This window comes from Myxocyprinus asiaticus, chromosome 43 (assembly GCF_019703515.2).
Source record: "Myxocyprinus asiaticus isolate MX2 ecotype Aquarium Trade chromosome 43, UBuf_Myxa_2, whole genome shotgun sequence".
In the NCBI taxonomy this organism is placed as follows: domain Eukaryota; kingdom Metazoa; phylum Chordata; class Actinopteri; order Cypriniformes; family Catostomidae; genus Myxocyprinus; species Myxocyprinus asiaticus.
The window spans coordinates 37065192-37202691 of record NC_059386.1 but is presented as its reverse complement, the minus strand read 5'-3'; the positions used below and the strand labels follow the sequence as shown (position 1 = coordinate 37202691).

The 137500-nt window shown below is 37.5% G+C and overlaps 4 protein-coding genes across 8 annotated transcripts; 2 read left to right on the top strand and 2 right to left on the bottom strand.

The window, feature by feature from the left end:
• Window positions 1-7959: 7959 nt before the first annotated feature.
• On the top strand, window positions 7960-16346 carry LOC127433825 (bone morphogenetic protein 10-like). The gene is made up of 2 exons (XM_051686076.1): window positions 7960-8458; window positions 9636-16346. The coding sequence occupies exons 1-2, from the start codon at window positions 8116-8118 to the stop codon at window positions 10634-10636; spliced, it is 1344 nt and encodes a 447-aa protein (XP_051542036.1). The 5' UTR covers window positions 7960-8115; the 3' UTR covers window positions 10637-16346.
• A 751-nt stretch (window positions 16347-17097) lies between these two features.
• Window positions 17098-36210, top strand: smad4a (SMAD family member 4a). Of its 2 annotated transcripts, XM_051686067.1 has the most exons (12): window positions 17098-17370; window positions 18698-19049; window positions 20948-21122; window positions 21215-21244; window positions 25680-25889; window positions 27930-28055; window positions 28234-28341; window positions 28529-28579; window positions 28672-28855; window positions 28937-29105; window positions 31255-31393; window positions 35605-36210. In XM_051686067.1, the coding sequence occupies exons 2-12, from the start codon at window positions 18810-18812 to the stop codon at window positions 35814-35816; spliced, it is 1644 nt and encodes a 547-aa protein (XP_051542027.1). In that variant the 5' UTR covers window positions 17098-17370; window positions 18698-18809; the 3' UTR covers window positions 35817-36210. The 2 variants fall into 2 exon arrangements, with proteins under 2 accessions (XP_051542027.1, XP_051542028.1); XM_051686068.1 differs by lacking the exon at window positions 27930-28055.
• A 5871-nt stretch (window positions 36211-42081) lies between these two features.
• Window positions 42082-87512, bottom strand: rfx3 (regulatory factor X, 3 (influences HLA class II expression)). Of its 3 annotated transcripts, none has more exons than XM_051686051.1 (17): window positions 87350-87512; window positions 69142-69266; window positions 68871-68962; window positions 62207-62462; window positions 59354-59428; window positions 55804-55985; window positions 55569-55688; window positions 51575-51699; window positions 51383-51495; window positions 51169-51284; window positions 50931-51085; window positions 50595-50692; window positions 50276-50425; window positions 49963-50171; window positions 48659-48812; window positions 48498-48540; window positions 42082-48079 (listed from the first exon to the last, which is right to left on the bottom strand). In XM_051686051.1, exons 2-17 carry the CDS (start codon window positions 69259-69261, stop codon window positions 47802-47804), a joined length of 2286 nt encoding a protein of 761 aa, XP_051542011.1. In that variant the 5' UTR covers window positions 69262-69266; window positions 87350-87512; the 3' UTR covers window positions 42082-47801. The 3 variants fall into 3 exon arrangements, with proteins under 3 accessions (XP_051542011.1, XP_051542012.1, XP_051542013.1); XM_051686052.1 differs by lacking the exon at window positions 87350-87512 and adding an exon at window positions 73479-73603; XM_051686053.1 differs by lacking the exon at window positions 59354-59428.
• A 1324-nt stretch (window positions 87513-88836) lies between these two features.
• glis3 (GLIS family zinc finger 3) lies at window positions 88837-133049 on the bottom strand. Of its 2 annotated transcripts, none has more exons than XM_051686041.1 (11): window positions 132950-133049; window positions 131792-132159; window positions 126205-126382; window positions 122376-123504; window positions 105357-105518; window positions 105137-105247; window positions 101903-102035; window positions 98012-98156; window positions 93661-93818; window positions 90585-90758; window positions 88837-90492 (listed from the first exon to the last, which is right to left on the bottom strand). In XM_051686041.1, exons 2-11 carry the CDS (start codon window positions 132111-132113, stop codon window positions 90356-90358), a joined length of 2649 nt encoding a protein of 882 aa, XP_051542001.1. In that variant the 5' UTR covers window positions 132114-132159; window positions 132950-133049; the 3' UTR covers window positions 88837-90355. The 2 variants fall into 2 exon arrangements, with proteins under 2 accessions (XP_051542001.1, XP_051542002.1); XM_051686042.1 differs by having other exon boundaries at window positions 88837-90489.
• Window positions 133050-137500: the final 4451 nt, after the last annotated feature.

Genomic DNA, 137500 nt, shown 5'->3' with positions numbered 1-137500 from the left:
ATGTGTAAGCCCGTGATAAACTATGCTAGCTAGATAACATCATATACAAAAAGAGTGTAAATGGTTGGTTTGAACATTCGGTATAAAAAAGAATAGATAATAATAACCTTCATAAACACTATTTACCAACTTAATACTTCTACATAAACACATATATAACATAAAATAATGTATTGTAATTATTAAAATTATTACTATTATTAGGCCTAATACACAAGCTGATGATACACTTAGATCCCAACATTTATGTGATTAAACATGTTAAAAAGTGATAATTTTGTATATTTAAAGATTTATATATTTATATTAAGTTTATATAGGTATATCACAGCCCCTAACCACATCCTCCACAGTTTTAGCAATACATGCGTTAATATGTGTTATTAATAAAAATTGTATATCCTTTCTTAAATGCTAAAATGAGAACTTTCCTGACCCCTGACTTATATATATAATACATCATTTATATGTAAAAATATATATATATTTATTTTAATTTTTTTCGATTATTTGTCTTCTTTATTTTATTTATGTATACATTTTGGATGGTTTATATATATATATATTATAATTTTTATTTTATTTGTTTATTTTTTCCCTTCACCTGTACTTGTCTTTATGATTGTATTCATACATTGTTTGATCTTATTGAACATTTACATAGAAAAAACTCCACAGTTTTACCACCATTTGTGGACTTTTCAGACAGTCCCTTATCACACCCTCCACAATACTATCACGTTTTAGCACAATGTGTGGACTTTTTAGACGGTCCCTTTCCCACTGTAGGCAAATTTCCCAATTTATATCATTGTTAAATTGGCGATCTGGAACGATTTCACCCTGCCAACATCTGACCAGCTTAAATATGGGACAAATTGTATCCCATATGGATTCAATACGGGACGCATCATTTTATCTTTAAATACGGGACGATTTGTTATTATAGGAGTGCACATTTTATATCCCTTATTTGTTTGAATGAGCAGCAGGAAGTAGTGAAGCGCAAACATTTCAAAATAAGAGTCACGGTGTATTTCAGAGTTAAAGTGCCTTTAAGTTACAAGTTCCACGCTACGAATCAAATCTGTTAATAATATGCATTTATTTACATTAAAATAGTATTTAATTACATTAAAATAGCTATTTAGGTAATATTTTTAAGGTCTGGCCTTAAATTCCTTCAGAAGACTCTTGTTCTTGCTGAAGAACAAACATTACCTCACACCCTTAACTAACAAACAGGTTTTGATTAACTTTACATCGAAAATAAAAACATAGCCTACAATTTAGGGTTATTGTTTATGAAAACTGAGGAAGAGCATTTAGCTAAAGTCTGTATCTTTGATAATAACAACCCACATAAGACAACAATGGCAATCGAATGTAGAACTGACTTTTTACACAAAATAAATGTCAAATTGAAAAAAGAGCATTATGTCTGTTCTTCTTGTTACATTTGAATCTTCTCCTACAATGAGGGGGAAATTAGCCTTTTCTTGTCCTGCACATAGGCCTACTGTGGCATTGCACACAAGAGCCAGAAACGTTTGCAGATAATCATTAGAAACGGTGAACAAACTGATATGATGATGTTCAGGATTGTGAACACTGACACACATCTGTATGTCCGAAATCTGTTCATACTACTTGCCTGTGTAACGCTCCTGTTCTACCCGCTCTGTACAGGACTCTAACCAGCGTCTCCGGCATGGGAGGTGGGTGCGCTAACTAGGAGGCTAAAGGCTACAACCTCTAGCATCAGTCACTAGTGCACCTCTTGAGGTCAGGAGAGTGAGGTTTACACACATTGCACCCCCCTAAACCTCACTCCCATCCGGGTCACGGCACCATTGTGACACTCCTGTTCTACCTGCTCTGTACAGGACTTGAACCAGCATCTCCGGCATGGGAGGTGGGTGCGCTAACTAGGAGGCTAAAGGCTACAACCTCTAGTATCAGTCACTAGTGCACCTCTTGAGGTCAGGAGAGTGAGGTTTACACACATTGCACCCCCCTAAATCTCACTCCCATCCGGGTCATGGCACCATTGTGATGCTCCTGTTCTACCTGCTCTGTACAGGACTTGAACTAGCGTCTCCGGCATGGGAGGTGGGTGCGCTAACTAGGAGGCTAAAGGCTACAACCTCTAGCATCAGTCGTTAGTGCACCTCTTGAGGTTAGGAGAGTGAGATTTATACACATTGCACACCTGTCTATCAGCTGGCCACCGTTACACTCACCCCCCTAAACCTCACTCCCATCCAGGTCATGGCACCATTGTGACACTCCTGTTCTACAGCTCCGAAACGGGACTCGAACCGGTGTCTCCGGCATGGGAGGCGGGTGCATTAACACGGAGGCTAAAGGCTACAGCGTCTAACATCACTCACAGCTATCTATCAGCTGGCCACCATTACACTCACCCCCCTAAACCTCACTCCCATCTGGGTCACGGCACCATTGTGACGCTCTTGTTCTACTTGCTCCGTACGGGACTCGAACTGGCATCTCCGGCATTGGAGGCGGGCGCACTAACAAGGAGTCTAAATGCTACAGCCCCTAGCATCAGTCGCTAGTGCACCTCTTGAGGTCAGGAGAGTGAGGTTTATACACATTGCACAGCTATCTATCAGCTGGCCACCATTACACTCACCCCCCTAAAACTCACTCCCATCCGGGTCACGGCACCATTGTGACACTCCTGTTCTACAGCTCCGAAACGGGACTCGAACCGGTGTCTCCGGCATGGGAGGCGGGTGCATTAACACGGAGGCTAAAGGCTACAGCGTCTAACATCACTCACAGCTATCTATCAGCTGGCCACCATTACACTCACCCCCCTAAAACTCACTCCCATCCGGGTCACGGCACCATTGTGACACTCCTGTTCTACCTGCTCCGTACGGGATTCGAACCGGCGTCTCTGGCATGGGAGGTGGGTGCACTAACAAGGAGGCTAAAGGCTACAGCCTCTAACATCAGTCACAGCTATCTATCAGCTGGCCACCGTTACACTCACCCCCCTAAACCTCACTCCCATCCGGGTCATGGCACCATTGTGATGCTCCTGTTCTACTCGCTCCATATGGGACTCGAACTGGCATCTCTGGCATTGGAGGTGGGCATGCTAACAAGGAGGCTAAAGCCCCTAGCATCAGTCGCTAGTGCACCTCTTTAGGTTGGGAGAGTGAGGTTTATACACATTGCACAGCTATCTACCAGCTGGCTCCCGTTACACTAGGAATATTAAAGGGATAGTATCTTAAAAAAAATATATAAAATAAAAATCATTATTTTCTCAGCATCAGGTTGTTCCAAACCTGTATGACTTTCATCTGTGGAACACAAATGTGGATGTGACTGAGGGAGATTGACAGCCCCAGTCACCATTCACTCACTTTGAAAAAAAATAAAATGACTGAGAGTAACATACTGCGTAACATCTCCTTTTTTGTTTGACTTTTTAAGTAAATAAATAATGAACTATCCCTTGTTAACATGCTGATATTGCACAATAATGCAGGATTTATTCTGCATCATCTGTTATATAATACATTTGATTTACATTGATGCAAGAAAATGTCAGGGCAAGATCAAGTGGATCCTTCATTAAAATCCAGTAATGTTGAGGTTGTAATAGATCTTCATGCGGTGTTTATTGGATTTGTCCATGTAGTAAATGTCATGTCATATTGAGTGACATGGATAAGCAATCGCTCATCGTCCCTCATGTACCTGAGTCACGACTGTGTAGATAAGATGAATAAGATTGCACTGCCATTTACTTGAAACCTTCTCACGCTGCGATGCTGCAGTTCTGCGGCCCACGACTCAGCGTAGCAGACATGAAAACACGGAAAACAACTGCAGTTTAAAACACTTGTCAAACTAGGACTTTTGTTTTCGTGTAGATTGATTTTTGTATTCCTTTCTCTTATTTAGTTCACCTTAACGATGCAGATTGCTTTTATTATCACTCCATGGTTATTATGGATATTTAACAGCTTCACATCTGCAATATGTGTCATTACTGATGCGTATATATAACAAAAAAGACTGAAAAAACACATTAAATGAAGCTATCAGCCACCAGCAGCGCAGCTTAATCAAGGATTCAAATCAAGCATCAGGACAGATCGACACGTGATCTAACTGCTTATGATTTCACAATCATTGTAATCCAGCCCCTAATTAGTCCTTATTGTGCTCTTAGAGAAACTCTTGAATAAATATCCTCTCATGTAATGAATATTTATATAAATGATCATACAGTTGAACTGCATGATTTTATTCGGACACCTTGTGGCTGCTTTGTAATATTGCAGTTAATGAATTAAAATACTCAGAGAAGTGCCTGTGTCACTGGAACACAGATTTGTGCTTTTATAAAGAAAAGGAGGGACGAGACAGTATTATTTTTGTGGTAATCAACATTATGCTACAAATGCTGTCGATTGACCTTAACTTGTATTGAACTCGGAATATTCCTTTAAGCATCAACTCTGTCTCAGGTGTTTCTCCTAAACTTTCTTAAAAGAAATAAAGATTGTTTACTGCATAACTCAGATCATTTCCTCTTCTCTGAGAAATATTGGAGTTCATACTGAGATCTCAGACTTTGCAATTAAAATTAAATTGCAATTGAATAATAAGCACTTTATTCATTTTATGTTTTTCATTTTACTCAATAATAATACGTCATTTTTTAAATTGTATTCTCTAAATAATTGAAATACGTTTGTTCAAAAGTTGTTTCAGCTGGGCTGTGTTTGGGGGATTGGCCACTGGCTCTTTGACCCATATTTTTAATTATGTCGGCCCAGGCTTATGTGGAGCATAAATAGTTGTTTTGTGTTTAAATAATAAGGGTTGTAGTTGTGTGTAAAGTTCTGTTTATACCTATGCTTTTTATGTTCAATCATTGTGTTTTGGAGATAAGTGTTCCTTCTCACTAAGGTAAACCTTGTTTTCAATAATATATATATATATATATATATATATATATATATATATATATATATATATATATATATATATATACACACACACACACACACAGTATATATAAGGCAGTAGAATGGGCATATACATGTGCTATTGGCCTTTTTTGCACACTGCCTCTACTTTGTCAATCTATCAATCTATCAGTCTATCTATCTATCTATCTATCTATCTATCTATATTAAGCTGGACATGTGGTCAGTATATATGAGCAGATAATATAGTTCTTATAGTATCTGAGAGAAGGGCCTTAAAGTAGTCAAATTTCCCTTAATGTTCAGCTATTAATGGAAAACACACTGAATAACACACTCAAAAAAATATTTAGCCTATTTTTAGCAAAATTCATATACTTTTGAATAATTTTTTTTCATTAACACTTTAAGCTCGGATTGACCCACGAAAAAAAATTTGTCAAAATATTAATAACTACAGTCTTGACCAACACAAAATAGGTATCGTTTGAAAGCTTAGAAGCTCTGCTTTACAATGCATGTAGACATTATGACCAAAACTGGAACAAGTGATTTGAAATTTGCAGATAAATCAGAAGTGTTCCGTTTTGATAATTTATATATAAAAAATAACTCTGTACATATTATTGCAATCAGGGAAAACATCAAACTGATCAAATAGTCATGTGTCATATAATAAGTAAGTATACTTCGTATAGTCGAGTAATATCTAAGTTTATGTCTTTGACAATTATGTTGGTGTTGCTTATATGCCACATTTTCACTTTTAACTTCACAGAAAAAAAAAAAAACAGAACATAAAATATCACATACCATTACTTAGAGGAGGTGATTATCTTTCAAACGAGTCCACACACAAGATAATCAGATGTATAGATCATTAGATAATCCACATGAAGCACAATGTTACATATGACCACCAGGAGATGGCGCCAAATACATGACACAGACTCAATGATGACTCAAATGACACAGAATGAAACTCATTCTGTGAAATCTCATTACTAAAATCATGTCTGTATGCTATGCAAACCTTTAGTCATTGTTGTGTTTGCATGTGTAATTAGTTCTTATGTACAATTATTATGTTTTATTTGTTTGGAGACATTTTTGGACACTATGATAAATTATTTTGTAATGCTATAACTTTTGATTTCTTTGTTATATCAACAAAAAATTTTGGGAACAATACAAAAGCAGTTTTTCGGAGCCACCTTATTTACACCCAGAGATATATAATGTCAAATAAGAAAAAAAAAAAGTACATTTTTGACTCAATTGTTTTTGTAATTTTTCAGCAGTTTCTCAGACTGAGAGTCTCAGAATGTATCATAATCTATATCATTAAAAAATTTGAAACGTTTTCTTTACAATGATGCCAAACACTTGACCCTCCTTTCTCTCTCTCTCTCTCTCTCTCTCTCTCTCTCTCTCTCTCTCTCTCTCGTTATAAGCCTTTAAAGGTGTTATATGTAAGTTTGACAAGCGTTTGAAATGGGTACTGCAGTCCAAATTCAAAATACTGGAGAGTTGTCTGCCCCGCCCCAGACTCTAAGCTCATGCGGGCTGCCAGAATGTTGACGCCAATTTGCCAACTCAGCATCCATTTTAAAGGATTTCTGGGCTTTAAGCTGTCTCCATCTTCCAAAGGCATCTCCAATATTTATCTTTGTTTTACTACGCCTCTGGTCATGGTGGTTTTTAGACGGATGGCGAGGCTTTTTAGTTCGGGTGGAATCTGTTATCTCTGATCCAGTTCGTTTGCTGGCTTCCATGGCTGCAGCACGCAGTGTTGTTTGCCTGCAAACTCGTTCAAATCTGGCAACCCGGTGGTGTCTAAATACTATTGGTGAGTGGGCAGTGGGCGGGATCACACAGGCCAAAACATAAACAGAAATTCCGGCCCGGAATGGAAACTTCAAAGTAAAATATACTGGCTGTAGCATTGTTATTGGAGAAGCCAGTATTTCAACTTATCATGATTCCTAATTCTCTAATGACATATTATGGTCATTTTATGATTTAGTACAGTAAAAATATTACATATAGCACCTTTAATTTTTGGTGTGCCACTGAAACACCTTCAGAGCTTAAAGGGTTAAGAATACTCAATTCAATTTGATAGAATTATGTTATGAAATAGAAATACGTAAATGTTACAGTATTTTTTTGAGTGTACTGAGTTAACATATAAAGATGATGTGAACCCTTATGTATGTATTTTAATTAGGTAGAATGAACATGATTAGATGTTGTTGGAGTTACTCAATATAATTAAGCTGTTTGAACTAAAAACGAATTTTTGAGCTAAACATTTTGTTTTGAATTCAAAATATTTATCTTAAATGTAGATCAATCAATTTCATGCAACCACTTACCTTAAAAAAAAAAAAGTACATTCAAAATTCAGTGTGGGATCATGGCAATTCTGTGCACAGTTTGAGACTTTGTTGAGATCTCTTCTGAAACTAGAGTAGACACATGTGAGACTACTGGAGTCTTTTTCTCTAGAGAAACATTGTGCTGTGAGATCTCAATGCTGTCTTGGAGAAACAATTGAGATAAAAGGGTTAAAGGGATCTTAATTTCCTAGCAGATAACTTTTTCAAGAACTTTTTGATTGCATACTTGCCATCTGATCAAGTACAATGGTCACATATGTGAAGCTAAAGCACTTCTTGTAAGTCACTCTGGAGTGTCTGCTAAATACCTTATATGTAAATGTGAATGTAAATGTGAAAGCGATGTGAAACCCTATATGGGTTTACTAAGTGGTCAGCCTGTACGTTTGAGCTGAAAGTCTGAGAAAGGCATGCATGGAAAGAAGATACAGGAAGTGTGAGGAACCCGGTGGCCCTCAGCAGCCACACTATGAAAGGCCCAGAGACCAAGTGGCAACATCTCCAAACTTGTCAGCACAACTAGGTTGACAACGCAGTCCTGCCCTCTGTGCTCTATCACAAGATCAACAAGGACGAGGCTGTTTTTCTTCTCGTCCCACATCAACCTGTCAGGCCAAAGGGAGAAAAACCGAGCGCAAACACACAAGACCTGCGCATGTGTCAGAAACTGAGGATCTTATGTCATATCTCCACATCCTAACATTTCAGATCAGCACACATCTGTGAATTCAGCCATGAGTCTTTCTGGAAACATTTGCACCTTGAGCTTCTGTGTCCTGCTGTTGTGTTGCTCTGGTTTGTTCAGTCCAGTTCCATCTGAAGATCAACACTCAATTCCAGGAGCGTTCAAAGCTGCTGTGGAGTCTTCTCTTCTCAAGCAGGATGATAATGTGGATATGGAGGACATTCTGGGGCAGTTCCTCCACTTGTTAAACTTCTCAGATCAGGGGCCCCTGCAGAGGCCCCGAAACAGCCGCATTGAGCCACCGGAGTACATGCTGGAACTTTACAACCTCTTTGCCAATGACCGAACCGTCATGCCCTCAGCAAATATTGTGCGCAGTTTCAAGAATGAAGGTACCAAAAGAAAAAAAATCTAAAATAGATAGGAATATGTTTTCTAACTATTTACTATTTATCAATATTTTTGTAGCTTCTGTGATTTATCGATAATTATTGTCCTAATTATTAGTATCTATTAAATCGTTACTGATATTGACACTTGTGGCTTGAAAATAATAATAATTATTATTTATAATAATTACCATTATTATTAAAAACATATGAATGTATTAATAAATATGAATGTGATCAATATTATTTTACTATTTTATTGTATTATTATTAATAATGGTAATGTTTATTACTGTTATAATTATTTATCATAATATTGATGATTATTATATAAGATATTATTTTACTAATAAATATGAATGTTATCAATATTATTTTACTAATTAATTTTATTATTTTTGCAATTATAATAATGATGATTATTAAATATATATTAAAGTTAACAATATTTTTTACTATTTTATTAAGTTATTATTATTAATATTCATAGTAATATTATTAAATATTATTTTGCTAATAAAAATGTTATAAATATTATTTTACTATTTTTTGTATTAATATTATTATTAATAATTGTTATTATAATTTATATTATTACTAATAATAATTAACAATATTATTTTACTAATAATATTAATATCAACAATATTATTTTACTATTTTATTGAATAATTATGATTAATATTCTTAGTAGTATTATTTTACTAATAAAAAGTATTATTTAAATATTATTTTAAAATTAATAATATAACAATTAATAATAGTTTCAGTACTAATGATTATTAAATAAATATTATTTCTCTGATAAATATTAAATGTTATTAATATTATTTAAGTATTTAATTTTATTATTATTATTATTAATATTCATAATAATATTATTAAATAAATATAATTGTAATAATAAATATTAATGTCATTGATTGTTTTACTATTTTATTATTATTATTATATATTAATTATTAATATAATAATTTTACGATTTCAAGAATTAAAAAGTTTATTATTTATTTATTTATTTATTTGACTTTTTTTCTCCAACATGCGTGGTCTGTTTCTCCTTCAGTACTGATATCATTTAAAAAGTCAGCTGTGGTCTATGGTCTTGCAACATTTTTTAAAATTTCTTTCATAGTTAATTCTCTGTGAAATCAAAGTTTCTTTGCTTTTTGATTTTCAGATCACTCTGCACACAGTGTGATGAGCAAGAGCTTGCGAACGCACCCTCTTCTATTCAACATCTCTGTTCCGCAACATGAGCGTGTCATTAAAGCTGAACTGCGCCTGTACACACTTCTCAAGAGAGACGCACGGCACCATATCAGAGCGGAATGGAAGGTCACCATTTTTGAAATGCAGAGGGGTGGGCACTGCGGGAATGCTGCAGATGCCAATGACAGCGCAGGTGAGAAAGATCAGCGTGGAATGCTGGAGTTGGCATCAAATCGCATTCGTCGTAAGGACAGTGGCTGGGAGGTATTCGATCTGACAAAAGCTGTCCAGCACTGGAAAAGGTCAAGCAGTTTGACCCCAAGGCTGGTGGTTCATATTGAAAATCTGAATTGTGACAATGCTGCAATAACATGTAGGAATACGAATGAGTGGAATGGTCGGCAGTTTGTAGATCTGGACATTGACAGGAATCCGAATGGAAAACATGAGCCAGCGCTCATCGTCTTCTCAGATGATCATCAGGAAGGCCAGAGAAAACTCAAGCAGATGGTCAAAGAGGAGAATGAACTGCCCGGCATCGATGGACACTGGACGGATGAGGATGAAGAGCAGGACGAAGCGCTGTTAATGCAGATGCGCTCAAACATCATCTACGACAATGCTCCAAGAGTCCGTCGCAGTGCTAAAGTGGAGGACTGCAAGAGGGCCGAGCTGTATGTAGATTTCAAAGATATAGGCTGGGACTCGTGGGTTGTCGCCCCGGCCAGTTATCAAGCGTACACCTGCCGCGGTTCGTGTAACTATCCACTGGCTCCAGAAGTAACGCCAACCAAGCACGCCATCATCCAAACGCTTCTCAATCTGAAGAGTCCCCAGAAAGCCTCACAAGCATGCTGTGTGCCCACCAAGTTACAGCCCATCTCTCTCCTCTATGAGAATAAAAACGGCGTTGTGGTTTTAAAACATAAGTATGAGGGAATGGTGGTTGCGGAATGTGGATGCAGATAAAACCAGCCAGGACTCAACAAAAGACTCTTTCCTGAATAAAACAAGATGAAGTACGGATGTGACCTTAGGATAAGCAAAAATCATCTTGCATCTTCGTGAACTGAACATCTAGACATGGCATGACATCACAGAGCAAGAACAAGGGCATGCAACAGCATTTTATTTAGGCCTGTATACTGTATATTTAGCCTTTGTAAATTAGTACATTTTCAAATGTATCCTCTACTGTAATATACAGTGTTTTGGGGTGTTTAATCATTTGTCACATATAATTGAGAATTACAAGCTAAAACTGCTCACATAACTTGCTGAAATAATGCTTGATTTGAGTGTGGCATGAGTCTTGTTTCACACTGTTCACACTTTACCCTGGGTTAGGAATTAATTCTGGGTATATAGGTTTCAAGCTTTCACACTGTACATTTGTAAACCATGGGTTAACTTTTTTATTTGCATATTTATAAGGTCGATAACAATGATTGGATGTAGGACTGATAATTACAATAACGGCTGCTGCAATTAACTGAACGTGAAAAGTGTCAATTACAGAATTCCTTTTAGGTATACTCCAATCATGTCAAAACTTTCTATTTACAATGTGTTCTTCTGCAACACTGTAACAAATCAGAGACGTTCGTTGTGCGCAATGATGACTTTGATGGCCCAGACACAGTCTGGCTTTTAGACATTTTCTGTGCTGGTTTTGCATAACCTAACCGCTCTTGAATGGATTTAAAAATGTAAAAATGTGTTAAACTGATTTGAGAGTACATTCTGAAGCTCCGTTCACACCAACAGCGACATTATCGATTGAATTCGCCAAAGTCGCTTGTGGCCATTCCTACTGCTGTCGCTCTAACGTTATTAGTGGACGTAACGTTATTCTAATTTGACATGGAATTCGTTTTATTGTCACTGGACACGCCCTCATGTAGTCGCTAACGGTCGCTGTCACTTATGCCACCGGAAGTCGCCAACTCTCATTCAAATTGAATACAATTATGGGCCCTATTTTAAGAGCGCTAAGTGCAGCGCTATGCCGTAAGTCATAAGTGCAAAGTCAATTGGCATGGCCATGAAGTTAAGTCTAGGTGCAAATGGGTTTGGCGAAATTTTACGTGCACAGTGCACTAATGGGTTGGGTCAAGTGTAATTTAATTCGGAGGTTCTTCTCCGGCACCGTCACTGTGTCTTATTATACAGTCCATTTCCTGTCAAGCACCAGCGATATAAACAAAGACAGCACATTAATAAGAAGTTGGTCGTGTAAATGGACTGTATGCAGTGAACTTGAAGAATAGAAAAATTGACTTTTTGTGCATTAACTGCATCCTTGTTGAACGTCAGGCATATTCTATGACAGTGACGCTCCTTTTCAATGCATGAAAAATGTGGTTCGTGTCAGGATATGGATTTACGCTCCATTAAATCATAGAGAATGTAAGTATTATTAATTATTTACATCTGCGGACACACAAATCATGGCTAGCATTAACAGTGATTGTATCAGACACACTTCATCTCTACCGGTTAATTATGAAAAATGAATTCATTTATTAAAACAAAACAAAATTTAACCAAAAATATTTCTAAATACAAATGACACTTTAAACGAAACGAAAATATAATCAAAATAATGAAGTGGTCAAAAAAATCAAAACAAATCCAAACATTTTACCCTCTCCAACTTTCATCAGCCTCTTTTGCACTGACTTAAAAATCACTCTATGACAACAGGTGGAAAAATACCAATACAAATACATTTGTAAATATAAACATAACTGAAAAATAAACCATGACCTAAAGATAGTTTAACACTCTCACCAATGCCCACTTGCGCTGGCATGAGAATTGCGTGTAGCCCTTTGTCGCTACAAGTCGTTGCATGTGTGAACGGAGCTTTAATGGCTTATGAAGGTATTATCAGATTAGCTTAAATATGAAATAAACAGTTTTAGTGCATATGTTTCACACGAACACAGTTCTCAGCTTGTTTTGGATGTTTAGCCAACATAAAGAATATGACAAGCAGTTGCCCTAAACAAAACACATTTTTTTAATGTAAATTATATTAATCAAATTTAATCGTGATAACAATATCAAGGAAAATAATCGGCAACAGTGATTTATTTTATAATCTTGCAGCTTAAGGCCAAAACATACTCTACACAAGTACATGAAAACGGTTGTGAGCGTTTGGCCACCGCATTACCAACTCGCGATCCGGTTAACGTGATTAACGTGTGTTTTTGCGTTACCATGGTGGGAACAAACATCAGTACTCTAGGAGGCGATAGAGGTTAAACTAAATGTGTTATTATTCTGGTAAATTGTTATAAATATATTATAACTTACTACAGCAAAATAATCTCACATACTGCCCCTTGTGGCAATGTTGAGAATGCAACGCGTACTTGTGTTGTGTTATGAATTGCGGTCTGACACATTTAGGAATACAACTATGCATGAAATCGAGTTTGTGTAGCTAGAAGCGTCTGCGTTACGTACTTGCGTACGCCATGCAGCCTGTGTTACTGCTAATCAATGGAACTCTTTGGGTGAGTTCAGAATGGCATACTACAATTACTACTCTTAATACTTCTGCCATATACGTATGTCTATGGTAGAGTAGTATGGTAGTATGCCATTCTGAACCCGTCCTTTATCTGTGGTAATGTCTTAGAGCAAATCTGCTCTGCATGTCTTTCGTCTTCTGAAATATACAACAAAAACACATCGCATCATGTTTGCCATCACTGTTCGACTTTTTACCAGTTTCGCTCAGACGGAGAATGTAAACCGTGCGTGAACTTTTCTGTGACTGTACAGAATGTATGAATATGGGGTTTAATCCGCAAAAGTTTTATAACCCAGGGTTAAAAGCGGTGCTAACCCTCTTTCAAAATTACAAGTGAGAAACGTTGCTTTACCTGGGGTAAAATCGGGTTAGGTTGAGATTAGGTTGAGGGTTAAGTGCCGTATGAAAGGCCCTTTAGCTGGTGAAGCTGGTGGTCAAGCAACATCTTTTTTTGGTGATGTTGGCCTGGGTGACCAAGAAAGTTTAGCTGGTTAAACTATTCAAGAAATCTCATTGGAACTCCAGCACAGCAGGCGCATTCAAAACACAACATATGCTGTTTTTTTGTAGACTTTTATTCATTTAACAGACACTTTTATTCATAGTGACTTACAAATGAGGAATACAGCAAAAGTGATTCATCCTAAGGAGGCAATAAAATGAGAAGAAGAACAAGAGGAAGGCGAGAGATTGGGGAAAGAATTGGGTTTTTAAGAAGAAGAAGAAGAAGAAAGAAAACTGTGCAATAGTAGGATGTAGGGAAGTTTCAGTAGGGAAACTATTCAGTCAACAGCATACTGTGAAATAACGCTGAATTGACCCAAAATGTTCGTCCGTCCCGAAGGTTCCTCTGGCCGGTAATTATCGACCCGCACTCTGTTGCCCCTGATGTTGCTCACATGCCTTGCGAGCCACTGCCACGCTCTCTACCACACAGCTATGATAACGAGGTGTCAAAAACGGAGAAGTGTATGACCCCTCACTCCGGATGAGACCTCATTCCAAGTGGTGTGTAGTTGGAATGGAGAGCCGTCAAATTCCTGAGCACCCACAGCAACAGTCTCCAACGATGCTCACACTTCCTTTTTCCCCACAAAAGTCTCTGCCAGATTGCCCCTCGCTCTCTACAATGGGACCCCTACACCTTAAAACATGTCTACTGCTAAGATGACTAGAGGCGAGTTCACAATGACCCAACAAATGACAACAGAGTTAACACACTGATCCAACAGTGTTGGGGAAGCTATGTTGAAATGGCATATTCCCAAGCTACAGTTCATTTATATGAACCATCCGAAAGAACCGACTCACTAAAATGAATCAGAGTTCCCTACGTTAAATAAAGGGAATTTACATGAACTGTGCAGAAGAACGGATTTCACTTACATGGTTTGGTTTTTCCATGGTTTTTGGTTCTCCCTCAGCTCTATTGCTGTGTTTGCAATATTACGTGAAAATAGTGTTTTGTGACACCTCAGTGCTACTCGTTGAGAAATGTAGCTCGTTACTAGAAAAGCGACACTATTGTTAAAATAGCAGAGCTACTGTCACGCTGCCGAAACACTACTCGCCAACACTGAATCCGAGACACCCCTAGTGTTGGAATTTGGTGTTTGTTGGCATTTGTTGGGGCAGTGTGAACGAACCTTAGAATAATCTGCCATGAAACTTTTATTTTTATTTATAAAAGACTCATTATGAGTTTGTGTGTGTTTGATTTGAATTAAGTTGTATATACTCAAGCAAACTTTCATGCATCTCAAGTAAAATCAAGGTCTCTATGAAAGTATCTGTTTAGAGTAATCGTCTTATCTGAAGCACCAAGTGTTTAAATGTGTAAAGACCTTTAGGAGTGGAGATAAGGAGTCAAATTGGGAGACAGAACTGATACACATGCAACAACTGAAAATAATTCCACACTACAAATTGGAAAAACAGTTTATACAATTAAAGGAATATTCCCAGGGTTCAGTGCAAGTTAAGTGCCATCAACAGCATTTGTGGCATAATGTTGATTACCATGAAACATTATTTCAACTTGTCCTCAAGATGTTAATAGTATGCATGGTAACCTGATTTTAGTGCAATAGAATAGTTTAATAAGCTTTTCTGTGTAAAGTTATTTCCAATTTTACTACTTAATTGCCATGTTAACATTTTGTCATAAAAACCCTAAAACTTAACTTGAGCTTAAAACTCTACAGCTCAAATGATACACAAGTTTTAATAGAAGAATTTATGTACGTGCTTTTATAAAATTATATAGAACTAACAATTTAGTTTAAGTTAACTAGATGCAAGTAGACTTAACTCAGATGTGCTATTTAAATATCGTTGTTTCTACTGTTGTTAATCATTTTAATTGATTCAATTTAAGATCAAACAATGGCACTGCTCAAATAAAGATCATAACTGATTCTAGGTCAGTCATTAAATAAACTTAATTCTCCAAATAAATGCATATAAACCTGCACTTTAACTGCACGTAAAGAGAATTAGTCAACAGGGTCCAACTTGACCAAATGGGACACTGATCACCCTAATGGCGGCATCACACGAAACAACCATTTGCAACAAAACAACATAAATAATACTAAAAAAGAGCTAAAACCTCTATAAAGTTTTCATAACATCTAAATGCCCCAATGAATTCCCTTTGACCAAGGAAGCATAATTAAATTATTCAAGTGCAAAGCATTATGGGCTTGTATTTAAGCATTTATTAACACTTAAAATCTTAAGTCTATGGATTTTTAAGATAAATAAGATCAATGACATTTTAAGTAATAATTAAAGGATTAGTTCACCCAAAAATGTAAATTCAGTCATTGTTTACTCACCCCTGTGTTGTTATAACACTATATGACTTTCTATCTTTTTCTGAACACAAAGGGAGAAATTGTGAATAAATGTTGTGCTCAGTGATGTCATACAATGGCAGTTTATGGTGACCACCTCTTCAAGCTTCAAAAGAACACAAAAGTATAATTCAGAAGTCTAATAAATTATTCCATGAGACTCATGATTGTTATGAAAGTATACGATAAGATTTGGTGAGAAACAAACTGAAATCTAATGTGTTATTTAGTGAAAATGTTCACTGACCGTTGATCTCCTGAATGAATATTTGGTAGTTTGATCAGGACTGATGCTGGTTAAAAAATATAAATCAGTAAAAATATAATATTAATATATAATATTTTTATGGCAGTTTTTTGACACAGACCTTTTTGTCCTCTAAGGTCCTGTGTGTGAGTTTTTTTTTGTTTTTTTTTGTTTTTTGTTTTTTGCTTGTTTTAAAAAATCTGACACTGCACAAAAAAGAATAATGCATCAAAATCAATGTTGTTGTTAATCATTGACATATCCCAGACTGTGATAATCCAAAAAAAAAAAAAAAAAAAAGAATTCCCCTCAGCATGTAGTATATGAGAAAAAAAAAAAAAAAAAAAAAAAATATATATATATATATATATATATATATATATATATATATATATATATATATATATATATTATTTTTATTTTTTTATTTTATAAAAACAACAGTGGCATTATGTAAACAAACTGGCATTTAAAGGGTTAAAATCCTGAAAATGAATGAATATTTGGTAGTTATGATCAGGACTGATGTTGGTTAAAAAAATAACTCATTGAAAGTGGAAAATAATATGAATATGTAATATTATTATATTAATATGTAATATTATTATGGCAGTGTTTTGACGCGGACCCTCTGAGTAACTTTTTTTAAATTGACTCACAAGGGTTAAAGCTTAATCTTAAATGCCGCTGATTCGGAAAGCGCCACTGATGCTCCACAATAGTGTAGGAATGTATGAGTGCGCGTGCGCGGGTCAGAGGAGTGCGCATGCGCAGGGCTCCATATTGCGCAGCTGAGCGTGAGAATTATCGTTTGTTTATTACTGTCTCTCACCGTGACTTTATTCGCATTTTTGTTAATAACATCTTTTACTCTTCTCACTGTTTGTCATTGTTATTGCTCAAATGCTCAACTCTTCGCGTCTTCTGTCTTTTTAAATTGTTTCAAATATCCGTTAGTCTGTGTCCAACGCGTTAGCCGCTAAAAAGTGTCACGCCAGAAAACTAGAATTTGGACAAATACAGAGAAATTGATCAACAGGAGACAAACCAGGTATTGCATTGTATACTTACTTAAACGCTTAAAATGTTTCTATCTGTTTTTATTGATAGTTAAAGTCTGACCGGAGCGCTCATGATCCGCTAATATGTAGCAGATTGTGCTAACACACACATCATGTTGTTTACATTCACTCAAACTAAAATTATTAAAAGTCTGTTAGATTTATTTGCTTGGTTTTGACATTTTCATTAAAATCATCATTCATGTCCTAGGTGAACATAAGCAGCCCGATTTCACGTATTTTATCCTATTTATAACTATATATAAAATTTTATCCAAAATATAAGAGAAATTCCCTGCCCTGGTATATGAAATCAATACCCTTATAAATAATATATATATATATATATATATATATATATATATATATATATATATATATAAATTAATGAGGGTACTAATTTATATATATATATATATATATATATATATATATATATAAATTAATGAGGGTACAAATTTATATATATATATATATATATATATTAGTTAATCAGGGTACTAATTTAAATATATATATATATATATATAATTAATCAGGGCACTAATTTAAATATATATATATAATTTATCAGGTTACTAATTTATATATATAATTAGGATACTAATTTATATATAATTAATCAGGCTAATAATTTATTTATATTAATCAGAGTACAAATTTACTTATAATTTAATATATATATATATATATATATATATATATATATATATATATATATATATATATATAATTAATCAGGTTATTAATTTATATATATAATTAGGATACTAATTTATATATAATTAATCAGGCTAATAATTTATTTATTTATATTAATCAGAGTACAAATTTACTTATAATTTAATATATATATATATATATATATATATATATATATATATATATTATAGTTAGTACACTGCTTAATGAAAAGATCCTCTTATACATGCAATCAACACCCAAACATGTTATACAAAGTCCCTTATGCATGTGAAATAAACTCCCTTTATCTATATAAATCTAAATTGATACCGTGTTATAAGAAACAATTACTTTATGTATAAAATCAGTACGCTGATATATGAACAGATGCTCTTATTTATGCAATCAATACACAAATATATAACAAAAGTCCCTTTTAATGTCCTATATGTTAAATAAGCTCCATTATCAATAGAAATCAATACCCTGGTATATGAAAAATCGCTTATATATGTAATCAACACCCTGCTATGTGACATAAACATTTGAAAACAATACCCTGATAACAGTTTGGCTTTGTATGGCAGTTAGCATTCAGGCTGTTTTAACAGGTCATGTCAATTCTTTCCACAGGGGACAGTGTGAATGGACCCTGTACAGACAACAGTGTGTTAATGCTGAACTCTTGCTGATAGGTTGCTTAAACACGTTTGAAAAGACACACGGTTGCCTCTCAGAGCGCACGATGTCCATTACAAACACACCGACCAGTAACGATGCCTGTTTGAGCATCGTCCACAGTCTGATGTGTCACAGACAGGGCGGCGAGAGCGAGACGTTCGCTAAACGGGCCATCGAGAGTCTGGTTAAGAAACTGAAGGAGAAGAAAGACGAGTTGGATTCTCTCATCACGGCCATCACCACTAACGGCGCTCATCCCAGCAAATGTGTCACCATACAGCGCACACTAGACGGACGACTGCAGGTATATGGCTAGATCGTGTATACTACCATTTAAAAGTTTGGACACACTTGAGTGAATTTGTTTTTAATTATCTTTAACCCTCCTATGGTCCTTCTGGTCATTTTTGACCGGAAAGAGCAAATGTGTAACTTTTGTTTTTGATGATGGTAATGATACCATTTCTTCTTCCCTGAAGTAATAACATTACATAAAATTGTGCACATCTTTAGGGATTTTATGCTATTTTGATTTTATTTACATGTCAGTTTCTCAATTTTACCATTAGTTTGCAAATTTTTGAAACTTTTGTACAGTAAAAAGCTGTACTTCTATAAGTTGAAGCGTACAGTCGGCAAGGAAGCCCCACCCACTCATGGGGGAAAGCAAAGACCCGTTACCATTGTTACTCATTAATTCCTATGAGAAAAACGGGGAGAAATATCCTATCGATTTGACTGTTTTAACAATGAAAAACATGACATGCACCAGTCCCTCCTGCAGCAAAGCACCCCCACAACATGATGCTGCCACCCCCATGCTTCACAGTTGGGATGGTGTTCTTTGGCTTGCAAGCCTCACCCTTTTTCCTCCAAACATAACGATGGTCATTATGGCCAAACAGTTACATTACTGTTTCATCAGACAAGAGGGCATTTTTCCAAAAAGTAAGATCTTTGTCCCCATGTGCACTTGCAAACTGTAGTCTGGCTTTTTTATGGCGGTTTTGGAGCAGTGGCTTCTTCCTTGCTGAGCAGTGTTTCAGGTTATGTCGATATAGGACTCGTTTTACTGTGGATATAGATACTTGTCTACCTGTTTCCTCCAGCATCTTCACAAGGTCCTTTGCTGTTGTTCTGGGATTGATTTGCACTTTTCACACCAAACTACGTTCATCTCTAGGAGACAGAATGTGTCTCCTTCCTGCGCGGTATGATGGCTGCGTGGTCCCATGGTGTTTATACTTGCGTACTATTGAACGAGATGAACGTGGTACCTTCAGGTGTTTGGAAATTGCTCCCAAGGATGAACCAGATCCTGCCATCATTTTCTGGAATTTTCCAAGCTGCTTAAAGGCACAGTTAACTTAGTGTATGTAAACTTCTGACCCACTGGAATTGTGATATAGTCAATTAAAAGTGAAACAGTCTGTCTTTAAACAATAGTTGGAAACATTACTCGCATCATGCACAAAGTAGATATCCTAAACGACTTGCCAAAACTATAGTTTGCTAATATTAAACCCGTGGAGTGGTTAAAAAGTAACTGTACACACATATACATGTGAAACAGTATGTTTTATTTTATATTACGTTTACAACTATTTTAATCACATTTAAGCCTCTAAAAAATATAGGATGGCAAATTAATTATAAAAAGTTCAGTTGTAATGTTATGAACTTGCATGTGTAATAATACGAGCTGTCACTGATGGAAATTCAACATTTCAACACAAATTAACAAGTTGAAACCTAAAAAAAATAAGCAGAATTATACATATACCAATTAAACATTTGTATCATGGAAAAGTGCAGTGTGTCCGCTGTCTGAATGTAGCTGGCATAGCTGTCTTGAAAAAAAGGTTTCAAATGTTTACACCAAATGACCTGAACCAAATGTGCCTTTTCATAAAAATATCAAAATATTACAATTTCATGATGACAAAATAATGATTTGTTTTTAAAACTTTACACAAAGTTACATTATTGACCCAAAAGTGATTCTGGTCAAAAATGACCGAAGACCCTAGGAGGGTTAAAACATTAGATCCAAAGGCTTATGCTTCAGTGCTTGAAGTAATTTTAGGGGACTTATAGAGCTATGACCACAACCCCAACCCACAATATCTTGATTTGTGCTATGCTCTTGTGAATATATGCCTCTTGTTTTGTTTTTTTGACACTTGTCCTCTCTGTGTTTAGGTGGCTGGGCGTAAAGGGTTTCCTCATGTCATTTACGCACGGTTATGGCGATGGCCAGACCTTCATAAGAACGAGTTGAAGCATGTCAAGTACTGCCAGTTTGCCTTTGACCTGAAATGTGACAGCGTGTGCGTGAACCCCTACCATTACGAGCGGGTGGTGTCTCCAGGAATAGGTCAGTTTCAGATTCATCTATTGCTTTTGTTGTGTGAGCACCATTCATCATCACCTTTATTTGTAATTCACCTTGTCTGTGTTTTCTCCTAGACTTATCTGGACTTACACTATCATGCTCAGGTGAGTAACACTCTCTCTTGAAAAAGACTTTCTTTATTGTTTTATTAATAGTTTTTCTCTTATGTTGAAGAGAAGATGTCTTGTTCCAAAGTCTGAAACGTCTTCCCTATTCACCTGATGTTACATAGGCAGTGCAAGCCATTGGATAATTTCAACCTATAGCCCAATACGGGTGAATCTAATAAAGCCTGTCAAGAAAATGTCCTGCTCGTAATTAACCCCAGATAAAATAAATATATTTATAGGCTTTCAAATAGCATGTAAATAGACAAGTCATATATCAAATGAAAGCTCTCATTCTTTATTATTTTGTTGCCCTTATACCACAGTTCGAAGGAAGTTTTCAAAAGAATCACAAAGTGAAATATGATTTCTGTAAGACATTAAATACAAACGTCTCTTTTATGCTCTGATAACTGCTGCTGTAAGCCACAAATTTTTTTTTTTACTGTGAGTATGCTTGTGTGAATAATCCAATGTTATATGTTAGATGTCCAGAACAAAATATGCAGTCCAGCAGGAAAAGCATGCTAAACAAATCATCAGAAATATGTTATTGACTATTGATAAAATGTTATACATCATCGGCTTCTGAATGACACCTGGATTGAGCTTCTAGTCCACTCAGAGGCCGAGATATTCAATGAAATAATGAGGGTGGTGCTTGAACTGAAAATTAGACTGAATGTCTATGGACGAGCACATCTGTGAGGACTAAAATGCGTTAGAGCGCCACCTACATTTCAGATCTGTATATTGTGATGGAATGTGATAGAGAAAAAAATAGATGTTTTGTAGGGAGATCAGGTGGTTACAGAACCAGAATTGCATACAAAGTTAGGACAACAGCAAAAAACATTCATCATAAGATTGTAAACATATACAATATTATTTATGAATAATTTGAGTTTTATTTTTAATTGGGGGAGAAGGATAATTTTGTGCAGTTAGTCCACATTGTGTAAATGTGAGCTTTTAAATTTGAGTGTGAATAATTGCAGGCAGCAGCCCAAAAATGCCCCAGAGTTGAAGACGTCAAACACTCCTAAATTCTTTATTTTACCTTTACTATTCCCATTGTTTTTCTTCATTTTCTATATGCAATATATAATTTCTTTCTCTTGGTTTTGGGGTAAAATACCTCTTGATGGAAATGCAGCCTTTCTAAAATCTTGCCAGTTAGTGTTGTCAGAAGCACCGGTACTTCGGTACCAAGTCAGTACTAAAATAAAAAAGATTTAACAATACCAGTGATTCTACAGGACCGGTAGTACCGAGCGCCGACTTAATTCGGTAACCGCACACTGTCTTACTGACACACGACTGCTTTCAAATACTCACACATGCTTATATGAGCATGTGCTCTGTTACTCCTTTTACCCTGAAATGCACAACTAATCAAATTAAAATCGTGATATGTTCTAGTGTGATTATTAAACCGTGAAATGCTGCAATCTTAGTCTGTATGAGCTGCATGAGCTTTAAATGAACGTGTGAAGCAGACCGCTCATACACTGGAGACTATGAGAATCATTCACGTTGTGTGAGAGATGACAGAGCAGAGCACTAATCCACTCTGAAGTGTTATTTTTATATCATATGTATAATTAAATCACAGCATGTGCGCTTTAACGATCACACTGGGCCATGTAGTGAACTATTTATCCAGATCAGTTAAACTTCTGTCAAAAATACACGTCAAAATAAAAGCACGATTGATTCATAATAAAAGCTAAATGCCTGAAAGTGAAGAAATTGCAACAGAAATATATTATAACTGTATAGTAAAATGTAATCCTCAATGTAGAAATAATAATAATAAATAATAATAATTATTATTATAATAATTAATGAATAATGATTGTAATAATGATGAAAAATTAAGCAGTATATCACAAGCAAAAGTGCTTTTGTACTGAATAAAAGTTTGTTAAAAAATGCAATGGTATGTTGGTGAGTAATTGTTCTATTTTTTACTTTTTAAAAGTGTTTAAAAGTTTTAAGTAAAACTTTTTGATTAGACACCATTTTGATAATGAAATTAAACTTTTAAAACATGGAATTCTGGAAAAATTATTAAAGAAAAAGGGTTTGGGGAAAAAATAAAACTGTGTTAAAAACGCTTGAAGGAATTATGCATCTTTTTCTTTTTTTTTTTTTTTTGGATTTTCTCTCCTTTTCTCCCAAATTTGGAATGCCCAATTCCCAATGTGCTCTAAGTCCTCGTGGTGGCGTAGTGACTCGTCTCAGTCCGGGTGGTGGAGGACGAATCTCAGTTGCTTCCGCGTCTGAGACCGTCAATCCACGCATCTTATCATGTGTCTTGTTGAGCACGTTACCGCGGAGACATAGTGCACGTGGAGGCTTCAAGCTATTCTCCGCGGCATCCACACACAACTCCCCACACACCCCACGGAGAGCGAGAACCACATTATAGCGACCACGAGGAGGTTACCCCATGTGACTCTACCCTCCCTAGCAACCGGGCCAATTTGGTTGCTTAGGAGACCTGACTGGAGTAACTCAGCACACCCTGGATTCGAACTCGCGACTCCAGGGGTGGTAGTCAGCGTCAATACTCGTTGAGCTACCCAGGCCCCCGAAACATGCATCTTTTAATTTATTATTTACATTGAAATTTAACTATAGCACATTATCATATTAGCAAATTTTTTCTGTGGTATCGAAACTGGTATAGAGAACCGTGAAATTTCACTGGTATCAGTACCGACTACTGAAATTTTGGTACTGTGACAACTAGTGATGTGCCCAAAGCTGAGTACCTTATTCGGAAAGGCACGAATAATGACTTCAAAACGAATAACGGATTCATCCGAATAATATCAAAAATATTTGTATGACTGATTATCCAAGAGGCACAAGGATAAAGCGACATTTGAAATAAACATACAAAATTACAACGAATTTATGAATCTGTTTAGCCAACATTTCTAAAGTGTAAACCTTATGAATGAAAATGTGCACGTTGTGATTTCAGATCGGATGTGCACGATCTCGACTCCGTTTGCGGTCTCTGTTAATCGTGCACGTCTTGAGCTTATCAAGTGTAACATTAAGGTACGATATCATATACACTTTCCACTTATTGAAATGTTTTTGTTAATGTATCACACGATTCACACGTGATTCTCATGTATTTATTTATAGTCTAAACCTGAGCGCGATGTTAAATCCTGACCTGAAGTGATTTCACATCGGAGCTCGTCTATCCATCTATTAAAGTTGACCACATTTATATTCGCATCAGCGATTAAGGAGATTATCTGGTTAAGACTTTATTCCGAAAATAAAGATAAAATGCTCCATAGAGTATTCATCTATTAGGAATATTCCTCCTTATGTAAAACGAAGAAACTGAAACATGCTCTGTCTTTTTTTCTTCTTCTTCTTTAAACTGTGCTACCTCTGTAAAGGTGCTATATAAATTTAACTTTATTATTATTATTTAACTAAATAATGGTCTTATCGTAAAAATGCCTGACAGATTTAGGGACTTTTACCAGTTTGTAGGCTGTATTGATTTTATTTTCATTTCTTTTAATGTTTGAATTTGTATTTATTATTCACTGCAAAATGTGTGCTTCACATTCCACATTTTGCTCGTCACCTCCTGCCTTCAGAATAATGTTGTTATACATGCACAGACAAACGAAAATTATGTTGCATGCAGATATTAATATCTGAAATACCTGGAGAAACCACAACATATTCCACAGTTAATGTAGCCTACAAATTCAGCTTCATCTGGTAAGAAAAAAAAGAATAAAATATATTTTTAAATAAAAGTTATATAATAATTATTATTATTAGGCTATTATTATGAAAAGACATACAAGACATATTTTATTAATAGAAACTATAAACAACATAAAAAATGGGCGTTTCCTTTAGTTTTGATGCACTTCTGGTTTAAGCCCCGCCCACAACCGGTTCTATCCGAAGACAGAGACAGATAATTTTGTCATATGAACAGATACAGAAAAACAAATACAGATAATAGCTTCACTGCACACCCCTAGTGACATCACTGTTGCCAGTAGTTAATGCAGTATTGTACTGTTGCTCAATGTTTGTGGCATTACTAGCAAAAAACTATAGATTTGAAAAAAGTTAGCATTGAGATGTTGATGCTCTGGAGGGTAAACTTGACCTTCTCAAAAGTGTGTGCAGGCAGTGTTTCAGCCCTCCACAATACTCTGCAAACTCACATTCACCTCTCACTCCATTCTGGTATGACACGTCCACTTTTCACCATCCAGTCAATTCTGGTTAGATAATATCAAGTCCCGTCCTACATTTTTATCCTGTTTCACTCAGAGTTGTGATATCAAGTTATGGAAGTAAAATGGGTTGGAAATGCTGCTTCATGCTGACTTTAAATGTTTATATGATGTGTTCCTGTGGCTGTTTTTAGGTCCGCCATCCCTGATGGTAAAGGACGAGTATGATTATGATGGTCAGCAGTCTCTGCCGAGCACTGAGGGTCACATTCAGACGATTCAACACCCTCCGTCCAGACCGGTGACCCAAGAGCCCTTCAACACACCAGCGATGCTGCCACCAGCAGAGGGCAACACATCAGCCTCCACGTCTGCCTTCTCCAGTATCGCTGTGGGATCCACAAGTATGACACACTGTCTCTCCTTTATATCCTTTAACATCATAGGCCATGCTGAAAAGCTTTCCCATTTGTGCAGGTGTCATGTTCTCCATTGGTGTTTTAAAGGGCTGAGCGATATGACTATATTTACAGTGTGACGGTAGAAATTGTGCTATACTGTTTAGACTGCAGGACATATATTTGTTCATTATTTACATGTGAGAATGATAGATAAACTTGGAGTAATATGAAAATACAGAGTTACTAATATTAAAATACATACAATACAATGTACTTATTGTGTAACTACATGTTTTTTTTTTTTTAAATTCTCACAAGATTAATTTACCGCTACTGAGGCTGAGGTACAAAGTATAGATTTAGAAGTAGGGGTAGGGTTAAAATTAGGGTAAGGGCTCTGGATTAGGGTTAGGTTTTGGATTAGAGGTAAGGTTACTACAGATGTAATTAAATGCAGCTACTTTAAATAAGTACAATGCAACAACACGTATGTACATAATAAGTACATTGTATCAAATGCTTAAGTACATAGTAGTTAAAGGCAACTAATATAAAGTGGGTCCTATTTTCTTTGTAATAAACTAGCTTTACTGAAAAACGATGACATACTACATTTAGCAACAACTCGAAAATGGCCCAACTGGCCAAGTGACAGTCCTTGGGCCATCACTATTGAGCCCCGTATTGGTTTGCACCAATCACGTTCCAAATAAATAGAGAAAATAATCAATTGAGACCAAGTACAATTCATATGTCAAGTATTTAATTTATTAGATTATCCAAAAAATATATATATTACCACCAGTTATTTCATATATAAATTATTTTTGTTGAATTTCCAGCAAAAGTACAACAGTGGCAAGAAAAAGTATGTGAACCCTTTGGAATTAGCTGGTTTTTATTAAATGGTGATAAAATGTGATCTCATCTTCATCAAAGTCACAATTATAGACAAACACAATGTGATTAATCTAACAACACAAACAATTATAATCTTTCATGTCTTTATTATACACATCCCAGTGCTGTGGAAAAAGTAAGTGAACCCTTGGATTTAATAACTGGTCGATCCTCCTTTGGCAGCAATAACCTCAACCAAGGGTTTCCGGTAGCTGCGGATTAGACCTGCACAACGTTCAGAAGGAATTTTGGACCATTCTTCCTTACAGAACTGCTTCAGATCAGTCATATTCTGAGGATGTCTGGTGTGAACGGCTCTCTTGAGGTCATTCCACATCATCTCTATTGGGTTAAGGTCTGGGCTCTGACTGGGACACTCCAAGTACTTCTGTAGTGGATTTACTTCAATGTTTAGGGTCATTGTCATGCTGCATCACCCAACTTCTACTGTGCATTCTGTGGTGTGCTCTTTGAGTCATCTTGGCTGGACGGCCACTTCTAGAGAGAGTACCTATAGTACTAAATCATCTCCATTTATAGACAGTTTGTCTAACTGTGGACAGATGAATATCTAAGTTCTTCCAGATAACTTTGTAACCCTTTCCAGCTGTACGCAAAGCAACAATTCTTGATCGTAGGTCTTACGAGATCTTTTTTGCAAGGCATGGTCCACATCAGCGGATGCTTCTTGTGAATAGCTCTAAATGTTTGAGTTCTTTTTATAAGTCAAAGTAGCTCTAACACACACCTACAATCTCGTTTCATTAACTGGATGCCAGGTTTGCCAACTCTTGACTCTAATTAGCTTTTGTTGGCGTCATTAGCCTAGGGGTTCACTTTTCCACTGAACTGTGAATGTTTAATGGGATGTGTTTCATAAAGACATGAAAGATTATAATTGTTTGTGTTGTTAGCTTAAGCACTTTGTGTTTGTCTGATGAGATCACATTTTATGACCAATTAATGCATAAAGCCAGTTAATTCCAAAGGGTTCACATACTTTTTCTTGGCACTGTATACCGTCATGCACGCTGTTACCATGATAAGATTTGGTTATACCGGCCAGCCTTAGTATTGAAAGGTTTGTGTGTGTGTGTTCATGTGTGCATGCTCGTTTCCACCCCGTCCTCCCTCTCTCCTCAGCTCAGTCCAGTAGTGTTCTCTCAGGAACTCATAGCACTGAGGGCCTTCTTCAGATATCTTCAGGCACAGCTCAGGGCTCACAGCAGAATGGTTTCCCCCCAGGCCAGACCTCCACATACCATCACAGTAAGCCTCCATCAGCAGCTCCTGTAGAGTCTGAAGGCTTTTCAGCATCTCCTACATCATCACTCCACACCATCTCCTCATTCACTATTGCCTTTCAGATCACAAACAACAAGCCAGCAAGGAAATAACCTTATATGTGCAATGTAAGATGAGTTTTCTCTCTTCTTCTGTCTGTCAGATGCCACCTCCACCTGGACGAGGAACAGTAACTTCACCCCTAGTGTGCCTTATCATCAGAACGGGCATCTTCAGCATCATCCACCCATGGCCCATCCAGCACACTACTGTAAGTGGGAAACAGATAACTGAGGATGTGCTGATTTAGTAATTTTGGCCGATTTCAGTGTTGTCATGTTACTTCCAGTATTTTGACAGATACCCGATATCATTGATATTTCATGCATCCCTGCAGAAAATTATTTGCAGAGCATTTGTGTGGACATTCTCATAATCTTCATGAATATCCTCCTCAGGGCCTGTTCACAATGAAATAGCATTTCAGCCACCGATATCCAACCACCCTGGTAAGACTTTCATCCTGTTGCAGAACATCACCTCATGTGACACGTTTGAACTCTTTCTGTTTTTACTCTCATGATCTTCTCTTCTTTGGTAGTTCCTGAGTACTGGTGCTCCATCGCTTATTTTGAGATGGACGTTCAGGTGGGCGAGACCTTTAAGGTTCCCTCCTCCTGTCCAATCGTCACTGTGGACGGGTATGTGGACCCCTCTGGAGGAGATCGGTTCTGCCTCGGTCAGCTGAGTAATGTCCACAGAACGGAGGCCATTGAGAGGGCACGGTGAGCTGTCACAGTCTATAATGATTATTGAAGCTAATTAATTGTTTGAGTTAATTTGATTTGATGCATGTCTGTTTTCAGGCTCCACATCGGGAAAGGCGTCCAGCTGGAGTGTAAGGGTGAGGGAGACGTGTGGGTTCGTTGTCTTAGCGATCATGCTGTCTTTGTCCAGAGCTACTATTTGGACCGGGAGGCCGGTCGTGCTCCTGGCGATGCTGTACACAAGATTTACCCCAGTGCATACATCAAGGTAAGAACAAGATTGATAAGGTGTTTTCAATTATCAGTGTAGATCTCTATAGGGCAGGTTCAAAAGTGTGAGACTACACTGAAAATCTGGAATTTAAAATCTAATTTAACCACTTAAACTCTAGTGGACACGCCGGCGGGTCCAAAGGGTGTGCTATATCGGGAAAAAAGTTTACGCTTCGAACGTTAAAGTCTTTGTATCATTTGAAAGCTTAGAATCTGAACTTTTCAGAGTTCTTTTCTCTTCTGCATTTATGTTACTTAAAATAACAAAATAAGGCCTCAAAACATTCGCGTTGAACATAAGCGCCCCCTAGAGGTAAGGGGGGGGTAGAAATAATTATATGAAAATAAAAGGCACATAGCACATAAATGGACAAATCATATATCAAATGAAAGCTCTCATTCTCAGGATTGTGACTGTACAGTTTATTTTGTTGCACTAATATCACAGTTTAAAAGATCTTCAAAAGAATCACAAAGTGAAATATGATTTCTGTAAGTCATCAAATATAAACGTCTCTTTTATGCTCTGATAACTGCTGCTGTTAGCCCCAAATAGCTAAATAGCTTTATATCTGCTTTTACCTTAGGAAGTTCTCTAAAAAATGAGCCATTGTTTACTTGACTGTGAGCTTGATTGTGTGAATAATCTTATGTTATATCTTAGATGTCCAGAATAAAATATGCCATCCAGAAGGAAAAGCATGCTAAACAAACCATCAGAAAAATATGTTTCCGACTATTGATGATGAAATGTTTTAAATCATCGGCTTCTGAATGACACCTAGATTGATCTTCTAGTCCACTCAGAGGCCGAGATATTCAATGAAATAATGAGGGTGGTGCTTGAACTGAAAAATAGACTGAATGTCTATGGACGAGCACATCAGTGAGGGCTAAGATGCGTTAGAGCGCCACCTACATTTCAGATCTGTATATTGTGATGGAATGTGATAGAGAATTGTTTTTTCCTAGTGCTTTCTACCATCTAGTGGAATAAAATGAGACTTTTCAAAGTGAGGTTGAGTGAACAGAATTAGAATTACATGCTTACAAATTTAGGACAAACATTTATTTTTATTTATTTATTTTAAAAACTTTGCTTTTCATAACATTATAAACACATACAATATTATTTATGAATAATTTGAGTCTTTATTTTATTTGGGGGAGTTTTATGAATAATTAGAGCAATTTTTTGCAATTAGTGCACAGTATGTGTGAATGGGGAGCTTTTAAATTTGAGTGTGAAAACTTGCTGGTTGCAGCCCAAAAATGCTCCAGAGTTTAAGGGGATAAACCTAGAAGTTGTTAAAACATTTTTTAAGAGAAGATATGATGTAAAATTAAGAAATTAGAGTCTGCATTTTTCAGTTCAACTTTTCAGTCAAGTTATGCTGATAATCATTATGAAAGAAATGTATGAAGAAAAATGCAAAATAAAATAATTTTCACACATGGACTTTCATATTCGTATATTTTTTAGGGCTGCACAATTAATCAAAATAAACAAGATTTCAATCACAGTTTCTGCAATTAATTGTGAAAAGTGTCAATTACAGAATTTCCTTTTAGGTATACTCCATTTGTGTATACATTTTCTATTTACAATATGTGTTGTTTTTTTTTTGCAATATTGAGCATTGTAACTAATTAGAAAAATGTCTGTTGTGTGCATGAATGCAACGATAATTCAGAGTGTTTCGTTTAGTCTAGGCCCAGACAGAATGGGCAGATTTTGGCATTTTCTGTGCTTATTTTGTTGGAAAATCTACAAAATGTTATATTGTTTTTAATGTGTAGACTAAATAAAGAATATGGCATGCAGTTGCACTAAAGAATAGGTTTTTGAATGCAGATTGTATTTAACAGAATTAATAATCTCGATTACAATATCAAGGGAAATAATTGACAGTTATTATCTTTGTCATAATTGTGCAGCCCTGATATTTACTTCAAAAGATAATTTAAAACAGAAATGTGCATTGACTTATTGACGAGGCTGTCTGTAAATGTTTGGCCTGAAATAGACTTTTGTTAATCGGCAAAACAATTACGGTAACATAGTTATTCGCTAACCTCGTACAGTATTCATCTAATCAGTCTGTATGATTCTGAGTGTCACCTGATTTGCTCGTCTTCTGCAGGTGTTTGATTTGCGTCAGTGTCACAGACAGATGCAACAGCAGGCGGCTACAGCACAGGCAGCGGCTGCAGCGCAGGCAGCAGCAGTCGCAGGAAACATCCCCGGCCCGGGATCTGTGGGAGGAATCGCACCTGCAATCAGTGAGTATTCCTCCAGTCTCAACTCTCACTCAGAACTGCAGTAAAGATGACATATGAGACTCCGCCTTCATGCAGTTTACTTAGGTTATAAAATAGTTCCGGTCCTGGATGCTGATTGGGCATCGTTCCAGTTTTGCTAGTAACAGCGATGATATGAAACATCTGTTCACCAGCTACTGTGTATTTCACTGCACAGCACACATACATAACTATTCTGCCCTGCAGTTCTGAGATTAACAGTAGTGATTGAAGCTGTGTCTCTTAGACCAGGGGTATTCAAACTGGGGTCTGCTAGGGGGTGACATTCTCCTTGCCACGGTTGCTTTTATCTTTCAATGCAGTTTTCCAGTCATTTACACGAGTTTTTAAGTGAAGAGTTCTGTTGTGCAGGTGATGGGTTTTCGGTAACACGTTTAGTCATGCTGTCATGCAACTTTTGCCCATGTGAAGTAGACTGTTTTGAATATTCATCTTCACCCTGCAGCTGAACAGCTCTGATAATAATAGCTTAATAGTCATAGTGATCTTGCTTCTTTTCATATCAAACGCTATTATCATGTCAAATTAATGATTACGTTTTGAAACAAACCTAATTAAATCTATACTTACATTTTGGATATTGAGCAGCTCGTGATTTCCAGATACGTGTATAACTGGGGTTTAACAAAGTGTATTACGTTTCATTCGACGCTTCATCTCTAAAGGAGAATTAATGAGAGATAATGTGTTTGTTTTTTAACAGTAGGATTAAAACTAGCGCTCTGTCCCTTTACGAGAGCACATGCACGATAAACAGTCTAAACTGCTCGTAGAGAGATGATGATGAGACATATGCACAGAGAGACATGGATTTTCAGTCCTATAGAAAGAAACTGTTGATTTCTTGTGTTGCAATGTGTGGATTACTGCTTTTCACCAACATATAAAAACGAAAAATGTGGGGATTTCACACACTGTGAACACGGAATGTGCGGGATACTTACAATGTTGCACAAGACGTGCAATCCCGCTACGAAATTCATTAAGTGGGTTTTTCCCTTTTATTTTCTTCACATTGGTAATAGCTGCTGCTAAGACACTTGGAAAAGAGCGAGGTCAGTGCTAGGAGGGTGCACTCGGTGTCTGCATGTGACTGTGCCTTGGCGCGTCCAGTATATTATGTGCTTGCTCATCTTTGCGAGCTAAATAGAATTGCGCTCATTCGTCGGTTAGTTCGCTCAGTGTAATTTTTGTGCTCTCTCACTTGTTGTTTTCTTGCACTAATGTTATAAATGCAGCACTGGCCTGATCGGGCAAGTGACAGTTCTAGCAACTGGCCCGAATCTCTCTCTCACACTGGCCCCGGGCCATCGGGCAGTCCTTACTGTTGAGCCCTGGTGATTATTAAATGGCAAAAGCTGCGATTAAATAAAATAAATAAATAATCTGCAGGTGCTGCATGCTTCAAAATGAATGTGTGAATCCTTCAGCTCATACACTGAAATCACCGCATCATGATCATCACACGCTCTGTGTTTTGTAGAGAACAGAGCGCTGTAAAGTGTACAGACTATATATGTATTTCATTAAATCAGTCATGTAGTGAACTGCTTATCTGGAGGTTAGAAACTACCGTCAAAAAGTAAACGCACAGAAACGCCAAAATAAAATGGGACAAAAATATATATATAATACTATTGTTTATATGTACTACTATAAAAAAAGAATCCAATGTAATGTAAAAAAATTTAATTAATTCTATTTTCATTTGATATGAATTAATTTGAATAGACACCATTTTGATAATAAAATGTAATTAAACTGTTGAATACGGAATATTACACCGGTTGGGCTCATAAAATGTCCTGGAAAATAGTTTCTTAAAAAGCGTGGGAACCCTGATTGGGCAAAAATACTGAAATAGTGGGAATAATAAAGATAAACTGTCAACACAATGTATTTCCCACATAATATTTGAATTATTTCTTTTGACTTTAGTACAACAATAAGATAAAAGCCAATTATTTAATTTTGCAGACATGTTTTCTTTACAATATTGCACTTATTATTTTTCTCACACTGTATAAAAGGGTGTTTATATATAAATAGATATAGCTGCATTCATATTTCTGGAATGGGATCATCATATTTGGGGGTTCTTGGCATCAAAAAGTTTTGAAACTCTTGTCCTAGACTATAATCTGTCCCGTGACAGACGGGTTTGACTCAGATATACTCAGATAAAATGAAGACTATTTTATAGTCCACTTTTGTGGTTTCTGTGATGTAGTTACTGCATTTAGACTTTGAAGGACAGTATTTGCGTTTCTTCGTCTCGGGCACTTTTATCACTAACTACGTTTCCATCCAAGGATTTCTTTGCGAAAAAGTTTTAGCGCATCAAAATACAGCTGATGGAAACACAAATTATCGCTAAAATTTCACAAGTGTCGACATAGTATTATTCCGTTTAACTCTAGCGCATAAACTCTATGTCGATACTTCAAATGTCACGAAAAACTGGTTTGGAAACATTGGCATTAACGCAAAAATGTGGTGTCACATGACAGAGTTTACCTCAATCGTTAGCCTGTGTTAATCATGACGACAAGGTATACAGCCTTCAAAGCCAATTTATTGTACGTGATTGATTGATCTTAACGGCATATAGATCTGATCTGCAAACATGACACTTCCAGGAGTGCCAACACAAATATCTCGTATCATGCACCGGTCATCGACAAGTGCAAGGAGAACAAAAGAATGGCCACTGTTTGCGATTAATTTAATTGCGGTAGACATCCGTTTATTTATTAAAGTTGCTTTTCCACACCATTCAAAATAATAGACGGCAGTCACGAAATTAGCCCACAATACAAAAAACATATCATTTCTGTGCATAAAGATGTTTTAAATTAAAAATAAATACACAATACTAGGAGAAAAGCTTCGGTGTGCTTTTTTGGAACAGTAAGATTCTATTAAATTATTGTTTATACTTTTGAAAAAATGCCAGCAAAATTCCCTGTATTAAATTAAATAAATTACCAAACGAAAAAAGCATTAAATTAAATTAGGGACATCTAGGAGGTGAATTAGCGATAAACACACATTTCTGTATGGAAATGGCTTAAAGGCAGATTTCTTTTGCGATAAACCAAAACTTATGCAACAAAGTGTTTTTTTTAGGCATGACATCATCACGCACACCATTTTTGTCGATAAAAGGCCATTTGAATGGAAACGGGCAGAAGACGGAAAATGTCGCACATTTTTTTTTTTACGTATTTTCACTTTGTCGATAACAAAATAGCATGAAAGGTGGATGGAAACTAGGCCACTGTGGACTTCTAGAAAGTAAAGTCTTTATTAAAACATATTTTTCACACTTACTAGTTGATTTAATTTGTCTAGTAACAATGTCAACAGTGTGTGTTCATGCATCACAGGAGATTTATGTCATTTCAGCACATCTCAAATTCTGTGTTGAGTTTAATAGAATTTGTGCTGGAAATGACGCTCATGGAAATGACATTTCTAACCTTTTTCAAATAAAATGAGACTCTTTTGTCTTGCTGAGACCAATTTCATGGCAAACATTTTATATGTCCTAAATACACACAATTAAATAATATTTTCACACTTTTTGCATCATTTGGCAATCACAGCTTGAATGACGGTCAATAAAAAGTGATATTTCCCTTGATATTTCTTTGTTTTGTCTCATGTTTCATCTTAAGCATGCTCTTCACTAACACTTTTGTCCACTTGGTTAACAAGCACACTAACTTTTGAACAAAACTTTTATTAGGGGTAAAACATTTTGGCGTGGTGGGAAATGACGCCACAACCGTGGAACAGTCGTAATTTTTGAAAACAATTAGAGAAATAATTTTCACACATAAATAAGTCTGTTTTAATGTGACCTTTTGTACAACAAAAAGGGAAAAAAAAACATTTAAGACATGAAATTACCCGAAATTGAAGAAACACCCATTAACATTGGTTTACATATGAAGAAATAGACCTTCTAGTGGAAGGATGACACTTCAGGAACTTAAAGTTTGATTTAATGTGGGTATTTGTAATATTGTTATGTAGTAACTGTTTATTAAAGCAATAAGGCACTTGAGGTTTTACTATATTGTAGTTACGGACACTCCGTTGCGTATTACACCTTACAAGTTTACTCACAATGTAGGACAACCACTCAATTTTACACTGTCATTTAGGTTTGTCTGCGGCCGCTGGTATCGGCGTGGACGACCTCCGCCGCCTCTGCATCTTGCGTATGAGTTTCGTCAAGGGCTGGGGTCCAGATTACCCACGGCAGAGCATTAAAGAGACGCCCTGCTGGATTGAGATTCACCTGCACCGTGCACTGCAGCTACTGGACGAGGTTCTGCACACCATGCCCATTGCCGACCCGACACCATTAGACTGAGACTGATATTTTAAACCCCCTGACACAGACACTGGACCGAGTGACCATTCCAACGGCATCCAGACAACCCAATACCACTGAACTGTGTGAATAAATGCAGAGACGAGCACAAGCTGACCTTTTACTGTGTGAAAGGTGTCTGTGTAACCCAAGATATATTCAGCATATGGAGATGGATGGACAGTTCCTGCATTATTGCTGGTTCTCATTGAAAAAATATTTTGTATTTGTTCTTATAACATTTAACATCTTTTAAACCCCCAGTAAAACTGAGTGATGTGTTGCATTGGCTACTGCAAGCATAAAATCATTTTCTTAATATTTTGTCTTGTATTTCAGTAAAAATATCAAAATCCTTTATAAAAAAATAAAAATAAAAAGAAAACTTTTTTTTACTTAAAAACAAGACAAAAATACTGATTGAGTTTTTGCAGTGTATGGTATGCAAATTCAGACGTCTAAAGCATAAAAAGTGTTTTGCATGAAGAAGTTTGAGAAATTTGTTCAGTGCATGCTGCCATTCACTTCAGTCTACAAGAGATGGCTATCTGAAATTGTTTCCTTGCGTGCACTATTTTTTAATTTTTAACCAGAAAGATCGTGAAATGTCTAAAGGGTGTCGTCATCAATCTAATGCAGCGATGGATGAAATAGAATTACTGGTCAGACTTCATGTCCTGGACTAGTGTTTTTACTTCTAAAACTGTTTGTTTTTGGCCATCATCTTAATGCAATGCTAACCTGGTCTTTTTAACTAGAGTGTCACGGCTCTTCGGTTCATACAGTGCATTTGAAGCATTTAAAAGAAGGCGTTGTGCGCCGTAGTTTGAAAGTATGATGGCCTTGACTAATCTATACCTAACAAATCATGTAGCATTTCCTTGATTTTCTTTTTGTTGCAGTGTTTGGGCTGTGGGTTCAAAGGGTTTCAAGACAATTGTTTTAGCGTTGAATTGCATGTACATAATGAAACATTTGTTTTCTTTAGTCGGATGTAATGGGTTTTCACTAGCAGTAAATTGGCTAGTTAAACTAATCATTTGTAAGCTTCCCACATACTGGTAACCATCATAGCAAGACGTGTAACAGTTAGTCTAAATTCATACATGCATAAGCAAATGCTTTTTCTTTTAGCCAAGTACTATAATAACAAATGTGGGGAAAAAAAATTTATTTTCTTTGCAGCCTGTTAATAAAAATGTTCTGCACCTCTCAAAACTTGTTTAACCCTTTAAGCTCTGAAGGTGTTTTTAAATATTTCCTGTTTCAGTGACACCCAAAATTAAAGGCTGAAAACTCAACAAAAATAATGATATAGATTGATACATTCTGAGACTCTCAGCGTAAGAAAATGCTGAAAATGTACATTAAAAATGTACTTGTTTCTTTTTTTCTGATTTGACATTGTCTCTGGGTGTAAATAAGATGGCTCCAAAAAACTGCTTTTGTTTTGTTCCCAATCATGTCAACTGTATCTATTGATACAACAAAGCAATCAAAAGTTATAACATTACAAAAATAATTGATCATAGTGTCCAAAAACATCTCCAAACAAATAAAACATAATAATTGTACATAAGAACTAATTACACATGCAAACACAACAATGACTAAAGGTTTGTATAGCATGCAGACATGATTTTAGTAATGAGATTTCACAGAATGAGTTTCATTCTGTGTCATTTGAGTCATCATTGAGTCTGTGTCATGTATTTGGCGCCATCTCCTGGTGGCCATATGTAACATTGTGCTTCATGTGGATTATCTAATGATCTATACATCTGATTATCTTGTGTGTGGACTCATTTGAAAGATAATCACCTCCTCTAAGTAATGATATGTGAGATTTTATTTTGTTGATTTTTCGTGAAGTTAAAATGGAAAACGCGGCATATAAGCAACACCAACATAATTGTCAAAGACATATAATTATCTATTACTCACTATATTTTTGTCTATGAGTAAAACAAATAGGCTGGTTGTATTCTACTCTTTAAGAGCTTTCCAACAACATATGACACATGGATATTTGATGAGTTTGATGTTTTTACTGATTTCAGTAATACGTATAGTGCAATTTATTTTTTATAAATTATCAAAACATAACACTTCTGATTTGTCTGCAAATTTCAAAGCACTTGTTCAGTTTTGGTCATAATGTCTACATGCATTGGAAAGTAGAGCTTCTAAATTTTCAAACGACACCTATTTTGTGGTGGTCAAGATTGTAGTTATTCATATTTTGACAATATATTTTTTTCTCGCGGGCCCATCTGAGCTTGAAGGGTTAAGACATGAACGCACGTTTATGAATTGGACACAGTGCAAAGATGTTTATTGCACTTGTGCACATTACAAGGGCTTCATCTGAGCTGTGTCTCCTAAAGATACTTTACTGAAATATTTTTATACCATTAATTGCTCATTCTCTTTGAACTTTTTGAGTGCTCATATCCCCTTCTTTATAAAGTGACCTGAGAATATCAGTTATTCCTTTAGTAAATTACATTTATGCATTGTTATTAACCAGAACGGTGTGTTTTGATGTGAGCACTGAAAGCCTTATGAAATGAAAACTATGGACAAAAGATGTCAGTGTTATTCAGAGTTTGTTTTTCTTTTTAAAATGACAAACTCTTTAGATGATACCCGTTGACAATTTAGACAATCATGTCAGCCTTGCATGTCTTAAAGTAAGCATACATAAAGAGACTTTTTTTGTGTGACTTTTATAAAGAGTACTGTTTGAAAAGAAATATGAAAGGTAAGTTATGAACAGTGAGAGCATTTCTTTGAGTAGCTCTTTTAGCAATTAATCAAATACAGTAAGATGTTTGAAGGATTTTGAAGTCTTGTGTTTTTTATTTTAAATATGAATTGTGTTGCACTTTTAGTTTGCATATTGTAGTACTGCCACTGATACAAACACAGGATTTTAATTGCCAATTTTTCAGAATCTAATTTAAGACATTAAATTAGTATTTACCCATATTATTCATGAGGTGGGTGTGGCTCAGTCATTAGACAGGTGCTAGTTATTAATGACAATCAGAAGCATGGATCACAAATGAAGATTCAGAGATCTAAATGTGGCTGGACAACAAACAGTATCAGAGACTCCTACATTGAGGTACAACACTGAGAGTGAATAAGAACCTCACACATCATGACAATTAATAACTTTTTATCAACAGCTTCACACATCATGACACAATGATCTATTCAGATTTATACAGCTCGGCCGTGAAACAGTACTAGACCAGTCATAATTAATTTGACTCTTACTGAATGGTGTCGTTCTTGCCATCACCTGGTCATCTTACTCCAGACGTACTGCTGACCCATGGGTGTAAAACTCATTTTCAGTGTCATACGTCTATAAAACCTTCTTCCAGGACTCCACAGGTCTTTCCTAATTACTTCTTGAATATTCAAGTCAACATTTCCCTTGAAGTTTTGCTTTCTTCCACACCCCAAGAAAGTTGCTGTTGTACCATATTTAAAAAATGTATGAATGGTGCTGCCAACTTTGTCTAATAGAAATTGAAGTGCCTTGGAAATGTACTTTTAGTCATTGTCTTTTCTTGTGTAATGAAATAATCTCCTCGGTTGAATAATTTTGATGGCAACTGTATATATATATATATATATATATATATATATATTTATTAGTCGTGACTGTAAAGTGGCATTCCTGACAGTTGCCAATCAAAAATGAATTCTGACAGACTTTTTGACTATTTGACGTTTGGATTGAATTTCCTGAATTATATAATTAAGTGAACTAAAACTCTTCAGAGACCTTTTAACCTTATTGTTAATTTGGATTTTAGACAGACTTCTTTAATCAAGTTTTTGGTATCAAAACGTTGAATTTCGTTGAAGTATTCTGTGTCACTGTAATGACATTGAAACTAACAAATGAACAGTTTCACATACTTGTGTTTACTGTGTTCTTTAATCATGTATTAAAAATGGCAATCACAGGATATATAATAAAGTTTCGTTGACTGCATTTTTAAGTGTAACCATTTTTAAAGGTCCAATCATTACGTCTTTCTTAAAACAGTTTTACACATGAAGAAATAAATAGTACTTTATTTAACATTACGTACACTAACATGTGACACCAGTCGTATTAGTGGCTCAGAAAAAGCAAGTTAGGTATAGAGCTCAAAAGTCTGGTTCCGGAAGTACAAATCGTGTTCACTTTTCCCATAGACGAATTGATTTTCAAAGATAACATATAGTTAACTTTAAAGACCGACCTACCGTGAGCTGAGTTTGTTCATCGATGGAATATGCCTTAGTTGAAGCCATCAGTCCATGTTATTTCAATTTCATTGTTTTGAACAAAGTATTCAGACACTTGAAATTTAGCTCAGGTGCATCCCATTTCTCTGGATCATCTTTGAGATGTTTTCTACACTTTGATTAGAGTCCACCTGTGGCAAATTCAATTGATTGGACATGATTTAGAAAGACACACACCTGTCTATATAAGGTCTTACAGCTGAAAATGCATATCAGAGCAAAAACCAAGCCATGAGGTCAAAGGAACTGCAGAGCTCAGAGACAGGATTGTGTCATGGCACAGATCTGGGGAAGGGTACAAAAACATTTCGGCTGCATTGAAGGTTCCCAAGAGCACAGTGGCCTCCATAATTCTTAAATGGAAGAAGTTTGGAACAATCAGGACTCTTACTAGAGCTGGCCGCCCGGCCAAACTGAGCAATCGGGGGATGAGTGCCTTGGTAAGAGAGGTGACCAATAACCCGATGGTCACTCTGGTTGAGCTCCAGAGATCATGTGTGGAGATGGGAGAAACTTGCAGAAGGACAACCATCACTGCAACACTCCACCAATCTGGGCTTTATGGCAGAGTGGCCAGACGGAAGCCTCTCCTCAGTGCAAGACACATAAAAAAGCACCTAAAGGACTCTCAGACTGTGAGAAACAAGATTCTCTGGTCTGATGAAATGAAGATTGAACTGTTTGGCCTCAATTCCAAGCGTCATGTCTGGAGGAAACCAGGCACCACTCATCACCTGTGCAATACCATCCCAACGGTGAAGCATGGTGGTGGTAGCATCATGCTGAGGGGGTGTATTTCAGCAGCAGGGACTGGGGGACTGGTCAGGGTTGAAGGAAAGCTGAACGCAATAAAATACAGAGATATCCTTAATGAAAACCTGGTCCAGAGCGCTCAGGAACTCAGACTGGGCCAAAGGTTCACCTTCCGACGGGACAATGACCTTAAGCACACAGCCAAGACAATGCAAAAGTTGCTTCGGGACAATTCTGTTTTTTAGTTTGGTAATCTCATTTAACAAGGAGAGAGACGCTGGATGAATTAAAAGTAAGTTACTAATGACATTACAATGACATCAGGACATAATTCAAACTTGTAATAATTGTAAAGTTTTTAAGTTGCGAAATTATTTTTTCATGTTGTACAATTTTTGTTAATATATATAGATTTTTTTTCTTTGAATTGTTCTTTGAGCAGTTTCAATTGTTTTTTATAACTTTAAGTGTGCTTATCGTTGAAAATGACAGTATTCTGATTGAATATTAGCTTGCTATCTTGAATGCTGTAAACACAGTTAAAAAATAAAGTTTTAGTTTTTTGTCTATCCAGCAGAGTGTAATACATAAATGTGCACATCTTATGGTCCCATTGGGGGCTGAGCCCCCTTATGATTGAAATCCTAGAATCGCCCCTGGCCTATGGAAAAAAATGAATGGTAAAAAAATACTTCATGAAACCCAGATGGCTGAAAAAGTGGGTGGGCACTGTTGTGCTCTATTGCTGCAGCCTGGAGATCTCCAAACGAGGGCGGGAAAACTCCAGAAGGGGGCAGGGTTGCGCCCAATCTAAAAGGGGGTGGCACTTCCATCCACAGTTAGGGTAAAGGTTGGGTTAAGGGCTCTGTATATCTTTGCTGGCGGTTTTGACCTGCCACCCCTCGGCCTGCAGCTAAATTCTTATCAGAAAGGCAATTTTATTCTATGTTGAGATCATATGACCAGCTGAATACTACTCACTGTTTTTCTGTAACTCTCCTATTATTGGAAATTGTTAGAATAAATTAACCAAAACTTTTTATCGATGCTGCATTCACAACAACGTGTTGGTATAAAGTTCGAGAACACTCGTATCCGAACAGCGCCACATAAAAAATGACTGAGTGCACCTTTGATCATGTTCAGTCGTGTGACAGTGAACACACTCGGGTCTTCTTTCAACAAGAAAATGTTTATTAATTGAAAGACAAGCCACAAATTTAAGAAAACAACACTAATAAGCTAGCCTGAGCTCAAGTCTGAAATATTCAGAAAAAACAAACTACATGTGTCCTGGATAATTTCTATATTTTCCTCATGTTGACACACTAAATGTTAATATATAATCTTATAAATATAAAAGTTCCCCGGTTTTGTTATCCTTCATGTAAAATACACAATACAAATCACTCTACACTTATTAGTTAGCTTTTACCAATTTTCAGAGGATATAATTTACTAAGAGGTAAATTGGAACAACACACAAAAAGAGGGAAAAAAAATACATATGTACTGTATATGTAAAGGTACATCATCCAAAACGATAAAGAGATATGGGGGAAAAAAGAAAGAAATCATCACAATTTACACTTTCAAACATATCTCATTAAACTGCTTAAAGTAAGGGACTTTAAATAAATATCCTTCCATTTTATCTCAATATTTACATCTAGGACTTCAGTTCTGAGAGTTTTTCTCAAGAGTACCACGATGCTTGTGCTTGCATTTGAACGCGCTACAGCAGGCCACGACTCACTACGTAAACCGTCAAATGGCACTTAAAATATTCCAAAAGCAACCCCAAAAAATGAAAGACAACATAAAAACCAAGCATGTCACTCTACGTACAATAGAACGGAAATAAATCATGATGACAATGATAGTGCAGTGCTTTTATTGGCGAAATCCCAATACAGTTCTGTTCATGTCATCACTTCATCAGCAGTTTGAAGTTTGGGTGCCTTTAAACGGGTCTGTGCATATGTGTCATAGGTGAGTGTGGCGGCTTTAGGAGACTCTGAAGCTCCGTCTGTCCGTTGGCTTGTTCTGGTTCTGGAGGTCGTAGTGAAATCAAAGGCACTGAAGTCTTTTGTCAGTGAAGCTGCCTTCACGCTCCTCTGCAGTCTTAGGGGTTGATATGTTGATATCAGTAGAAGGGCAAGTTTCTTTTCCTAAAAAAGCTTGCATTGATATCCAGAGTAAGGTTGCGATGGTTCAATTTAAAAATAGCCGAGCCAAATTTAGTGTCAACAAAAAAACTACAGGTGTCCTCACATGATTGAGCAAGGCTTGTCAAATGAAAAGATGCATTTTTAACAGTATTTTGGCAAAGTTTGAGTAGAAACAGGCATATGGTTGGAAATTAGCGCACTGAACTTTTCTATACTTCTTGGCACGTTGTCCAAAAGAAAAATGAAATTCTAGCAGCACAAGAAAAGGCATGCAAGACCAAAAGCACTTTGAGTAGTGACATCACACGTGATCAAGACATCTATCAAACTGTCCAATAGAGAAGAGCTGTCTGTAGTCCAGGCACGAAAAGACAAAGAAAGAGAAGAAAAAATAAACAAGTTCTTCTGTAGCAAAACCACCTGAACTAAAACAGTCAACTCTTTTTTTCTTTTTTTTTCTTTCTTTTCTTTCTTTTTTTTTTCTTTAGGTGGAAGTAACAAAACGATTACAGGTCAATCACATAATCTTGCAATTCTTCAGCAGTAGGACATCTTTAGTAACTGGTCATTACTGTTAAAAACATGTTCCAGTACATCCCACAGATTCCATACTTAAATATAATCAGCGCCATCATGATTATCAGTACAGTAACTTGGAAATCTCCGGACAATCTCTTCAACAGAACAGCAATGATCACGATGTATTTTCCTTATAAAATTATATATCCCTATTATTATTTCAAAATCATCAACAGAGATTACAATGGACAGGTTCATCTCTCAATTTCCCTCACATTAAAATGATGATTAATTATACATTTTCAATAAAAAAGATGAATAAAACACATCAAACAGCCCCTGTGCACGTAGTCATTGGAAAACAAACAAAAAATGTTAGTAGTAATAATGTAATCCAGTTTCCAACTACAATTTTCCAGTGTTTTCCATAATAAGAGAGCAGTCAATAATGGGTCAAGTACCACAAAAAAGGTCCATAAGGTGGTCAGCACCTCCTACCAGAGTGAAAACAAATAACCAACTTTCTCCATATAATAATGGATGCTATTGAACATCCTCATCTCCGTTTCACAGTAATTAAAGCAAAACAAACAACCTATCTATTACCAAATGAATCTCCACCCCTGACTGTATATAGTTATTTAAAGGAATATTCCGAGTTCAATACTAGTGAAGCTCAATCGACAGCATTTGTGGCATAATACTGATTACCTCAAAAGTTCATTTCGACTCGACCCTCCTTTTCTTTTAAAAAAGCAAAATGCAGGCCAATTTTTGGAGGGTTTACTGTAACCTCATGAGACTGCTGTGTGACTGCTGTGTGCATTTTCTATTTCCCTTTTTGAATTGTAACTAGTAGCACCAAATAAACAAGCAAAAACAAAACAAAAAAAAAAAACAAAAAAAACTTTCTAGACTGAATAGTTTTCCTAATAATTGATGTCCTCATATGTGGACAGCGGGACTAAGTTGTGAAATGTTAAATAATACCAAGCTATAGAAAGTCAAATAGTTTATGATGTTTCCAGGAGTGTTGATTATTCATGTTTTTAGACGTTACAGACATTACATCAGAAATGATCATAATTAATTCAGATTCAAAGTAATGTCCAGCATCATCCAATCACTGTCAATCATGTTAAAATAAAATGATACATTATAAATTCTGAATCTATGTACTGATTATCATTGTCACATGTCTGTCAAACATGTTGAGTGATCCAAACATCATCTGCAGCCTGAAACTGAACTTTTGATCAGATTTTAGGAGTGAATGCACTTAACTGCATAGAGAGATATAGGATGCTCCCTTGCTCCCTATTTAGTGAATGACTTAACCTCCAGTGTGCTGTCTGTCTGCACTGGTCTCAGAACAGTTTGAAATGCACCTTATTTTCATCCTAACTCCATATAAAGTCTCTGAAAGCAACATTTTCCAGCTTTTGGATGAATCCATTTATTCTCAATGTGATAATGTACAGTAAATATAGGAATGCATTTACTAATGTTAATGAATAGAACCGTATTGTACAGTGATAACAACATAAAACAAAATGTATATTAAAATGAAGCGAAATGACCCACAGATGTGTTAGAGTTGAAAGTTATTAAAAATAAAGTTTTTTCTACTTTTGAGGAAATGCGGTGCCAGTGTCCACATATGTGTACACATGTTTATCAGCGCGCTGACGCACGAAAAATGAACAGATTTTTTAAAGCGGCATATCAAATGAAACTAGAGACTCTCCTCTTTATACCCAAACAGGTTTCAATAAAGAAAACGTACAGATATTTTTTACCAGAGGCACTTTTGTTGGCGCTGCATCCGTAGGAGTGCTTCAAGTTAATCAGTGTCATGTTGTTGTGTCACGTGACTCAGAGCGGCAGAAGTTTAACTCTTAAATGACAGTCTAGAGTCTTGTGAACAGTATGCAGTCGGTTTTTACTCATTTAAATTATGCGTTGCGTATAGCAAAGCCAAAATAAAATGTCCACACATGTGGACGCGGGGTTGCACAAGGTTAAAGGCAGAAATGTGAAGCTTATAATTTGTAAAAGCACTTTGTGGCAGATCTCTGCCTTCCCTACGAATGAGGAAGCGGGAGCCGGGTGAACAGTTCATGAAATATTTTAATAAGACACAGTTTCACTTGGACACAAGATGAAACTGCTTTTCAGCACATACTCGCCGGCACACACACACAGCTCCATGTGTCGCTCACACTGTTGTCCTTCCCAGCCCAACGCAGAATGCACACGTTCGTCGGCTGCATGCATCTCTCTCTCTCTCTCTCTCTCTCTTTAACTGGCATCTCTGGCTCCTCTTTATCCCTCTCCCAGCTAATTGGTGTAATTCAGCGGCAGGCGTCCATCCTTATGGCCAGGCCACGCCCTCCTCATCGCCCACTTACATTAATTCTTCTGTTAAAACTCAAGTATTATTTGAGCTGTAAAGCTGTTTAGATTGTCGCTTTTACCGTCATTTTAGGGTTTACAGCTTTATCACGGCAATGAAATTGTATAACTGTCTATATCTTTCCACAGATGCAGTTATTAAGTGATTTTATCACACTAAAATCATGTTAACACACATATTGTTTATGTCTTGTGTCTATACTTTTGAAACAGTGAGTATTTTAATGTTTACAGATTGACCCCATTGACCTTCCACTGTAAGTGTGTCACTGTAACAGATTTTAGTTTAATTTTGTTTTTAAAGAAAATGAATTTTTTTAGTAATCAACATTATGCCAAGACTGCTGTCGATTGAACTTGTATTGAACCCAGAATATTCCTTTTAATCCGTAAATATACAAATACCCACTTTTGTGGTTGCAGCCATTGTACATTTAAATGAAAACTAAAGTCATATGACAAGATGAGAACGTGATCAGGGCCAGCAAAAAACAAAACACAATTCCAGACATCGGGAATTTTTGTGTCAAAGACCGGCAGTGCCGGTGTGAGGTAGGGTGACAAGGTACACACGTAACAATCAAACGACAAACACCTCGGCCAATTTCAAGCTCTCGCGTACTCACAAACATACATATACACACGGCCTTCGCCTAACCGAAGAGGCGAAGGACAGAACAGGCCTTGATGGTGGATAGGGAGCAGTAATCGAGCAACAGACGCGAAACCACGATCCTGAATTTTAATGCGAGTGCTCAGGCATTAACAAACGCTAAAGTCAGACCACAAATCCAGCCACATGTCCACTGCGATAAATCCGGAGCTAGATGTCTATGCGGGACTATGAATATTCTCTGGCGGTGTGGTTTTCAGTACAAGCAGAACGACCTCCTTACATCACCAGTCCAGACGAAATGAAAAGCTGTTGTTTGGCTTAAGGCACTAAGATGAACCCGAGGTACAAAAAATCCCTGAAATTCGCTCTGTTCTGCAATATCGTACAGGTGTGAGAGGCAACGAAGCTTCGAAATGGCCCAGGACAACCAGTTGTCTCTCACTCCTGTGTTTTTGGTCTAATTCTAAAAAATAAAAAGTCCCACAACGCAGTTTGTACATGCACAAACACAGTTTGCATATGTACAATGACAAAAAAAAAATCCTCTTCAAACTGCCAAACAACTTAATCTACCAACAGAAGGCAATTTGAGATACTCAGACCGCAGAAGTACAGAAGGTGAAAAGGCAAGCTCATTATGTTCAGTACGGTTGTCTAGCTTGCTTCGATTATAGCAGCACAGTTATTCAGCGAGACTTTCCACTCCCTAACCAAACAGCAAATAGTTCAACAGCAAGCAACATTTGGCCTATTACATATTCTAAACATAAATGTAAATAATGACCAGTACAATTGTACAATAAAACAGAGACGTGATATACAGTATATTGACTAGGCAAATGGTATTTTCCAGAATCAATGTGTAAGTTTTCCTTGTGGAACTAGTGGCTTGGATTTGAGTTCTGGGTCATCCAAAAAAAGTTTCCTATAAACATCAGGGCGTTCAACTTTACAATCAACATCTCATCACATCCTAAATTTGATTTACTTGGATCAGTTCATCAGAACTTTGCCCGCAGCCCCACCGAAGGGCTGGAACAGAAAGCAGCTATGCATTAACATCCTGTTTCTGTGACGTAAACCACGGTGCTATCGTCATGGAAGATAAGAAGGGATGTCTTGCAGACAAACAGTGAGATAGTAGTGAGAGACAAAGCGTAAAGAGAGGAAAAGAGAGAAGCTGACGGCCTCAGATGTTCACACCGAGGCGTACGTGTTTCCCACGCTGCCACAGTGGCGGATGGTGCTGGTTCCGGTCGAGCTGAGGATGAGCTCGGTGTGATTGCCAGTAGTTTGGGGCAAAGAGCCGAGCATACTGGGCTGAACCACTCCCACCACCGCACTGCTGCCGTCCTCCATCGCTCCAACCTGCAGCACCTGGATCACCTCCATCTCTGCCTTCTCCCGCTTGGCAAGGGGCTCATCTGACTCTTCCATTTCCTCATCCAGATCACTGTCCATCTCGCTCACCTCATCTAACATACAAAGGAACAAATTTCGTTAGACTGAAAATGGCATTTGCAACCCATTTTATGTCTGTAATGTGACGTGCTTCCAAGTGAAATGATATTCAACTAGGGGAAAACAGGGGAATTGAGTAAACCAGTGGATCTAAGTAAATCTTGACTTCACGTTGAATTTAAAATCTGAGTACATGCTTAAAATCAAGTGAACAAGCTAACTGGATGCAGTACGACATATAGCAGAAATTGTGTTTTTGCCTTATGAACAGTGTTTGTACAGTAATGGATTTTCCAGAAACATCTCTCAAAAGAAAGCAACAAAATCACAGAGTCCCTGCTTGTCTGGCTAAACTTGTTAGTGTGGACTATAATTATGTAACACAGGGTGCAATAAGGTCTCAGCTTGCAGTCTAAGCTTTGGCCGCCTTACCTTTGTCAATGTTGGCAGGTGACATGGTATTCAGGTCCTGAAACTGCAGTAGATGGAACAGCATAAAGAAACACCAATTAGAGAGAAAGACTTGACTTCACAACGTATTACGGCTCATGCTGAGCTTCACAAACACCACCGCTGAGAGACGTAGTCCTTACCTCTCCCATAACTCCAATGGCCGTCTCTCCCGTTGCCTGGGCAACACGATGTTCCACCAGGTAGAACATATACTCATCATACAGCAGCCGGATCAAGTGGAAAGAGCCAAAACTTGCAGCGCTCCGAAGGGTCAAATCTCTGATGACCATAGAGCTGCAAAACACGCAAGTAAAAAGTACTTAAACATTTTGCACTCTGCACTTTTTGATTTATGATATTGGTGAGGACTGTCTGCTTGATGTCAGAGTTTCTTTGGAAGCAGCTCTAAACTCACAGCTAGGAACCGCACCAGAGTCCGCTTGCCCTGAGGTTTGGTCATGTTGGACTCCAGTACGGTTTGCCTAATTTTCACAAGTGAACCACATTGATGATGGATAATTTTGCCTATTAATGCATTCCTCATTAGCTGCTTTTCCACTATCAGGCCAGTGCGAGCCAGGGCTATCAACTGGGCAGCCGGGGCCAATAGCCGCGGACCTCAAGACCAAAATCGATCTGCATTCCCACCATCGGGCCAATAGCCCCGCAGTGTTTGGTTCCTTGACTTCACAACGGAGAATAGACATACATTTTGAAGTCTTCACTAGTTATCTAGAATATCGAATTTATATCGTTTGTAAACATTAGCTAGCTAACAAGATAAGTTAGCGTTGACAACTCACCGACTGTAACTGCCACGGTGTCCCGAGTAGTCTCTCCACTAACAGTGGGACGAAATCCCAGCACACCGTCCATGATCTCGAACCATGGAAAGTTCTTTCTTTGGGCACTGCTTTGTCCAGTGTGCGTATTAACGGATTTGTACTGTTTCCGCAATTTGTTACTTTTTCCCGAAAACCTGTAACCTCAATCCCCAGTTAGCCTTGTTTGGCCCAAGGGTAATCGCCGGGCCAAAGGCCATTGGCCCTGAGAAAGACCAGAGGAGGCACGATGACGCTCCGGAAGTGACAGTGGGAATGCAACTAGCCCTGGCACGCACTAGCACGCCCTCATTTGGCCCGACAGTGGAAATGGCTATTGTTGCTCCTCTCGGTAGAAACTGCCTTCGGCACGAATGCTTCGCACATCTTGCAATGTATTCTTCAACAGAGACGCAAGTGCTGTTCTGTGCATGTTGAGTTTTGATGGTTAAACCAAAGAAACAAAGCTGAGTTCGAAAAGAGGAAAAGGCACCAAAAATGGAGTCATTACCCTAACTATTGTGGTAAAAGGCCACCACTAGTGCTCACAATGGAACCCGAATTGATGACAGTGCAGTGCCAAATAATACAATGTGAGAAGTGAACCAGGTGCAAAAACTTGCCTGTAGAAAGACCACTTGAGAAGGAACTGGCGTGCAGCTTTGGGGAGGCTGGGTTTATCCTCATATGGTTTGAGAACTTGAGAGACCACGTTGTCCAGCCAAGCTGCCCACTGTTCCAACGAGCTCTGCTGCTGGAGGGTGGCCTTGAAATCTTGCTCGAGACGTTGGACTACCCCCTCCTCACACTGACACACCCACGAGGCCTGCTCCTGTATGTCATTACCAAAGTGAGTGCATGGTTCTTCTCAATAAACATGAAAGTGTACATATTCAAAACTCTGAAAACTATTGAACCAAGGAGCCTGTGACCTACCTGCACATTGGCGAAGTCAACGCGGTTGAGATCGCTGAGCATCTGGTTGATCTGGGAGGTGTTCTGCAGGACTGCACGAGCTGCTTGCGCCAGATGATTCAGAGACGTGTATCTGCGGAGGGTCTGAGCAAAGGCACTAACAGCGGAAACCTGCACAAGTAAACTCGGAATATTAGGATTTCCGCTGTGACTAACAGATATCATGACTACAGGACAACTGGTGGTAGTAAATTCCACCGCATGCATTCAGTTTAACTTCAAAATGTTCACTGAATCATCTAGATTGTAATGCAAATAAACCGGCATTCTACATACTAACCTTGGTCTGGATCATCCTCTGGGGAATGCTGCTCATGGCGTTGGTGAGCCAGCCCTCAAGGCTTTTGGCAAAATTTCGAATGGCTTGAGTCAAGGCACCTGGTGAACGCAGATGGTGATTTAGATTCATACAGAATATAGGACAAGCAATATCTGGAGAATTCCACAAGAGGTACCATGAGAGAGATGGTTTTTCGACTATTGGGATGAAGTCTAGTGACTAGTTCTTCATCTGAAGCACTAACAATAGCAGGAATTGGACTGTGGTGATTTTGAGAAAGCTCTTGTCATATGCATCAGTCGTCTTGAGGCTGAGACAACAGAGAAAAAAACTCACTAGGAATTGGTCTCAGAACGTCAGGGATGAGGATCTCCACGAGGGCCTGATACATCAGATGATCACAGGTGTTCATCCACTTCAGCACCACCTCATTTCGGCAGAGCAGAACCAGTCTGGCCCGCGGTAGACGGCCCTCGATCTCACTTATTCCGCTGCACACAAATAATTGCAATGTAGTCATCAGTTTATTCAAGTTGCTGATTTGCTGAAGCACTAAAGGGGCCGGGTAACATACCTGTTTTCTGTGATGGTGACGCCCTCTACAGAGTTGGAGGGAGAATAGCGCCAGAAAGTCTGCCACAAGTTCTCAATTAGATTGAACTGAAGGTTTACCACCACGTCTAAAATGGCCTGCAGGTGACAACAGTGATACAACACCTTTAAACTTTAATTCAATAAGCACCAATGCGTAGTGAATTGCACCATAACCGTCGTACTGAGCAACTGACCTCGCAGTGTTCTCTGTACAGCGTCTGAAGGGCTTTAACGTCCTCTGGGCCGACACCTTCCACAGACTCTCCGAGGTCAAGTTCAACAAACTCTGGCAGAGCTCTAGAGGCATCTGATGGGGCATTTAGGACAGTTCAGAAAGGCACAGCTACAACATGAACGAGTTTTCAGCGAATATGCTTCATGTTTACCCAGGAACTGCTGATGGTGCTGGCTTTGAGCGATGAACGTCTGCTCTGCAGCGTTGGGCGTGTGCTGACCACCACTGGAGAAGTTCTCCCCTGAAACACCGTCCACCTTGTGCACCGGCTTGAATCTAGAAAAGGTACAGTGAGAGATAAGCTTTGTTTCAAGACTTAGTGAGCTTGCTGTCTACATAGGCAGCATCCAAACAGAAAATAAACCTTATAAGTGACTTGATTTGGAACTCTATACATAAGCAGGCTGGGTTTTTATACAGATTTCCTAATTGAATTTGATTCACAAACTCCCGATTCAATCCTGATTTCAATTGGAATTCTGATTCTTTTGGGTATATTTCAGTTATAATGTCCATGTAACACTTTAAAATAAGGTTCGATTCATTAACATTAGTTAATGCATTCGGAATCATGAACAATCCATTAACAATATCTTTTTTTACATTATTGTGACAAGGAGGAGGGCGTGGCCGGGCCGTGATGGTGCACAGCCGGCGCTTAATCAGCTGATCAGTGGGGGAGCGAGATAAAGGGGAGCCGGAGGCGCCGGTTTGCTTGCCGGCTCTCAGACACACTGTTGCCCAGTCCTCAACTGCTCCTCCGCTTTCTGGCGGATGACAGCTCGCTCCTCCCCTGGCGGATGGCAGCGAGCCCTCTGACCCCTGGCGGATGGAACCGCTCCTCCCCTTCTTGGCGGATGGCAGCGGTTCCTCCGGCTCTCGGCGGCCAGCAGCGACCCCTCCGACCCCAGACAGATGGCCGTGGCTGCTCCCCTGGCGGATGGCAGCGGCAAGGTCTCCACAACAGCGCATCCCTCCTCCCTCCCAGGTTTCGGCACCACTGTAACAGGTAAAGGATGGGCAAGGAGCAGGCGGGAACCGGCTGAACAGTCAACATATACTTTAATTATATAAACGAACTAAAAACAACATAAAACATAAGGACACAGACACACATGCAGCACGGCCACGTGCGTCTCACTCTCTCTTGAACTGGCGCCTCCGGCTCCCCTTTATCTCGCTCTCCCGCTGATCAGCTGATTCAGCGCCGGCCGCACCCTCCTCCTCATCACAATTATGCATTAATCTTTGTTAATGTTGGTTAATAAAAATACAGTTGTTCATTGTTAGTTCATGTTAGTTCATGGTGCATTAACTGATGTTAACAAATCGAACCTTCTTGTAAAGTGTTACCAATGTCCATTTTTGCTTGAATATGAAAGACATTCTCTTTCAGATAGTGCTGTTAATTATACAGGGGACCTTCTAACTTGGTACATTACGAAATATATATACATTTTACAATTTTTATTTTATCATTAATTTTCATCATTTTGGTCACATTTTTTATTTTTTATTTTTTTTTAAATGCACAAATTCCATGTATACCATCAATACTGTAAATATGATGTATTGGAATTGCATATATTGTACATATAATTCAGCGAGCGTTTCGCAGAATTGTTTTGGTTGAGCGCATTTTTTTTATTTGTATTTATTTTTTTCCTTTTTCTATTTGGAATGCCCAATTCCCAATGCGCTCCAAGTCCTCATGGTGGAGTAGTATCTCGCCTCAATCCGGGTGGCAGAGGACGAATCTCAGTTGCCTCCACGTCTGAGACCGTCAATCTGTGCATCTTATCACGTGGCTTGTTGAGCGTGTTACCGCGGAGATATAGCGCGTGTGGAGGCTTCACGCCATCCACCGCGGCATCCACACACAACTCACCACGCGCCCCACTGAGAGCGAGAACCATATTATAGCGACCACGAGGAGGTTACCCCATGTGACTCTACCCTCCCTAGCAACCGGGCCAATTTGGTTGCTTAGGAGACCTGGCTGGAGTCACTCAGCACTGGTTGAGCGCATATTAATGAGAGTAACAGCTACTTTACCGGTGTTGTTTTTGATCAACAACTGATTATAAAGAACAGAAATTATATTAAAAGACACATTATCCAAAGACAAATGGATTGTGTGGATCTCGTCTTTGGAAACAAACTTTTACTCTCAGCACGTAGTGAAAGGATCTCTGTGCTAATAACTTCTTCGTCACTATACTACTCCATCACTGCTGAGTGAAATGTCAACATTTATCAGCCAGTGGCGAATCACAGACATTTTTAGTTGTAGCATAGTGCGAAATTTGGTGCAAAATTTACTCTCTTTGTAGAGCATTGCCACACAGACTAAAATAAACAAATTGGGTCTTATTTATGAAACTTTTGTAAATATATGAGTAAATTCGGAGTAATTTGCTCGTAAAATGGACCTTCCCGAAAACTTTCCACCAGATTCACAAACACTTCAAACTCCCCAGATTTGTTAGTAAAACATGTGTATGTTAGTGCATTCCAAACATTCGTAAATTGTGCACGTTCATTCACAATTATCATACTCTACATCCATGAAAATGGCATATAAGCCACCAGACTCGCTAGTAAATGGCGTTAACATCTATGTGGAACAGTAATGAAATAGTTTTTTATGAATGAAGTGCATTCACATCATAAAATTCATTTAGCAAACACAACAGCATCTCAAAGAAAGTGAGGACTTACAGTCATCGCATATTTTTGCTTTCATCGGAGGCTCTTTTGTGAATGAAAAGTTCAAGAAGTCAATAAAAATGGTTTGACATGAGTGTAAAAAATGGAAGGAGGATATCCACCACCATTAACCTTCTCTGGTTCAGTTCACAGCGCATCACCAGCATCATTTGTGAAACTCCTCGGGTAAATCATGATAACAGTAACAGTGATATACTTACAATTGGAAGAATCTTCAGAGAAATTAACAGAATGCTTGAAGATCGTTGACCGAAACTGTAAGATATTACAGATTTGTAAGCTATATGACAATGTGTGGGCTTTTTAAATGTTTTCCCCATTGTATTATGTACGAACCTGCCTGCAATGTGTTTATTTATGGGTTTAACAGCATTAGCATTGACAGTACATTAATCAACTGAACGCGATTTAATGATACCTATTAAATTATGAAACCTAAATTATAGAGCTCATTTAAAAAAAACAACTGCCCAACCATGCAGTCACGTTAGAGGGCATTCATTTTTTTCATAAAAAATAAAAAAGAGAAAGAAAATCAAATGCAAACTGCATCTTTCCATGAACTTTTCACCCCATGTCAAGCAATTCTGCTGGAAAAACAATAAGCAGAGTTGGGAAAAAATCAAAAGGTTTTTTTCTGCCATTTTTTTCTTTTTACTAATTTATGTGTTTTTTTTTTTTTTTAGCTTAATTTCACTCATTTAATTATGAATACATTTTTTCATTACTTATTTAATTTCACTTTTATCAAAATACAGTCATGGCAGTTCGCCTGAAAGAACACAAAATGTTCGGATGTCTTACGCACGATTTACACGTGGTCGGGAGCAAAACTTCCGAGCATTTACATCAGAACGGCTTTACGAATGATTTACACACAAATTAGTTCTGCTTGTGTTTCATGAACGAGGCCCAACATTTTTAGCCAGCCCTGAACTTGATGTTAGCATGTTGCTAAACATGTGATGCAACACTAATAAAAGCACAAATAAATTGCACACACAAATATTTGGTAAAATAGTTAATATCATCTAGACTGAATTATTTTAAATGATACTTTTTAGGTATTGACTGAAATACAATAATATTTCGAAACCAGCATTTATCTTGACTCATCCGCTATTTTGTATTTATTAATTTTTTTACCAAACTTGCTGCAATGCATTCTGAAATTGTCTTATCCATGAACGACACATGCAATTCTGTCTTTATAACTGGCACAAGATATCATAAAAACCAGCATAAAGTTCTTGCCTTTCTTTTGGAAAGGCCTTAATATGCTGTCTATATTTCGACAGCTCACTACATTTTGTAACAGAGCTATAGATCACTGATCAAACACTGCTCTGGGTTTTTTATATTATTTTATTGGCTATAGTTATGGTTGTCGTGGTCAAGGATAGAGATGAGATTACCTCTGCTTCTGTTGGATGGGCTGCTGTCTCAGTGCCATGTACTGCATGTCCTCCTGTAACCGGTTCAGAGGAGAGTCCGGCTTCACACGGATCCCGTAATAGTGGTACTTGGAGTTCCCTCTGAAATTCAAGGAGGAGAATGATATTACTGTGAATTAATGCAGTACAGCTGCTTTGGAGAGGAGAGAAAAGAAGTGGGCATGTGTCAATGATAGGCTTTTGGAGGTGATTTTACCGGGTGCCCAAGCGGCGGGTGCGCAGCCCCATGAAGATGGAGCGGATGAGTTTCCCGAAAGACGCAGCATTGACAGGGTCCAGTTTCTGCTCCTGACAGTGGCGCAGGTAGTGACTGTAGAGTGTGGAGCGGGGCAGACTCACGCCCTCTGCTGTCTCGTAATTATCCAGCAGCCACTGAAGCTGTGGAGAGCACAGAGATATCTGTATCAGTCACTCCAGATGCTGATGTTGAACGTACTGGACCTTTAAAACCCAGATTAATCTGCAAGCACCTGTTTTTTCTAGTGCCAAGCAGTCAGAGACCCAAATGATTTCCATAATTCTCATTTAAAAGATGATTCTCGTCCATTAAATAGTTTTCTACCTCCAGCAAATGAGTACATCTAGTAAAAGCTATTGCACATAGTGCTGGGCTTTAAAAGAAATCTTAAAAAATCGTAATATTTGATCCATTTGAAAATATTCAATAAATATCTCATTTAGGGATGCACCGATATTTATCAGCCAATTTTTGGGCCTGTGAGAAAAAATCAATCGTCAAAATATGAATAACTACAGTCTTGATCAACACAAAATAGGTGTCGTTTGAAAGATTAGAAGCTCTGCTTTCCAATGCATGTAGACATTATGACCAAAACTGAACAAGTGCTTTGAAATTCGCAGATAAATCAGAAGTGTATCATTTTGATCATTTATAAAAAAAAAATTGCACTGTACAAATTATTGCAATCAATAAAAACATCAAACTGATCAAATAGTCATGTGTCATATGTCGTTGGAAAGCTCTCAAAGAGTAGAATACAACCAGCCTATTTGTTTTACTCACAGACAAAAATATAGTAAGTAATAGCTAATTATATGTCTTTGACAATTATATTGGTATTGCTTATATGTTGTGCATCCGCTTATAACTTCACGAAAAATAAACAAAACATCAAATATTTTATTAGCCGATTATCTTTCAAATGAGTCCACACGCAAGATAATCAGATGTATAGATCATTAGATAATCCACATGAAGCACAATGTTACATATGGCCACCAGGAGATGGCGCCAAATACATGACACAGACTCAATGATGACTCAAATGACACAGAATGAAACTCATTCTGTGAAATCTCATTACTAAAATCATGTCTGCATGCTATGCAAACCTTTAGTTATTGTTGTGTTTGCATGTGTAATTAGTTCTTATGTACAATTATTATGTTTTATTTGTTTGGAGATGTTTTTGGACACTATGATAAATTATTTTTGTAATGTTGTAACCTTTGATTGCTTTGTCGTATCAATACAGCATTTTTGTCTGATACAGTTGACATGATTGGGAACAAAATAAATGCAGGTTTTTGGAGCCAACTTATTTACACCCAGAGATATATAATAACATTTTGGCTCAGTTTTTTGTGATTTTTCAGCAGTTTCTAAGGCTGAGAGTCTCAGAATGTATCAATCTATATTATTAACATTTTTTAAACATTTTCTTTACAATGATACCAAACACTTGACCCTCGTTTTCTTATTTATTTACTTTGAGTAATAGGCCTTTAATTTTGGGTATGCCACTGAAACAGGAAATCTTTAAAAACACCTTCAGCGCTTAAAGGGTTCAAAAAAACTTTTGATTTGAAATGTGTATTTTTTTATTTATTTTTTATAATTACATAAATGTATTGCTTTGTATTAAATTTATAAATGTTTTTTTTTTGCTGTGTGTAATATAAAGAAATGCCAACATAAAAAACAAAATTAAATCCGAAAAAGCATGTGGAATATGCATAATATGAATTTGTAATGTTCTATTATTATTTTAACTGTGAGTTTTACTGTTTAGAACTGCAAAAAAATGTTGAAGTGCAAAATAGCCTTTTTTCACCACAATCGTAATTTTTTAATTTTTTTATCTTGTACTTACCTTTCATTGTGACTTTTAAAATTGTGTTCAACAGAGCATATTTCCTAAGCAAAACAGTGAACCGATGACAAAATAAGGTAAGTGGCAAAATATCGTTATTGGCCTCTAGTTTGTTCAAATCAGTGTCGGTACTGGCCAGAAATGTTCATATCGGTGCATCCCTAATATAGTTTTTTATGTATTTACTCGGAAATGGCTTAAAATGTAGACTTGAAATGTTTAATGCAAGAATTCAAATGCAGTAAATAGCTAGTTAAACACAATCAAGTTGGGATGGGACAATATATAGAATTTCGATATAACACGAACACAAAAATGATGAACCATACCGTGGCATATCTCAATATTTGCAACATTGTTTTCAGTCCATGTGATCATAAATGAAATGACCCGTCAAACATCATAATCTCTCTATCACTTGATTTGACCCCTACTGCGCTTTTATCTACACAGTTTACAGGGTTCACAAGGTCCTTGAAGTGCTTGAATTTAGCTTATAGAAATGTAAGATCAGGAATACCTGGAAAATCACCTTGTTTTGATGAAAAGTGCTCGAGACAGTGCTTTAAAACAGATCATTTCCTCCGTGTAATGTGTGTCCATCAAACATGAGGCGACTCCACATTCATTGAATAATGTGTCATAATATCTGTTCTGTTCTTTACAGTCAGGTAATTAAGTAAAAATAAATATTCATTTTAATCTCACACAGTATGGATGTGCTAAAGAAACGAGAGATTCTCGTTGATGTTCGCTTAACCGGAACACTGTGAGCCGCTCGTTGAACTCTTAAAGTGACAGTAACCCTTTTAAGTGTTTCTTATACAAATGAATGTAAACTCAATGTTATTACTTGTAAACTATACACATTATTTCAAACAATTTCATGTTATAATGTTAATTAATATAATTTTTACAAAGTTAAAATGTGATGATAATAATGATGACAAACAAATTATTAAAATATAAATATTCACTTTCACATACTTCTTTCAGGACAGGTTTTGTTCAGTTCTGTTGCTTGTTCTGCACCTGATCAGACTGAATGTAGCTCACTATTTTTAAAAGCTTATTTGTTTATGATCTTTTCTTACAGAGAAACTCTTATTATTTCAACTTTGAGCGTTTATATTGTGTATTAAAGAAATGTATTTTAATGAGAAATTATTATTACTTTTTTATTTCAAAAAATAAAAAAGTTTCAGTAATATTTTGTAATTTAAGTGTTATTATATTGAATCAAGATTATATCTAATCGTGAACCTCATGTCCCATATTGAACCAAATTGTGAGATAACCATATTGTCCCATCCTATATTAGAGCCATGTTTTTCACTAAATGAGCACAAGGAATAATATTTACTCAGTTTTTTTTTTTTTATGTGTAATGCACCAGTTAGTTAACACACTGAAAGCTTTACTCAGTACACAGAAGAATCGATAAACGGCATGTAAAACCATAAGAGGAGAATCATGCATAGCTCCATTTATCTAGAAAGAAACACAGAGCAAGGAGGAGAGATAGAGAAAGAGACTGATACCTGTAGAGACAAAAAAACGCAAAGTACCAAAGTAGATAGCTAGGAGACGAGCAAAGCAAAGCTGTGCGTGGTTGTCATGGTTACAACTTACATGGCTGTTGAGCAGCGAACTTCTCTGACTGGATAAACCTTCAGACTTTTGGAGCGTCTCAATCGCCATTTCAATCTGATAGACCAAAGAGCAAAAGAATAAAGGACAACAAAACAAAAAGGGAGGGAAAACAAATCAAATGAAGACTGTAGCGACAGAGCCGTACTGAAGATAAGCAGCAGAGAATCACCCCACAAAAGCATCCCAGCCACCCAAAATCACATACTACGACACAGCACAGCACAGCACACACTCATCCACAATTACTGTTCTCTGGATTTCTGTTTTTAACTTTCAAACAGAACAGAGGAATATGGTGTTGGGCATTACCAAACCCCACCACCAGAGGTCTGAAGTCATCAAGGAAATTTTCCTCCAGCAACATTACATTCATAATAAGAGTGAATCCAAATGTCTGAGACCACTAGTGAATTTAGTTTTCTTCAGTTTTCTAATTTAATACAAATTACTTTAGCAGCATAAGAATTTGAGTGAAAAGTTTATTTGAAAAATATAGTATTTGTATTTGTTTTGTCTCTTTTGCTTTAATGACAAAGCTGGTAAAAAAGAAAAACGATACACAACAGAGTCTCACAGTGGCATTTTGTGTTTCATTTTGAAGTAAAATTGCTGTTTATCACTATTTTTTCACTATTTGGATATAGATTGCATCAGTGTTATTTTTCCAAGAAGATTATTAAGAACATCAACTGTGTTCCCAATATTAAGAAGAATTAGCTGTGGATTTAAACATTGATTTTCCGATGCATCACAAATAATCTTAAATCCCAAGATTGAGCTTTTACTCTATGCACAACCCTCGACTACAATGAGAGGAAATCACTTGCATTTGCAGCCAAATTTCACGCTATGCAACTAAAAATGTATATATTTGACAACTGGCTAGTGAATGTTTAGATTTCACTAGGCAGTAATTGTGTAGTTTAGTCGTGAAGTGTACAGCAGCGAGATCCTTTTACTGTGTGTTGAGAGGAAAAGTTGTTCCGTATAATGTGTGTCCAAAAATGAGATCCACACAAACGATTTCATTAAATAATGTCTCTCTGAGGCCACATACACACTAATACGTTTTCGTTTGAAAAAGCATCTTTTTCTCTACATTTTGGCCTTTCGTCCACACTGAGACGTTGTTTTTGACAGCAAAAATGGAGCTTTTTGGAAAACGCTCTCCCAAGTGGATACATTTGAAAACGATGTCGCCGTAGTGTGGACGGGGGAAGACGGAGATATCTGAAAAACAATGACGTGTGACGCAGTCATGTGATCCATTCAACCCAAAACAATCAAGATGGCGGCACACAGTGAGCGGCATTATTGTGCCTGTTATTCACTTTGAGAGTGTTGTTAAAGATAAATGTCACTTTGTACAATCTTCACAATGTATTCCTTCATAGGCGATGCATAGTTTACTTGGAATTGCGACGAAACACAAGGACAATTGCGTTTCAGCCCGTACATGGAATGGCAATTTTTTTCGCATGCACAGTAAGGGAATTAAAGAGTTTTTATCCGTTTTAGTGTGGATGAGCAACTTTTGGAAAATGCTTGAAAACGGCTGTGTGGATGGAGAGCGTTTCAAAAACGCCATTTTCAAATGAATCCGGATTAAAGTGGATGTAGCCTTAATATCCTTTCTGTTCTTTACAGTCAGTTGTTGATCAAAAACAACAAAAAAGAAACATTTAATTCTAATCATGCATGGCACAGATGAGATAAAGCTGTTCGAGTCTCGTTAACATGCACTAATTTACAGACACTGTTTACAGAAATGCCGGTTTTCTTAAAGAGACAGTACCGGTTTTTAACATGCGTTCAACAAATCAATGTAAATACTTGAAAATAGTACGAATTATGTGATTAAACAATAAACATGTAACAAAAAATAATATATCATATTTATTGATTAAATACATTGATTTGTTCATTTAAATAAGCCAAAATATGACAAATGATGAAAAACTAATAAAATATAATTAGTAAAATTAATATTTTTGTGTGGTACCTAGTTAGAAGGTCCCTTGTATAATTAACAGCATTAGCCGAGAGAGAATTTCTTTCATATGTTAGCAAAATAGACATTATAACTGAAATACCCATATGAATCGAAATCAGAATCAAATCGAGAGCTTGTAAATCAGAATCGAATCGGGAAATCTGTATCAACTGACCCTTCGCTAAGCCTTGCCTTAAAAGTGTTTCTAACCAATCCTGTCTTAGCAACTGTTGCCGGGCTGCCATTACTCGTTTGCTATTATCCAATGAGAGCCTGTGGGATTAGTGTGTGTTTAAGTAGTTTTGAGTGGGATTTTATCAGAATGTAAAAATGTAAAACACGTTTCATTCCTATGGGGAGTTCTGCAGAGCTTGTCAGAGCGAGCGATCCTTACGCGAGGGGGCGGAGCTTAGCAAAGGGTCAATACCCAGCCCTAATATGAATGCTAATTATTAATAAAATTAAATTATTTCCAATATTGTAAACAATATCCCATTTAACAGTTTTACTAAAAAATTATATTTTACCGTCGAGTGATACAGTTAGAGAATCGTTTGTATCGAGTCATTAAAATGAATCTATTCAAAAGAATAATTCACAAATCGGACATCACTAGACAGCATGCACTGGAGCTGACATGAAGAAAACCACTGATTATTAATATTTATATATGAAGTTATAAATTAGATTATGAATTCCAGATTTTCAATGTGGTCTCAGACTGTTTGACCATAAGATTAAGCACAGTATGTTTGTGTATCTTGATGTTTAACATTCATGTGTGACCCGTGAGATCTGATGCATCGGGAGTGATGTGGGTATCTGTTATTGGAGCTCACCGTGGCGGGGGAGGCTCTAGTGGTCTGAGTGTGAGATACGGAGCCATCCATTGAGTTTCCTCCAATCAGATAAGCTCCTGAGCTGCTGATGATTTGGCCTCCAGACAGTCCCATGGCCAGACCACCATTGCCGTTGTTCGCCATACTGTGAGTCGTCACCACAGTGCTCACTTGAGCCGAACTGCCTTGTGTATCGAAGTAGTTCCCACCGCTGTTCTGGTTGTACAGCTGCGGTTCTGTGTACGAATATGCCCTTCTGCCAATAAAACAAAAGCACATGAGATTCGGCTGCTAAATGTGTTTTTTTTTTTTTGTTTGTTTTTCTAAAATTATTTCTGGCATTTTTTAAATTATATCAGCACACGCACTTTTCTTTAATTGACTTAACATAAGTCATGTCTTGATGGGTTTGCATCCTTTCAACTTCAGGTGAGAGTGCTGTTTCCATGGATACAGAAATCACCAAAGCATAACTATTTCATAGAGAACATTGCTTTTGATTGCCATTCTGATATATGCTTTCTCCTTTCAGCTTGATGACATTTTATTTATAATAGCCAATTTATAAGATCTTGACTTCTAGCTGAGTGAATTTCTAAATATGAATGAGCCAAATGTTGTTAAACAGGCAGAAGCACTTAGGAGAGTTTCAGCTGACCCATGTGGGGGGACAGCTGAATTTCTGAAAGTGCTTTTCTGTTGTACGTCACCGTTTCTTGGGCTTCTTCGGTAAAAAGCACATGATCACGGACCACACTCGGCCCTCTTACTGCGGATGCTCATCAATACTTGTGGTCATTTTCAGGTGACTGAACACAATTCCCTCTTTTACTGATGCTTGAGGCCGTCAGGGGCCACATGTTTAGAGTCCACACGTTTCAGTGACATGACAGAGAGACTGTAGAGGGCTGGACGAGTCCTGTACCAAAGGCAGGCTTGACACTAGACAAATACACCTGTTTTAGAGTTCTTAACCCTTTAAGCTCGGATGGGCCAAATAATCATCAAAATATGAATAACTACAGTCTTGACTAACACAAAACAGGTGTCGTTTGAAAGCTTAAAAGCTCTACTTTCCAATGCATGTAGACATTATGACCAAAACTGAACAAGTGCTTTGAAATTTGCAGACAAATCAGAAGTGTTCCGTCTTGATCATTTATAAAAATAAAATAAAAATTGCACTGTACATATTATTACAATCAGTAAAAGCATCAAACTCATATAATATCCATGTATCATATGTTGTTGGAAAGCTCTCAAAGAGTAGAATACAACCAGCCTATTTGTTTTACTCACAGACAAAAATATAGTGAGTAATAGATAATTATATGTCTTTGACAATTATGTTGGTGTTGCTTGTATGCCGCATTTTCACGTATAACTTCACGATATATAAACAGAACATAACGTATCACATACCACTATTTAGAGGAGGTAATTATCTTTCAAACGAGTCCACACACAAGATAATCAGATGCATAGATCATTAGATAATCCACATGAAGCGCAATGTTACATATGGCCACCAGGAGATGGCGCCAAATACATGACACAGACTCAATGATGACTCAAATGACACAGATTGAAAGTCATTCTGTGAAATCTCATTACTAAAATCATGTCTGCATGCTATGCAAACCTTTAGTCATTGTTGTGTTTGCATGTGTAATTAGTTCTTATGTACCATTATTATGTTTTATTTGTTTGGAGACGTTTTTGGACACTATGTTAAATATTTTTGTTAGGCAAGGCAAGTTTATTTATATAGCACATTTCATACACAATGGCAATTCAAAGTGTTTTACATATACATCTGAAAGAAAATACTAGATACATAAAAAAATAAAAACCAATTAAGAACATTAAATAATAATAAAAAAGTAATAAAATAAATGTGAAAAAATGTCAAATGATTAAAATGAATAAGAAGAAAAAGAATGTTAAATTGTTAACACCATCCATAACTGTTGTTAACCTTCCCTGATTAAACAGAGGATAACCAAAAATTGTTTACACACACACTGAGAAAAAATTATATAAAAATAATAAAATAGAATCATTAAAATTAAAGAAAGACAAAAGCAAAATGATTCAGTGAAATCAATAAGTGCAGCATTTTCTAACTCAGTCAGAAAATGTACAGCTAAACAGATGTGTTTTCAGTCTGGATTTATATGTGGCTACTGTTGGGGCACATCTAATCTCTTCTGGAAGCTGGTTCCAGCTGTGGGTGGCATAATAGCTAAATGCTGTCTCACTTTGTTTTGAGTGAACCCTCTGTATGTCTAACTGACTTGATCCTAATTATCTGAGAGGTCTGTTAGGTTTATATTCAACAAGCATATCTGAAAGGTATTTAGGTCCTAGGCTGTTGAGTGATTTATAAATGAGTAATTTTACTTTAAAATCAATTCTAAATGTAACTGGAAGCCAGGGTAAAGACCTGAGGACTGGAGTAATATGATAAGATCTTTTGGTTTGGATGAAAATCCTGGAAGTGGCATCTGAATGAGCTGCAGGTGTCTAATGGTCTTTTTGGGAAGGCCAGTTAGAAGTCCATTGCAGTAGTCCACCCTACTGGTGATGAATGCATGAACAAGTTTCTCTAAGTCTTGACTGGATACAAAACATCTAAATTCTGGCTATATGTTTTAGATGATAGTAGGCTGATTTAGTTATTGCTTTGATGTGACAACTGAAAGTAAGGTCTGATTCCAAAATTAAACCAAGATTTCTTGATTTTTTTGTCTTTAGGCCCATGGAGTCAAGGTATGTATTCACCTTTGGAATTTTGCCTTGGTTGCCAAATACAATGACCTCTGTCTTGTCATTATTTAACTGAAGGAAGTTTTGGCACATCCAACTGTTAATTTCATCAATGCACTGGCACAGAGAGTCTGTGGGGCTGTAGTCATTTGGCGATAGGGCTTGATAGATTTGGGTATCGTCTGCATAGCTATGGTATGAAATGTGGTTCTTTTTCATAATTTGGCCTAGTGGGAGCATATACAGTTGAACAGGAGCAGTGCAAGAATTGAGTCTTGTGGGACTCCGCACGTCATGGATGTCCACTCAGATTCATAGTTGCCTATGTTCACATAGTAACCCCTCCCTTCTAGATATGACCTGAACCAGCTGAGGACCGTCCCAGAGAGCCCTACCCAGTTTTCCAATCAGTCTAGGAGAATGTTGTGGTCAACATTGTCAAAAGCAGCACTGAGATCTAATAATACCAGCACTGATTTTTTACCTGAATCAGTATTTAGCCGAATATCATTTAGGATCTTTATGAGCACCGTCTCTGTGCTATGATGTGGTCGGAAACCAGACTGTAATTGTCCAAGTAGCCATTCGAGATTAAGTATTTGTTCAGCTGATTGAAAACAAACTTTTCAATGATTTTGCCTATGAAAGGAAGATCTGAAATTGGTCTGTAGTTGTTCAATATTGAGTTATCTAGATTGGTCTTTTTAAGAAGGGGCTTGACAACGGTAGTTTTCAGGGACTTCAGAAATGTGCCTGAAAGAAGTGATGCATTTACTATTTCTAACAGATCTTTTTCCAGATATTTAAACACAATTTTGAAAAATGTTGTGGAGTGTGTCAAGACAGCAGGTTGAAGTTTTAAGATGCTGTACTGTTTCTTCCAGGGTTTTCCAATCAATTTCCTCAAAAACAGACATAGTGACTAATTTCTAAGGTTTTTGTAGCGGGTGCTGTCTAACCTCAGTGCAACATGAGGACGAGCTGATCGCCATTCTAATATCATTGATCTTCTTCATGAAAAAAGATGCAAACTCCTTGCATTTTCTGTCAGAGAGCATTTCACAGGCGTGTTGAGGGGTTTGCTAGTCTCTCTACAGTAGCAAAAAGAGTGCGGGTGTTTCTTATATTGCTGTTAATAATGTTTGAGAAGAAGGTCTGCCTAGCTGTGCCTAATTCCACATAGAAAGCATGAAGGCTGTCATTATAGATATTATAATGGACTTCAAGTTGTGTTTTGTCCCACATTCATTCTGCTTTCCTGCATTTTCTTTTCATGTTTTGTACAGCTGTTGTGTTTCTCTGTTGTGTTTCTCCTGTTGTGCTGTGTCCCCGGACCTTTACAGGAACAATGACATCTATAGCATTTTTAACTTTTGAGTTTAAGTTATCGAGTAGAACATCAACACAATCTGCAGATATACTCGGTTTCAAAGATACAACCTTGATAAATTGCACACTAGTGTTCTCATTTATGTACCTCTTTTTGACCGAGGCATACAGTATCTAACTTCAGTGGCAGGAGAAATCGATATTTCAAAGAAAATACAGAAATGGTCAGATAGCGTGATGTCCTTAATAATAGTGGATGAAATGTTCAGACCCTTACTAATGAGCAGATCAAGAGTGTGTCCACGATTGTGTGTGGGTCCATCTACACGTTGAATCAGATTAAAAGTGTTTAAAACTGTGTTTTAAACACTGTGTGGCAGTGTTGTGTTCAGGATTATCTATATGAATGTTGAAATCCCCAGCAATAACAAAACATGAAAAAATTCAGCTGTTGATAACAGTTCTGTAAAATCATCAACAAAGCCAGGAGAGTATTTTGGAGGCCTATAAATAATTATAAATAGAATGCATGGAGCACCTTTTAGTACAATACTTAGATATTCAAAGGTCAAGTAATCACCAAGTGACACTTGCTTGCATTGAAAGACATCTTTAAATATTGCAGCTAATCCTCCACCTCTCCTAACATCTCTGCAGACACTCATGAAAGTAAAGTTTGGAGGGGCTGATTCATTGAGGACGGTTGCACTGCAGCTGTTATCTAACCAAGTCTCATTTAGAAACAAAGTCCAGGTTGTTTTTGGTGATGAGGTCATTGACTAGAAACAACTTGTTCTTTAGTGAGCAGATGTTTAAAAGTGCTAACTTGACAGTATCTGTTTTTGGCCCCACAGTAATGTTGGATTTACATCTAATATGCAACAGATTAGATTGGTTTGCCATACGTATTGAGAAAGCCTTAGTCTTCCTATCACTTAACATAACAGATATTGAAAAAGCTACTGGCACAGTGGGTTCCCGTTTGTTCTGTAAACATTTGTGAGTGTTGCTGCTACCGTAGCGGGGACCTGATACATATCACTGAGAGCTGTTATCAGTTGTTTGTTGTTCATCGAGAGCAGAAGAAGGACGAGATGTACCGTTGCGTTGTGGCAGTGGTCGGAGAGCTCTCTCAGAGGGAGGGTGAGCTGGGCCTGCAGGCTTTGGTGGTAGAGGGGCCCGCTGTTTTTTGGTTGGTATCTGGGGGCTCGCAGCAATGGAGTGAGTTAGGGCTTTCTACCAGCATACACTAGTTCCTCCATTTTCTAAGAGAAGCTCAGAAGTGGAGATGTTGATGAGAAGGAGAAGGTGTGTGGTGACAGGTATCTTGGCTCACTTGGCTTTTCCCCCGGAAATCGTCCTTGGGTTGTAATGCTATAAATTTTGATTGCTTTGTTGTATCAACACAATTTTTCTCAGATACAGTTAACATGACTGGGAACAAAACAAAAGCAGTTTTTTGCCACCTTATTACACCCAGAGATATATAATTTGAAATAAGAAAAATAAGAAAACAATTTAAATTTTTTCAACAGTTTCTTAGGCAGATAGTCTCAGAATATATCATAATCTATATCATTAAAAAATGTGGAAAGTTTTCTTTAGAATGACACCAAACACTTTTTTTTTTTTTTGTCAAGTTTATAAGCCTTTAATTTTGGGTATGCCACTGAAACAGGAAATCTTTAAAAACACATTACAACAGTCGGGTTCCCATACCTTTAGATGTTAACCCGGGATTAAGCGCAGGGTGAAAAGCCCTATTATTTTATAGAGATTGCACTCACAAAGCTCAATACTTCAGAATCGAGCATAACTAGAAAAAATTATATTGACTATAAAATATTTACAAATTTTGGGCATACTTTTTCAGGTCTAGAAATCTAGAAATTAAATGTCCTGATAATTCCGGGTTTTCTTTTAGTGTGAACACCCTGGGCTACGTTTCCCAAAAGCATCGTAAGCCTAAGTAGATCCTAGAAACCATTGGCGCCAATGGTCTCTATAATCAGCTTAAGCTTGCAATACTTTTGGGAAACGCAGCCCTGGATAGTATGCAGGACATATTCTCCCCACCAACATTCAGGTAAATGAAGTGACTATTTGTAGTTTTATGATTTTTGTCTGTTATTATTGTTTGAGACTATAAAGGGTAGGAATAGGATTGGTTTTACCCATTTGCACTATCCACAAGGTCATTGCTCTGACATGCAATTTTTTTTAACTTTATAATAATAATCATCAAGCATGCCTGTATAAAAAACCTTGACACTCTGTCTATGCTAGACGCGAGCGAAGCAATGCGACAAAAGCAAATCGCTCCCATTATAATCAATGATGCGGTCAACACTGCATGCGTTCATTGCGTCGCGCCGACACTAAACGGATGCCCCGTTCTATTTTGCGCTGCACGCGCTGGCGCTACACCTGCCAACAAGAAAAATAACGGTTTACAACGTCCGCTTTGACACGTCTAGTGTAGATAGCCTCAAGGCGTTGTGGCGCGATGCGACATTGCTCACATCTGGTGTAGACCGGGTGTGGGGCTTGTCATAAAAACACTCACATGGTTCCGTTGGTGTAAACGCTGTTGTTCTCCTCTTGAACATACTGCACCTGTGCTTGGTACACATGCTGGACCTGTTGAACAGTCTGCGCCTGCAGACACACAACACACATTTACTGCACAATTACACTGACGGTGACTCACACCTGTGAATTCAATAGCAAGTCTATACAGCCTGATAGTGAGGCATATAGCAGCACATTGGATTTCTCTTATTACACAGCTCTCTGGAATACTTGATTGGGATTGGTCAATTGTGGCAATGTCTCACCTGTTGCTGGACGGGCACCTGAGACACCACCTGCTGTGAACTGACCGCAGGCTGCACAGGCACGCTGGTCTGAAGGGGTACGGTGGACCCGGAGTCAGCACCTGCCTCTGGGGTCTGCATGGCGCCTTAAAAACGTAACAGAGGACTTACTGTTAGTGACTTAATCACTCTATATGGTATAAATGTTCAGGAATCCAGAAAGGTAATTTTGGAGAGGTCTCTGGCCACTTTCAGCATGCAGCTTTTGAACGGCACTTAATCTGAATTAATGTTAATTCAGGGAAATCATGGTAACTCAATTCCTGTTGCTCTGTCCATCCACTCAAGATTAGAGGAATCAACCACCGTGATTAGGGTTGGGAACACAGAGCCAGTATTTATTCAGAACTAGTTCCAGTTAACCTGAAGTGATGTCCCGGATACTCCCGTATACATGCGGCTCGGTCTGTAAGCAGTTTTCTCCACAGCAACATAATTTCCCCGCGACACTTGTGTAAATAACAAACATGATATCGAGGAAGTCTTCACTATTTTATTCTCTGTTGCTTCGCTTTATTTCCAGATATTCCAGAGTTGTTGCTCTGTTTGTTTTCTTACCTTTCTATCACAACATGCAGTGGAATTGTGCTTCAATAGTTGGGTTTCTCTTTATGTAAAACTCCGGGATTCCCTCAATGTACGAGCACATATGCGAACGTGAGGGCGTTCTCGTTTACAGAACGCCGCTTTCTGCAAAAACCTTGGAATAAACCATTTTCTTAAGTGCATGTAAACATGGTCAAAGTGTAGTTAAAGATTACAAGTTATTTTAATAATAAAAAATAACAATAATAAATTAAATTAAAAAAAAAATTTTTTTTATTTTATTTCATGTATGGTTAGGATCAATTATTGTCAGATCGCTTAGTTAAGTAACAACACACCTCTCCTCAACACATGATTTGAGGTATCATTCATGTCTGTAACACAAAAAAATGCAGGACACGGCAAACGCAAAATGGTCAGGGACTGGTTCAAATCACTAACCCAAGAATGAGGCATAAACATTGTGATGTTTGAATTACCAAACAGCACTAAAAAGCCTTATCTTACAGTACTAACCCAATCAAAACACAGAAGACCTTTAGGTAAACATAGTGAAAGATAATATTTTATTATTTGGTTTAGATCACTTCCTGTGCTCTTTAAGGCGAGATCTCTTATTACATACAAAAGTGACGTGGATAAATCTACGTGTTCAGAGTCAACGAGTAGAGAATGCTGGCCGTATCCACAGCAATAAATGAAGTTAATATTTAATCATCTCTGCGGGTTTCTCCCGTGCTTTAAGCCTGTGAGATTTCAGTTGCAAGAGCTCACAGGTGACGTTCCTCGTGAATTTGTGGCAAAACATTCTCCCTGTAAAGTCATTGCTTAATTTAGTAACAAATGGAGAGTGTTCTTTACATAAATAGTTTGCGTTGGTTTTCTTGTAGCGCAGCATGTAAACAAGCCATGTTTGAGCAGCAGAGCTTGAGCGTACAGCAGCCCAAGGCTTTTTAGCTGCAGAACTTTCCATGATCTGGTCTCTCCAGGTTAATTACCCTGGTGCCACCTGACAGCGGAGTGTTTCTCCCCCGAGACCTCCTCCCTCCTCATCTACCTGAAGGGTGCAGGTGGTGTTGTGTTCAATTCAATGTCTGATTACCCAGCATTCCTGCCTCACACATAATCACAGCCATTTCCAATGGGCACACTAATGAATCAACAGACTCACGCTAGATGTTGGTGATAGAAAATGCTTACACTATTCAAAGAAATGAACGTTTCATGCCAACGTGGATTGCTGTTGTCTACTTTTTTTTCTAAAAACAAGATGGCAGACTAGTTTGGATTAAAACAACTCCAAACTAGACCACTTTCAGTCTTGATTGGATTTTTCATTAAACTTGTAATTAAAAATTAAACAGATAAACGGCCTACAGTTATGCAAATGAACTATATTAATCAGCGGAAGAATAGTTTATTCAGATTATTAATAATAAATGTAAACATTTATTGAACTAGGGCTGCACAATGAATCAAAATGAATCGCGATTATGGAACCATGAAAACTGACGATTACAGCAGTCCATTTAAGAAACACTCGTGTTGGGTCAGGTTTATTTTTACTATGTGTTTTTACAGTGCTTGAGTATTCTAACTAGAGGTAGACCGATATATCAGTTTTACCGATTAATCGGTGGCGATAGTTGCTTTTTGGAACTATCTGCAATCGGCAAAAATCTGTCGATAGTTGCCGATAGTTTTTTATCATTTAGTCATTTCAAAATAAGAGTCCCCAGTGTGTTTCAGGCTTGTTTATACTTAAAAGTCCAGCGTTATGCACCAAATCTTTATATTTTCTGGTTATTATTGGGATTTTGGTTGAACTAAAAACTGCATTTGGGATTTTATTCATTTTGGACTCTTTGTCTCTGCCCGCCATAATAAAGAATACGTTTTTTTTTTTTTGTTACAATCTATAAATCAATTTAAAAACTATCAGCTGATTAATTGGTTATCAGCCTTTCCCACCACCTTAGTTATCGGTATCTGTAAAATCCACTATCGGTCGACCTCTAATTCTAACCCATCCCAGACATGTCCGTTCGATCCTAACGCTTTGTTTCACCTCTGTTCGTGGTGACACACGAAAATTAGCGCTGAAGAAACAAATTGTACATTGAGTACCAAGAGTACATTGTAAATACATTGTTAACGAGCATTTGTGCAGAGTGCACAACTCAGAAACAGTGTAAACCTGCAGTGAGTGACAGCTTCAAACCTAATGGGAGGGTTCTTATATTGTTGCGTATAGGGATGTCAAAAGTACCGGTACTTCAGTAAGTAGTATCTAAGTCGATACTAAAATTTTAAAAAAGTCTATATATAAACAAAATGTCTGCATGTGCTGCGTGCTTTGCAGTGAATGTGTGAAGCCGCCTATCTGCTAAAATCACTGCATTAAGAGCATTACATGCACCGTGCGTGTTGTAATAGATGACAGAACAGAGCACTTATTCATTGTGAAGCACGTAGTGCTTGCAGACTATGTTTACATTATTAAATCGCAGCATTTTACATTTTAATAATCACACTGGGCCATTTAAACAACTGCTTATCCGGAGGTGTGAAGCTACCACACGCCTTAATATTAAAGCCTTAATATTCACTAAAAGGTATATTCACAATAATAATGTGCTGTTGTACTGAATACAAGTTTTTATCAATGTTTCCATTTATACGGTGATGGTCACATTATTTGACAAAAAAATAAGACCAATTTTGTGTTTTAGATTATGCTGTGAGGATCTTTACAGAAGCACTTTATTTGATTAAAACAAATGCAATTATTCGATTTACATTTTATTAAAGTTTTATTCATTAGATTCAGTTAAATTAAAATTCAAAACATGGAATTAAGAGAGTTGGGGGGGGGGGGGGCATTGCGCCCCCTTTAGTGAGCCACCAGCACCCCCTTCACATAGCGCCCCTATAGGTACAGTCGTGTACAACACTAGTCGTGTACTCGCATTACTCGATTTCGGTGTACAATTTATTAGTTTTGTCATGCAACTAAGTGGGCCAATGTGAAGTTTGTTTACTGACATATAACACAGCAATACAGTATTTCAGCTTAAAAGTTCTCAGCTTTTCTTTTTTTGGATGTATAGCCAACATAGAGAATATGTCATCAAGATGAACAAAAGTATTTAATGTAACTAATTTGACATTAATAACCGCGATTTGAGAATCACAATTTTTGTCATAATTGTGCAGCCATATATTGAACATTAGTGGCTTTTAAAATATTGCTGCTGTCACCGTTGAATAAAATCAATAAGACATTCAAAGCTGTTTGTAACTGTGATTTTTAAGTTTTAGGCACTCCGCTTTGCATTGTGCCAAAGAATAACCCCCCTCCACCCCTTACCCAAGTAAAATATTGATTTATTTTTACACTATTCCTCATAAATGCTTCAAGCTACTGTTGTAATGTGTACATACAGTTCAGAAATGTGGATGTGGATTTGAAATGTAAACGCTCATAAAGCCCACATCCTGTTTAATACGGGAGCAAATCTGAGACATATTGAACGAAGTAACTGCGATTTATGATTGTAATGAGAGAACGAAAACTGACAAGCTGCTAGTTCATCATTTCCTCAAATGCAGACTGTGTCTGAAACCTGAAAAATGTTTGCAAAATCAAGCCACTGAATTAGTTTTAGAAACCTGCTAGAAACCTTTTCTTATGAGGTTTCCCTCCTATGTTCGGGGACAGTCAACACATGATGTATATTGTCTTAACTCACCCCACCTGCTCCCTGTGGCCGTGCATAAACAGGCACCTGTCTGAACCTCCTCCTCCCCCCTCAGCTGACTTCACCTCCTCTTATTCATCTGCTCCCCTGTGGGCCACTTAATTCCAGAGCTCCACTGAACAACAGCCTCAAAAGCAGAGGGGTAACAAAAGCCCGAGAGGAGGGCAACTCTCACTCTCCACCCCCATGGCCCTGAATCTGCCCCTGTGTGAAGGGTCAAGCACTTACATCATTAGAATATCAGGACGTTATACAGGTCCGGCTTAGGGCTGGGTGAGCTAAAAAAGTATCTCTATTGATATACATCAGTGCTGTCAGTTGAGTAAATGTTTTAATTGTGATTAATCGCATAATGTTTTGTAGTTAATCACGATTATTTGCAGATTTTGAAAGTGCTGAAATTTGACACTATATTATTTTCCCATCAAAATGCATTAATTTCGATCTTAGGAAAGAAAACAAAACAATATGTAACAATATAATGCTTCATTAACATTTTCCAAGCAAAGCCTTCCACAGTATAAAGATAGAAATGCTCTAAAATAGCACCAATTCAAGTAACATTAAACGTTTCTCAAAGTCTAAGTGGGAGTTTGACTAATTGAAAGAACTAGTTTCCCCACATAGGATGAGTATTCATTGCAATGGGCATTAAATCTCTTAAACTTTCATCCTCCACAATATTAATCTGCCAGTAGACTGTGACTATCTGCTCTCCTACAGCAATCGTGAAGCTGCGTTCATGATTCACATCAGAGCGTCAACATCAGCACCATTCTGAACTAGGGCTGCAACAACTAATCTATAAAATCGATAATTATCGATAATGGAAATTATCAACAACTAATTTCATTATAGATTAGTTGGATATTTGCGGTAAGCATGGAGAAGCCCCGTCAATGACGTAACTTCACAGCCCAGTGAAAAATGTGTTGCATTATGAAACTCATTTGAAAAACAACAGTGACAAGTTGAAGCAGAAAAAAAGCACGACTCAAGTTCTCCAGCACACGAGACTCTTATTTTGAAATGTTTGAGCTTCACTACTTCCAGCTGCTCATTCAAACAAACAAGGGATCAAATGTGCACTCCTACAATAATCTACAACGTATTACAATATAAACACTTAAAAGTAAACATTGTCATATTTCATCAACACTATGTGGCGTGTGCGTCAGTGTAATGAATGGGCGGACATATTACAAAGGTTCCCAACATATGTTTATGCTGTATTAACGGTAAATGCATTAATCGCGATTAAGAAAAATTAATGTGTTAAGCTTATAAAATTATTCACATGCGTTAATGCGTTAATTCTGACAGCTCTAATATATATATATATATATATATATATATATATATATATATATATATATATATATATATATATATATATATATATATATATATATATTTATTAGGGGTGTATTGATCCATTGATCTGAATCGTTGCATCGATCAACAGAGTTGCATTAATTTTTGGCCGAGATCTTGTATTGATGACGTAAAGTCTTCTCCAGCACATCCCAAAGACTTTCAATGGGTTTAAGGTCAGGACTCTGTGTGAAAATGATTCCTCGTGCTCTCTGAACCATTCTTTCACAATTTGAGCCCGATGAATCTTAGCATTGTCGTCCTGGAATATGCCCGTGCCATCAGGGAAGAAAAAATCCATGGATGGGATAACCTGGTCATTCAGTATATTCAGGTAGTCAGCTGACTTCATTTTATTGCCTCATAACGTTGCTGAGCCTCGACCTGACCGACTGAAGCAACCCCAGATCATAACACTGCCTCCAGAGGCTTGTACAGTGGGTACTATGCATGACGGGTGCATCATGCGCTTCTCTTCTTAACCTGATGCGCCCATCGCTTTGGAATAGAGTAAATCTGGATTCATCAGACCACATGTCCTTTTACCATCGCTCCACAGTCCAATCTTTATGCTCCCAAGCAAATTGAAGTCGTTTTTTCCAATTAGACTCACTAACAAGTGGCTTTCTTGTGGCCTCACAGCTGTTTAGTCCCAATCCTGTAAATTCTCATCGCATGCGTGCAGAAATGCTCTTTCACTATTAAACACAGCCGTGAGTTCTACATGTGGATGACATGGTTGTTTAAGAGATGAGAAGCTACACACTGCATCAGTTAGGGTTATATAAGAATTGTTGCCAGCTGAAACATATTAATCACTGCAATAATGATCCAATCATAGACTCTTAAGTATCTGCTTATTTAAATCCAAACGGTGACTATTTTTTTGGCCAGGCAGTGTATAATGCATGTCACCCAGCTGTAGTCTGACTTGTGTATAAACACCCAAAAATCTCTGCAGTTTTACCAATTAAGCGTGAAGGTGCTTCTCCAGAATACAATAACACAGTAAAAACAAAGACGTTTGAAGAGATTACAGTAGCTAATCTATGTTTACTATGCTGCCAGGGTGGCACATGTTATAACTAAAGCACTAAAATAAAGACTCTTAATGAACCTTGATTAAATAAAAAAACTTAAAGCTCTGAAGGGTATTGTCTCTGAGAGGCATCCACCTACACACGTGTTGAGCTATGATGAACCTCAATGGGTTTAGCTTGAAATGCAATGAAATGGATCTGAATTATTTACTCAATCAGCATCTCTTAAAGAGATTGGAAAGGCAACAGGATACTGCAGACAGGTGGCACAGGCCCATTTCAACTCTACACCTGACTGTAGATAAGTGGTAATGTGAGCTGATAACTAGCGGTTTCTGACATCCTGTCCTCTTGGTTTGGCCATTAACTGAGTAGTGGGGGAAGGAACTGAGCGACAGAAATTAAAGCTAAAGCTCTGGACCAAAGAGAAACACCTAGAATAACAAGATAAACTTCATTGGTAAATACTCAACGCAACAAAGATTAATAACAAAACTAAGACTGAGCTGAAAGAATTGCATAACGATTAATCACAATTCTTTTTCTCACAATATTACATCGATTCTTGTATCAATATTTATCATTTATTTTTATGTGCATTCATATCATTTCCTATATTACAATGAATATAAAAGTGGGTCGTCTAAATAAGCACAAACTCTAAAGCAGAATAGGACGATGTAATCTGATATCGACGTTATCGTACAAATGTCCCGATTGCGACACTCATTGACAAACGATGATCGACAATATGCGGAAACGGCTAAATATATTAAACAGTAGCCCAGGGTGTAAAATTTGCACCCGCCACCCGCCAAATGCGACGAGGCTCAGTCCAGCTCCTTATTCGCAAGCTCCTCGTCCAAATGCAGGTATTTCATGAGCGGGTAATTTTGCAACAATGTTGGGTGACCTGTAAGATGTCTCAGAGTAACACATGACAAGAAATGCTGTTAAACACAAAGACACGCGCTTGAAGAAACACTTGATTCGATTTTTAAGCGTGTCCTGTGGAACACATGCATGTAAAGAGTTATCACTATTTATTTTCTGTTTCAGTCGTCTGAAAACTGTTTGCGAGGATAGTGTCGTCCATGAGAATACAGCAAATGACCTCAGACCATCTCAGGAGGTGCTCGAAGTTTAGTTCGCTTTATTTCCACGGATCAGTTCACACTTACGCATTGTGAACGCAACTCTGCAGGTTCACTCATATACGTATAACTTTGTTTTAAAGAAACAAAGACGAAAGTGATTAAATAATAAAATACTGCAAGACCACGTTCACCTTGAACCTAAAATTGACTTCTGTTTTCTTTTCTTTAGGCAGCATTAACTGTAATAACGAAACGCAATACAAACACAAATTCGATAAGAACATATTTGGCAGCATTATTTTGGGAAAACAAGGGAATTTATTAGGCTTACACCTAAATGTTGAACTTTCTAGAGGTAATGGTTTATTTACATTTCAATTAGTATTATCTTTACATTTATAATTGTCTTTAGTTCTTAATTTGTAGGCTATTAGTAATTTTCCTCCTGTTGTCGTGGACGGATTCTTGCATGATGGAAAATGAGGCCGTTGGAAATGGTAAATGTTTGGATTTAGGAAGGTGGTTATATAACATTTTTGGATCACTTTGTTATTTTAATTGTTTTTTTTTTTCTTTTAAAGTGCAATTTGGATTTAGAAATATCTTTTTAAGTTTTTCATGTTTCAATAAATTAATAAATTTTCAAAGCAAAAATATTCACCGACCCTCGGCAGATTGACGATGTAATATATTTTGTGCATATGATTGTCCAGTCCTAGTTGCCTTTCAAAGTATACTCTTTTGACCGTGAGCGAGTAAGATCGCGTTTGGCGCAAGCACTCTACAACTGCTTTGTGATACTCTTTTAGTACAATCGACGGCAGGTGCATGCGCCGAAAATCTGGGTATACTTGCGATGTTGATCGCTCCGTGTACAGTATGTGCGAGGCAAATCCAGTCATCAGCACAGTCTGCGCAGGGCAACAAAAGTATAAACTGTAAAAATGCTTTGTGAAGTAACCTAAAAAATTTGCTTTATTTGGTAACATCTAAATTAACTGGTTTTATTCAATTCAAAAATGTTATTTTACCTAAATACAATTACCTGTCAAATTAGGTTACACGAACAAAAGTAATCTTTATGGGGTAAATTAAGTGGAAATACTGTAGAACCTTGAGGTAAAAATGGCAAGTTACCACTTTTTTACAGTGTACTTTGGCCTTACTGTAACCAATCACAGACGTTGCTCGCTTCTGTGTATAATTTATTCAAAATGTAAATAACAGCTTTGTTTTTTATGCTTCTTAGAGGGCCGATGTGAAGTTGACCAGAACTAGTTTTGATTTATTGATGTTTAAAACCACAATAAAGTAATTCAGGAAAAGTTCTCAGCTTGTTTTGGATGTGTAGCCGACATAAAAGACTACAGCATGCAGTTAATCCACCCAAAATAAATATTTTAATGTAAATTCTATTAATCGAAATTAATCGCATTTACAATATCAAAGGAAATAATTGACAATTGTTATGATTTTGTCATAATAACGTAGCCCTGTGTGTCTTTTGCATATTTGCCAATGTTTTAATTGCAATCCAATTACAGTATTGTTATGCATTGCAATGTATTGAACCGTGACATATTGCATTAATTAAAACTCACACAGATGCCGTAATAATTACCAGTGTGATCTTCAAATTTAAGCCTCTATTTTTGTGTAAAGATGCAACTATAATAGGGTAACACTTTACAATAAAGTTCCATTTGTTAATATTAGCTAATGCATTAGGTATCATGAACTAACAATGAACAATATATTTATTACAGCATTTATTAATCTTTGTTAAAGCTAGTTAATAAAAAATACAATTGTTCATTGTTAGTTCATGTTAGTTCATAGCACATTAACTACTGTTAATTTATACAAGTTATGGTGTTACTATATATTGAAATGAACATTAACCAAGATTAATAACTAAAGTCTTGTTAGTTCATGTTAACTAATGGAACCTTATTGTAAAGTGTTACCTCTAATAGTTATTAAAATTTGTGTTAAGTTCTATTCCTAAATATCTAACCTTGTATTCCTAACTTAGTGATATCCCATGCTGCCTCTCGGGTATCTGCACTGAGCGCATGTCTGGTGTTCTGCAGCATCTCGCAGCACACACCTGTTTCTCAGTCTATAATAAAGACAACAGGGGAAGCATGTCACAGAGGACACTGATGCAACTCTGAGAAACCCTCAGCGAATTGTTTAGGTGTCGAGACTCACACATTGAAGCCGGTGTGGTTTGGAATATCTGTGAATAGGTCACATTTCTGTATCCGTCTTTAGCTGCTGCGTCAAGAGACATCAAAACGTATGTTTCTAAAACTGACTCTGTCTTTCAGCGGTTACCAGCGAATGGAAACTGTTACGGAGGAGAAAACTGCTAAGTTATGCTGAGCCACGAAACAAACCCCAACACTCCAACACAGAGCATTAGTTAGCGTGATAGATGGCGTCTGAAGACCATCAGTGGACAACTGCACCAATGTATAGTCATCCAGCCATTCTATTTATTCCCATCAAGCAAAATGAAATAAACATTGACCCTGTTTACGGGCTGCACGATTATGAAAAAATGATAATTGTACATTATTTCTCTTGGTATTGTAATTGCAATTAATTTCAAATAATACAATTTATAGTATACTTGCATGATGTGTACTATACTATATGTAGGCTACATCCAAAACAAGCTGATAATGGTGTTTTTAATGCTAGTTTTAAACATCAGTAAATCAAGACTGCACTCAGAAAAATAACTCTTCAGCTGAACTTGATTCAGTCACGGACAGCGGCTCCACATGTTTTAAATGAGTTTTCTTAAATAAAAATTACTATGTAATTTAAACTTAAATACTTAAAGTAGAGTAAACTTAACTGAATCAAGTAAACCCAACTAAATTTGACATGTTAAAATAATTGGAAACTTATTTAGTGATATGTTAGCATGCTAAACACATGTTGGTGGGAAGCACTACTGAGTGCAACTTGGTCACTATGCTATGGTAAGCATGGCAATCGATCAATCGATAAAGCAATATGTAGAATATTCAAAATATTCTGCAAAGTGTGTGGAGAACTAGAAATCCTCTTCCTAGTTTCAGTTAACCAAACCAAAAAAAATTTAATTCGGTTATATTTAATGCGTTACATCTTTAATGCGGTTATATTTAATGCGTTACATCTTTAGTGCGGTTATATTTAATGCGTTACATCTTAAGTGCGGTTATATTTAATGCGTTACAGCTTTAATGCGGTTATATTTAATGCGTTACATCTTTAATGCGGTTATATTCAATGCGTTACATCTTTAATGCGGTTATATTCAATGCGTTACATCTTTAATGCGGTTATATTTAATGCGTTACATCTTTAATGAGGTTATATTCAATGCGTTACATCTTTAATGCGGTTATATTTAATGCGTTACAGCTTTAATGCGGTTATATTTAATGCGTTACATCTTTAGTGCGGTTATATTGAATGCGTTACATCTTTAATGCGGTTATATTCAATGCGTTACATCTTTAATGCGGTTATATTCAATGCGTTACATCTTTAATGCGGTTATATTTAATGCGTTACATCTTTAATGAGGTTATATTCAATGCATTACATCTTTAATGCGGTTATATTTAATGCGTTACAGCTTTAATGCGGTTATATTTAATGCGTTACATCTTTAATGCGGTTATATTTAATGCGTTACATCTTTAATGCAGTTATATTTAATTCGTTACATCTTTAATCCCGTTATATTTAATGGGTTACATCTTTAATGCGGTTATATTTAATGCGTTACATCTTTAATGCCGTTATATTTAATGTGTTACATCTTTAATGCGGTTATATTTAATGCGTTACATCTTTAATGCGGTTATATTTAATGGGTTACATCTTTAATGCGGTTATATTTAATGCGTTACAGCTTTAATGCGGTTATATTTAATGCGTTACAGCTTTAATGCGGTTATATATAATGCGTTACATCTTAAGTGCGTTTATATTTAATGCGTTACATCTTAAGTGCGGTTATATTTAATGCGTTATTAAAGTTCAAATAATAAAGAAGCAGATCAAGTCAATAACTACAAACTCTGAAACGGTCATTTCTCTGTGCGGTCAGCGTCTCTTCTATGAGTCACGTGAGGTGTCCCGATCTGAGGGGGAGAGATTGAAACTGCACCAGCTGATGCACACTCTATCACGGGACACTCATCCCTCGAGCGCACACACTTAATGCAGCTAGATTATAACGAGATGACTCGTGACTTATTGAATAAGTAATATATGTGTCACTGTGTGTTTATTATCATGAAGAAAACTGTCAATATGCAGCTTTATTTATAAGAGAGAGTTTAAGTTAAAGATGGACTGAAGTGAACAGAAAGGTGAGAGAGGGTCGTCTTCACCCCATTAAACACCGCAACAAAATATATTTTTGGTTTGTTTTTGTCTTGGCTTGTTTTCCAATATAAATATCTAAAACTCCTTTAAAACAACGTACATTTACTTTAGCAGCTATACTGCAGAAGAGAAAAAACTGTTATCTGAGAATGTTGAATATAATATTAAAAATACAAATATTTTAAAATATCTAAAAATCCTTTAAAAAAGATGCATTGACCTGAGAAGCAGCATATAAGATATTTAAACTTGCTTTTAGAGAACAGATCTTGAATATAAGTATATTTTGTCTTTACTGCACTCGCAGAAGTATAACCAAGTGAAAAAATACATTAATATACAAAATACACTTATATTTAAGATCTATTCTCTTAAAGTCTAAATATCTTATATGATAATGCTCAAGTAAATGTTTCTTGTTTTAAGGATTTTTAGACCATTTAAAATGGAAAACAAGACAAAAACACTTGATGACAATAGATATTTTTTGCAGTGAATTTTTTACTGAATTAAACTGAATAAAAAACACATTTCCTTTAATTCAGTGAATGTCATTTAGAGGTATTTTTAAAAGATGATTTTGTCCTCTTTATTGTTAGTAAGCACATTTAATACAACCTTTTAATTCGGGGCACAAGCTGAATAATCGATTAAGAACTAATGATTAATCGTTGCAATAATCGCAGAATAATCGTTAGATTAATCGATTATCAAAATAATCGTTAGTTGCAGCCCTACAAACCACATGATAAACAAAACTGTTTTTCAAATAATATTAAAATAACTAAAAGATTAAATGGATGTAGACCTAAATGGAATGCTGTTATTGACACTTTATTAGTTAACTGTGGCAGCTGTAATCCTGATTATTTGATTAATTGTTCAGGCCTACTTTCCACTTTCTTATATGTGTTACAGGTCTTATTGTGAATTTATCATTGCACGTTATTCCAAAGAAAAAAGTTATTGTAATCATCCATCAGGACTTTCCTTTTCGGGTGATGTCACCAAGACCTCTTACTTTTCAACGACCTGTCATATAGAGATAGGTCTGTCATGATTACTAAGAAATTGTCTGATCGTGGTTTTCTGATTTAACCGTGGTTATTTATTTGAGAACCACGATTATTACGCACTTCTGATTACAATCAGAATTTATTGACCAAATAAGGGAATTTTAAGTGAATGTATAAATGCAATGAACGGTGCGTTCGTGTGTCATTCAGCTGAACTCCGAGTCCGAGTGTCACTGAATCACACCGCGGACGTCCCACAGAGTAGCTCCTGTCTGGAAGAGCCTTGCGCCAAACTCCCACAAAATGTAAACGAACAAATACAACCTTTGATAGTGAACTCAAAGCGCTCCAGCTTCACTTTAAACGACTGTGTAATGGTAAATGTTCCTGGTCATAATGAGTTTATATACACAGTGTTAATGACATGCAGTGACGGAAACTCTATTTCTGTGGAGTGATAACATGATTAAAGGAAATCTCAAAGGTTTTGTTTCATGAGAATTAAGGGCTCAATGGTTTAATCAAAGAGCTTTAAAATAATATGTAAAAGTAAAAAAAATCAGGACAGAAATATTTTACTATTGCATCATATAATATAGTATAATACAATGTAAATATATATTTATTTTATATATATATATACACACACACACACACACACACACAATGTTTTATGATTTACGAAGACAACAGTGTACAAATTGACCAAAACTAAAGTTGACCAAAAAGAGAGACATATTTTAAGTATTAAAAAATATTTTGATATTTAAAACATTATTTTTCATGTCACTCATAAGTTTTTAAAGCCTTAAAAGGAAATCATGCATCCCTATTTTATTATTTGATTTATATATTTGAAGTTAAATATGTAAAATGACTTCTTAAGGTGTGTGAAGCACCCATGCATCTTAAGTAATATAACAATTTATCCAATTAATCATGAAAGCCCTAAAACAGACAATTAATCGTCATAATCACAATTATTTGTTTGACAATTAATCGTCAGCCAAATTTCATAGTACAGACCAATTTTTATGATCCTAAACCATTTCAAATGGATAAAATCTACATTTATTCCTCATTGAATTTCCAGTTTCAGTATGGAAATATGTCACATTACGGAAGTAAAATGGGTCAAAGACACGTTTCATTTTGACTTTAAGCCTACTATGTTTTTGAAATCATCATCAATAAAAAAAATGAGAAGACTTGATTTACCGATGCATAAAACCGCAATAAAGTAATTCAGCTCAACAGTTCTCAGCTTGTTTTGGATGTGTAACCGGCATAAAGTATACAGCATGCAGTTAATCCAACCAAAATAAGTATATTAATCTTTAAAAACAATCATATCTGCTGATATCTGTGGAATTTAAAAAAGGCTAAAATATCTACATCTAAATCAGTACTGTGCTGGACTGGTCACACATGCATCCCTTTGCATTATAATACAGACCAATCGTGGGGAAAAAATATGATTTATCAGATGAGAGGACAAAAATTATGGCTATAAAATTATGGCATGAATATAAAAATGCATGACGATATATCGCTTTTATCAATTAATCGGTACCGATAGTTGCTTTTTGGAACTATCGGGTATCGGCAAAAATCTGTCGACAGTTGACGATAGTTTTTTCATAATTTAGTCATTTCAAAATAAGAGTGTCCTGTGTGTTTAGGGATTGTTTATACTTAAAAGTACTGCGTTATGCACCAAATCTTATTTTTTCTGGTTATTTTGAGGATTTTGGTTTAACAAAAAACTGCATCTGTTATTTTATTTATTTTGGACTCTTTGCCTTTACCCGGCATAGTAAAGAATGAATAAGATACGTTTTTGACATTCTATAAATCTATTTTAAAAACTATCGGCCGATTAATCGGTTATCAGCCTTTCCCACCACCTTAGTTATCGTTATCGGCTAAATCCACTATTGGTCGACCTCTAGTTACTACAATATTAAATTTGGTTTTAAAATGAATTTGGATGATGAAATGCTTATTCAAGGTTTTTACTACAAAACTTCCTCAAACATCTCAATAAGCTGATCCAACTGAACAAAACTGGAATACGATCTTGAAATGAATTATCTTATAGGTTGTAGAGGTCGACCGATAGTGGATTTTGCCGATACCGATAACCAAGATGGTGGAAAGGCTGACAACTGATTAATCGGACGATAGTTTTTAAAATCGATTCATAGAATTTCAAGAACAAATCTTTGTATTTGCCTGCCATAGTACTGTGCCGATAACCGATAGTTCCTAAAAGCAACTATCGCCACCGATTAATTGATAAAACCGATATATCGATCTGCCTCTAATAGGTTGTGCTGCCTACACACTAGCTTCCTCATTTATACATAGTAATTATTACACTGAAAGCTCACAGTAAGACATGCAACCTAACAAATAAGATGCTCAAAACACATTGTGGCAGTAAAGCACTGGCTGGCATTTGACTTGATGAAGCAGTATGGGTTGTGGTACTATTAATTTGGCAAGGTGTTATTAGCTTATACACAGGAGGATATTACACAGCTGTGCAAATATTCAATGATAACAAAAACTGTGTCTCAAAAATCCAATGAGCTTCCTACCTAGACAGCTGCCATTTTGGGGCATTATAAGGCACGAATGCACCTATGATGTCCAAAAATGGTGACTAGATAGGGAGCACACAAGATGTGGTCTAACATCCCAAAAAATGCTGCAAGAACCTCTAACGCCCAAATTGTTGTCTAATGTCTAGGTAGGCAGCTCACTGGGTTTTCCTGTGGTCTATGAGGAGCAAAAATGCTGTCTTAGTTGGCAGCTCATTAGGTTTTCATTATGCCCTAAAATGTCTCAAAAATCTAATGAGCTACCTACCTAGACAGCTGCCATTTTAGGGCTACACAAGGCATGAATGCACCTATGATGCCCAAAAATGGTGACTAGATAGGGAGCACACAAGATGTGGTCTAACATCTCCAAAAATGCTACAAAAGCCTCTAAAGCCCAAATTGCTGTCTAATATCTAGGTAGGCGGCTCATTGGGTTTTCCTGTGGTCTATGAGGAGCAAAAATGCTGTCTTAGATGGCAGCTCAAGATTATGCCCTAAGATGTCTCAAAAATCGAATGAGCTCCCTACCTAGACAGCTGCCATTATAGGGCTATACAAGGCATGAATGCACCTATGATGCCCAAAAATGGTGACTAGATAGAGAGCACACAAAATGTGGTCTATCATCCCAAAAATGCTGCAAGAACCTCTAATGCCCAAATTGTTGTCTAATGTCTAGGTAGGCAGCTCACTGGGTTTTCCTGTAGTCTATGAAGAGCAAAAATGCTGTCTTAGTTGGCAGCTCATTAGGTTTTGATTATGCCCTAAGATGTCTCAAAAATCTAATGAGCTACCTACCTAGACAGCTGCCATTTTAGGGCTACACAAGGCATGAATGCACCTATGATGCCCAAAAATGGTGACTAGATCGGGAGCACACAAGATGTGGTCTAACATCTCCAAAAATGCTACAAAAGCCTCTAATGCCCAAAACTGTCTAATGTCTAGGTAGGCGGCTCATTGGGTTTTTGTGTGGTCTATGAGGAGCAAAAATGCTGTCTTAGATGGCAGCTCAACATTATGCCCTAAGATGTCTCAAAAATCAAATGAGCTCCCTACCTAGACAGCTGCCATTATAGGGCTATACAAGGCATGAATGCACCTATGATGCCCAAAAATGGTGACTAGATAGAGAGCACACAAGATGTGGTCTAACATCTCAACAAATGCTGCAAGAACCTCTAATGCCCAAATTGTTGTCTAATGTCTAGGTAGGCAGCTCACTGGGTTTTCCTGTAGTCTATGAAGAGCAAAAATGCTGTCTTAGTTGGCAGCTCATTAGGTTTTGATTATACCCTAAGATGTCTCAAAAATCTAATGAGCTTCCTACCTAGACAGCTGCCATTTTAGGGCTACACAAGGCATGAATGCACCTATGATGCCCAAAAATGGTGACTAGATAGGGAGCACACAAGATGTGGTCTAACATCTCCAAAAATGCTACAAAAGCCTCTAATGCCCAAAACTGTCTAAAGGTGAGGAAAAAATGCTAAGTTGGCAGCTCATTAGGTTTTGATTATGCCCTATGATGCCCATATATGCTGTCTAGGTAGGCAGCTCAACTAGGCTTTGAGACACAGAGGCAATGGGTCAATAGCTTAGCAAGAGTAACTCATGCTTTATAACAATGGAAGACGGACAGATAACCACCATATGCTGTTTTATATCCCACAAAACCACTTGTAAAGCCATCCAGCAACATCTACCGTCAGGAAATGAAAACACAAACATTTAATTAATGAGAAAAATCATTCTGACTCATTTACAGGCTAAATGAACGACAGTCAGAGGCTAACGTGAAAGCTGAAATGACTCAAATATAGACGTTTGATACATCTAAAACGCATTTGACGAGTTAAAAAACACGGAAAGCACATAAAAACGCGGTACATGTCAACATAAATAGAGATAATGTGAATAAATCATGATGCTAATGTTAGCCGCTTAGCAACACCTGCTTCGTGAGAAAATGATGCTGCACCGATTTCATCGCGTTTCCGCACAAAGATCTCACAGATACAGTTAATAGTTATCATTTTTATCCGATAAAGATATTTAAACGGCGTCAGGTGTCTTTCGCTCTTCAGGTGTGTAATAAATAAAAGCAGATGAGCGGAGGAACATCTGGACGCAAAACAGAAAGAACCAGAGAAAGAGCCAGCACAAACACTGCACAATAACACCAATAAAAGCAATCAAACACACACTATATTTCACATTTTACTCTAGTCAATGCATACAGATAAAAAACACACACAACTATAATGCAGCGGTTACATAGCGCACATGTGTATTTATAATCGAGCGGTAAATATTGATCATATTCACCTGGACAAGTGTGAGGATGAGGATGGGAGGAAGGCGCTGGTAAGGATGGAGCGGAGAGGAGGAGGTTGTTGTTGTTATTGTTGGTGGGATACAGTCGCCAGGACTACGGTGACTATGGCGCTGCAGCGCAGAGCAACGGTTGCTATAAAGCGCGCCACGCAACCAACCTTGACGCTGCGGGAAAGAGGCGGAGTCAGTGACAGGTTCTTTATAAAGCTCTGGACTCAACCAAACCTGACGCAGTAGGGGAGGGGAGGAGTCAGAGCTAATTGACTAAAAAAAACAAAAAAACAGGCATGAGCGGAATGAAATGGGCGGAGTCAGTGAGTTCTAATATCTATATGTTAAAGGATTAATTCACCCAAAAATGAAAATTCAGTCATTGTTTACTCACCCCTGTGTTGTTATAACACTATATGACTTTCTTCATTTTCTGAACACAAAGGGAGAAATTGTGAATAAATGTTGTGCTCAGTGATGTCATACAATGGCAGTTTATGGTGACCACCTCTTCAAGCTTCAAAAGAACACAAAAGTATAATTCAGAAGTCTAATAAATTATTCCATGAGACTCATGATTGTTATGAAAGCATACGATAAGATTTGGTGAGAAACAAACTGAAATCTAATGTGTTATTTAGTGAAAATGTTCACTGACCGTTGATTGTTTTTCACCAAATAAACAAGGCTGGGCATAGAAATGCATCAATTCTTCAACTACAAACTCTTCAGACATGTTTAGTAAGTTCTGTTCTCTGTTTTGTGTGCAGTTGTGTTGTGTACTGTTGTCATTATCGCTGTGGAGGACCTGTTTTTAGATAAACGAGTTTTCGCTTGAACGCCCCAATGTCGTGAGGGGGCTGCGTGAACTGTTGCTCTCGTGTCCTATCATGAACGCTCACAGGAGATCAACGGTCAGTGAACATTTTCACTAAATAATACATTAGATTTCAGTTTTTCACATCAAATCTTATCGTATGCTTTCATAACAATCATGAGTCTCATGAATAATTTATTAGACTTCTGAATTATACTTTTGTGTTGTTTTGAAGCTTGAAGAGGTGGTCACCATAAACTGCCATTGTATGACATCACTGAGCACAACATTTATTCACAATTTCTCCCTTTGTGTTCAGAAAAAGATAGAAAGTCATATAGTGTTATAACAACACAGGGGTGAGTAAACAATGACTGAATTTTCATTTTTGGGTGAACTAATCCTTTAACGGCCTCCAAATACATTGTTGTGCACTCAAATTTTATATCTGGGGTAAATATTATTAGATTAATGCAGTAAAATGTTGCACATCAGGGAAAACATGTCAGTGTGTTATCATCATATACGTGGCTCTGCACATTGACTGAATGTGTGATGTGAACACAAGCTTGTATTAAATGTTTTGGTAACGTGGGATGGTAGTTGCTGTTGCAGTTTTCTCAGTATACAGTAAGTCCAACACTTAGACACAGCTGATATTGGACAGATTATTTTTATTATTATTTTTTGGCCTGTATGGATGGGACTTTATAATGCATGTTTGCATGTGTTTCTAAAGTAAATAAAATTAAAATTAAAGTCAACTTTGTTTCATTCTGACCACATCTGCTGAATAAACGGAGCCAGGTGAGATTTAAAACCCCTCATTGAAACCACTTTACTTGATTTACTTTTTACCACAAAGACTGTGTGTTTCAGTGCAAAAGCTAAAACAATAAACAACTTTTAAATGTGCATGTAATGCAAAGAAAATAAAGGTCCAGATAGCTTGCTCTAGATTTTAACATGGCTAAAAGCATTAAAGTAAAAGGCTTTATTATGATATTTTAGTAGCATACATTCTGCTTTATGGATGGGTATAGAAAGAATAAAAAAACACAAATTTAACATAAATACAATAAACAATTACTACTTTCAATAATCAGCAATGGAGAGTGTTTCCATGCATAAGCCAGACAAGGATGCAGCATGTAAACCTCTATAACAACTCATGTTTATAGTTTATTTGAGTAAATAAAACTGAAAACATATGCTTTATGTATACATATTTACATAGCCTATCAGAATGGCTTTAATTTGAGATAAGTGCATTTGATTGTCAGTGTTTTGAAATGTTTTGCTTATACTTGGACTATTTACATACAATGACCCTCAAATGTACTTTGATACTTTAAGTCACACTTAAAAATGCATTTAATAATATGTAAAAGCAAGTGTTATTCATTAAAAAGAAAGGTAGCAATTTTGAGTAAGCAGAGCTATCATTTTTAAAGCAAAACATTTGATAAAAACACATTTGTTAGGTTTGAAAACATAAAACAATAGTTATATCCAAATTCACACATTTTTAGTGACAAAGGAAACCGTTCACCCAAAACACAAACAAAGATTTTGTGATGGATATATTGATGTGCTTTTTGTCAGTACAATGCAAGTCAATGGGTCCAACACTTTCAAGCTCCAAAAAGGACATACAAGGCAGCATAAAGGTTATCCATTCAAGTCCAGTGGTTTAATCCATGTCTTCTGAAGCAATATGATCGGTTTTGGGTGAGAAACAGACCAAAATATAACTCCTTTTTCACTATAAATCTTGACATTTGCAGTCTTCTTGGCGCAATCATGATTTGAAGCTTCATAACACTTCCTAGTGTTTAACGCAGAGTGCTGTACATGCTTCAGAAGACATGGATTAAACCACTGGAGTCGTACGGATTACCTTTTTGGAGCTTGAAAGTGTTGGACCCCATTGACTTGCATTGTACTGATAAAAAAAACATCAATATATCCACCACAATATCTTTGTTTGTGTTCCGCAGAGTAAAGAAAGTCATACGAGTTTGAGATGGCATTAGGGTGAGTAATGTTGAGAGAATTATTATTATTAGGTGAACTATTCCTTTAAGTGTCCTAATACTTTTTGGGGCAAATTTCTCCAAAAGACTGGGCCGACAAGAGGAGAATTCTACCTAATTCTACCTCAATGATTTACACAACTCAAGTGACATTCACCCTTCAGTATAAACACATGAGATCTGGCTTGAGCATCTCTCCACATCGCGGATGTGAAGATAATTGTCCTCGGACACTGAAGGCACCTGCTCTTCCAAAAACTCCTCGGTTCCGGCCGGGCAATCAAACACTGCTGTTACAAACACACACAGACCATTAAAACCATTATGCCTCTGTTTTAAACTAGCATGCAAGTTTGTGCAATTCATATCACAGTGGTTTTACCAGAGACGCCTGACAGAGTTCTGTGCACCGGTTCAAGATTCTGCTGAGATGAGTCGGAAGAACCCAGATTGTCCTCAAACATGTTCATCTGCATCATGGAAAAGGAAGTGATGTGCTTGGCAGCATGTGGTGAGTCGCTGTATGAGAACACACTCTGAGCATCACCAGAGAAACCTGAGAACATTAAAGCATTTCAATATTTGCTAACAAAGATTTACACATCAAAGCATTGTTTTATGACATGCTAGTACAATCTATCTACTGTAATTTAGCTACATTTCTATATCTTTAATTTAAAGGAATAGACCCTTTTTACATATCTGGGTTTGGAATGTGGAATTAAACTACAGCAGAGTAACTTCTACATTATAGCCATGAATGGGAGACTATAGCAAATATTTGTGCATTCCCTTTTGCTCCAACAGCAAAAAAAAAAAGAAAAAAAACAAATTCTGCTGTTTTGTTTCCACGGCTTTCCAAAATAAAAACAGGTCCTCCAAAGTGATAGTGACAACAGAACACAACACAGCTGAATACAAAACAGAGAACAGAACTTACTAAACATGTCTGAAGAGTTTGTAGTCGAAGAATTGATGCATTTCTATGCCCAGCCTTATTTTTATTTTTTTTATTTTCTCCCCAATTTGGAATGCCCAATTCCCAATGCACTCTAAATCCTCGTGGTGGCGTAGTGACTTGCCTCAATCTGGGTGGCGGAGGATGAATCTCAGTTGCCTTCATGTCTGAGACCGTCAATCCACGCATCTTATCACGTGGCTTGTTGAGCACATTACTGCGGAGACCTAGCACGTGTGGAGGCTTCAAGCTATTCTCCGTGGCATCCACGCACAACTCACCACACGCCCCACTGAGAGCGAGAACAACATTATAGCAACCACGAGGAGTTTACCCCATGTGACTCTATCCTCCCTAGCAACCGGGCCAATTTGGTTGCTTTGGAGACCTGGCTGGAGTCACTTAGCATGCCCTGGATTCGAACTTGTGACTCTATGGGTGGTAGTCAACGTCTTTACCCGCTAAGCTACCCAGGCCACCCCAGCCTTATTTTTTTGAAAGTTTTTGGACCGGTTCAGTTCACAGCGGATGGAGCTACCCGCGCAATGGCGAAAATTGAAACGCGATCGAGAGAATGTACCATCGCTTGTTACTACATGTAATCATGTGTCGTTTGATGTCAGGTTGGGACACGGTGTGACTGTGGCTGTCTGTAGCTCCTCTATGTTTCTGTTTGATTTCTGAATACTCCATTAAAAAAATAAGGCTCCCTCAGCAACTGTATGAGGAATCTCGTTGCAGCTGTGGTTGCATCATGTTATGAATTTACACGTACTAATTAAAAAATATAAAATATAAAAAGGTTTGCTAGATTCATGCTGCTAAGTAAGGTGGAAACGTGTCATTACAGTCTGTAAAAAGGGTCCATAGTTCCCCCTAAAATAAAAATTCTGTCATCATTAATTCGCCGTCAAGTTGTTCTAAACTCATGTGACTTACTTTCTTCTGTGGAACACAAAATAAATGTTTTCCAAACATGGAAACTGGATAGTTATTTATACTGATAAGTTCCAAAAAGGACATAAAATAAAAGTATTGTGAAAGCATTATAATAGTACCATAAAATATATTCCTAGTCTTCTGAAATCATGTGATAGATTGTGTGAGGAACAGAACCAAATTTAAAGCTATTTTTTTTCATGGAAAGGTATGCAAATATTTCTCTCACTCCCTGAAAGATATTAATGAAATAAGTGTTGTGAGATATCTCACCGTTCTCTGAGACAGCTCTAGAGCTCTAGTAAACAAAATTGTGTCTGCGGTCCGAGGTCTCTAACGCTTTCTGCCTGTCAATCATTTTGCGCGTTCTCACAGTACTGTAGTTGCAGCAAATTGAGGCTTAATGCCATTTTTATGCCATGTTGTTCATAACAGTTGTCAGTTGAGGGCGCTATTTTGCTGCTGTTGTTTTTGCAAAAGCTTCTGCTCCATATCGGTCTCAATAAAGCTCATTTGGTAAATTTTGGAGTGCAGGATTTTGGAAAAGGGGGCGTGGCTAATCCAACGGCTCAATTTGTGGAAATTCCAGAATGGCTAAAATCGCTTACAGCACCTTTAAGTTGTTATTTACTGATAATCTTCTTCTCCACCACAGCTATCAAATCTTATTTGGTCTACTCTTTGTACTTTTATGGTTTTAATTTGTCTGTTTTGGCGCTTGACAGTATAAATCACCATTCACGTTCATTGTATGGAAAAGATCAGCTTGGACATTCTGCCTAATGTCAGATTTAGCAAAATGACAATGTAAAAGAAAAATCTAATTTTAACGAAAGACAGTCATGCAGGTCTGAAATGACATGAGGGTGAGTAAATAATAATATAATTCTCATTATTGGGTGACACTTTATATTTTGGCATTTTATAGCAGATATACAAAACAATAAATTTCACAACAAGAATGAGAACATTATAATCAAATGTCCCACAGTACTTCCCCCCTCCTTGTCCCATATGGCCTCAGCAATGTCAGTAACGGGAGTAAACAAACATTCCATCTTCAGAGTAACAAAAATACATAAAGGTAGCATTAAAATAATACATGGAAACAAAGGGTGAACTATTCCTTTAAGCTAGACGGTAGTGTAATATGAGCTCGGAAAAACTTTATACTATCTGTATGATGAGATTAGATGTATATTAGATGGATCTATTTTTGACTTTGCCCGACAGACAACCATCTGTTGCTCCTGAGAGCGAAGAACCAATTTGTGAATCATTCAGTGCTGATCAGGCCTGTTTGCTGGTCACAGTCATGTCTTAAATATGCATTACTGCATATCTGTTTACTGGACAGCGCAAATACGCCTTCTGTACATGTGCATATACAGAATATAGTATGGATACCACAGAGAGCTAGATAGATCTTGAGACAGACTTTGTAAACTTCAATTAACATATTAATACAATATCTGTGTACTTTTTGAAGGGGTACTCTGTTCTTTACAGCCCTGCTAATAGATGGAAAACATTAGATAAATCAGTTAAAACAGTAACATACAGTCGTGAATAGCCGGGTGAGGTGATCTGGGATGGTTGGAGTATCTGGGTAGTTTGCGGGTGTTCTGGGTCACCGTGTGGTGCGATGACAGAGGAACTGAAGCGGGCAGCAGCGGTGTGGGGCCGGATGTCACATGATGCGACACTGGAACACTAAACCTGAGAGGTGACAAGGTACAAAACTGTTTTTACTAAGCACTGAATGCCAAATGATCCTAAATCATACATTTTCACAATCCGTCACATTATATATCATCATCCATTCTAAACATACTTTATAAATCTCATTAGATTTAAAAGTCTTGTTTCCACGGTTACTCATATGAGATACTATATAAAAGCTTAAAAACGCTGTCACTGTCAAACGTTTTATAATTAGGCATAAAGCGTTGTGACAACTACACTATTTATATCATATATATATATATATATATATATATATATATACAGTACTGTGCAAAAGTCTTAGGCACATTAGATGTTTCACAAAAGCATTTGTCTTAAGATTTTCTGCTTAAGTGTGTCAATAGAGAATGTGTCAAACATTCATGTTGCAAATAGAATAGAAGAAAGAGAATAAATACATAGAACTGTGTTCTGCAAGTTCTCCAAGATGCCTACAACAACCGATCTGCCAACGACCTTGAAAAACTAAGTGAACCTTTGAGAATTAGTGCTGTTTTAAAGGTGCTCACACCAAGTATACATTTAGTTTTATAATGTAAATATATATACTGTATATCAGTCCTGTGAAAGAATATTTGCCCCCATCCTGATTTCTGCTATTTTTGTGTATACCTGTATTTCATATGAAATTGTGTTAGATCTTAAAGGAATATTCCGGGTTCAATATAAGTTCAGCTCAATCAACAGCATTTCTGTCTTAATGTTGATTACCACAAAAATTAATTTCGACTCGTTCCTCCATTTGTTTTTATTTTTTTTTGGAAGGTTTAATAGAAATGTGAAGCTTATGATTTTATAAAAACACTTGCATTGATCTCTGTGTATTATTTGTCCTGTAAAGTTGTTTATATTGTCATTTTTATGGTCATTTTAGGGTTACCATCATTATGTCATGATGGCACAAAGTTGTAAAATTGGATATCTTTCCATAGATGCGGTTAGTAAGTGATTTTATCAGACTAAAATCATGTTAACACACATATTGTTTATGTCTTGTGTCTATACTTTTGAAACAGTGAGTATTTTAATGTTTACAGATTATTGACCCCATTGACTTCCATTGTAAGTGTCTCACTGGAACACACATTTGTGCTTTTATTAAAGAAAAGGAGGAACGAGTCGAAATTTTTTTTTTGTGGTAATCAACATTATGCCATAAATGTTGTTGATTGAGATTAACTCAGAATTGAACCCAGAATATTCCTTTAAAATTAAATATAATATAAAAGGGTAACACTTTACAATAAGGTTTCATTCATTAATATTAGTTAATGCATTAGGTATCATGAACTGACCAATAAACAATATATTTTTCACAGTATTTATTAATCTTTGTTAATGTTAGTTAATAAAAACACAATTGTTCATTGTTAGTTCACGTTAGCAGTTCAAAGTGCATTAACTGATGTTAACATATACAACTTTTGATTTTAAAAATGTGTTATTATATGTTAAAATTAACATTAACCAAGATTAATAAATGCTATAAAAGTATTGTTAACTGTTAGTTCATGTTAACCGATGTTGTTAACTAATGTTAAAGGTGCTGTAAGTGATTTTTGCCGTTCTGGAAAATGAGCGGTTAGATTAGTCACGCCCCCTTTTCCAAAATCCTGCACTCCAAAGATACCAAATGAGCTTTATTGAGACCGAAGTCGAGCAGAAAACAACAGCAGTAAAACAGCGCCCTCAACTGACAACTGTTATGAACAACATGGCATAAAAATGGCATTAAGCCTCAATAATTCGCAGCACATATAATACTATGAGAATGTGCAAAATGATTGACAGGCAGAAAGCATCTCACGACACTTATTTCATTCATATCTTTCAAGGAGTAGGGCGGTTTTTTTTTTCGCATACCTTTCCACGAAAAAATCGCTTACAGAACCTTTAACAGATGGAAACTTATTGTAAAGTGTTACCCATAAAACAAAGTCTAAATTTGATTTTAGAAATTTTAAAATGTGTGTACATATATATATATATGTTATAATGCATAGTTTTTTTTTTGTAGGTTACGGTACGTCTTTTCTGTGAAGTTGGTGTGTTTGTGTGGATTGGCTTTTTACAGTATAATGGTTTTAAACACAGCTCCAATCTTCTTTAGATTCAGAACTATTCATTTTACAATATTAGTGAAGGACTAACATGTAATGGCTTTGTTTTTAATTCAAGTGCTACATAATGTGAAGCCAGACTTGTCATTAATCTGTTATAAATAATAATATATTTTTTTGTTTGCATCCATCAAGGTCCAAAATAGCAAAATGAAATTATGAGCCTTTTAAGTATTCACTCCAAAAATAGTCATTTCCACATGGGTTTTTAAAAGATAAACCATTTAATACATAAACCATTTTCAACAAATTTCCCACAAAAAAAAAAACAATATTGTGATTGTAAAATTACTTCATATTGAGGCTGACTACCACACCTGGAGTCGCGAGTTCGAATCCAGGGCGTGCTGAGTGACTCCAGCCAGGTCTCCTAAGCAACCAAATTGGCCCGGTTGCTAGGGAGGGTAGAGACACATGGGGTAACCTCCTCGTGGTCGTGATTAGTGGTTCTCGCTCTCAATGGGGCGTGTGGTAAGTTGTGTGTGGATCGTGGAGAGTAGCATGAGCCTCCACATGCTGTGAGTCTCCGCGGTGTCATGCACAATGAGTCACGTGATAAGATGCACGGATTGACGGTCTCAGAAGCGGAGGCAACTGAGACTTGTCCTCCAGCACCCGGATTGAGGCGAGTAACCATGCCACTACGAGGACCTACTAAGTAGTGGGAATTGGGCTTTCCAAAAAGGGAGAAAGGGGGATTAAAAAAAAAAAATTACTAGGGCTGGGAAACTGAATGCGTTAATTTGTTGACTGTTTAATGCAAGATTTTTTTTTTTTTTACAAAATTAATGCAGTATGTGTTTTTCCTCCCCACTTCCTGAAATTTCTCTAATGTTTTTCCTTACTTCCTGTGGCTAAAATTGGCTTATATAAATTTCCAGGAGGTACACGCACGACTCGCCTGATTTTGTTTCTAATCATCTTTATTGTGCTCTTTTAGCACTTTGAATCTAACTGTATGCAACAGGCTTCCAAAGCCACATTGTGTTTGTTTTCTTGGATGTAACAAGTACATCAGAACTGTGGCACAAGAACAGAGAAACTGTGTTTAGACGATTTGTGAAAACAGGGGTCAGAGGTATTTCACAACTGATTTACCACACAGTGAGGTAATTAAAGCATTGCCTTGCTCTTCAACAGTATTCCTCACATTTTATGATTCACTTATTGAATTCCTGCTCTGCTCTGGTTGGTGGCTATAGCATCCGCTAATGTGCAGCCCTTCAGACCAAAGCGGTCTTCATCGCCCAAGCCAATTGTCTTGCTTGGAACCCGCGGTGTATGGCGTGCCCACCGCTGGTGCTGGAACAATCACGAGTGGCAAGAAGCCATGCGCATCTGCTTTCAGAGAGGCAGAAAACGTTCCTCAGTGCCTTTGAAGTGCTGCGATGAAGGAATGCGCGTCTATGAGCTGGCAGTCCAAAAATATAAACCTCTTCCCAAACACTTTTGCCATAGCAGACGTGTAAAACACACAAAAGCGCAAGTGGAGCTTTTCTCATGAGAGAAAATGGTGCTTTATATGAATCAGATTATTGAAACCCTGAATTTACAGCCATAAAGCCATGACAACCAATGCGCAAGAACGCATTTGTCGCAGTTCAGAGGAAAAGGAAAGTGATTCACTCTGCCAAGGGAAACCCAAAATGAATGTAAACTAGACTGTGATTCAGCTCAAGGCAGGTTACCTCATTGAAGTTTTACCAAACATAGTAATAGAACAAAAAACATACAGTGTTCACACGACCAGTGCAGATTATTAGACTGGATTCATCAAGCTTGAAAAGATGGATAGAAGTGATGCCAACTTCATGTCATGGATAACCTGTCTTTTACCACTCTGATCTTTGACTGAATACAAATGTACCTTCATTTTCTCCAATCTTAGATGCATGAACAGACATACTTTCTCGTTTTTTACTTCTTCTACGGTATTTCTTTCAGACATCAAGTGAACGCGCTTGTAATTTTAAGCCCAGTAGGAAAGTTCCAGAGAAAAGAGGTTGTTTAGGTTCTCAAGAAACTACTAAAATCAACATCCAGTACCTGTTGTTATTCTGCAGTAAGGTAGGGAACGGCATTCGGAGTCCGTTTGGAGAGAGCAGGTTCTGATGGTTCTGTGGACCAGCTGTGATCTGCATCGGACTGTGCAGGTTAGATGTTTGGCTGGACTGGTTTAATGTAAATACACCTTACACATCAACAGAAGACAAAAAAGAAAATTATTACTGCTTTTGACCTGATTTAAGACACTTTTACAAAAGCCGACTATGGTAAATTAGTTTCTGCAAGCCCAATAGTAATTTGACATTTAATCATGTGCAGGATATAAATTATAGATATCTAACTTAAAATAGAAAATCGGTAATGGAATTACTACTAGTGAAATTGTTAATTTTGGTTTCAGTAATTTTAGTTTTCGCTAGTAAAATCTTTGATTCTTCATCATCACGTGAAAATATCCATTCTTTTTTAAAATTGTATTTATTTATTTATTTTTTATCCCCTTTTCTCCCAATTTGGAATGGTCAATTCCCACTACTTAGTAGGTCCTCGTGGTGGTGCGGTTACTCACCTCAATCCGGGTGGTGGAGGACAAGTCTCAGTTTCCTCCGCTTCTGAGGCCGTCAATCCGTGCATCTTATCACGTGACTCGTTGTGCATGACACCGCGGAGACTCACAGCATGTGGAGGCTCATGCTACTCTCCACGATCCACACACAACTCACCACACGCCCCATTGAGAGAGAGAACCACTAATCACGACCATGAGGAGGTTACCCCATGTGACTCTACCCTCCCTAGCAACCGGGCCAATTTGGTTGCTTAGGAGACCTGACTGGAGTCACTCAGCACGCCCTGGATTCAAACTCGTGACTGTGACCGTGCAATGTCTTATCTAATTTCCGTGAGAGCGCTAACTCTAAGCGCAATGTTCGTGCTAGCGCAAAGCGCAAGTGGGCATTGGTGGGAGTGTTTGCGTTATCTCTGGGTGTATGTGCGCAAACTGTGGATGTATTGTATGTTAATGAAGTTGCACAAAGTGCAATTTGCTAATATCCTGAGAAATAGTTCATTGTGCTAAGACGTTTCAAAAGCAACTCTGTTTTCAGCGCAAAGTCTAAACTCAGTTCCTGCATTTTCAGTTTGGAGATTCCACCAGCAGATGGTGATAAACTTCATGTCCAAACTCTGAAAATACTTTGGAGCATTAAATTATGTCTGTAATGATCACTATTGTAGACGTTTTATGAAACAAATATTCATGAGATTTAGGTCATGGTTTATTTTTCAGTTATGTTTATATTTACAAATGTATTGTATTGGTATTTTTCCACCTGTTGTCATAGAGTGATTTTTAAGTCAGTGCAGAAGAGGCTGATGAAAGTTGGAGAGGGTAAAATGTTTGGATTTGTTATGATTTTTTTGACCACTTTTTTGTATAAAGTGTCATTTGAATTTAGAAATAATTTTGGTTACATTTTTTCGTGTTTCAATAAATGAATTAAATTTTGTACAATTTTAAAATAACTGAAGTGCGTCTGATACAATCACTGTTAATACTAGCCATGATTTGTGTGTCCGCAGATGTAAATAATTAATAATACTTACATTCTCTATGATTTAATGGAGCGTAAATCCATATCCTGACGTGAACCACATTTTTCATGCATTGAAAAGGAGCGTCACTGTCATAGAAATATGCCTGACATTCAACAAGGATGCAGTTAATGCACAAAAAGTCCATTTTTCTATTCTTCAAGTTCACTGCATACAGTCCATTTACACGACCAACTTCTTATGAATGTGCTGTCGTGGTTTATATCGCTGGTGCTTGACAGGAAATGGACTATATAATATGATGCAGATGGTGCCGGAGAAGAACCTCCGAATTAAATTACACTTGACCCAGCCCATTAGTGCATTGTGCACGTAATTTTGCCAAACCCATTTGCACCTAGACTTTTCGCATGCTTACACAAAAATGCCAAAACTTCCTTGCCATGCCCATTGATTTTGCACTTATGACTCTTGCACTTAGCGCTCTTAAAATAGGGCCCTCAATCTTAAAAGGCTTTCTTACTAGTTACAATCACATTTTAGATATCTGAAATTAATTTTGCCTCTAGATAAAACCTAGTTAATGTGCATTTTTACTAGTTGCAATTCAGTTCAGGAATGGATATTTGCACTGTAATAATTATTGATATTATTGAATACTAGTAAGAAGTAAAAAGATGATACATGTACTTTACATTTTAACTAGTAAGAAATTAATTCTAGACATCTTTTAACAGGAGTCAGTGACAGATCATTGTGAAATTTTACTAATGAAAATGCAGCTACAGGTAAAAAAAAAAAAAAATTACAGCTTTAACCTCTTAAACTCTGGTACATTTTTGGGCTGCCACCTGCAATTTTTCACAGTCAAATTTAAAAGCTAACCATTCACACACACACGGTGGACTAACTGCAAAATATTAGTCTAACTTAATAACTGCCCAATTAAAAAAAAAAAAAAAAAAATCAAATTATTCCTAAATAATATTGTATGCATTTATAATCTTATGACAAACAGAAAGGTTTTTAAAGAAATTCCTAACTTTGTAAACATGTAATTCTGGTTCTGTTCACTCAACCTCACTGTGAAAAATCTTATTCCACTAGATGGCAGAAAGCACTAGAAAAAATAATTTCTCTATCATATTCCATCACAATATACAGATCTGAAATGTAGGTGGCGCTCTAACACATTTTAGTCCTCACAGATGTGCTCGTCCATAGACATTCAGTCTATTTTTCAGTTCAAGCACCACCCTCATTATTTCATTGAATATCTCGGCCTCTGAGTGGACTAGAAGCTCAATCTAGGTGTCATTAGAAAGCTGAGCTCCTCCCCTTTGTGATGTAATGTAATGCTTTATCACCAATAGTCAAAAACATATTTTCTGATGATTTGTTTTGCATGCTTTTCCTGCTAGATGACATGTTTTGTTCTGGACTTCTAAGATATAACAATGGATTATTCACAAAAGCAAGCTCACAGACAAGTAAACAATGGCTAATTTTTTAGAAACCTAAGGTAAAAGCAGATATAAAGTTTTTAGCTAGTTAGGGCTTACAGCAGCAGTTATTGGAGTATAAATGAGACATTTGTATTTGATGACTTACAGAAATCATATTTCACTTTGTAATTCTTTTGAAAATCTTTTGAACTGTGGTATTAGTGCAACAAAATAAACTATACAGTCACATTCCTGAGAGTGAGAGCTTTCATTTGATATATGATTTGTCCATTTAGGTGCTATCTAAAGGATTTTTAATTTCATATAAATATTTCTACCCCATTACCTCTAGGGGGCGCTAATTTTCAACGCGAATGTTTTGAGGCCTTATTTTGTAATACTAAGTAACATAAATGTAGAAGTGATGGTTATCTCTGAAAAGTTCAGATTCTAAGCTTTCAAATGATACCTCATATGCCCGACTTATGCATACGGAGAATTTAACGTTTTAAGCGAAATCTTTTTTCAGGGATATAGCGCCCCCTTTGAGAGTTTAAGAGGTTAACTAGTTAAAATTTAATTTTTATATCAAGAATGGGTATTTCCGTGAGAGATCGAGAACTGATATTTTCACTAGTAAAAATTTAATTTTAAACTGTAGACATTTATAATTTATGAAAGGGCTTGTGATACTATGACAACAGTTACTGTTTAATTAAACAATGGTTACTTTAACACTGTCATCAAACAAAAAATATTCTCAAAGCTTCCTATACTGTTTGAAGGAGATCCATATTATCTTTTTATTATGATTTCAAAGTAGAAACAATAACTGTACTGATGATGGTATTTTGGCTATTGTTACCATGGTAACGATACATTCAGATATAATCTGATGGAACTCGTTTGTTGTGCTCAAAGTGTTTCATACCTGTGTACATATCATCAGTGGGTGACTGACACTTGGTCTCAATCAGGTCCAGTGGAGAGAGGTTATGCTGCAGTGGCTGAACTGTCAAACATTCAGTGAGTCCGTCCTGACTGATCTCAGTACTGCGTCTCAACTACATTCGAAATACATCAATACAGAGCTTAAGTACATTTCAACCAATTTTTCTTCCATAATGCGATGTATTTCAGAGTGAAGCGAGATATTCAATGAGAGCAAACGAATTTATCCAGTCCATTTTTTAATGATTAGATGGTAAAACACGTTATCTTTGCTATACGAAACGACTATATGGATGAAAAGGAAAGTTGTTTCAGAGGCAGAGCAAATTATTAATATGCATTAAGAAAATCTTTAATAATTTTGACTTCATGCTGACTGCATTTTCTTTCCAAATTCTAATAAAGCAAACAAATAACTAGCTGGAGATAATGACTGGGATAATTGGCTGATAATCTGTTGCTTAATTGAGTTGAACGTTCAGGAGATTGTCTTGAGCATATGGCATCACATCACAGCTTGAAATACGGTTGCGTTTGGAGCTCCTGACCGGCAGCACAGCGTGATATATTTAGTAACTCTAATAATATATTCAGTGTAATTCATATTAATTATAGGTAAGAATGAAATGAATGTATACACATTGGACAGATATGGTTCAAGCGAGGTGGTGGGGGGGTGTCATTCTACATTATTTTTATCTACCTGAGGAATCTGTATCTATGGTGACGTGACCTTTATGTTTTTTCTCTGTGATAATGAACATCTCCTACACAATGCTGCTAACAAGTAACAAGTTTAGACACTTTGTTATCAACACCTCTCTTGAAAAATGTTACAGGTTTTGTGTCGGCCATACCAATGGTTTGCATAGTTGTCTTTACATATTAAACTGAGATAGGAGAAAATACCATGTTAAAGGATTAGTTCACCCAAAAATGAAAATTCAGTCACTGTTTACTCACCTCCGTGTTGTTATAACTCTATATGTCTTTCTGGTAACACTTTACAATAAGGTTTCATTTGTTAACATTAGTTAACAACATTGGTTAACATGAACTGACAATGAACAATACTTATTAAGCATTTATTAATCTTATTTAATGTTAATTCCAACATATACTACTAATAGATTTTTAAAATCAAAAGTTGTATATGTTAACATCAGTTAATGCACTATGAACTAACAATGACCAATTGTATTTTTATTAACTAACATTAACAAAGATTAATAAATGCTGTAACAAATATATTGTTAATTGTTTATTCATGATAACTAATGCATTAACTAATGTTAACAAATGGAACCTTATTGTAAAGTGTTACCGACTTTCTATCTTTTTCTGAACACAAAGGGAGAAATTGTGAATAAATGTTGTGCTCAGTGATGTCATACAATGGCAGTTTATGGTGACCACCTCTTCAAGCTTCAAAAGAACACAAAAGTATAATTCAGAAGTCTAATATATTATTTCATGAGACTCATGATTGTTATGAAAGCATACGATAAGATTTGATGAGAAACAAACTGAAATCTAATGTATTATTTAGTGAAAATGTTCAATGACCGTTGATCTCCTGTGTGCGTTCATGATAGGACACGTGAGCAACAGTTCATGCAGCGCACTCATGACATTGGGGCGTTCAAGAGAAAACACGTTTTGTTTATCTAAAAACCTCCACAGTGATAGTGACAACAGAACACCAAAAGAGAGAACAGAACTTACTAAACATGTCTGAAGAGTTTGTAGTTGAAGAATTGATGCATTTCTATGCCCAGCCTTATTTTTTTAATGGAGTACTCGGAAATCAAACAGAAACATAGAGGAGGCTACAGGCAGCCACAGTCACAACGTGTCCTAACCTGATGGCAAATGACACACGAGATAAAAGGTATATTTTCTATGTTAATCAGAGTTTTTGTCCTAACCAGCGGTGACGAATGATGGTACATTCTATCCATCACTTGTTTTCTATTTTCAGCATTGTGCGGGTAACTCCGTCCACTGTGAACTGTCCAAAAACTTTTCTAAAAAATAAGGCTGGACATAGAAATGCATCAATTCTTGGGCTACAAACTCTTCAGACATGTTTAGTAAGTTCTTGTAGTGCGGAGGAGGGCGGGGATGATTCCCTTCTCCCCTCGCGGACGGCGGTCTTCCCTCGACCCCTCCGCGTTTCTGGCGACCGGCAGGGCACTCCTCCACCCCTGGCAGCGGCTCCATCACTCCAGGTGGTCGGGGAGTTCAGTCCCTCCTCGCCTTGCGGACGGCGGCCGTTCCCCACGTCCGGGCGGTCGGGCTACTCCATCCCCCGGTTGATGGCAGCGGCGTTCCCCTGGGTGGACGGCAGTGTACGACGGGCATCCCTCCTCCCTCCCGGGTTTCAGCACCAATGTAAAGGGGTTATAAGGGAAAGGAGGAGGCGAGAACCGGCTTGACAATATAAATAAAGTTTAATGATAAACTTAAACAAAAACACATAAACATAAACACATACAGGGCAGCTGCCTGTAGTCTCTCTCTCTCTCTCTCTCTCTCTCTCTCTCTCTCTCGAACTGCCGTCTCCTGTCACCTTTATCCCTCGCTTGCCTCATCAGGCTGATTGGGGTCCGGGCATGCATCATCCCGGTCCAGCCCCGCCCACCTCCTCGCTAAAGTTCTGTTCTCTGTTTTGTGTGCAGCTGTGTTGTGTTCTATTGTCACTATCGCTGTGGAGGACCTGTTTTTAGATAAACAAAACGCCCCAATGTCGCTTGAACGCCCCAATGTCGCGAGAGGGATGCGTGAACTGTTGCTCTCGTGTCCTATCATGAACGCACACAGGAGATCAACGGTCAGTGAACATTTTCACTAAATAATACATTCGATTTCAGTTTGTTTCACATCAAATCTTATCGTATGCTTTCATAACAATCATGAGTCTCATGGAATAATTTATTAGACTTCTGAATTATACTTTTGTGTTCTTTTGAAGCTTGAAGAGGTGGTCACCATAAACTGCCATTGTATGACATCACTGAGCACAACATTTATTCACAATTTCTCCCTTTGTGTTCAGAAAAAGATAGAAAGTCATATAGTGTTATAACAACACAGGGGTGAGTAAACAATGACTGAATTTTCATTTTTGGGTGAACTAATCCTTTAACATCGTAAAACATTTAAGGCAAAGCTTTTCAGTATGTACGTGTTCCTGATGTAAGGAGACTGATACCTTTTTTCGGACTTGTTGTTCCTTGAAGGAATGTGACTTGACGTGTTTGCGCAGCGAGCTGGGGTCTGTGTAGCGTTTGGTGCAGCCCTGGATCTGACATGCGTATGGTTTCTGCAGAGAGACACGCACAGCAGTGCAACCTGTTACAACTTTTTTACATAATGTTTGCAGGTGTCTTGTGTGGGAGTGTTAAAGTGCAGAGTTTCAATGTTAGACTCACCGTGTCGACGTGCGTGCGCTGGTGTTTGGCGCGATCGCTGGAGTTGCTGAAGGCTTTCTGACAGTTCGGATGTTGACACACGTACGGTTTCTCACCCGTGTGGCTCCTCAGGTGGATTTTAAGGTTCTCGAGTCGTGAGAACGCCTTCAGACAACCCTCAAACTAGAAAGAGGAATATAAACATATCACACAACTAATGAAAAAGGTTAAACCTGTTTTGAAGTTGAGCCTATTTTTGCCATATGCAGAACACTGAACTAAATATAGGCTTTTATGAAGCAACACATAAATATAATGGAGGGAACGACTCATGCATTGAAAATGTGACAAACACAAATACTTTATATTAAGTAAATCGGACTGAATCCAGACAATTTAAGCAGTTTATACAGTAGCTACACTATGACCACGTTTCCCCGTGGTATTAAGATGCATTTCAGGTGATCCGATCACATGTGGTCAGGTGAGACACATGGCTGTTTACACCTGGTCACTTAAATGTGTCTCCTGTGACCACTTGTGTTCAGATTTGGAGGGGAGGGTCTCTGTTTCATGATGACATGATAAGACGGCGCACTGTTTCTCCCAGATACGGTTGAAATTTAATCTAAGCACAAACGCAACATGTCAAGCAGAATTATCTGTTATTTGAGTGGATTATCTGTATTAAAGGAGCTTCAGGTGTTCGTGCTTCTCATCTGTGGTGATATCAGACACACTAAAGTAGATTTGTGAAGCTCTTGTTATTCTGTCTGTATCCGCTTTTTATTTTTTCCGATAGGGCGGTTGTTTCCTTTTAAAGCCGCTCGTAATTGGCAAATTTTAAACTCTTGTTTTAGCGCAGCGGTTGATTGACAGGTGAGGGGCGGTGCTCCACTGCTGCCGGGATGCATACAGGATGGATTAGCGTTTACACCTCAAATGTGATGTGCTCACATGTGTTTTTAAACCACATTTCTATGTGTTTTTCGTGATCCGATCACAAAACGTTTTAGACCCCATTTAGACCTGTATTAAGGGTAATCACCGGAAATGCATCTTAATACCAGGTTGGGTTCCATTACATGTAAATTAATTACCATTTGGATGTAAATGTGGCCCCCCACATTAAAATGCTTATCAATGGGGGGCCTGGGTAGCTCAGTGGTAAAAGACACTGGCTACCACCCCTGGAGTTCGCTAGCTTGCTAGTTCGAATCCCAGGGCCTGAGTGACTCCAGCCAGGTCTCCTAAGCAACCAAATTGGCCCAGTTGCTAGGGAGGGTAGAGTCACATGGGGTAATCTCCTCGTGGTCGCTATAATGTGATTCGTTCTCGGTGGGGCGCATGTTGAGTTGAGCATGGATGCCACGGTGGATAGCGTAGAAGCCTCCACACGCTCTATGTCTCCATGGCAACGCGCTCAACAAGCCACGTAATAAGATGCATGGGTTGATGATCTCAGACGCAGAGGCAACTGGGATTCAGCCTGCGCCACCCGGACTGAGGTGAATCACTACGCCACCACGAGGACTTGGGCATTGGGCATTCCAAATTGGGAGAAAAAGGGGAGAAAAAAATAAAATAAATAACAATTCTTCTCAATGATCCACACCCGATAACCATTTTAAATTTCTGGCTGTTATTAAAGCAATATTCCGGGTTCAATAGAAGTAAAGCAATTTTTATAAGCGCCCTTTTTTGCGTCGTCTTTCCATGTACACTCTTTGAGGAATATTTCAAGATCTGCTCATCATATTATGTTGTGTTTGGGCTCGTTTGAATCGGGATAGTCTGCTGTAAGTTACAATATGTCATTGTCTGTGTTATATGTATGTTTCAGGAAGTAAAAAGGAAAAACTTGATAAAAAGACAATCTTGTTTATTATATTTATGTGTGTCTGTGGGAATTTCATACACTAAAACTCACTGCAGTTTGACCTCTGAGTGAAACAGATTTGTTCATTGCATTTAACTAATCAAGACCTTTCCAGCGATATATAACACATGGCTATCTCATCTTTTTTATGATTTTACCAACTCTGAATATAACTGTTGTGATAAAAATTCTGCAGACGTAACGCTGTTATTAATGTAAGTGCTTTTATTAAATTATAATCTTCACATTTCTGCCTTTAAACCCTCTAAAAATAGACCCCATTGACTTCCATTGTAAGTGTCTCACTGGAACACAGATGTTTGCTTTTGTTAAAGAAAAGGAGGAACAAGTTGAAATTAATTGTTGTGGTAATCAATATCATGCCATAAATGCTGTGGATTGAGTTTAACTTGTATTGAACTCGGAATATTGCTTTAAAGGAAATCCTCAATGTTGTAACCCAGAGATATGTAGTATGAAACAGGCCTTATGTGTCACATAGTTAAAGTGCAGAACTGTAGATGCATTTGCACTGGACAACATGACACAGATCGGCCAGGAGGGGTCAGTGTTTTGCTGTTCAAATGACCCGTGAACTGTGCGGCTCTCTAATGCTCAACACCTGCACAAGAGCAGTACTGCAGATCAAGGACGAGCACTGGACAATTTGTCTCTTTTGGTATCCTGTTGTGTGCAAGTTCAAGATATCTTGACTTATTTCGTTGCTAATTTGTTATATAAAACCAACGGCACTACTCTATGCAATGTAAGGTCAAGCGATATTGTGAATATAGTTAAAGGGCATTGCTGGATAATTGTGTATTTTAGCACAATTAGCATTCAGGACCAGAACAATTTTATAATATGCATTATTAAATAAACAAATATATGTGCAAATCATATATGTAGAGAAGATAATAGGTGAAGTGTTTCTTGTTTTCATGCATTCTGTTCGATACAGCTCAATGATCCTGGAGCTCAATATAAACTCGGCGGTCACCAGCGCAGTTAATGAGGCTTCAGAGTTTCACAGTGAGTCAGAGTTTAGAGTTCAACAGCAGCTCTAAAATTATACAATTAAAGTTGATGCATTAATTCTTAAATATTCTTCCCATTCATATGATCAATTTGCAAAACCATCTATAAATACTCACACAGGACATTGAAATGCCGTATGTCAGAATGGGCACAGATGCATGTGTCGCTGTTAGACAGAGAGAAATCTACTTTGTCATGTTATAAGTCTGGCTTTGTTTCGACGAAATTTCGTCATCATTTACTCACCCTCATGTTGTTCCAATTCAGTCATCATTTACTCACCCTCATGTTGTTCCAAACATGTATAACTTTCTTTCTCAGTCACCATTCACTGTCATTGTTTGGAAAGTGAATGGTGACTGATTCTGCCTAATAACTCTTTTGTATTTCACAGAAGAAAGAATGTTATACTAGTTTGGAACAACATGAAGGTGAGTTAAACTAGCGTAGACATTGTATTTTGGCTTTGCTATACGCAAAACATAATTTAAATGAATAAAAACCGACTGCACACGGCTTACAAGACTCTAGACTGTCATTTAAGGGTTAAACTTCTGCCGCACCGAGTCACATGACACAACAGCATGATGTTGATTTCCTTGAAGCACTCCTACGGATGCAGCGCCAACAAAAGTTCCTCTGGTGAGAAATCTATTTAAGTACTTTCATTAAAACCTGTTTGGTTGTAAAGAGGAGAGTCTCTAGTTTCGTTTGATATGCCACTTTAAAAAATCTGTTCATTTTTCTTGCGTCAGCGTGCTGATAAACATGTGTACACATATGTGGATTTTGGGACTTTATTCCCTCAAAAGTTGAAAAAACATTTTGAATAAATGTCAACACATCTGTGGCTCATTTCGGTTCATTTTAATATAAATAGTGTTATATTTTATGTTGTTATCACTGTACAAAAGGATTCTCTTCATTAACATTAGTAAATGCATTCCTATATTTACTGTACATTATCACATGGGTTCACCAATAAACTGGAAAATGTGTCTTTCAGAGACTTTATATGGAGTTAGGATGAAAATAAGGTGCATTTCAAACTGTTCTGAGACCAGTGCAGACAGACAGCACACTGGAGGTTAAGTCATTCACTAAATAGGGAGCAAGGGAGCATCCTATAGCTCTCTATGCAGTTAAGTGCATTCACTCCTAAAATCTGATCAAAAGTTCAGTTTCAGGCTGCAGATGATGTTTGGATCACTCAACATGTTTGACAGACATGTGACAATGATAATCAGTACATAGATTCAGAATTTATAATGTATCATTTTATTTTAACATGCTTGACAGTGATTGGATGATGCTGGACATTACTTTGAATCAGAATTAATTATGCTAATTTCTGATGTAATGTCTGTAACGTCTCAAAAACATGAATAATCAACACTCCTGGAAACATCATAAATAATTTGATGAAAAAAAAATCTGACTTTCTATAACTTAGTGTTATTTAAAATTTCACAACTTAGTCCCGCTGTCCACATATGAGGACATACATTATTAGGAAAACTATTTGCTCTAGAATTTGTACTTTTTTTTGCATGTTTATTAGGTGCTACTAGTTACAAATCAAAAAAGGGAACGGAAAATGCACACAGCAGTCACGCTCGGATCGCAATAAAATGTTTATTAATAACATTGCTGTTGCACAGAGTGTGACCCCGAATGTTTGAGCTTTCACCTTAATTAAATGACATCACAGTGATCGTGCTGTGAGCTCACTGAGGAAGAATGTGACATTCCTCATCTTTGTCCTTTTAATGTCCAGACAGGAATGCCGGAGAAAACGCTCACGGATACCAAAATGTTGTGAACAGTCTTCCTGAGCACATTAAATTGGCTTAGAAAAAATATATATTTTACCTAATATTATATTGGAAAAATGACTTCACAGCTGAAATTCCTGTGCACAGAGCTCACTGTATTTAATTCAGTGTGTTGGATATATTAATAGAATATTTTTCTTGACTTTAATTTCGGTTCTAAAGACTCTCATTCCGTTTCAAATGCTAAACTGAGTGTTTGTTGTGCAAATGGACTATTTTCATTAGTTTATCATCAACAGAAAAAGCAGACAACATTACTTTTTAAGTTTTACAAACCTAAACTTTAAGTTCTGTTGGATTCTTTGTAAGTTCAGGACTAACTGGAAATAAATGAAAGGAATTCTGTTCTTTTTTTCCTTGTCTTTCATTGGCTGAGGTAATGTTTCCTCATTCTACTCCAGTCTAGCGTTGAGTTGTCTAGAGTACTCGAGGGTTGTGCCTCATTACACGCTGTTTGTTTGAGATGCCGAGTGTCTGGGATCAGGATTAAACGGGATTGTTTTTAAAAGCAGCGGGAGAAAGACAGCCATTCTGCAGTTTGTTCACGCACACACGTTGTCATCTTTCCAATATTTGTACATAATGATCACTAACTTGAATCATAATGAATTCTAACAATGAATTTTAATTCGTGGTGGTGATTAAGTGAAGACTACTTCTCTTCAGGAGTTTAGACCCATAAAGATGTCATTATTAGGGCTGGATATTGATACAGATTTCCCAATTCGATTCCCATTCACAAGTTCTCGATATCTATTCACAAGGGAATATTTTACTTATAATGTCCATTTTGCATGCATATGAAAGAAATACTGGAGACCTTCTAACTTGGTACATTACGAAAATATTAATTTTACAAATTATATTTTTTTAGTTTTTCATCACTTTGCACACATTTTAGTTTTTATTTTATTTTTACAAATCCATGTATTCCTTCAACAAATATATTGTATTGAAATAATTATATTTTGTTACACATTTTATATTTAATGCATAATTTATACTATTTACAAGTATTTCATTGATTTGTAGAAGACGTGCTAAAACCGGTACTGTCTCTTTAAGAAAACCGGCATTTCTGTAAACAGCATCTTTAAATGAGCGCATGTTAACGAGAGAAAATCGAATGGCTTTATCATGTGTGCTATTCGTGATTAGGATCAAATGTTTATTTTTGTTGTTTTTGATCAATAACTGACTGAGAACAGAAAGGACATTAAAAGAGATTTTATTCAATGACAAATGGGTTGTGTTGATCTCTTCTTTGGACACACATTATACGGAACAACTTTTACTCTCAACACACAGTTAAAGGATCTCACCACTGAATACTCCACCAATATACTACACAATTACTGCTGAGTGAAATCTAAACATTTACCAGCCAGTTGCCAAATATATACATTTTTGTCACATAATGCGAAATTTGGTTGCAAATGAGAGTGATTTCCTCTAATCGTAGTGATGGGTTGTACATAGAGTAAAAGATCAATCTTGGGATCTAAGAATCTTTATGGAGAACATTCAAATTAAGATCGCGATGCATCGGAAAATCAATATTTTTTCCTAGTCATCATAGTCTTTCAGATTCGAGTTATACAAATGCACATGCGTTCTTGATGTACACATCCGCTGTTGGTGTTTCCACCTTCATCTCCTGTTGTTTACCAGTGATTACTTCTTCTTCTGGCACTTCTTTGTGAAAGCAACATAGCAATATCAATTGTGGCATGCGCTGTATTAAGCTCCTAATTCCAACTTTCTACAACTCGTGTTTTTTGTCAACTGAAATTTTTCCCACAACACCCTAGCAACCACATAGAAACACCCTGGGAAACACCCACAACACCCTAGCAACTGCACAGCAATGCACTTAGAACCACATAACACCTTAGCAACCACACAGCAATGCCCTAGAAACCACCCACAACACCCTAGCAACTGCATAGCAATGCACTAAAAACCACATAACACCTTAGCAACCGCATAGCAACACCCTCGAAAACAACCACAACTCCCTAGCAACCACACAGCAACGCCCTGGCAACCTCCCACAACACCCTAGAAACCACATGGCAATGCACTAACAAATACTTCAAACATTTTAGCGACCACAGAGCAACACCCTAGCAACCTCATAGCAATGCACTAAAAACCACATAACACCTGAGCGTCACATAGCAACACCCTAGAAACCACCCACAACACCCTAGCAATTACTTAGCAACACCCTGGCAACCTCCCACAACACATTAGCAACCACACAGCCATGCAATAAAAACCTCTTCAAACACCTTGGCAACCACATAGCAATGCCCTAGCAACCACCCACATTACCCTAGAAACTGTATAGCAGTGCACTAAAAATCACTTCAACCACATAATAATACACTAAAAACAAAGGACATAGCAAGGCACTAAAAACAATTTAGCAACCACATAGCAGCACCCTTGCAACCTCCCACAACACCCTTGCAACTGTATAGCAATGCACTAAAAACACCACTCACATTTTATTCAGGAAACTGAATAAACATCTTAGTAGGCACATAGCAACATCCTGGCAACCACCCACAACACCATATCACCACTAAAAACATTTTTAACACCTTAGCAAACACATAGCAAGGTCTTGGCAACCACCCACAACACACTTGTGTAACCAGTCCTGTTCAACCTGCTCCGAGCGGGATTCGAACCGGTATCTCCAGCATCGAAGGCAGGCGCGCTAACGAGGCGGCTAAAGGCTACAGCCACTAGCATCAGTCACTAGTGCGCCTCGAGTCCAGGGGAGTGAGGTTTACACATATCATACAGCTATCTTGTACCAGCTGTCTCCTGTTACACTAGCACCACTAAAAAAACACTTTTAACACCTTAGCAACTGCAAAGCAATGCACTGGCAACCTCCCACAACACCGTAGAAATGGCATAGAAATGCATTAAAACCTCTTAACATCTTAGCAGCCACATAGCAACGCACTAGAAACCACAAAGTTTACCCTAGCAACCGCATAGCAATACACTGGCAACTTCCCACAACAGCCTAGCAATCACATAGCAATGCACTGAAAACACCACTCACATTTTATTCAGGAAACTAATTTCCTAAAAAATATTTCTACAGTAAAATTTTAATAATTTTCTGGCCTGTCCCTTTTTTACAAGCAGATACAAATTTCTCTGAGAACATTTACATTTACTCCTCTCAGCCCCCTGACTAGAGCCATTTAAGTCAAAAATTAAAACAACATTAAGCTTAATTACCATTTAATCATTAAGGCGCTAAACAACACCTTAACTATCCCAGCTGTTCAGCACTAACAAGCACTATACTACAGAGAGCTACCCAATCAATAAGCATTCAGATCAGGACTGCTGAGAAACAGAGGGCACATCAGCCGGCATGCAGCGCCAGACGTCCAGCAGCGTCCACAGGCGTGTTTGAACACTAGAGGACCTTTCAGACATACTTTATTTAATAACGCTCAGATCTCTGTTGGCTGCTTACAGAGACAGCAGCCTGAATAGACAGCAACATGGCTCAAATGCGCTTCACAAAGTCACAACCAGCTCCTGACCGGTCGTGGCAGCAGGCCATGCACCAAGTGCCAACAGTCCAACGAGTAACATTTCTTCTCTCTCTATTTAAGCCAGGGCCTGGCATCCCCAACACAACTGAAACTTTTCCATTAGCATGTAGTTAAAGTCCGCAAATCAGTGCACAACATCATTTTCTTAATCAGTATTTTTGCCTTGTTTTCCAGTAAAAATATCAACATCTCTAAAACAGCATTATGCAAAATAAGGTGAGATGTTAACCCTTTAAGCTCTGAAGGTGTTTTTAAAGATTTCTTTTTTCAGTGGCATACCCAAAATTAAAGGCTTATAACTCAACCAAAAAAAAACAAAAAAAAACAAGGAGGATCAAGTGTTTGAAATCATTGTAAAAAAATTTATTCTAAATGTTATAGTAAATTCTGAGACTCTCTGCCTAAAACACTGCTGAAAAATCACACACAAAATAATTGAGCCAAACATTTTGTTTTTTTCTTATTTTTCTGATTTGACATTATATATCTCTGGGTGTAAATAAGGTAGCTCTGAAAAACTCAGTTATGTTCCCAATTATGTCAACTGTAACCAAATAAAATTTTGTGTTGATACGACAAAGCAATCAAAAGTTATAGCATTACAAAAATTATTTATCATAGTGTCCAAAAACATCTCCAAACAAATAAAACATAATAATTGTACATAAGAACTAATTACACATGCAAACACAACAATGACTAAAGGTTTGTATAGCATGCAGACATGATTTTAGTAATGAGATTTCACAGAATGAGTTTCATTCTGTGTCATTTGAGTCATCATTGAGTCTGTGTCATGTATTTGGCGCCATCTCCTGGTGGACATATGTAACATTGTGCTTTCTGACACTTCTGATTTGTCCTCAAATTTCAAAGCACTTGTTCAGTTTTGGTCATAATGTCTGCACGCATTAGAAAGTAGAGCTTCTAAGCTTTCAAACGACACCTATTTTGTGTTGGTCAGGACTGTAGATATTAATATTTTGACAAAAAAGGAAATTCTCATGGGCCCATCCAAGCTTAAAGGGTTAACATACATTTATTTTTCTTACTCCATAAACATCAATAAATGTTGTTAGATTTATGCTTGCTTCATGAAAAAAATAAAAAAACACTTTATTCAAGATATATATTCTCTCAACAAGTCTTAATAACTTCTGTAATTTTCTTTCTCAAGTACATTTATCTTGTGTACTGAAAAATTAGAAAAAACTACTGATTAAGAAAATTTTAATGTCTCTCAACAGGGTTTATTATTTGAAGTGATACACTGTTGCATTCACTAATATGATACAGCAGAACATACAGCCTTTTTATGTTCTTATTATTTAAGTATTGAAGTGAAATGTCGATCATAATCATTAAGTTCACAGAGGCAACTGAAAATCAGAGGCTGAAGGATCTTTCACACTATCAAAACAAACGAAACTCGTTGTTTTTATGTCTTCAGAAGTGACAATCGTTTGAAGCTCTATTGTTTGAGATCAGATCTGTTAAACGGTAGAAGCTCGTTCGTGATCCCATTTTACATGAACAAAGGCACATCATTACTGACACAAAGAGAACGCTCTTAACAGAGAGATTAGTGTGGCTTTGTGTCTAACGCTACTGTAGTGTCCCTCCTTACAGCTGATTTAAGACGCCACAGTTCCTGTCAGATGAGATACACAAGCATCATTGTGTGAAGAGAGTAAGAAACAGAGAGAAATTCAGGTTTGCCATTTATACAGTATGAACTCAAAAGTACACATATACATTTATATACCTTTACAAAAAAGTGCATTGGCATTACTAATGCACAGTGATGGTATTAGATGATTTGACGAAGACCCGAATTTACCCGAATGCTCCCATGACATAAGCGCAATGGCATGTGAACTGATGTGTGACAGACACACAACCAATGAGTCGAAGGAATGTGCCAATGCGCTTATGTCAAGGGAGCACTCAGGTAAATTCAGGCCTTCGTCAAATGCTGTCTGGAAGCGTTCTTTTATAGTTAAAAAGTGCTTAAATATTGTTCTTTTTCACACACAAAGTGATTGATTCGCTTTAGAATACATTAATGTCACCGCTGGAGATTGGATGGATTACTTGTATGCTGACTATCTTTGCTTTTTGGACCTACAAATATCTAATCACCATCCACTCCCATTCTAAAGACCTGCTGAGCCTGGATCGTTTTCTACAAATCTTCAAAAGTGTTTTGCAGAAGAAAGAAAGTCATGCACATCTCAGATGGCATGAGGGAGAGTAAATTATTTTTGGGTGAACTATCCATTTAATAGAGGAGCTATATTGTGTTTCTACAGCTTAACAAAAAACTGTTTTGACAGATGAAACATAAATCCAATAAATACATGATTACATGCCTTGTCAAAGTTTTTTATGCAGTTAGTGTATTTTTACAAGAAATGCTAACCCATGTAGCCTTTAACATTGTATAGAAAGCTACAAATAATATATTTTCTGCGAACAGAATCCACATACGATCGGAAACGGATGTGGTTGTGGACACTCTGTGGGGCTTTGAAGTTTGGAGCAGCAAAAATAGTTCACCTTGTGTAAATTGTCATGTGAACATTTAGCTTTATGCTAAGCTAAAATGCTATTTCTTGACTTTGCATGCATCTGTTACCAGATGCAATTATATTTTATAATGAATTCTGTGATGAAAATTCATGTTTAGCATAACTTTTTTTCTCTAGTAAGACCTTTGATATTAGAGCAAAGATGTGTTGCAAAAATCTTATTCTTAATGAGAATTTAAATATTGATTTCTGTAAAAAAAAAAAAAAAAAAAAAAAAAATCCTTAAAACAAAATACATTTACTTGAGTAGCAAAACTGCATTAGATATTTAGGCTTTTTTTCAGAGAATATCTTTTTTAATATAAGTGTATTTTCGTACTTTATTTACTTGTTTACAGCCAAAACAAGTGAAAAAAATCTGCCAGTGCTGAAGAAGTAATCCAAAGTATTTAGATTACATTACTGACCTTGAGTAATCTAACAGAATACATTACAAATTACATTTTACAGCATGTGTTCTGTAATCTGTAGCACAATACTTTTTAAAAGTAACCTTCCCAACCCTGTATAAAACTTTATTTATTTATTTGTAATTGTTTTATTTTTTTCCCTTTTTCTCCCCAATTTGGAATGGCCAATTCCCAATGCACTCTAAGTCCTCGTGGTGGCGTAGTGACTCGCCTCAATCCGGGTGGTGGAGGACGAATCTCAGTTGCCTCCACGTCTGAGACCGTCAATCCACGCATCTTATCACATGGCTTGTTGAGCACGTTACGGCGGAGACGTAGCGCGTGTGGAGGCTTCACGCTATTTTCCGCAGCATCCATGCACAACACACCACGTGCCCCACCGACAGCGAGAACCACATTATAGCGACCACGAGGAGGTTACCCCATGTGACTCTACCCTCCCTAGCAACCGGGCCAATTGGTTGCTTAGGAGACCTGGTTGGAGTCACTCAGCACGCCCTAGATTCGAACTCTCGACTCCAGGGTGGTAGTCAGCGTTAATACCCGCTGAGCTACCCAGCCCCCCCCCCCACCGTATATAACTTTATTGTTACTGTTCAGTAAAACATTTAGTATCAGTTTGATTTACTTAGGCAATCCCAGAATGCACTGTGATGAGCTTGGCGAAAAAATAAATCCAAGTTGGCGGACAAAGTGAGAGAAATTTGGATTATAAATATACTTCTAATCAGTGTTGGGTGTAATCAGATCACAAAGTAATTAGCCACTGTAATCTAATTACTCTTTAATTAAAAAAGTACTGTAATGTATTACAATTTAAATTCTTGTAATTAGATTTCAGTTACCAACTTTAAATCCAGTTAATTACATTTAAGTACATTTATATGGGTTACACATTTCTAAAGTAATATTATTTAAATAAAATACATTTAAAACAAATTATGTACATCTGTTTGTGTTTCTGTGGAAGCTGAAGAGACAACAACAATACAAATTCAAAATAACATCTATATTTTCTCAGTTTTCAGAGTGGGAAAAATTTTGTTTTGGAAAGTAACTTAAAAGTAAAGTCATTTGTAATGTGATTACTTTTCCGTGAAGTAATCAGCAAAGTAATCTGATTACAATTTTTAGAGAGGTAATTGGTAACTTGTATCAGATTACTATTTTTGAGTAACTTACCTTCTAATACATTCAAGTATTACATTGTTCCTATAGCATCACCTGTATTGAAAACTGTTGCGAGTCGAGTCTCGCGTGCACTATGCGTGACAAGCTCTATTTGAATGACGCACGGGGTTGCCGCGTATGTAGAGCGTTCCAAATCGCTCTCTTATGAGGCATCACTTCAGTAAGGGTGCTGCCATAGAAGACAGCTGCCTATGTCGGCAAGATACAGCAAAGGCAGCTCAATATGTTTTGGAACAGACCCACAGTTTCTGACTACTTTTGATTTTGGCATGAAATATTACCTGCACATGTACATGACAGGTTTTGTGAGATCTTCACAAATGTGAAAACACACAGAAAGCTAAAGTTTGTTCATTCAAACTTCTAAATCCAATTGATGGCACTGAATAATATCATCTATTAGAAACTCTTGTCTTTAATCTTATATTAATCTTATGTGTCCAGACTGTGTGTTGTTTATCACTGTGTATAAATGAATTAAGCACTGAATGAGTGACATGTGACTGAGCATGCTGGAACATGTCTGTGATTATGCAGGACATCAGATCTGTGTCATTATGCTGCAGCGTCGCATGTGTCTGCTTACCAGTTGAATTCATTCAAGACGCCGTACTAGACCTGTGATTTATATTTTTGGCTGTGCTTAAATTCTCAACTTCCCAAGAAAACAAAAGCCAGCACTTTACACAGGAAAGACTTTTTTGTATCTGTGTCTAGTTTCTTTCTTTAGTCTTTTATTATGAATGGTGGAAAAACCATCCAACTGTTCCCAGCGCCTTGGCAACAGGACAGGGTTCTTGGTAATGAGTAAGTGTACAGAGCTAAAGGTTGACCACAGGTATGTTTGCAATATTAATGATTTATTAAGTCCTTCACAATCCTGAAGAACTTCACATTAGAGAAGACCAGAAGTTCAGATTTCTCCTCTGAAGAGTCTAGACAAGCTTATAAGTCTAAGAAAATATGTAGTGCCAACGTTTTTTTAGGAGTGTTTACCAAGTCGATCATCACTATTACTATTGCTCATACTAATTAGAACAAACCTCTATTCTTAAATGTTCAGCGTGTTACCAGAAGCATTTGTGCTACAGACATGAACTAGATAGGTCAAGTTTGCCAAAACAAACATTTATGTTGGCTTGACAAAGCCTTATCTGAAAGTTAGTTTATAAAAAATGGAAGTTTGACAGATATAAAGAAAGAGACAGTCAATCATTTTGCTCATTCTCATAGTATTGTAGTTGCAGCGAATTATTGAGGCTTAATGCCATTTTTATGCCATGTTGTTCATAACAGTTGTCAGCTGAGGGCGCTATTGTGCTACTGTTGTTTTAAACAACTGTTTCTGCTCGACTTCGGTCTCAATCAAGCTCATTGGGTATCTTTAGAGGGCGGGTTTTGGGAAAAAAGGGGCGTGGCTAATCCAACGGCTCAGCTTGTGGATATTGCACCTTTAAGGCATGGTCACATTCACCTTCGCACGGCAAAATACCGCAAACGAAATACAATCGTTTCAATGGGAATCCGCACAATCATGAATTCCGCACGAAGGGCTTTGCGGATTTCACGTGGAGTTCAAGTTTGGTAAACTTTGACAGGCAAATTCGCCTCGTTGACCAATAGGAAGATGGTTGGTTTGGCAGTGACCTCTGTGTGGGCGGTGTTTCATATGCAGCTACAATGGACAAGCGGCGAGCTTCTTTATAACATAAATATAATGTGCAGCATTAAACAGAGGCTGCTTGACAATTCGTTTTTTCAACATCCGCACATGCATTCTTCGCCCGCGGAATTTCATAGCGCAGAGTTTTCTTAAAAAAAAAACCTAACATAAGTCTGTAGAATAACAGTATGTTGGCTTTGTCAAGCCAACATAAAGATACCTCAAATCAAGTGTCTTGTTGAGGAGAGGTGTGCTGTTACTTTACTGAGGGATCACACTTACCATTTCCCCCTCAAAAAACCCATAGTCTTACATTGAAGGAAAGACTCCAGTCATATTTAAAGCAGAATATCACTGAGACTTGAGGGTGCAGGACTCTTTTCACTTGAGACCACCTAGCAACCACCCCAATACCCTGGTAAGAAACTAGAAACGCCCTAGCAACCACCCAGAGCACCTTAACAACCATATAGCAACATGCAAGAAAATACTCAGAACATCCTTAGCAATGACCTAGCAATGTCCTGGCAATCAAACACAATACCATAACATTGCAGTGGTGAGTTTTGCATGAGCAAGCATCACTCACAATTTCTACAGATATGAGCGTTTGCTAAATGCTTTAAATGTTTACAATATTCAAAGTTTCCCCACGACTCCTAAAAGCACCTCGCTGCACGTCTCTGAACGTGTCCCGCACACTGGCAGTTTATTGGCTGCTGACAACATGTCCAGTTGATTGAAGTGTACGGCGGGAGGCTGCTGTGTTTGTGCCAGCTCTTAAACACGAGCCTTTTGTCCCATTTTAATAACTGCATAATTGCACTAACTCCCATGTTATCAGGGATAATCACTAATTAGCTGATGGCTTGAGATAAAAGTGAAGAGAAAAAACTCAGAGATGAGGCAAAATACTGACTAACCTCTCCACAACAGCACAGAATGAATAAACCCTACTGATTATATCTTCAGGATTTTTGTTTCTCTTGATCTCTTTATAGTGATTATAAATGCTTAGACGTAGCAATAAAACAAACGTCCCATTTTCAACCTTGAGCAGAGTTTCTCCCTAAATGAAAAGCCAGCCAGGCCTAATGCTGCATGCATCTACAGAAAGAAGAAAACAAGTAACGCCCTGAAGCTGCAGTGTTGCAACGTGCTGTAAACATGAAATGCAGTAGATTTCATCATTGGAAACTGGGTCTAAATTTGCCATAGCAACCACAGGGGGGTGTAGTTACCCCTTCTTTTCCTGTGCTGTGCAAAAATGCTAAAATCCACCTACCTGCCAATGTAGGCCTCTAAAACACAGGTATTATTAAGGTTCTTCTATGTGGATATCTTGAAATTAATTTAAATATGGAGAGTTCCTTAAAGGGTTTGTTAATGATATTAATCAACCTAAACAAGCCTTTTAAGTATAAATGTTTTTTTTTGGGGGGGGGGGTTTACATTTAACTTGACAGGATATCCTTAAAACACGACATTTATAAAAACTAGTGAGACACTCCAAAAGTGTCCGTCCAACGCATGAGTACACAGACCAACAATTAAAAATAGTGCAGAGAGAAGTGGGCCAATTACAGGGTTATATTCAATTATATGGAAATAAAAGAAAACTATATTTAGACTTCTAATGCTTGTTTGCTGCACAATATATGAATCTGATGTACTGTATTTGAATTATTTGTATCATAATATCTATTATATGGGTCAATGATGTGATGATCATTTTTTTGTTGTTGTTGTTCAGATCTATTAAATTATTCAAAAAATACAAAAATGCAAATTACTTGAAAACACTTTTCTATGATGAAAATATTTTCCATTTCTGAGTTTGAAGTCATTTTGATATTTTTTTCTGGTGCTTAAAGTCAAAAATGTCATGTGGTGTAACAGTAAAAAATAAAATAACGTCTCATTAAAAGCTGAAATTCTTGAAAAAGGAAATGTTGACACGAGTAGAGCAGAATAATATTTTATTAATATTTATAAAAATATAAGCAGTGAAAAAACGTATGATTAATATTTGAAAAACGTTTGTCCGCCAAACATGTAGGTAGAGCCATTATATTGTTTATATTGACCAAAAAAAAAAAAAAAACATAAAATATTTTGTCAATATTTTGACATTTTTATGAAAAGGCATTTTGTTTAGATGATATGGAGTAACCCTGAGAAAACGTCTTGAAAAATGTATATTTGTCAAAAAAAAAAAAAAAAAAAAAAAATATATATATATATTTTTTTTATTTTTTATTTTTTTTTTTTTTTTTTACCATAAAACATGTTTGAAAACTTTTATAGAAATTAATGTCTATGTTGGGTACACTCACATCTATTCAGTGTGCAAGGAAAGTATTTATATTTCTTACTTGGCTACACCACATGACACTTTTAGTCATTAAATATGATTATTTTTTTATTTTTTTTTGGTAGAAAAAGCTCTAAATGTTTTTTAAAAATATATGAAACCAAGTTGGACACACAGATTACGTTTATACAAATTGACAAGTGTGCTTTAAACTAGATTTTTTTTTATCACCTCTGAAAATCTTACTTGTCAATGACCCATATATTATATTTAAAATTATTTTATTTATTATATACTAAATTATCATTATTTGGGGGCCTTTCCCAGTAAATAATGCGATTAATTGTGAGTAATTCAATTAATTAATTGGCACATTATGTAATTTATTTGAAAATTGAAATAATAGGTTTTGCTATAGAACCACTTTGATTAAAAGTGTTGTATTTCAGGACTGTAATCAAATGTCAGACTGAAGATAGATATGCATTATATGTATACAGATATGTATAATTTTGACGTTGCATACCGAGCATTTGTTGGGTTTCTCCCCGGAGTGCACCCTCATGTGAATGAGGAGTTTGTATCGAGCGTTGAAAGGCTTATGTTTACGTGGACATCCGGCCCAGAAACAGGTGAAGTCCTCGCCCTTGTGCTGATCAATGTGAATCTTCTCAATGTGCTTGACGAGCTCGTCTCGCTGGCCGTAAACGGTGGCACAATCGAGCCAACGGCAGCAATGGCCACTGTTAAAATCATCTGCCTCGCCTTCATCTTCCTCAAGCATTGGGCAGAGAGTTGAAGGAAGGACCTTGATGCTGTCTGAAGGGACCTGAGAGACTGCAGGGCTCTGAACGTGAGACAGGAGCTCGCCGTAAGACCTTCGCACATGTTGATGGGCGTGATACGGTGGAGGTGGACCCCTGGGCGGGCTGGGTGTCTGGATGATGGCGGCCAGTTCAAACTGCAGCTGTTTTGAGGGCGACAAGCTGTTGGAGGCACTGGTTGTCGCAGTTTGGATCTCCTGTCCGGGCAAAAGCTGGTGCTCCACCATTAAATTAGTGAATTGGTCTTCTACAGTGGCCACCGCCTCTAACTGCTGCATACGGAAGTTCTCACTATCAAGTTGGCAAGCTCCGCTCACTGTCTGGACGTCTTTGGGAACGTGTTTGCCAGGGTTGGGATGAGGGATGCAGCTTCCTCTGATGCCCAGTAGGTGCCCGCAAACGTCCGACTGCAGCGGTGACGGCGTGAGGTGCGAGGCCGGCGAGGTGCGAGAACCAATGATATACGCCACCAGTGATGTGGGCGAGGTTCTGATGATGGAGTTGAGGTCGAGGCCGATGCCATCAGAGAGAGGAGACGAGGACAGGGCTCTCTTTTTGGAACGCGCTGAGAGACGTGGACTGCCCGAGTCGTCTTTGAAGAGATAGTGGGGGAGAGACGTGGGGTTGGAGATACTGGTGGCTTCAGACATGGAGGTCCCAGGAACTAGATTGGGATCAACTGCTTCTGAAGTCTGACTGGACACTGGCTGAAGCCCCAGCGGTGGTAAAACACGGTAACCGTAGGGCCAGTCCAACTTACTGCTGCGTATCGACTGCGTCTCAGCAATGCTGAGGGTGGTGGAAGCTAAAGACTCTCTGGACAGCAAAGACCTGCAATGATAATAAAAACTACATTTAGTTCCTGGTTTGTGACTGATTCAACCAGAAAATAAAGAAAAATTAAGAGGGATGAGTCTAAATAATTTTTTTATTTAACATAATCAACATTATGCCACAAATTATGTTAAATGATCTTCGGAATATTCTTTTAATACACATTCCTGGTCTTCTTGTGCACAGTTCATCATTACATGTCCAAAGAAAAGGTAAAGTAAATATGGTACATTTTGATTTCATGTTGAATTTAAAGGTGAAGTGTGTAATTTTATGGAGTCAACCATAGGTAAGCCATTTGTAGGTTGATTTCCCAGAAAAATGTAAAGACTGTGACTCTGTGGCACTTTCAAAACATTCATCTGTTTGTTTGACCAGCCTGATGCAGCAACACTGACTCATCCAATGGCATGAGTTTGGGGCGGGGACTATCTGTTTGTTGACCAATGGTCTTACACCTTACCGATCAGTGAGCATTGCTGGTTGCAGTCAGGGGAGGAGTTAAAAAGAGACCCGTCTAGTGAGGAACCTACATCAGTCACGGCAGATCACGCAAAGTTTGATTTCTTTATTGCAATGGTAGTTTAATACTAATAAAGGAGTCATCATGTTTTAGTAGTACACATCCGTGGACATTGTGTTTTGGCTTCGCTATACCCAATGCATAATTTAAATTCATTTAAACTGACTGATCTCAGTTCAGGAGACTCTGAGCTGTCAGTAAAGGGTTAAACTTTCAATGCACGAGTCATGTGACCAAACAACATGGCGTCGATCACAGCGGAGTTTGCATTTGGTTGAAACGTCAACAAAACTACATCTGGTAAGAAACCTCATTAAGTTTTTACATTGAAACCTGTTTGAGTCAAAAGATTATAGTCTCTAGTTTCCTCCAATATAAACATTTTTTAATTTAGGCTATTTATCGCAAAACAGCAGGCTGATAAACACAATGACCACGTATGTGGACTATAGACTCATTTTCTTTTAAAATATCCTATATTTACTGTACATTATCACATTGAGAATAAATGCTGAAAAATGTGTCTTTCAGAGGCTTTATATGGAGTTAGGATGAAAATAAGGTGCATTTCAAACTGTTCTGAGACCAGTGCAGACAGACAGCACACTGGAGGTTAAGTCATTCACTAAATAGGGAGCATCCTATAGCTCTCTATGCAGTTAAGTGCATTCACTCCTAAAATCTGATCAAAAGTTCAGTTTCAGGCTGCAGATGATGTTTGGATCACTCAACATGTTTGACAGACATGTGACAATGATAATCAGTACATAGATTCAGAATTTATAATGTATCATTTTATTTTAACATGGTTGACAGTGATTGGATGATGCTGGACATTACTTTGAATCAGAATGAATTATGCAAATGTCTGATGTAATGTCTGTAACATCTCATAAACATCAACACTCCTGGAAACATCATAAACTATTTGATGAAAAAAATCAGACTTTCTATAACTTAGTGTTATTTTTATTTATTTTTATTTTTCACCCAATTTGGAATGCCCAATGCGCTCTAAGTCCTCATGGTGGCGTAGTGACTCGTTCAATCCGGGTGGTGGAGGACGAATCCCAGTTGCCTCTGCGTCTGAAACCATCAACCCGTGCATCTTATCACGTGGCTTGTTGAGCGCATTGCCATGGAGACATAGCGCGTGTGGAGGCTTCATGCTATTCTCCGCGGCATCCACGCACAGCTCACCACACGCCCCACCGAGAACAAACCACATTATAGTGACCACGAGGAGGTTACCCCATGTGACTCTACCCTCCCTAGCAACCAGGCCAATTTGGTTGCTTAGGAGACCTGGCTGGAGTCACTCAGCACGCCCTGGAATTCGAACTAGAGAGCTAGCGAACTCCAGGGGTGGTAGCCAGCGTCTTTTACCTCTGAGCTACCCAGGCCCCCCAAAAGGAAAGTAGATGAACAGCAGCACTAACTTAGTGTTATTTAAAATTTCACAACTTAGTCCCGCTGTCCACATATGAGGACATTTAGGAAAACTATTTTTTTTTGTTGCATGTTTATTAGTTACAAATCAAAAAGGGGAATGGAAAATGCACACAGCAGTCACGCTCGGGTCTCAGGAGGTTAATAAACGTGATACGCATTTACATGCACACCAATATGCTGATTACTCCCATAAATCATAAAAATTTGACAAAGAAATCCGTGTTTACATGAGATAATAATCATGCTATTCTCTACTTTTGACGTCATACCGCAAAAAGGCATGCGCGCAACACGTGTGTACATTGGATAAGCCAGTAAGAATGGTAGTTAAGATGTTTACATGCAATGCAAAATCAGTGTAATGTGCAAAAATCTACCCGTGTTGAGCAGTTTATTCTTAAACCGTTTATGACCTTACACCGTTAAAGGAAAGCTGTTTAATGTGTTTACCACACGCTTCCGGGTTATTAAGTATAATCAGTGTAAGAATGGGCATGTTGTCATGGGAGACTCTGGCCTATTACAAATAAGCTGTGTCATCATCATAGCTTGTGCAGCGGCTAACATCGATGACCGGTCTGGTCTCGCTTTCAGGGTGCTTTCATGGCATACGTCATAGTGACGCAGCAGCGTCGATTATACATTCTATTTGTGCAATTCCATGTTTTGCCACTAGTGGAAGAAATGACAACTTAAACTCATGTTTTTAGGAGTGATTTTACCTGCCATCCGTGACGGGAACAATGAGGCCCAACGAATGCGTTGGAGCGTTTGGGTTCTGTTGGACAGCTGGAGAAACCGGATTTAAACTCTGGACCAGCATAGCGCTGCTCGTCACCTGCAGGTTTGAACTGCCACACGAGCCAAACGCTTTTCTATTCGGCCCCAAAGACAAGTATCCTGAGAGAGAGAAACATCATCAAGTTTCATCTGACATTTATGACTTGTGATTGAAAAATTAACTTCTGCATTAAATATAAAATCTCTTCTATGAGTTTTACTTGAACCAGAGTTTCGGGTTTTTATACGAAGAGTGAAAAGTTTAAGTGCCAAACTCCTGCCGCACAGTCACGTAATCCTAAAGTGCAGACTGTCGGAATAAAATCAAGCCATTAAGAAGCAGGAAAACGGCCACTAAAAAGACTCTAAACCGATTTCCAGCAGAGAACTAATAATCAAACTCCACATCGCTCTTCAGAACTCATTTTCAGTAGATCAGAGGGCCGTTCTGCCGCAGAGATACACTTATTTTCCTTCCTTGAACTGCAGAAAGGATTACGATTAATCCGATCGGCAACATGTCGAGAATACTCAGTGCTGCTAATTCAACCTTTGTGGAAAATCAATTGTAATGTTTTCCTGAAGTCATTTTGGAGAAAAGACAAATTACAAATTAAGTCAACCAGATCATTCGCAATGCACAACAGGTCTGTACTGTTATTAATAGAGAGAAATGTGGCACGTTTATCTCACATGGTTTGCAAACAACATGAACTGCACATGACAATGTTGTCCTTGCTTGTGTTTTGACCTGTTGTTTTGTAGCCTAATGGGCCTGTGTGATAGTTTTAGCTCTGTGAAACATCTTGGATGTCATCGTACTTCTCTTCTGGATGGCTGAAGATTATGTTGTATGAAAGGAGCTGTGTGAATATTTTTCTTTTTGTATTCCACTGAATAAAGAGAATCATTCAGGAAAGTCATGAAGGTGAGTACATAATGACAGAATGTGCACTTTTGGGTGAACTGAAAAGAGCTTTTGTCCTCAAACACAATTAGTTTGCTCCCTATCAAACAGAAACACATTAATACTCTTGGAATTCTTATAACAAACCTGTAAAGCCAAGGAAGCCTTTCTGCTCTGTTAAGTACTAACGAGTTTTGCTCAAGCCCTCTCGTTTGGTTGCATATGGCTCATTTAGGCGCAAGCTTTCTGCTTGGTTAATTATCAAAAATATGAGCGGGACGGTTAGTGCAGAAGACATGCTCGAGCTGCTGGAGGTATTAAATCAACAGTGCTGTTACTTTTTGGGAGAACAAGGCACAATATGTTCAGAGAAATGTTATGAATGCGTCTCCATTTGACTTTCCTGTGATCTTTCAGTTAAACAGATGACAGGTTTATGATAACACAATCAAATATAGCTGCAAGCAGCAATTACGGGGACAAGCACACCAATGTATGGCATGTACGGAAGTGTCACCGGACATCACCGATTATGACTTTAAGAAAAACATAGGTAGAACTGCTAAAATTTAAATACAGTTAATTATCATTTTTGACCAATAGGTGGCGCAGTCACCAGATTTACATGGTAAGGTCAGGGTGTGGTCATTAAGACACACACAAAGTTTCATGAAAATACGGAAAAGCGTAGCAGAGATACAGCCTCAGATGCTTTTTGGCGACTTGCCATCAAATTCGTTGGTGCACTATTCGAGAACCGTTTTGTCTATCGAAAAGCTTTTGATAAATTTTTGTCGTGAGTGGACCTAGATGATACACGACATCTAGCACCTAGGAGGAGTTTGAAAAAGTAGGTTTTCAATTAAATTAAAAATGGCAGACAAGGGAGTATGTCCAACCTTGGAAAATTGGCTATCACCATACTCAGCATGACCCACGGAAACCTTTTTTATTTATTTATTTTTCTCCCCTTTTCTCCCCAATTTGGCATGCCCAATTCCCAATGCGCTCTAAGTCCTCGTGGTGGCGTAGTGACTCGCCTCAATCCGGGTGGTGGAGGACGAATCTCAGTTGCCTCCACGTCTGAGACCGTCAATCTGCGCATCTTATCACGTGGCTTGTTGAGCGCGTTACCACGGCGACGTAGCGCGTGTGAAGGCTTCGCGCTATTCTCCGCGGCATCCACGCACAACACACCACGCGCCCCACCGAGAGCGAGAACCACATTATAGCGACCACGAGGAGGTTACCCTATGTGACTCTACCCTCCCTAGCAACTGGGCCAATTTGGTTGCTTAGGAGACCTGGCTGGAGTCACTCATCACGCCCTGGATTCGAACTCACGACTCCAGGGGTGGTAGTCAGCGTTTTTACTCGCTGAGCTACCCAGGCCCCAACCCACGGAAACCTTAAGTCCCAGGTATACTTTGTTTTTACATGTTTCGGATCAGATCGTGCCCGGCAAGTATTTGAGTATACTTTTCTGACCACGAACAAATATGAGCGTGTTCGATGCATGCGCACTACAACTGCTTTGTGACACTCTTTTAGTACAGTCAATGGCAGGCACATGCAACACGCACAGATGATGACCGTGTGCGTGAGTCAAGAAAATCTAGGCTGTGCTGATGACAAAATTTGCATCATGTATACTGTGCATGGAGTGATCAGCAATGCGGATGTGCAAAGTATACTTTGGCCTTTAGAGAGCAGTCACAGGATAATAGGTCAAATTAATCAAATGTTACAAGCATTTATAAACATTTTGTTATAATGTTTGACCACAAGGTGGCGCTGGCCCCAAACTTCATAGCTACCCTCAGGGGATAGTACTGATGATAAATACCAAGTTTCGTAACCAAACACCAATGCATTTGTAAAATACAGTGTTTTACAACAAAATTCGGAATGGCCGACGGCCAAAATTGGTGACATAGGAAAACTGGGTATCGTTCAACTCGTAATGCCCCAAGGAATCTATAGAGACCAGTCTCATGATTTTAGGCATGAATTATCAATGAACAATACTTTTACAGAATTTATTAATCTTAGTTAATGCTAATTTCAACATACTAATAGATTTTAAAAATCATAAGTTGTATATGTTAACATTAGTTAATGCACTATGAACTAACAATGACCAATTCAGTTGCCTCCGCTTCTGAGACCGTCAATCCGCGCATCTTATCACGTGGCTTGTTGTGCATGACACCGCGGAGACTCACAGCATGTGGAGGCTCATGCTACTCTCCACGATCCACACACAACTTACCACACGCCCCATTGAGAGCGAGAACCACATTATAGCGACCACAAGGAGGTTACCCCATGTGACTCTACCCTCCCTAGCAACTGGGCCAATTTGGTTGCTTAGGAGACCTGGCTGGAGTCACTCAGCACGCCCTGGATTCAAACTCGCGACTCCAGGTGTGGTAGTCAGCATCAATACTCGCTGAGCTACCCAGGCCCCTAAAATAGATGTTGTTAAACCCCTTGGAGCAACAGCTCCGCATCTCAGTGTGCGATGGATATTGTCCATTGTCATCCGCAGAAACTTTTGTAAATTTTCCCCCGAGTCGTCTAGATAGCATTTATCAACGTAGTTAGAAATAGTTTACGGCACTGTGCCAGACGTAAGTGTGCCCCCTGAGGCAAAACACGGAAGTGACTGTGCAGTGTCCAGTGTCCTCTATAATTGTGCCAAATTTAATACATTTTCCATGTACGGTTCTATGGGGTGCCACAGACTCAATGGCGGAAGAAGAAGACTAACAAAAGCAGTAGGTGCCTACGCACTTTCAGTGCTTGGCCCCTAATAACAGAATGTAAAAAAACAGGAATCAGTGACTTGTGGACTTTCAATGAGCTTATCTGACCAGTGAAACTGTATTCTACACAGTGACCCCAAAACGTATTAGACTTAAGTGAACCCGGAACATCCCTGTAAGTATGATTTACTCATGTCTACCTGTGAATTGCTGGAGGAAGTTCTGTTTAAATTGGAATGGGGGCTGGATGTGTGATTGTCCCGTATCTAATTCAACCCATCATGTTTCATGTTGCGGTTCACTGGACTGAGTTTCATGGGTAAAGTGGATTGCACGTATGCACCTATTTCTTGCTCACTGTTGATGTGTTTACATGTAACGGGATTATGTCTTTAAAATACAAAATATAAGTAACTGTATTCCACTACAGTTACAATTTAAATTGTTGGTAATCAGAATACAGTTACATTCAAAAAGTATTTTGATTACTGAAGAGTTACTTTGCGTTTTATTGTCATTTGTTTAATTTAATATTTAGTCTATTCAGTTCGTAAACATTTATCTAAATGATGCGATCCAAAGGAGCTAAACACTTTCTCATGATGTGTTGCATTCATATCAGCAGACAATGGGCACTTTTACACTGTTGTGAGAGAAAAGGTGGATATGATGTCATTGAGGAAAAGGATGTGGTTGTGTTGTACACTCTGTGGGGTTTTGAAGTGGAGCAGCAGAAATAGTTAATCTTGTGTAAATTTAGCTAGTTATGAACCAGTAGCAGACTTAGACATGGGCAGCTGCCCAGGGTGGCATCTTGCCATCAAGTGGGCGCCCTGAACTCCACCAGCTATCTCATTTACAATCCCCCCCCACCCCATATATATATATATATATATATATATATATATATATATATATATATATATATACACAGGTATATATGATATTATTGTTTGATATTAGTGCAAAGATATAGCCTACTCCAAACATCTTATTCTTGATGAGAATTTTTTTATTGTTTTCCTGTAAAATATATATATTCATATATTCACGTTTAATGCTCCAAAATATAATTCTTAAAGGGACAGTTCACCCGAAAATGAAAATTCTCTCAACATTTACTCACACTCATGCCATCCCAGATGTGTATGACTTTCTTTCTTCTGCAGAACACAAATGAAGATTTTTAGAAGAATATTTCAGCTCTGTAGGTCCATACAATGCAAGTGAATGGAGACCAGAACTTTGAAGCTCCAAAAAGCACACAAAAGCAGCATAAAAGTAATCCATAAGACTCCAGTGGTTTAATCCATGTCTTCAGAAGTGATATGACAGGTCTGGGTGAGAAACAGATCAATATTTAAGTCCTTTTTTACTCTAAATCTCTACTTTCACTTTCAGAAGTAAAAGTGAAACTAAAGAGGCACCACATGTGGCTTTCAGATGTAAAAGTGAAAGTGGAGATTTATTGTAAAAAAGGACTTAAACGTTGATCTGTTTCTCTCCCACACCTATCAGATCACTTCTGAAGACATGGATTAAACCACTGGAGTCTTATGGATTACTTTTATGCTGCGTTTATGTGATTTTGGAGCTTCAAAGTTCTGGTCACCATTCACTTGCATTGTATGGACCTACAGAGCTGAAATATTCTTCTAAAAATCTTCATTTGTGTTCTGCAGAAGAAAGTTATACACATCTGGGATGACATGAGGGTGAGTAAATGATGAGAGAATCTTCATTTTCGGGTGAACTCTCCCTTTAATATTTTAATATCAGAACATGAGCGGCAGTGTGCAGAAATGTACCCTTTTCCTATAATTTCTCAATTTTCTTGCTTTTCACCTTTCGTACCATTGTCCGGAAAGCTGGATCGGATGGACTGTTTGGAGCAGGATGTTGGGAATGGCAGGGATGGAGCTTGTTGCCGTGACGACTGCGGAAAGCTCATCATTCCACGCTGCTTCCCATTGGTCAGCACCTGTCTGCGCAGACTCAGGGTAGGGAGAAGGACAGAGTTTCCAGGTGTCGTTCCGCCCGTATCGGCTCCAGTGCCCGGGTCAAGGGCCACAGGGTGTGCTGGTGAGGTGGTGTGACCCGTGTGGACTCTCAGGTGAGGTACCGACGGGGTCATACTGGACGGAGAAACCATCATATCACAGCCTTTAATGTTCATGTCGGTCACTGTCCTGATGAGTGGACACACTGACCGGCATCTTCAGCTGCAGAAATATAAAGTGTCATACATTTGAAACTGCTGGAAAATCACTGATAAAACCTATTAAGGACTCATTTTGATGTGTGACAGTATAACAAAGAGTGTCAAACTACACAAAGGACAACAAAACAAAGACCCATGGTACAATCCCTGTAACAAGGCACTTTGTGTTTTGGCAAAAGGCTGCATGATCAAGCAATAAAGTTTGATTTCTAAATTCAGTACAGTGTTTGAATCAGCTAGTAGGTCTAATCGATGCTTTGACACAATAAAACAAAAACAAAACAAACAAAAAAGGCTATACAAATCAACTGAATTGAAAATTAAGTAAATTAAACAGTATCAAAAATTAACCAGTATTAGGAGACGAGCATTTTTGTGTCGGAACTTTCATATAATGTAATGGTAAGACAAATTAAATCGGCTTATTTAATATATATGTGAAGACATTTGTTGTTTTTATGTTGTTTACTTCCGTCAGGAAGTCTTTATATGAGAACACATATCGTTAACTTTGATCGAGACAATAACAGTGTTATTATGACGCCAATTTAATTGTCGGAAATTGTATAATTAGCATTATAATTTGTTTAAATTATCGGAAAATATTCCGACGATGTAAAATAAACGCATTTGACAATCAAACGTTAAAGTCGCATTTTCACGAATCACGCAGACCATCAAAACTTTGAATTTCACACTTCGTACGCAAGCAAAAGTGTTTTAATAGACAATTTAAATGAAACCTGTTATAGTAAGTTTCCTGTCTAAATCGCTCCGTATTCGTAACTCACCTGTTCGAATCTCTTCATGTCACCTTGATGAAAAACAATGACTTCATCCGAAACTTCGGAAGCTCTGACGTCACCAGCCGTTCATATTCGTCATTGTCGATCAATAGAAGAGTTTTAAGTGTGTGTTTTAGTGTGTGAAGTGCTTTGGTATCGTGCTGGTGTGTATGGGGTTTGTGATGGTTGTCAGGGGCGGGTGGATCAGCCTCATTTTGCCCTTTTGCCCCACAAAAACTCCAACATGTGAATGTTTGGCAGCATTACAACATCAAAGTCTTTTAAACTCCATATTTGGATGAATCATTTGTCCAACACGCTGTTTATATCAATAATTATAGAGGTGTTTATATAACTCGAGGAGTATGGGATTTATTATTCGTGTATAATGCATATGGAAATACTGCAATCGGAATGAATGATGCGCATGTGTGTGTTTTCACAAGTAATGGTGAAATTGTCTCATATTGATCCATGTGATTATAGTTATAGGAAATATCACTGGATTTGTAATGGCATAATACGGAGCCCCTTAGAGGACTGGGCGTGAATTTTTATAGTTTTGTGTGCCTTCACAATAAATGTACCATTGTTTTACTACAGTAACCATATTTTAATCATGATGTTCGTAGTGAAACCATAGGGATAATACAGAAAAACGAAAACTATGGTAATACAAATTATAATGTTGTGAGTATCATGGTTTACTATGCTATTACCATAGTTTAACTACAGTAATATTGTAATAAACACTTTAAAATAAGGTTACATTTGTTAACATTAGTAAACAACATTAGTTAACATGAATGAATAAAACTTTTACAGCATAACCATGGTTAATCTTGTGGTTACTATAGTTTTACTACAAATACCATGGTAAACTTAGGAACGAAATCTATTGCGAGGGAACGCAAAATGTATTGCAAGGAAATGCAAACTATTGTATGGGAAGTCAAAACTATTGCGAGGGAACGCAAAAGTTATTGCGAGGGAACGCAAAACTATTGCGAGGGAATACAAAAGTTATTGCGAGGGAACACAAACTATTTCGAGGGAATGTAAAACTATTACGAGGGAACGCAAAACTATTGCGAGGGAACGCAAAAGTTATTGCGAGGGAACGCAAAACTATTGCGAGGTAACGCAAAACTATTGCGAGGGAACACAAAACTATTGCGTGGGAATACAAATTATTTCGAGGGAACACAAAACTATTACAAGGGAACGCAAAACTATTTCGAGGGAATGAAAAATTATTACGAGGGAACGCAAAACTATTGCGAGGGAATACAAAAGTTATTGCGAGGGAACACAAACTATTGCGAGGGAATGTAAAACTATTGCGAGGTAATGCAAAACTATTGCAAGGGAACACAAACTATTTCGAGGAAATGTAAAACTATTACGAGGTAACGCAAAACTATTGCGAGGGAACGCAAAACTATTGCGAGGGAATACAAAAGTTATTGCGAGGGAACACAAACTATTACGAGGGAATGTAAAACTATTACGAGGGAACGCAAAACTATTGTGAGGGAATGCAAAACTATTGCGAGGGAACACAAACTATTTTGAGGGAATGTAAAACTATTACAAGGGAACGCAAAACTATTGCGAGGGAACGCAAAAGTTATTGCGAGGGAACGCAAAACTATTGCGAGGTAACGCAAAACTATTGTGAGGGAACACAAAACTATTGCGTGGGAATACAAATTATTTCGAGGGAACACAAAACTATTACAAGGGAACGCAAAACTATTTCGAGGGAATGAAAAATTATTACGAGGGAACGCAAAACTATTGCGAGGGAATACAAAAGTTATTGCGAGGGAACACAAACTATTGCGAGGGAATGTAAAACTATTGCGAGGTAATGCAAAACTATTGCAAGGGAACACAAACTATTTCGAGGAAATGTAAAACTATTACGAGGTAACGCAAAACTATTGCGAGGGAACGCAAAACTATTGCGAGGGAATACAAAAGTTATTGCGAGGGAACACAAACTATTACGAGGGAATGTAAAACTATTACGAGGGAACGCAAAACTATTGTGAGGGAATGTAAAACTATTACGAGGGAACACAAAACTTGCGAGGGAATACAAAAGTTATTGCGAGGGAACAAAAACTATTGCGAGGGAACACAAACTATTTTGAGGGAATGTAAAACTATTACAAGGGAACGCAAAACTATTGCGAGGGAATACAAAAGTTATTGCGAGGGAACAAACTATTGCGAGGGAATGTAAAACTATTACGAGGGAACACAAAACTATTGCGAGGGAATACAAAAGTTATAGCGAGGGAACACAAACTATTGCGAGGGAATGTAAAACTATTATGATGGAACGCAAAACTATTGCGAGGGAACACAAACTATTTCGAGAGAATGTAAAACTATTACGAGGGAACACAAAACTATTGCGAGGGAATGTAAACTATTATGAGGGAACGCAAAACTATTGCGAGGGAATGTAAACTATTATGAGGGAATGCAAAACTATTGCGAGGGAATGTAAACTATTACGAGGGAACACAAAACTATTGCGAGGGAATGTAAACTATTACGAGGGAACGCAAAACTATTGCGAGGGAATGTAAACTATTACGAGAGAACACAAAACTATTGCGAGGGAATGTAAACTATTACGAGGGAACACAAAACTATTGCGAGGGAATGTAAAACTATTACGAGGGAACACAAAACTATTGCGAGGGAATGTAAACTATTATGAGGGAACGCAAAACTATTGCGAGGGAACACAAACTATTTCAAGAGAATGTAAAACTATTATGAGGGAACGCAAAACTATTGCGAGGGAACACAAACTATTTCAAGAGAATGTAAAACTATTACGAGGGAACACAAAACTATTGCGAGGGAATACAAAAGTTATTGCGAGGGAACACAAACTATTGCGAGGGAATGTAAAACTATTACGAGGGAACGCAAAACTATTGTGAGGGAACGCAAAACTATTGCGAGGGAACACAAACTATTTTGAGGGAATGTAAAACTATTACAAGGGAACGCAAAACTATTGCGAGGGAATACAAAAGTTATTGCGAGGGAACAAACTATTGCGAGGGAATGTAAAACTATTACGAGGGAACACAAAACTACTGCGAGGGAATACAAAAGTTATTGCGAGGGAACACAAACTATTGCGAGGGAATGTAAAACTATTATGATGGAACGCAAAACTATTGCGAGGGAACACAAACTATTTCGAGAGAATGTAAAACTATTACGAGGGAACACAAAACTATTGCGAGGGAATGTAAACTATTATGAGGGAACGCAAAACTATTGCGAGGGAATGTAAACTATTATGAGGGAACGCAAAACTATTGCGAGGGAATGTAAACTATTACGAGGGAACACAAAACTATTCGAGGGAACACAAAACTATTGCGAGGGAATGTAAACTATTACGAGGGAACGCAAAACTATTGCGAGGGAATGTAAACTATTACGAGGGAACACAAAACTATTGCGAGGGAATGTAAAACTATTACGAGGGAACACAAAACTATTGCGAGGGAATGTAAACTATTATGAGGGAACGCAAAACTATTGCGAGGGAACACAAACTATTTCAAGAGAATGTAAAACTATTATGAGGGAACGCAAAACTATTGCGAGGGAACACAAACTATTTCAAGAGAATGTAAAACTATTACGAGGGAACACAAAACTTGCGAGGGAATACAAAAGTTATTGCGTGGGAACACAAACTATTCTTGCGAGGGAATACAAAAGTTATTGCGAGGGAACAAAAACTATTGCGAGGGAACACAAACTATTTTGAGGGAATGTAAAACTATTACAAGGGAACGCAAAACTATTGCGAGGGAATACAAAAGTTATTGCGAGGGAACAAACTATTGCGAGGGAATGTAAAACTATTACGAGGGAACACAAAACTATTGCGAGGGAATACAAAAGTTATAGCGAGGGAACACAAACTATTGCGAGGGAATGTAAAACTATTATGATGGAACGCAAAACTATTGCGAGGGAACACAAACTATTTCGAGAGAATGTAAAACTATTACGAGGGAACACAAAACTATTGCGAGGGAATGTAAACTATTATGAGGGAACGCAAAACTATTGCGAGGGAATGTAAACTATTATGAGGGAACGCAAAACTATTGCGAGGGAATGTAAACTATTACGAGGGAACACAAAACTATTGCGAGGGAATGTAAACTATTACGAGGGAACGCAAAACTATTGCGAGGGAATGTAAACTATTACGAGGGAACACAAAACTATTGCGAGGGAATGTAAACTATTACGAGGGAACACAAAACTATTGCGAGGGAATGTAAAACTATTACGAGGGAACACAAAACTATTGCGAGGGAATGTAAACTATTATGAGGGAACGCAAAACTATTGCGAGGGAACACAAACTATTTCAAGAGAATGTAAAACTATTATGAGGGAACGCAAAACTATTGCGAGGGAACACAAACTATTTCAAGAGAATGTAAAACTATTACGAGGGAACACAAAACTATTGCGAGGGAATACAAAAGTTATTGC

Coding starts and splice junctions, on each gene's coding strand:
- LOC127433825 (XM_051686076.1), top strand. CDS start 8,116: ATGAGTCTTTCTGGAAACATTTGCACCTTGAGCTTCTGTGTCCTGCTG. Junction 8,459..9,635: donor GCGCAGTTTCAAGAATGAAG/GTACCAAAAGAA, acceptor TTTGATTTTCAG/ATCACTCTGCACACAGTGTG.
- smad4a (XM_051686067.1), top strand. CDS start 18,810: ATGTCCATTACAAACACACCGACCAGTAACGATGCCTGTTTGAGCATC. Junction 25,890..27,929: donor TATCGCTGTGGGATCCACAA/GTATGACACACT, acceptor CTCTCTCCTCAG/CTCAGTCCAGTAGTGTTCTC. Junction 31,394..35,604: donor AGGAATCGCACCTGCAATCA/GTGAGTATTCCT, acceptor ACTGTCATTTAG/GTTTGTCTGCGGCCGCTGGT.
- rfx3 (XM_051686051.1), bottom strand. CDS start 69,261: ATGCAGACCCCAGAGGCAGGTGCTGACTCCGGGTCCACCGTACCCCTT. Junction 50,693..50,930: donor CGTTCTGAGACCAATTCCTA/GTGAGTTTTTTT, acceptor TGCGTTCACCAG/GTGCCTTGACTCAAGCCATT. Junction 50,172..50,275: donor TTGACTTCGCCAATGTGCAG/GTAGGTCACAGG, acceptor AATGACATACAG/GAGCAGGCCTCGTGGGTGTG.
- glis3 (XM_051686041.1), bottom strand. CDS start 132,113: ATGAACATTAAAGGCTGTGATATGATGGTTTCTCCGTCCAGTATGACC. Junction 126,383..131,791: donor ATCCAGCTTTCCGGACAATG/GTACGAAAGGTG, acceptor TCTCTCTCTCAG/GATACTTGTCTTTGGGGCCG. Junction 93,819..98,011: donor TTACTGCAGAATAACAACAG/GTACTGGATGTT, acceptor GTCACCTCTCAG/GTTTAGTGTTCCAGTGTCGC.